General features: G+C 40.9%; 1 protein-coding gene across 1 annotated transcript; it reads left to right on the top strand.

The window, feature by feature from the left end:
* Window positions 1-12,665: 12,665 nt before the first annotated feature.
* IGF1 (insulin like growth factor 1) lies at window positions 12,666-80,723 on the top strand. Its single transcript, XM_042782479.1, is given in 5 exon segments — window positions 12,666-12,728; window positions 18,072-18,228; window positions 78,751-78,932; window positions 80,566-80,674; window positions 80,677-80,723. Coding segments are annotated over 5 exon segments (558 nt in total).
* Window positions 80,724-102,500: the final 21,777 nt, after the last annotated feature.

Below are 102,500 nucleotides of genomic sequence, written 5' to 3'. Positions count from 1 at the left end.
GTTACACTGTGAAACACATAATCAAATGAATTAAAAAAAAAAAAAAAACAGAAATTTCCAAAAAGATGCATAGCTCAATTTGTAATTATACATCAATTCGAATGATTGTTTAATTAATGACTATGTCTCTGCACTAACAGGTCCCTGCTTGGTACAGTTTGCCCTCAACTGACAACTGAAAAGACTTGTGTTCTAAGCCACTCAGAAATGCTTCAGAAGAAGGGTCTTCAGGCTCTGCTTCCATAAAGATTATAGCCAGGAAATCCCTATGGAGAACTTCTATTCTGTAGTCCAGGGGGTCACAATGAGTTGGAATCAATTAGAAGGCACAAGATAATTCCCTACACTAAACAGAAAATTCCCTAAGAGGAAAGATGGTGTGTAGTTTTACGCACCATTGTACCTATATAGTTACCATGTTGTCTACTACACTTATGTGAATTAAGTAATAAACAAATATATGCATAAATATACATATATGTACATATGAGGACAAGGCATGCACAAAGTATATGAGAGGTTAGAGGGATAAGCCATACTTCTAGGGGTTGGGGAAGAAGGTTGGGGTGGCTGCAGGAATGGCAGGAAGATTGGTGAAGGACAGTTGGTAACAAAATGAACTGGATTGTTCAGCCAAAAGAGTCCCTGGGTGGTGCAAACACTTAACTCCCTTAGCCACTAACCAAAAAGTTGGAGGCTTGAGCCCCTCCAGAGGTGCCTTGGAAGAAAGGCCTGGCAATCTACTTCCAACACACGAGTCATTGAAAGCTCTATGGATCACAATTCTACTCTGACACAAGTCTGGTCTCCCTGAGTTGGAATTGACTCGACAGCAACTGGTTTCTGGTATTTCAACTTCAAGGGCAGAGTTGGGGGTAGATGTGAGAATCCTTTAACAGGAGCTAAAGGTACAAAAGGGCTAAATATTTAGAGTGTGGAGCTCTGGTGGTGTAATGGATAAGGCATCTGGCTGCTACCCAAAAGTTCAGCGGTTCAAACCCACCAGCTGCTCTGTGGAAGGAAGACAGGGCTATCTACTTCCGTAAAGATTTACAGCCTAGGAAACTCAATGGGGATCGCTATAAGTCAGAATTGACTGAACAGCAGTGAGTTTGGTTTGGTTTTAATTGGTCCAATAAGGAATTCTGGTGTCACAGTGCTTAAGGCATTTGGCTGCTAACCAGCAGGTTGGTGGTTCAAACCTTCTAGCCGTTTTACGGAAGGAAGGTGGGACAAGTGGTCCAATTAGGCTAGAGGGACACATGAAGTTATATAATACGAGGTATGTTTGCAAACTTCGTTCAGGCTGAATTGTAAATGACTTGGATGTTCCACCAAGACCATAATGTCTCCAACAAAAAGGCTGGGGTGGTTCAAACATTACCCTCCAGGACAAGAAAGCATTTTGAACTGATTTCTTCAGTCTAAAAGTCTTGATGCTTTTTAAGGGAACTCATTAGAAGTTGTTTACCTAATATGATTTTTTTTTGGAAGAGGTTTGAAGTTTAAGCAACACAAGAAATGGAAGTGTGTTTTTCTGATAATGCAGGCCACTAAATGATCTGATTTTATGAAGGTCAGTTACTCAATGATACTGTCAATCTGACTACATCTGAATTTACTTTCCATGACCTAGACCCTGCTGGTAAAGGCTCAGTTTGACAGCAGAAATGCACATGGCCTCGGGAGGCTGAAGTGGGGGAGGAAAGACCTTGGATGGAGAGGGCTAATAGCATTGCCTTTGCCCACCCTTTTTTTTCTCTCTGTCTGTCTCTTTCTCTCTGTTTCTTTCTTTCTCTCTTCCCACCATTTTTATATATTTGTTTTGTTTTGCACACGTACATGTACTTAACTGGAACTATGGGATTTAGCATTATAATTCCAAGCATATCAGATTTCAAGTGTGTCTCAGTCTCAATTACTAAAATCAGACTTCCTGGACAAGGAGAAACCTCCACTTTGCTCCCAGCAAATGACTGGGACATAATGAACATCTGGAATATATACTCGGCTTCTTTACATGATTACTGATTGACCCAATCCTATTGCGTTCTTCTAGGACTATAAAAATGTGTTAACATGGTTACATCACACACTTCAGCTGGTTTATATAAGGCATGATTTTGCCACATGACATTTATTTAAGAAAGTAAATAATGGGCCCATTCAAAATGGTGTTGTAGCACAGGACGCCCGTGTGAACTCAGCCCTGGCATTTCCTGCCCATTTTCTGGAGTTAACCAAATTGTTTGACACTGAGCTATATAAACTTATTTTCCAGGCAGCAGAGTTTAGTACTTCCAAGTAAATGAAGTTTTCTTTAGTTTTGGGTGACCCTGGCTTCACTGTGGGTGGTTAGGGCTGCCCCAATTTATGAGTTGCATGTTCTAGTCTTGCGTTTCAATAATAGTGTTCCCCTCCCCAAGAAAAAACTGTCATTTGTACAATGACACAGGGCTGGTTTTGGCACACTTGGGACATGGGAGCCCCTACAATATTTCCACAAGTCTCAATGGGTATCCTTATGGAACCGTTTATTTATAAGCTGCAAAACAGCAAATTTATCACCACTTGTCCTAAACACTGATGACTACTATTGCCTAGTTGTTTCTGACTAAGCGTCTGTTCTCGATTCTTCCCTCCCACTGAAAAGATTCCCTTCAGTCCCCGGGAGCTTTGATTTGTGTTTTGTTTGTTTTTATGTTTTGGTCCTAAGAGTTGGTCAGGTTTGGATTAGAAGAGTGTCTTGCCCCACTGAGCTTGTCCACGGGGGCAGCACCTGGCGAATTCTCTGCGGTTTGAAAACATTTGCTTTATCTGCAAAATCTACAAGAGTGAGTGGGTCAAAAAAGTCCAGATGTTGGAAGACTTGTCCTAGGTGGCCGCTTGAGAAAAACAGATGCCCTCACTTAGTAGTCCCAGGCTCGCTCCAAACTTGACAAATGCTGCAATTGCCTCTGGATATCTCTTGCCTCATAAAGTAGTGGAGTGCACTTAACAACCTTGGTGCCTTGCAGAGAGAAGCCTCCCAGTCCAGGATGTGGGACTGCTACCTTGAGGGGAACCCAAGCTGGGAAGGAGCCTGCCACTTGGGTTGGCAGTATTCTAGCCCCAACATTATCCAGCTCTGAAGTCACCATTTTCCTTGTGAAGAACTGGGAATGTTAAAGCCAGGGAGCTGTTGATTAGAGGAAACTTGTTCAGCTACTACTCATTAACCCATGAAACAGGGGGAAAAGCTCACAAGGAATTAACTGGGGGGGGGAGGGGCGGGGAACTTTGCCATAGAGTCAATTCTGCCTCAGCAACCCTAGAGGACCGGGTTTAACTGCCCCAGAGGGTCCAAGGCTGTAAATCTTTAGATAAACAGATCGATTCATCTTTCTCCCATAGAGTGGCTGGTGGATTTGAACAGCTGACTTTTTGGTTGGCAGCTGAATGCTTTAACCACTGTACCACCAGAGCTAACCAAGGAATAGCTGAGTGACAAAGGCCTAAATACTAGCCAGCAAACACATGATCTGGTCAAACTATCCTACCTTGAATTGCAGGAATGTCAATGAGACTCCATGAAGTATCTTTAATAGATCATGAGCTCCATTTAGGAATGACAAAATAGATAAATCAATAATTCTCTGAGCACCTCCTAGGTATATTGATTCTAGACCAGGTTGAGAGAAATTAGCTATGGTGCCTAACCCAGGTCAATCCGTAGATGCATCTCTAACTTTAGGAATTACAGACACTAATGATTATTTCCTAGACTCTAGGACTCCAACAGGTAGAACAGAACACTCAAAGTCATTGAACGTGGAATGTCCAGGTCTGTAGGTCTCATCAGAACAAATTTTATCCATATCAGAGAGGCACTGAGTAGATAGATGTTTGGCATTGTGAATTACTTTACTACAATTGCCCACACATAAAGTTCTAGCAAGACCACTCCAGAAAAGCATTCCTTTGTTTGTACTGTAATTGGAAGAGTATACATGTAAGTGGCTTCTCATCTAAGGCAGGCTTTGCCTGAACTTTGGATTGTACTCTTGCACTTCTTACTTCTGAAGGGTCATTCTCTCTTTCTGCTGCTTAGACTACTTATGTTTTATCAGAGGCAGCATGGTATAGTGAAAAGTCTGTGCGGACTCATTTACTTTTCTATGCATTACGAGGCAGAAGCTCAGACTGGACGTGGTGAGAATGAGAAACAGTCAGCATAATCTTTCTTCATTAGCTTCCCCAAAATGCTCCAAATATGGCTGTACCCAGGCCCCATCCTAGGTGCTTAACTCTGCAGTTTTCAGGCATGTTTATTTTGGATTTGGCTATTACAATTATTCTAAATTCATTTTTCAAATTAACTACCCTTTAATCGAGCACCAATAATAGCACAGCATAATACTGTAGGGAATGTGGGGTTTACAAGAAAATGTTGAAAGAGAGCATCCATCTACTAGACCAGGTAGTATTGCATATTAAAACAACCCGAATTTGAATCCTGGCTCTGTAATTTATTAGCCATGTTACATTAAGCAAATCACTTAACTTATCCTAGCTCAATTATTCCTTCATATTAAAAAAAAAGATTTAAACATTTTTGAGACTATACTGTGTTTTAAGAAGTGTACCAGGCATTTTGAAGTGGAAGTGAAAGTAAATTACTGGTTTCACTGAGGTAAGGATCTCTGGCGGTGTGGTGATTAAGGCATTTGGTTCTTAATCGAAAGGTTGGTGATTCAAGCCTACCAGCTTCTCTGTGGAAGAAAGATGAGGCAATATGCTTCTGTAAAGATTTACATACAGCCTTGGAAACCCAATGGGGGTTGCTATGAGTCAGAATCGACTCAATGACAGTGAGTTTGGTTTTGGTTTGGTTCATTGAGGTATGTGAGAATTAAATGAGATAATTAAAATAATATGAAATAAAATTACATATAATAGGTACTCGGCAATGGCAGCTGTAAACATTTTCTTCAAAGATTTTATAGAAAAAAAAAAAAAAGGGGGAAAACAGAATAGAATTTCAAATTCTCATGGAATCCAGAATTTCTGGAGCCACTGAAACTGAGTGAACCTCTGAAACTATTGCCCTGAGAAAATCTCTATGGTTTAAATCTTATGTAAACCAAAAATATCCCCCGAAGTCTTATTTAAACCAAATAATAATTTAGCTTAATTAGTATTGTGCTCTTTTAAAGAACTATCTATCTGGGATCAAACTGACAATAGCCACAGCTTAGGGGGCAGTGAGGTTATGTTAATGGGGGAGGAGCAGTGCAGAAAAGGAGGGTGAGCATGGTTACACAACTTGAAGAACGGAGTCAATGGCACTGAATTGTCCACGTAGAAATTGTTGAATCAGTGTCTGTTCTGCCGTGTCTATTTTCAAAAAAAACACATTTTTAACAGTAGTAGCTTTTATTACCATTATTAATTAACCAATATTTATTGAGCACTTCTTAAAAACGAAGCACTATTCTGGGATAGAGGGATTTGATGGTGAAAGATAACAAGTTCTGAAGAAGACATGCTGGGCATTAGCAGGAGATGAGGCTGCTGAGGAATGGAGTGTTTTGAATGGCAATGGAGAGACTTCGATTGATTTGGAGATGCTGAGGAGTCACTGCATGTTCCTGAGGAGGAATGAACACATGGACAAGGTGTTCGAGGCCGACAATTCTAGCGGCCACATTTTCCCTCTGGCAAGGACCAGGAGACAGATCAGTGCAGGAGGCTTAAGAAAAGGTTTAAGAAGAAATGTATGGGAAGAAAATAGAGAATTGAAAATGCTATTCATTAGCTTGAGTTTTTGTTTTGTGTGTCTTTGGTTTTTTGCAATTGGGAAAAGACCATTATTATTGTCCAGTTTTAGTGAAGGAGCACCCATGTCCTGTGAATGCACCTTCTGAGAATCACTGGGCTTAAATATTTATTTTCACCTCTGAGGACAGCTGAGGATTCCATAAGTCTTGTGACAAAGGAGCAAAGCCTACTGTAGCTATTTCTTAGAGTCTGCAACACATCCCATGGCACACCTTCATTCCATGCTCAATGCTCTGCGCTGGGCGGAGGCTGAGGTACCATCTCCAAAGTGACATGCCTACAGGGTGGAACGTGACCACGGGCTCCCATCGATACTGTTTCTACCTCTTAAGTGATTATTTAAAAGTCATTTGATGCAGAAGACCCTGATGAGGAAAGCTCCCCAGCACTGACCTTCAAGGAAAAGATTGAGGCTGGAGGCTGTGTGCCTCTGGAGTTCTTGAAGAGCAAGGTGAAATTTCCTCTGTTGACCTACATGGCAAGTGTGTTTGGTGCTCTGATGAATCCATTTTCCCAGGAAGTTCAGGGATCACCAAAAGGAAGATTCTTTTACCTCAACCCTTACTGTGGAAAATCTTTATCAAGTGCAATAATTTCATTTTTCTATGAAAAGATTGACAGACAGATAGAGAGCTGCCCAGAAGATGACTCCAACTCATGGCAAACTTACATTCATCAGAACAAAATGCTGTCTGGTCCTGCATCATCCTCAGAATCACTAGCAATTCTCAGCATCGTTATGGCTATTTTGCCAATCCAGCTCACTGGGGGTCTCCCTCGCTGGCCCTTGACTTCACCAAACATGATGTTCTCCTTCAACGACTGTTCCCTCCTATTGGCATGTCCAAAGCCGTGACTTGGATGATGTTCTCTTATGACCCATAGATTTTCATTGGCTAATTTGCTGATGTAGCTCCCCAGGACTTTCTTCCTTTCCTCCACTTCCTGTCTTAGTGGAGAAGCTCTGTTGAACTTGTTCACCATGAGTGACTTTGCTGGTATTTGACATACTGATGGCATAGCCTCCAACATCACAACAACATGCAATTTACCACAGTACAACAAACCTGACAGAGAGTGGAAAATCTTATCATGTGCCCTGAATAGAAGGTATTTATATATATTTAAGAACAAATACTCTACAAACAAAACAATACACCCACTCCTCACTTATTGACATGGTTGTGTTCCAAAGACGGAGACATTATTCAAAAATCACCATTATGCAAGAATGGAAGATGACCACATCAGATCACAAAATGGAATATAGTAAGTGTTTCATCATTATATAACTGCCAGATTACATCATTGCATAACTGCCAAACCACTGAGAATCATGGCCCAGCCAAATTGACGCATAACCTTAACCATCACTGCTGGCATTACTCCCTCTTTGCACCTCAGTGTTTGTTACTGCCAGACCTAAGTCATTAATGCACAAAGTAGATAATCGAGTTTTTTATTATTGTCATAAATGCAAAATGTCAGATAATTAAATAATCAATAAGTGAGGAGTAAGTGTACTGTTTAATTTTGGACAAAAGTTGCTGCCTGCAAAGATTATGGGCTGGAGGTGAGCTCTCTTTTCATTTAAAAAAAAAAAAAAAAAAAAAGGAGATTAGCAAGTGATAAAGAAACATAGAAGACATGCTAGTACCAAACTGAGACTTTCTCTTGGTAAACCGAGGAGAGTTGAAAATGGAACCACCTCTGTCCTATGTGATGACTCAGGATGGCCATGTCTCTGACCACAAGTGTTACAGTTCACACTGTGTACACTGACGAGGTAGGAAGAGGGCGACATAGTCAGGAAGACTGCACTTGCATCCCATTTGGCATCAGTTAAATTTGTTTCATGGAACCCTGGTGGCACAGTGGTTAAGTGATCAGCTGCTAACTAAAAGGTTGGTGGTTTGAATCCACCAGCTGCTGCACAGGGCAAAGATGTGGCCTCTGTTTCCATAAAGATTTACAGCCTTGGAACCCCTTATGGGGAAGTTCTCTGTCCTATAGTATCACTGTGAGTTGGAACCTAGTTGGCGATAATGAGATTGGCTTTGGGGTTTAAATTTGTACTGTTGAACAAGTCATATCTCTACCATCCCCAATATCATTACTCTCATCTGTAAAATGAGGATATTGGTCACTCCACACCCAGAGAGTCTGCAATATTTTTTATATGAAACATTTTGTGTCTATCATTTATTTTCCAGACTTGAGTTCATTCACAAAACATTTGAGCCCATACCAGGATTTAAGCATTGAGGATAGATATAACTCTCAACAAGACATCCTTGTCCTCATGAAACTTAAAATCTTTCCTCCCTTCTCTCTTTTCCCCCTTTTTAAATTACAATGAATCAAATCTCTAGTTTATTTCTTTCAAAATGCTGCATAAAACTAAAGGTAGTGTACCTTAAAGTATATATTTCAGTTGAGAGATTTTCGACACCACCCCCCCAGCCTCCACACATCAGCCTTTGAGACTACAGTGGCAGTTTCCAAGAAGCCCACTAGAGGGCGCGCACATTTTTCTATTCCACAAGAAAATGTGTTTGTGGGCTCTACCCCTGAAGTTTGGAATTGATTGCCTCCTTTCCCCACTTTCTACTCAATTTAGGACAAGGGTGGTAAGCCCTGCGGCTCTTTCAATCCCTCAGCCCATCCTCACTGCACTCAATGGCTCCTCATCAGCAGTAGCGAAGAATTCTTTTGCTCCCAGAACCTCAACCGTTTTGTTTTCTTTCTAGCATTTGCCCTTTTGACAGTTTTGAAAACGTAAGATCCAATGTTGAAAGCAAACATTGATTTCTTTAGTGAAGGGATCTCTCTTTCCTGTTACTGTTTTCCCTAACTGTGGGGGAAATGCTCTTTTCAGGATTTTGAGCAGCTCCTTCTAGTTAAGAAGACCTTTCTCAGGAGTTAACAGCATCCTTCTGAGAAGATCTTTTGGACCTGACTCCGCTTTCTTTCTCTGCAGCATTTCATGTTTTGAGATCCAGCCTTTTCCTCTGAGTTTTAAGTACTGAACTAATGAGTCTTCAATCTCAACTTTGCCGGGTATGCTCTCAGACCAACCCTCCCCCAAACAATGATCCAAGAGAAACCTCTAACCGTGTCCCCAAGTCCTTTGCCTGGTGGGTTGCCCAGAACCCAAGGTCTCACCTTTTGTTGGATTCCAAAGTCCCCTTACCTCAAAGTATCCTTACTGGGCTTTTCTTGGCAGTCAGAAAAGACATTAATGAAATAAATGGTAAATATGCCTTATTATGGGAGCTCTGGTAGTGTAGTGCCTAAGGCACTTGACCACTAACCAGAAGGCTGGCAATTCAAACCCACCAGCCACTCCTGGAAAGGAAGTTTGGGCAATCTACTTCCATAGTGATATCGCCCCAGAAACCCAAAGAAGGGTCGCTATGAGTTGGGTCTGACTCCACGGCACGTAACAACAACAACAACATGCCTTATTATATACACAGATACGAAATCACCTTTTGGATGAGCATTTCTCCAGCTAACACAGAAAAGACTAAGAATTGGCTTGGAGCAAAAAGAGGGGCCACTGAGCCCTTTCTCTGACCCTCAGCCTACCCTTTCAGGAAGGAAGGAACATTTTTTTTTTTTTAAGAGAGGTGTTAGAAGTCTTTGGAGGCTGAGGCTTTATGCAAATACATGACTCAAGAAGAAGGCTGTAGGGAAGAGTTATTTATATCCAACAGGCATTACACATGCAAAAGGTGAGACTGCGAATCTCTGAATTCCCAGGAGCGGATGTTCTCATGATGAGCACCTCCTTGCAGTTAGCTATTTTGGGGCCACACGATCCCCATATCTAACTCTCAGCTTTTTCCAGGCAGGAGACTACATAAGCATTCAGTGATTTTAGAATGACCCTGTATATCTCTCTTCAATGGGACTTCATGGCGTGGCCCTTCTCTTGGGGTTTAGATTTATTACCACCCTCTGGAACCTCTAGTTAATAGGTGCATTTGTTTATTTTTCTCCTAAACAGGTCTGACACCTGGTCGTTAAGAGGATATGGTACGTTTATTGCCCTTTCGTTTGCATGTTGACTCTTGGAATTAGCAAAAAAATGGCCATTTCTCTAGAAATTATTGCCCTGCTTTGTTGCTGGCTCACCCTACCCAGAAATGTACACTATTCTCCAAATGGAAGTATACAATAGTCTCTTCAGGAAATTGCTTTCAGTGTTGGAAACTGATAGCTCACCTCAGAATGTCGCCACAGCACACCTGATGATGATTACGACTCCCTGACATTTCAGTTTTATTGATTATAACATAAAAACTAGGACATAAATTAAAACCCAATTATCACATAAGGGTAATTAGGGTTATAAAACCAAGAGACTGTGAGTCAGTGTGTCGAAATTGTAGGAGAACAGTGTCTGGTGGAATGGAGTGTGTTCTGGCTCCCAGAATAGCCCATCATGTAAACTGGTTGGGGATAAGGGGGTTTGTGCAGTGTCCCAGCCACAGGAGTGCATCAGGCTGGGTTGCAGACTTCGAGAAAAGTAATGAACTTTTAGGATATCGTGGAAGGATTAAGATCCGCTAAAACAGCAATGGGGAAGGGGTGGAGCAAAGTCATAGCCTTCACCTGTGAGCAGGCCTGGTGGTGGAAAAAGGCACTCAGTGCCAAGTACCTGACTGTCCTGGCAGTTGGAAATCATGTTGTTTGTTTTTTCTCACCTGTGAAATAGGTGAGCAGCTCTTTGGCTCCATATCACCTACGTCACCAATGCCCAAGTGAGGAGGACTTTGTTTTTCATAAAATGCTTGATCTAAAAAAGCTGCATTAAAAAAAAAAAAAGGTGGTGGTGGGGGTCTTTGGTAAATCAAATCATAAGCCATGCAGGAGGGGAGAGCTTGGTAAAAGCCTCGGATTGTTCTCTGTACAGGGATCACTCACGTACAGAAGCCTGAAGGGCCACCTCTCGATGGGGCCTATGTGAAACTTCCCAACCTTGTACCACAAAGCCCCTCATGACGCGACCCCTTCCCTGTCCTGGATTGACCAAAAAAGTTTCACTTTCTTGTCTTTTCCAGAGAATTTGTAACTGCCCACCCCACCCCTCCCCACCCTGCAATGTTCATCTTTTTGAAAGAGCACGTGACAGTAGCATCTTCCTCTCTGCCTCTGTGCCTCAGCTGAGAACTCCCACTGGGTTTTGACGGTATCCGATTCCTCTTTGTTTCTCTAGGGATGCATGTAGTTCAGCACATAGTAGATACTGACTAAAGGATACTGGATACAGTGAGTGGTTGAAATTATATGATCCTAGATTCCTAACTTTTATTTCTGGAAAGTAAACATTGCTACAAGTTATTAACTGCACAAAATACTTGACCAAACCCAGTCCCCAACCCCTTTTTGAAACCAACTAGGTTTTCCTTGGAGGGCACCCACTTCTGCAAACAGATTTCTGACCATGGGACAATATAAAGAACCAGACTCGGAACTCCTGCAGAAATCTCTTTTCAGGTGCTGCAGTTTCCTTGAGTCCCCTGGGACACAGGAGGCAGGAATGCCAGCTCTAGGTTATTCCCACCCTCCCCGGGAAACCATGCCTAGTGGGAGATCTAGGGAAAGTGTTATGTCAGATCTGGGCTTTTGCAACCTTATTTCCTAATCCACTTTCTTATCTACTACTTCACAAAACTGAAGAGAGATTGGTACAAATTGTGTCGACAGAAGATCAGAATGCGATTCTCAATGGCAAAGCCAAGTATACATTATAAATAGCAAGACAGCTGGCTTGGACCACGCTGCAGGCCACTCACCCAGTTGAGGGATTTGGATGACATCATAACCCTTGAGAGGGTATTGCTAGCCAGCTGGTGGTTATTTAGAATACACAAAAATTGGAGCGAGAAAACACACACGAACAGGTTCGAGTTTTGCAGAAAAATGGACAAACATTTTGCCCCTCAGGTGCCCTTCCCCTGGGAGATGACACAATGACGAGTAGAAGAAGGAAGAAAAATATTACATTTTCTTTTTTTCAGTTGGCCTTACAGCTCAGCAAAGCCTTAACCTCGTCGCGGGCAAAAAGCATGAGCCAATATTCTAAAGGGAGCCCATTTCGCTGCTGCCGCCCCTGTTGTAGGATCTAAGGAATGAGATCATCCCTCTGACTTGGCAGCTGAGACAAGGGACGACCCCAGCTCTGTGTTGCAATCTAGTCAACTCCAGTCATTTCAGGGTTAAAACTGTAGGGTGTGCTTGCGGGGGTCTTTTCCTCCTTTTAAAATTGTGCATTGGCTCTAGAATATAAAATTTCCCACCCCTCCCCCATGTGTATACCACGAAGGTGTGTATTCACAGATGTGTCTTCATGCGCAGTAGAAAGTTAATCAGAGAACAGATACCTATTTTCTGTGGCAGAATAAGTACTTGAATATCTGCTAACCCTGTCACTAACACACATTCTTTTAAGGAGAAAAAAAAAAAAAAAAAAAGCTTCTGTGCTCTAGTTTTAAAATGCAAAGGTATGATGTTATTTGTCACCATGCCCAAAAAAGTCCTTACTCGATAACTTTGCCAGAAGAGGGAGAGAGAAGGCAAATGTTCCCCCAGCTGTTTCCTGTCTACAGTGTCTGTGTTTTGTAGATAAATGTGAGGATTTTCTCTAAATCCCTCTTCTGTTTGCTAAATCTCACTGTCACTGCTAAATTCAGAGCAGATAGAGCCTGCGCAATGGAATAAAGTCCTCAAAATTGAAATGTGACATTGCTCTCAACATCTCCCATCTCTCTGGATTTCTGTTTTGCCTCATTATTCCTGCTAACCAATTCATTTCCAGACTTTGCACTTCAGAAGCCATGGGGAAAATCAGCAGTCTTCCAACCCAATTATTTAAGTGCTGCTTTTGTGATGTCTTGAAGGTAAATATATTCTTACTCTTTGAAGTCATTGGGGAATTTTCTTTAGATTGTGTACTGTTTGCTGCTGCCTTAGAAATGTTACTCACTTTAGAATCTCATTGTTACGGAACTGGGAGTTATTTATAAATTGCTGAATATGCAATTCTGTGGGATTTGAAAAAAATAGCTCCGGGAGACGGATGCATTTGCACAGCTATCTATATGAGTAGAAACTGTTGCAAGGTACTTAGGCTAAATCCTCCACTTTTGCACGGCTTCGGTGCTGTCATTACAAAAGATTCCTGTAAATCTCGTCTATGGCTAAGGGCTACAGAACATGGATATGAACTTTGGGATTTTTTTGTTTCTTTCTTTTTTTTTTTTTTTTTTGCAGGTGCAGATGTTTTATTTTTAAGACTGTGTGTGTGTGTGTGTGTGTGCGCCTGTGTGTAACTTGTCAGGACCTTATTTACAAGGCATGTCAGAAAGGAAGAGTTACATTTGAGATGATGTGGAAGCTTTTAAATATGATCTTTGGAGCTAAGGTCCCGGAACTCTCTGCACTTTTGCCCAGAGAGTCAAAGTTAGAGTGAAGTTTAATGTGCTCTTCCGAAAAGAAAAAGAACTCCTTGACAACTCTTGCTGACCTCGCATAGTCGTATGATTTATACAAATGTACACAGTAGACGCAAAGCAGAAACTTTTGAGCAGCTGCCTGTCCAACTTGACTCTTTTGAAGAGGACTTTCGTGGGCAGAGTTTTGCCTTGGGATTGCGTGTCGTAAAACTCTGATGTTTATGCTCGCTGTTGTAAAGTCTCTGTAGGTAAATTTGGCTGCCGTTGTGGATGCACTAGCTTCTGGTTTCCAATCACTGGCCCTAGTTCAAGTTTCCATTCTCAGCAAAATTATATCCTTCAAGACGTGTGTTTTTTCAATTTGCAAGCACTTTTAAGCAACTGTCACTGGCTCTGCTGCTGCAATTGCCTGCAGGCTCGATTCATAAAACGTCCCTGCCGCTTAATGCAGCATTCATCCACTGCTTTCAAATACTCCACCGCTAGGACTTTGCTTGGTCAAGGAAGTGGCTTGGGAGTTAAGGATACTCCCTGGTTAGGTACCTGCGTCTGTCCTTGAGATTCCAAGACGTGTTTGCCACCTTGCTTTGAATGAAATGAAGTCAATATACAGCTACACTATGTTGTCCGGCAGCTGGGGTATTTTTCTTCCTATTTAGAGGATCTTGAAAGAGGCTGGAGCGAGTTGTCTCTGCATTCATTACATTTGAGAGGTTGTGTCCAAATGAACTTTTCATTCTGGGCATGCTAAACTTCTCAGAAGTGGGGCTAGCAAGCAATGTGTTACTTTTCCCTGTGCTTGAAGCAGGAAGTGGCTTGGGGGAGCTGCGTGGTCTTTCAAATGTAATTTCAGTGAGTCAAGGTGCCCTGCCTAGAGGCAGCAGGACTCACAGGCTGATTGTACACTGACTCTCAAGGTATTTCCTAATGCATGGGGCACTCAGAGGCAAGAGGACAAGACAGAGGACTGGAGCTTGGATCACTCTCTGGGCAGCTCTAATAGACACATAATGGAAATCAGTGGCTTGATTAGGGGGAAAAGATTGACTCAGATCCCAGCTGTGCAATGTGTTCATTGTTTGAATGGACAAACGGCAGTTTACCGAGGCTCACAGCATACCTGCCTGGGTGTCCAAATGTAACTAGATGCTTTCACAAACCACACCCACAGAGCAGCACATGTTTTTAAAGTGCTCAGTTTTCTAGTCACATCACACTCATAATACCCACCCTGACCTGCTGTAAAAGACCTGGAACAAACAAAAATGGGTACACCTACAGTGAGTATTTTCTTATGACTATCGTCCTCAAATATTCCTGGGCATTTTCATTGTAGCCCAGACATCTGGAGTCAATTGATACTCTGTTTATTTAAGATAAAAAGAAGGCTCTTCTAAGATTTGAATCTGTGAATGATGTTTGAGGAAGAGTACTCCGGATTGCTTTTTTCTTTTCTTTTTCTGCTTTTTCCTTCCTTCTTTCCTATCCTATCTTTCCCTTTCCCTGTCTTCGTTTCTTTTGTGTTTCGCGAAATAAAAAGGCAAGGAAATGATGAACATACGGGTCCAATTGTTTCAAACTTTTCAACTCCTAAGCAAGTTCATTATTGTTTTCCCTTTGGGGAACATAGCGTGATAAAGTGTCTGGTTCTCTGTGGGGTGTACTGGACTGTTCCCTGAACTAAAGGAGAGTGTACTAGAGGTTCTATCTGGTGCGAGAACGAAAGAGCTAGTATTTACCTGCAAACATAACTCAACAGCAACAAAAGATTGTGAAAAAAGAACTTAAGTTCTTAAAGGCTGGAGGTTTATATATGTTGTTGAGCTTAAATTGCTATAACAGAAATAACTATTAAAAATACAGCTTTGACATCTAATGAAGTTCTCAGGTCATGAAAGCTATGAGTTGAGTGATTTCCCCTCCTGGATTTCATGACCACTGAAGAACTTGAAGGCATCTGTAAGTGCAGGCATTGGCATTCAGCATTACTATAAGCTCAACAGAGAAGGGAGGGGTGGAGAAAAAGGACGGGGAGAAGAACGTACATTCTAGAACTGGCCCTTTGCCAGAATGTGGGGGTATGTCCTACAAGATCAATTGTGGGTTTGCTCTTTTGGGAAGTGCAATGAAGCCCATCTGTTGAGGTTTTCATGGGAAATATTGAAGAGAGAAAACCCATTACTTCTTTTACAATGGAAAAAAAAAAAAATGAGGGCTGGCTGATAACTGTTTCTAGGCTAGGTGGAGGGTAGAGAGTTTCCACATAGAAGTCTATTGAGAAAATGGAAAAAATATTCAGTCAAGCTCTCTCACCTCTTTTCTTTCATGTCCATTATTCATGATAATTTGCACAGAGGGTGCTTTTCATCTTCAACTGTTTTACAAGCATTAACTAAATATTTATGTTGTGTTAACGAGAGTCAAGGGTTTGGATTCCCCCCCACACACACACACACTTGCTGGGCTGAAGGTCTGGCTACAAAAATGGAAAGAAATCTTCAATAAAATGGTCAAGCAAGCTTTGCCACTGATGTACAGCCATTGGGTTGAGAGTTCACAGAATGCTAGGCGGGTAGTCAGAAAATAAATTTCTGAATCACCTTCTTCAGGGTTGGATGCACCTGTCACTATTCAAAATCCACTGCCACCGAGTCAATTATGACTCAACAACCCTATGGGACTGTGTAGGATTTCCAAGACTATAAATCTTTACAGAGAAGCTCATGGGGGTTTGAACCACTGACCTTTTGGTTAACAGCCAAATGCCTTAACCACTATGGCACTAGAGCTCCTTTTTATAACTACAGCTTCCAGCCTAACTCCACGACCCTTCTAATTGGGTCCCTTGCCTACCATCCTGCCAGTGGCTCTTCCAAAGTTGCTGGAAGTAGACACATCCAAGAGAGGCAAGGCTACTTACCTCAGATGGCTTCCTTGAAGAAGCCACCTCTTTGTGCCACAAGTAGCGATACAGAAAAACTTAATGATCACCTTAGCACCCTTTCTACTTCTGAGAGTGAGGATGGGGATGAGCCACGGGGATCTGGCTTCTTCTGACAGGGCCACAATTGGCTGTCCATTATGGGCTAAATCACACCCACAGGGTTGCTCGGGATACTATGCTATAACATGGATACAGTGACATGTAAGTCCCTCCAGGAGATGAAGTCAGAATTCCTGTGACCAAAAAAAAAAAAAGGCTTTTTGCAGGTTTTGAGCTCAGTACCTATTCATAGAAGGCACTTGCTACACGTGTGCTGATTTGATATTGGACTTGACACAAGAGGCTTAGAATGCAGAAGGAGTAGCAGTCTTCCTGGGATGAGTTAATTTCACTCCTAAATCCACCTGGTTTCCCTATTTCTGAGTTTGTTTTTCCTTCCAAACTTCCTTGTGGTTGAGTTAACTGCTGATATTCCCCAGGTAAGAAATCAGTCTCTGCACCCCACCCCTGCCTCTCTTTTTTCTCGCTTCCTCCTCTTTCTCCTCTCTCTCTCAGAGTGGGGGGAAAAAGCTATAAAAATTTATAGTATTTCTCAAGTTTTCTTTTCTTTTGGCCATAATAAAATCTTTTTCATCAGTAGCTGGGGAATAATATTCTGCTTAATTTAATGTTCTAGTCAATAATGGAAGGAGCTCTGGTGGCATGGTGGTTAAAGCACTCAGCTGCTAACCAAAATATCAGCCATTCAAACCCTTCAGCTCCATGAGAGAGAGATGGGGCAGCAGTCTGCTTCCATAAAGATTTACAGACTTGGAAAGCTTACGGGGCGGTTCTACTTGCCCTACAGTGTTGCTATGAGTCTGGATCGACTCTACAGCAATGGGTTTGGGTCAATAATGGATCATATGCCCTCTGTGAGTGCCCCATTTTTAAAGAATTTAAATTAACAAAACATATTCGGCCCCAAATCCATGCTAAACACAATTAAATATCTGCTGTTTCAGAAAGTTCCCCCAGCCTCTCAACGTGCTTTGGGCTCTTCATTATAATAATAACACTCATCATTTATGTAATAAATGTTCTTGAATGAAATGCTCTCATTTCATTGTAATAGGAACCTATAGAGAAATTATACTGACTCCATTTCTCCCCCAAAGACAACTGTGGTCCAGGGAGGACTTCTCCAAGGTTCCATGACAGCAAGGGGACTCAAACACTGGTTGTCTGATGCCAAGACATGCTCAGTCCACGACACCCAGAGGCTTCTCCTGTACTTTATTGTACTTGTGTGTGAGGTAGTTCTGATTAATGACAGTAATGGAATAAACCAAAACCCACTGCCATCGAATCTATTCCAACTCATAGCAACTCTATAGGGCAGAGTAGAACTGCCCCAAGGCCGTCACTCTTTATGGAAGTGGACTGCCACATCTTTCTCCTGTGGGGCAGCTGGTGGGTTCGAATCACTGACATTTTGCTTAACAGTTGAATGCCTTAGCTGCTGCACCATCAGAGCTTCTAATAATGGAATACTGGAGGAAATTGCACCCTGCATGGTGCAAACGATTTTGCGCTTGACTGCTAGGCTTGACAACCACCTGGGTTGGTGGTTAGAACTCACCCAGACACTCTGTGGAAGAGAGATCTGCCAATCTGCTTCTGTCAAGACTGCAACTAAGAACACCCTGTGTGTACTGTGTAACACGTGGGCTCATCATGAGTTGGAATCAATTGGATGGCACCTTTTCTTTTGGCGGGGGTGGCGAATAATGCACTCGTGTCCCACCCTTACTCCTCTTCAAGGACCAAGGAGCAAACATGACCCTCCTTCTGTTCTTCTGCAGGTGAAGATGCACAGCATGTCCTCGTCGCACCTCTTCTACCTGGCCCTGTGCTTGCTCACCTTCACCAGCTCGGCCACAGCGGGGCCCGAGACGCTCTGCGGGGCTGAGTTGGTGGATGCCCTGCAGTTCGTGTGTGGAGACAGGGGGTTTTATTTCAGTAAGTAGCCCTCCCCCTCACCGCGCTCCTAAAGGCTGAAGTATATGGCTCTGTGGAATTACAACCGCACAGAGTGTGTGTGGGGAACTGAATGACTGCCAGGGGCTGGCAGCCGATGTCAGCCCCTGAGGTTCCTCACCTTAAAGTAAGCGGAGTGCCCAGTGGGGCTTTGGCAGGTTCTGCAGATTTAGGATGGAATTTTCCTCCTTGACAGTTTGGCTTTTCACTACTTCCTGCTGAATGTTCCATCAACTGTTAAGGCCTGCCCTTGCTATTGTACTCCATTCAATGAAAGAACAGGACAAATGAACCCTGGGGTATTGAGTTCTGGGAGTTTGAGGCCTCTGGGTGCACATACAAACATGTGGAAGTGTGTAGACCTGTTTTAAGTGCTGTGTAATTTAGGGTTCAATAATAAGATTCTTCAGCCATGTGTACTTGGAGAAAGAATTAGGGGACACATCTCAGATGTCCTCATGTGATATGAAACCACCAAGAACTGCCAGAAGGTGAACTTCACTCACAGGCATGTTTATAAATACGCAGGCACTCTCTAAAGGCAAACTGTACTAATTTGTCCTCCATGGAATCAACCTTGGGTGGTTTTTCTTTCTTTCTTTCTTTTTTTTTTTTTTTTTAATTTGTTTTGTATTGCTCTCCTTTGCCATAGCTCTTTTCTGGGAGTCCCCAGGGAAATTTAGAGCGGGTAAGAGATCTTTGACAAGTGTAGGGCCACTTTTCCTATAAGTGGATCTCGGTGATTAAAAAGTACACAGTCAGTGAAAAAGTAGGCAGCCAAGTCAACGGTTGCAACTAATAAACACAAACAGAAGTCAATGCTGCCTAAAGGAACTGACCCCCTAAAGATCTGCCTCAAGTGCGTCCATCTCATCGTACATTCCAGGGCAGTGAAAGATTTAAAGCCTGATGCTCCTTCTGTATACCTCTCTGGAATTTCAGAATCCAGAGAACTGATGGGCCTCAGTGACTGTGAATCATTCTTAAAGGTTCATATCACTCAAGTGGAGACAGGTTGCCTCAGTGAGCCACCAGGCTTTGAATAGCTCCTGTGATGACTCATACATTTCAAGTCACTCTCAGCTTCTTCCCAGATGTCAGCCTTTCTTTAGGCAGGTGTTGTATGTGTGTGTGTGTGTGTGTGTGTGTCTGGAGGGTGTGTGTATAACAGTCTTGGGGTGGGTAGGGGAGATGAAAAGGAAAAGTCTGGTGGGAAACTAAAGATTTGTTCTCACTGTGGATTTGATGACAAATAGCCTTTAAGTGACTAAACCAAACTATATAAATAAATAACAAACCAAACCCACTGCCATTGAGTCAATTCTCACTCACAGTGACCCCCGTTGGGTTTCTGAAGCAGCAACTCTTTACAGAAGTCGATTGCCCCATCATTCTTCCACAAAGCGGCTGTTGGGTTTGAACCACCAACCTAGTTATCAGTGAAATGTATTAGGCACTGTGCCACCAGAGCTCTTTAAACGACTAGTGGCACAGACTAGAAAGTTCTTTCTACCACTTGAATGGGCACATACCCTTTGCTTCCAGCCAATGCTTTAATTGAGTGAATTCACTTATTTTCTGGCAATAAACCACTTTTATCCAGTTCTCTGTTACAATGCAGATGAATAAGTTCATCAGGTGAGTGATTTTAGAACAGCAGACTTATTTTACCTCTAAAAGAACCTGCAGAAGGTAAACATGCAACATCAGCATCAACCAACCAAGGGTTGCAATTATTCTATGATTTGCTGCTAGTGATCTGCATTAAAAAAATTCTCACTTACTATGCCCAAGAGAATTTTTTTTCCCCTGATAATCCATTTGTGCAATTTCTTTTGATGCAGTTCATGAGGTAACTGCCAAGCCTACGAGCATCCTCTGTTATGAAGTTCAACATGACAAACTCCAGATTTCTATGCACAGTGCACAGAAACTGGATCCTTCTATGTCTGTGACGTTTGCTTTAGATGAGACGTGAGAATGGAAAGAATGATTTGGTCCCAAGTAACTGCATGATGCTTATTTATATATGTTTACACAGACACTTGAAAATATCAGACAGCTAGAATAGAAACCAATTTCAAGGCCTGGAAAAGGTGCTTCATTCCATTACTACAATGATCAATTTTTTGCAAATGTTTTTTTTAATTGTACTTTAATAACATGGAAGGTAAGGTTATACAAGACAACTCCTGATGTTTAGTTTATGACTTTGAATGGAAAGTGAGTTTTTAAATCCTAGAGGATTATGTATCATTACTGTCAGCATTGTCATGGGGTATATGTGATTCATATGTTCTGCCTCATAGAATTCCATGATTTATGTTAATCTCTTGCCTGACATAGATCCTCATGAACAAAAGTTTTTTTTTGTTTTTTTTAGTTTCTAGTCAACTGTACAGTTCTCTTTGTCCAAGAGAAGTTATCCCTTTTGAATTCTTTAATTCAAAACAGCTATAAAACATCTTGGGAGCCCTGGTGGCACAATAGTTAAAGCACTTGACTGCTACTCAAAAAGTTGGTGGTTCAAACCCACCAGCCACTCTGAGGGAAAAAGATGAGGCTGTCTGCTTCCATAAAGATTTATAGCCATTGGAAACCCTATGGGTAGAGTACTTTGGAGATGGACAGAAACAGTACAGTTACAGAGATAATTTTCCTATGAGATGACTCTACTCTGTCCTGTAGAGTTGCTATGAGTCAGAACCAATTCTTCCAGCACTGGGTTTTTGGTTATAGAACATCTGTTGTGTGTAAGGCACTATACTAGACATGAATGAGATGCCTGGAAAGATTGAACTTTCCTTCTTGAACTTGAACTTTCCTTCAAGTAACTCACAGTCCAGTTGAGAAGTTAAAAAAAAAAAAGTGTGTAAGTATTATCAAATGTCATAAGAGAAAAATAACCATGGGAGAATAGATTATAGTTCTTTATGCTCTTCCTGAGTTTTCTGGAGAATTTTTTGAATCACTTGCCTTTACTAGGTTCTATTCTCCCAAGAATGATGTCCTCTCAACTTGTTCCTTGATACCCAAGGACATGTATATTCACTTTTAAATCCCAGTATCTACCCTAATACCTGACTAATATAGTAGCTGTCCACATTTGATTGGTGAGTTGAATTGACCTGAATCTAAATGAGTCCAATTGAATCTAGTTGAATCCAATTAAATTAAATGTGTTACATGTTTGGGATCTTAGTCATAAAAACCATCAAGAGTTCGTTTTTGTCCACTACTTGGGACAATTCTCATCTCAAATCTACCCAGTTATTTGACAAAACTGTTTTCCTTTTATTTATCTGAATACAATGTATACTGACAAAGACTTAGAGACTGCATTTGGTCATCCCCAAGCTACACTGATGGTCTACTTTGTGTCTGAGCCAATTATTCTCACAGGCATTAGCTGTTGTCAACAAATTTTATTGAGTTTCCTTTTCATCCCTTAAGATTTATTGTGTGTGGAGAAGTCAACTCTAAGCATTTACGGTCTTAGAAATACTTTTCAGAGGAAAACAGTCTTCCCACCTCTATCTTGTATCAAGTAACTCTTGTTTGTTTGTTTTTTAACCATTATTTTCAGAGTTTTATTGGGGCTATACATTTTATGTTAAGCTACTTCAATCCATTTGGGAAGTAAACATGGATTTTTTTTTTTTTTTTTTTTAATAGTGGAAGGTAGTTTCTGATCTTAGTTTGAAATTCAAAACAGTTCAAAGAAAATAACCTCAGCAATTGCCTCGTTTTTGCCCAATTCAGAATATTTAACAAGGAGAGCGTTTAGCCCTGTTAGAAACAGAGATGGTCTGAATAGAAGTTTCTGTGATGCTTATTTTGTATTGATTGATCCAATGTTGTGAATGAGCTCATATTTTCCTACAAACCCAAGCTCTACTAGAGCACAGTAGAAGCACTTTCTAGATTATCTGTGCCATGAACATCTTCCCAGCGTCAGTGGAACAGTTCATCTATAATTAATGCAGCTTCCCAAGGCATTTTATGAATTGAAAGTTCCAATGAAGAACTAATTACTGATTCTTCCCTATGCATCAGAGTAATAGAGGCTATCAACCAGCCTTGTACTCTCATAATCCTGTGAGAAAAATGGCGGCGTAATGGATGTGAAAGCATGTCAGGGAAGAGCTAGCTATTATCTGACCAGATTGATGGAGCTTTCTAGAGGATGGCTTGTTATAACCTCATTTTATATAAAACTCAGCAAGAGGAAAAGAGCTTCAAGTGAAATAGAAGTGAAGCTTGCCATAGATTTAATTTTTGACAGTCAGAGTGATTAACTATTTTAACCTGCTGTTTGGGGGCTGGTGGAATTTCTCTCCTTATATGTAGTTAAGAAATTGATGGACAACCAGCCATTTTGGATGGTTTCAATTAAGGGTAACTAAAAGAAAGAGAGTTTCTGGGGTCCTTTTTAAGTTTTAAGAGTCTATAAACAGACCCTTAAATAAACTGTATATGCTCTACCTTGGCAGTCTGGTAAAAAGGAGAAGTAAATCAATTAGAAAAAAAACATTGGATATCCTTTGGGCTATTCCAGATTTATAGCTTTTGTAAAACATACTTCCAAAGCATAGTTATTAAGAACAGGTCTGAATAAACAAATGGCATTCTTTATGTGTTAAAATATACTATTTTGTGTAGAGCTTAAGTGAAACTTTGCAATTAACTTTCAGTATTATTGATTGCAATGACCCTTCTAGAGTTAGGTTATTATTATTAATTCAAACCTCTTTCATTTGAAATATAGTGCTCAGAAAGCTGCTCCCAGACCTGTCATTCATTAGCCATATAACTTTGGCAGGCATTTAAACTTCCTGAGCTGAAATGTTCTTGTCTATAAAATAAATGGATTTTGTTAAAGTAAATGAACTCTTCTAACTTTAACAGGCTCGTATTCTAGGTTGCAATTAACAAGGATTTGGTGCTTTCAAAAAAGGAGAACTTTAGGTTTAGGTAGTGACCAAAGCATATTTAGTCTGTGTTGCCTTCTTTACATAGTTAATGTTGGCCCCAAAGATAGGAGTTTCCACAAAAAAAAAAAAAAAACAAACTTGAAGAAGATGTAGCTTCTTTTGTGTTGTTTTGTTTTAAGCTGAGTTTCAACTCCTCAGGGATGGAATAGAGCTCGTATAGAACCAAATACATGCAAATCTTGTAGCCCATGGAGCATGTGCTTCATGAAAGCAGACCACCATGTTTCTTTGCTGGGAAGGTCCAGCTGACAGCTTTCCCCTTTACATTTTCTCTCTCTTGGATGTGAGGGCAAATGAGTAGGTCAGTTTTCTGTTGGACTCTATTAAATTAGAAGTGATGAATAAAATCCTATAGATCTCTAAACCTTGACCGAAAGTCTTTTTTCAATCTATTGGCACTGACTTTCCTGCAATTAAAGAAGAAAGTGTGTGATTTTGTGCATTCAAAGACGCATTCACTCCCTTTATGACACTCTCCTCCCTAATGGAGAATTATGAAAAGCAAAAGAGTGAAGGTTTAAGACCAGAAATTTAGCCTCTATTGGCAAACATCCCAGGTTTGAATACTGGCTTAGAACTTACTTGGTGGGTGACCTTGAGCAAGTTACTTAACCTCTTGGTTTCCCAATTTCTTCATCTATAAAATGAGACCTTTTTATAAAATGAGTAAAGTTGGTGTTTGGATTAAATGAGTTAGTATATTACAATATATTAATTTAGAATACTGCCTGGCACATAGTAAGAACCATATACATGTTAGCTATTATACTTATTTATTCCCTTCTAGGACCACTTGCCAAATCTGTTGCAAAGGATTAGGTATCTGAACAAACCAATTAACTATATTCTCATTTCCTCTCCTTGGGGGCAGCTGATGTAACCTGTTATTGATAGTAACAATTACATATGATGGTTATATTAGTAACATGAGCAAGAAGATTGTCTTATGTTTGCCTCATATAATTAAGTTTTCAAAAGCACTTGTATTGATGTTCCCACTTTGTCTTTACCCTAGTCTTGGTGGGTGAGGACTATGCTTCATTGGACAAATGAGAAATGCAAGACACTGTGATTCTGTGACTTACCTTATTGAGTGGATCCAGAAACATGGTCAAAGTCTCTTGTCTTCAAAACGTGTGTTTGTTTGACCGTCTGTGTTGTTTAGAGAACAAGGTGCTTCAGGAGAGGGTGATGCTTCTAAATCCCAGTCCTCTTCTAAAAGATAAGAAGCAAGAAGAGTTCCTGGGTGACTCAGTTGATGTCAAATACTTCCCTGAAAGGAAGTATGAAGAAGACATCCATGACCCTGTATTTTACCTTCTGGAAAAACAGAGGGAATGTTAGTAGAATTTCCTCAGGGTGCTTCTTTGATTGAGGAAAGGGTTCTTTGATTAGAAGCTGCTGGTGCCCAAGAGCCTTCCCAGGCTGGATTCTTGGACCCCACTTAGACACAACACTGCTGTAGCTCACTGGTGGGCACCAGGACATGCAGTAGGATCTGGAGAAGCCTCTTATCTGGCAGACTTCAGTGTCTTCTGCCAGCAAACCTAAAATGTTTAATTTCTTACAGCTATAGGAGCTCTGGTAGCATAGTGCCTAAGGCACTTGACTGCTAACCAGAAGGCTGGCGGTTCAAACCCACCAGGCACTCCTCAGAAGGAAGGTTGGGCAGTCCTACTTCCGTAGTGATACTGCCTCGGAAACCCAAGGAGGGGTCGCTATGAGTCGGGGCCGACTCGACGGCAAATAACAACAACAAACAACAACATGACTTATGTTGTTTCTTTCTCAAAGACCTATTGAAGAAAGATTATTTGTTTGGATCTTTCATGGGGGTCCTATGAGAGAGAAGGTAAAAAGGGAGATGGTCACAAGGCTCTATAATCCAGACAGGGGACAAAGTAGGGACACATTTTCCCCACCTCACAGTGAAAAGAGCTATGGCGGCAGCCAAGTGTTTGGATTCAAGACTTCGACCTGCACAGGTATCACTCAATCAGTTGTTTGAAGACCATCATGTCAGAATGTCTCATGTCTTAGGCAGCTGATAGGGCAGGCATTTGGGATCCCAGAGAAAGTTTGAGCATTCTGCCAGTTCTATGGGTCTCTCTTTACTTTGTCCAGAAGTCATGTGCCATCATGTGTGCATCCTTCAGGGCCTCCGTTAGAGCCAACCTCATCCTCCAGCAGCCTCCACAGCAAAACATCTGACACACTGAGAACAGACACAAAGTCTTCCAAAGGAGATTGCTCATTGTTCTCCAGGACGGGCTGCGGAACTTTGCTCTTTCATGCAGCCAGACATCTTTGACACCACGGTGGCAAAAATTCATTTTGAATCGAGCCGATGCCCTGGCAGAGTTCCATCCTGCACCTCTCTGTGAAACATCAGCAAACTCTTAGAACCCAAGGAATTACTTTTGGTTGCCTGGAAAGTTCAAATCCCTGGACTTATTAGCTGTTAAACTAAGGAGATGACAACACGGCCTTTTGTTTGTCATTATCTATATGCTAGATCATGCTTAAAACATAGCAAAGAGCTGTTATTTGACATGCAATTCCTTTATTGCAGTGAATTGTATGCCTATTTAATGCATTGTTTAGTCTCACATTGACTAAAGCCACTTAAAGAAGCACTTGGCAAGCTCCAGCTTTTCATTCTTGGCATAGCTGCCCCTCTTACTTTCTCACTAAACCTTAAATACCAAGAAAAACCCTTCACTTACTTTACATCTGGCATATTGTTTTGTGCAATTGGCCAGAACCTTTGCACATGGCCTTCTGCATGTGTCCAAAGGTAATTAATGGCTTTGCAATTTTTGATCAACAGCAGCATGGAAACAAAGAGAAACTGTGCAACCAGCGGGGACCACATGGTCTTTTAAATTAAAACCTTTTGCATTAAATGCTCAGACTTTCCTCAGGGATAATGATTTCCTTGCAAAAGAAGGCATGTTGTAGCCCCTGGGAAGCCACCTAAGAACCTGATTATTAATTAAGTTTACATTACGCTAATATCTCTCTCTTGAAACTATCTGATTGTTCAAAAGAAGTAAAATTGTGGACAGCTATAAGCTTGGAAGGCCTTGAAAAATAAAATAGCCAAAAACTAATGTTTAAGATGAGGAGTCTGAGACCCAAAGAGTAGAAACACATTCCAGGTCGCACAGCTCATTAGTGGCAGGGGTAGAAGGGGATATCAGTGAATTATTTTCTGATTATACTGCAGTGTTCCTCCATTTAGCAGTAATTAACCATGTTTATGTCAAAGTTGGAGTCCCTGAGTGGACTGGCACAAATGATTGACATGCTTGTCTGCAAACCAAAAGGTTGAAGGTTTGAGCCTACCCAGAGGTGCCTTGGAAGAAGGCTTGGCACCCACTTCCACAAAATCAGCCACCAAAATCCCTACCGAGCACAATTCTGCTCTGACACGTGTGGGATTGCCATGAGTCACAATCGACTGGCCAGCAACCGGTCTATGTATGTGTGTTTATTTTATTTTTGTTAAACATCAAAGTGACCTGGTAAATTGAAACCTATAGGAGAGGCCTCCAGTGGAGCACAGCTCCATGAACAAAGATCTTGTTGATGCTTTTATTCCAATAAGCTCACCTAAGCCTTAAGTTAATAATTTCATTTCCCTTGCTGTAGAAATTTGCAGGCATTAGAGCGATTCCCTGTCTGTCTCCTATAAGGTGCCTAAAGCCTTCAGATCAGGCGTTCCAAGTCCACTTAAGGTCATAATTTAGACTATTATTGTATATTATATTATTCTGGCTCTTTGGTCACTCTCTCCAATGTCAACTTGGGTAGAACTCCTCTGGAATGACTTAGCAAAGCTGTGCCCCTGGAAAATCTGAAACAGTCTGACGAGTTGTTGGCCCAGCTTTTTCGCTGGAGATTTCTCTGGGGGCCTTAGGCCAAAAGAAATTTACACCTGATTTTTTTTTTTTTTTTTTAAACTTCCAAGCAAATGCTCGATGGATCTCTTCTGACTTTCTTCTTTCATCTGTTGTCTTTATCAAGTCCTAGAAAGGTTATTTGAAGGGTTTTGTTAAACTTGGAATAAATCTCAGTTGTAGAGTCAATTCTGTGACTACTGCTAGGAAGATAGGACTAACTCTGTGCCATTTACCCTGATGAAATGGGTCTTTCATCAGAGGCAAGTGATTAAGAAAGTCTTCACTGAGCCGACCCTTGTGCAACCAACTACTAATTATCTCTGAAACTGGGGAAGGGAGCATCAGGAGTTAGAATTCTGCATTAAACTCATTTGGGAGACACTGTAAATTTTAACCTCCTCTTTCCTCCCATCCCTCCCCCTTGATGTGATTTTTAAATCCTACTTCTTTCTCATACTCCCCACTCAACTTCCCCACCTGTGCCATCGGCAACAGTTTCTCGGCTTCAGCACTATTGATGTTTTGGGTTGGATGATTTTTTTTTGTTGTGGGTGAGGGAGGGGGCTCTCCAATGCATTTAAAAATGTTTAGCAGCATACCTGGCCTCTACCCAGTAGATGGCCCTAGTACCCTCTTGTCATGACAATCAAAAATGTCTTCAGACATTACAGAATGTCGCCTAGGGGATAAAATCACCCCCAGTGGAGAGCCATTAGACTAGTGAAGTCATCAGAAAGGAGGCAACTAGAGAAGTGGGAAAACCACGAGTGAAAGCAACCCACAGACTAATTAGTCCCTGGTTAGGCAGGAGTCTGTGGACCATCAGCTGGAGTGAGCAAATAGGAAGAGTCACTGGTTTTGAAAGCTTTTCCCTGAAAACGAAAGCTCTTCCCGTAGATTATTTGAAAGCTATTTGAAGCCCTCTCTTTGGCCATGTATTTATGGAACTCATTTTATTTCACTAAGATCAGTAACCCGGTAACCCACTGCTGTCGGTCGATTCCGACTCATAGTGAGACAGTAGAACTGCCCCACAGGGTTTCCAAGTCTAATCTTTATGGAAGCAGGCCACCACATCTTTCTCCCATGGAGCAGTTGGTGGGTTCAAACCACTAAACTTTTTGCTTACCAGCCATATGCTTTAATCACTGCACCACCAGGACTCATTAAGAGCAGCAAGGGCACAGAGAAATAGACTAGAACCAAACTATGTGCTTCAAAGTGTGATTGTGACCACCTGGAGCAAATGAAAATGAAGCTGCTTAGCTTTGACCTCAACATTTGTGGCCATTCCCCATCTCAGTCCCAAAATAAAATAAGCTCTCAGTTCCTCACAAATGAAAAGACCTGGTTCATAGGTGGTGACCATGTTTTTTCTCCTCTCTTCTTGTGTCTTTCTATCTGAGTATTGTCATAGTCATTTCATTGCTCAGAAACCACCTCACCAAAAACCAAAAAGAGATTAATGAACTACTACTTTGGAAGTCATAGTTCCACATTTGGGTCCCACCCTGCCTAACAGACCTTGGAGAAATTACTTAATGTACCTGGGTCTTACACTGCTCATCAATAAAATGAGAATATATATATATATACACATACATACACTTCAGAGTTGTTTTGAGGCTCAAATATGGAAGGGCTTTAAAATTAAAAGGATTATCCAAATACTGTAAGTCATTATTAATAGATTGAATTGAATAGGATAATTTGCCTATCCCCTAATCACAGCCACAAATTAGTTCAATGGTTCAACTTCAACATGACCTTTTGCAATAATTATAATCTAGGAAAGTTCGTTTGGCAGTGTATCTTCTCAACCTTTTCAATTAAAAAGAAGAGTCTGTTCGTATTTCCTACTCTCATGTCACTTTGCATTTAGAAGCTCTCCCAAGAGTTAAATAATGGATCTTCAGGATGTTCATTTAGTATCACCACTTGTTTCCTTTCATTTGGAGGAAACAAAAAAGAGATGGAGCCTATCACTTTTCCACACTGAGCTTACTTAAGGAGTATGTCCCCCACAAGGTGGTTAGGTAGCCACGAAGGTATCACACGTAGGCAAAAGATTCCCATCCTCTCAAGTCAGCCATTGGTGATTTCTGCTTAGCCTCAAAAAGCAGTGGTCAGCAGCGGGAATGTACTCACTAATCAGAAAAGTATCTTTGCACTCTCAGGTTGCCAGTCTAACTGCTTCCTGATCACAGGCTGACTTAAGAGAACTGATTTGTTTGTTTGTTTGTTTGAGACTGGTTTTGATTAAATAAAAACTGTGAGTTTGATCACAGTATGAGCTGGTGACCAGGTGATTTTTCTATTCCAGAGGCCTCACAACCACAGACTCTCAGAGCCTCAATATTTGATGTAGCAAAGTCACTTTTGAACCACACATTCAAACACTGGTTACTGCTGCCATGAATTTCATATTCTCTATTTTATTTTGAGCTCTTTTAGAAGTTGCCATTCCAGATGTTAAAGTTCCTTGAAAACAGACTAAGTGCTTAATTTTTTTCTCTCTTTCTTCTCCACAGTGTCTAGTGTTGGGTACTTAACTTGATCATTAAAAAAAAAAAAAAAAAAACCCAAAAAATATTTCCTTTTAGCAGTCCCTAGAACATACCCAGTGATTTTCCACTTGCTATTACCACTATTGTGAATCTGAGATTAAAGATCTTAAAGTTAAAATCTATCTGAGGTGTCACTTCTTGGGATCCCCTTCACTGTTGCCCCCTGTGAAAACTTCTCCTTGCTCAACAGACAGCTGATTCTAGTCAACAGGGAGTTTTCTTAAGGGCTACCACAGGAGCAAGGTGCCATTGGTGCCACAGTGGTGAAGTGCAGCTGCTAACACACCATCTGCTCTGTGAGAAAAAGATGTGGCAGTCTGCTTCTGGGAAGAAGCCTTGGAAACTGCATAGGGCAGTTCAGGTCTGTCCTCTAAGGTTGCTATAAGTACAAATCAACTCCATGGCAGTGGGTTTGGTTGGCAGTTACCACAGGAGTTATTACAGATAGGTTCTACCTATGGAAATGATTTTGCCACCAGAACCTCCACTCAATAACTCTGTGCTACCTAGCTAAGGTTACACTAAAAGAAGTGGTGGTAGTTAAGGGAAGGCCCATGATGAAGAGTACAGCTCCAGCAGATAAGCCCCAAGGAAGGTATAGCAGATGGAGTACTATTCCTTATATTGTTGTTGTTGTTGTTATGTGCCATCGAGTCAGATCCAACTCATAGCGACCCCTCCGTGGGTTTCCGAGGCAGCATCACTATGGAAGTAGATTGCCCCGTCTTCCTATAGGACACTACAAATAGTTTCTGTCTGCCGAAGCAAAACCCAAGAATTGGAGAAGTAGAAAGAACTATTAGATCAATCTGGCCCAGCGCTCTCACTTCCCAGATGAAGGAACTGAGATCCATAGAGGTACATGATCTACATGAGATCACGAAGCACACTAGGGGAAGGCCAGGACTAGCGTTCAATCTCCTCGCTCTCCATCCGGAGCTCTTTGCACAGCTGTATCTTTTAAACTTAATCTTGATACACTCACATGAAAGTAATACTAGTAACCACAGTCCATAAACTCGGAGTGAACTGCTATGTCATATTCTTCCTGTGTAACATGCCAGAATATTCTTTGAACTGTCAAGCCCTTAACCATTTATAAAAATTTTTCCAATGGCTACTACCCACTGGATAACATTATCAAGTCCCCTTATCCAAAAGCTGATCAAACTGTCTTTATGACTGTGGGTCTTCCTAGACCCTAGCAGATTGATGGATTGGAGGCTTGAAAAAAAAAAAGAAAGAAAGAACTAGTCCCTTTTCAGAACTAATTTGAATTTGAAGTTATGTCAGCTGGTTTACTGGCTCATGCATTTTGAATTACTTGCTAACTCAGAAGCTACTGAAAACAAAAGGTATTGTCAATGCTTTATCTCTGTCTCCCCACATTCCTGACTTGCTAGTCTTCCATGAAGGTCTTCCATGAAGAAGCTTAAATTTTCCTACGTCTTCTGAGTTTTATGTTTCTTTCCATTAAAGTTTCCAACCGCTCATAGACATATTTAGTTTGGCAGAGGGTAGTGGTGACTCATGGAATGAAGAAATTTGAAAGCAAAGCTACTGAAAACGGATCTAATTTCTTTTTTGGGTAATTTGGGAGCAAGCAATTGATAATTTGTCTAATTTTTCCTGGTTTCATCAGCTGCCACACTGCCAAATATTTGTTCCGTATGGATGTTTGTTATTCCTGAAATATATGACAAATTTCAGCTGCAACTATATCTAATATGGTCAAAGGGTAAGACTGTTGTTGGCTCATTTTCTCATTGTTTTTGGCTAGACATCCTCAATCAATGGCTATTGAGTGAAAAAACAGGATCATATTGAAACCATTTGCAGCATGTTCTTTCCTATGGATCCAACCATTTCACTGTTTGTCAAGCACAGCAAATGTTCCCTATTAAAGGGATGACTGTTTTCAGCATAGACACATTGCCAGTTCATTGCATTCACCTTATAAGTCCACTCTCCCAATTTGCCGTAGAGATGTTTCTGGCTCTCCAAAGAGTCCTTCTTTTCTGCTGATTCCTGCCTCTCATGATGGAGTAGATATCTGAGGACAGGTTCTGAGAAGATCAATAGCACACCCATTTACTAGCCATATCAGACTGAAACAGAATGTGGACCCTGAGTCATGAATGAAGCTAGACGAAGGTGAAGTGACATCACACAAAAGAACCATGATGTATAAGCTAAAGACACGGAAGGACTTCTCTGGTTCTCAAAAGTGAGGCACAGGCCGCTTAGAGTTTAAAAGTCATTCAGTGGGTAGCTGGTTTATATAAATGATTTTGCTGCCCACCCCTAATAAAAACAGTATCAGTAATAAAGAACAGAGAAATGTAACCCTTAGAAGAAACCAGGCTTGACTGGTGGTCATAGAAAGTGTTTTGGAGAAAGAGATAACTTCTTGTTTATAATGGGAAAGTTTGGCTTGATTCATAAATGTTCTAAGTGGCATATGTCAATTTTGCTTACCAAAAATATAGCTTAGTTTGTGAAGACAGATCGAGAGCCTACTACTCAAAGCAACCTGAGAGCTTGTTAGAAATGCAGAACCACTAAAATTTCATCATCAAATCTGCATTCCAAACCAAAAGAGAAAAAAATCCATTGCTATCAAGTCAATGCTGACTCACAGTGACTCTGTGGGACAGAGCAGAACTGTCCCACAGGGTTTCTGAGGCTGTATGTAATTCCTTACAGAAGCAGACTGTCATATCTTTCTTTCAAGGAGCAGCTGGTGGGACTGTACGGCCAACCTTTAGATTGGCAGCTGAGCACTTAAACCACTGTGACACCACGGCTCCTTAAATCTTCATTAAATGATTTAAATTATTAAATCTGCAGAATCTAGAACAATTCAATTCAAATTTGCATTTGAAGCAGATGCCCAGGGGATTTGTATGGACAGTAGGATTTCAGGATCCCTAGTCTAGGGAATGTTAGCAAATAACAGGTACTTGTCATTTGGTGGCACTCATCTGTTAAGACAGAAAACATAACACTGAGCTGAATTTTCATTGAAGATTTGAAAATTGTGGCTGGGACCATACCCATTTATGGACAGTAACAACGTATGTGCCGATTGAACCCTATCAAGTCGGATTCCACAAACTGATGGAGCTTTTCCTCAGAGGAAGTATAGAACTGCTCCAAGGATAACCCCATGGCCTGACCTTCTATGAACTGGAAATTGGAACTCCTAATTGCTGTGGCTGCAATTTCCAAGCCCATCACTGGGGCCAGGAACCATTAAGGAATCAGCCCTAAAGATCTTGCCAGGTTCTTTTTCAACAGTTACATTTTTCAAGAACAGTCAAACAAGACTCCTTAAAAATATATATTTCTAATTGCATTGAATGGATAAATGTGTGTTTTACTCAGATTGAATTGATTCTTTTGTCATGTTTAGCCAGGTTCTAATATTATTTCTTATGAGTCTGAGTTGATGAGTTTCATTAGGGTTCCTACTGGGATTTAAGAGAAATGGTTTAAAGCTGAGAAAAGTGTGTTTCTGTCACTTATCAAAAGGTTTAAAACAGCCTTTTCAAAAAGAAACAGCTGGCTTCCCAGTTGACAACCTTCACTAGATTTTGTTCTGAAATTCAACAGCTCCCCGGCCTAAGTCCATTATTAAAGATTTAGTAGTCCCATGGGGGTTCAAATGGTTAAGCACTTGACTACTAACCACAGGGTTGATGGTTCCTATCCACCCAGAGGCTCTTCAGAAGAAAGGCCTGGAAATCTACTTCCAAAAGATCACAGCCACTGAAAACCCTATAAAACAAGTTTCCACTCTGAAGTACGTGGAGTCACTATGAGTTGGAATTGACTTCATAACAACTGGTTTGAGTTTTTGTTGTTTAGGAGTCCCTGGGTGGGATGAATAGTTAATATTCCCAGCTGCTAATCAAAAGGCTGGGAGTTCAAGTCCAACGAGAGGTGCCTCAAAAGAAAGACCTGGTGATCTACTTCCCAAAAAAATATCAGCCATTTAAAACCCTATGGGGCGCAGTTCTACTCTGATGCACATGGGGTCACCATGAGTCAGAATTGAATAACTGACAACTGGTTTAGGTATCTGAAAGGTGTGGCTTCCTCAGAATGTTATTTCATAGCAGAATGGGAAAGTAAGTTAGAGAGTATCAGTTCATAACTTCCGTTCCCTGAGAAAGCACTAGAAAAAGGAAGGGCTTTGAATTGGAGACTTAGGACATCTTGAGTTTACTCTGAATTCTGCCACTAAATAAACTTGTCAACTTGGTGATCAGTCCCTAGGGTCTGGAAACCCAGGTCCTTTAGAACAATAATAGTCTAAAAAATGAACCAAGGTATCCCACTTCTGAAATGGGATCAGTAGGATCTCTGTTCCTAATTTTGCAGGAAAAAAAAAAAAGTTATAGTGTTCACATTTTTTTCCCACATATTTTCCTTAAATTTAAGCACTTCCCCCTCTTGACTATGTTCAAATCTAGGACAAGATGCTATTGGATTTAGCCCACAATTATATATTTATTTCATTTAGACTTAACCCAACAATATTCCTGATTCCTTGGCACTCTCCCCCTTGAAAACATGCTGACAAGATAATCTCAAAAAGAAAAAAAAAAAAAAATCCCAAAACTAACATCCAATGTTCTTTCATGGAAATCTCTAAAATCCTTAAGAAATCCAACTGCATACGAAGCTCATTGTTTGTTTCTTTGTTAGTATTCTTCTTGCATTACTTTTGCTTCATTATTTAGTAAAATGTATGGAAGTAAAATTATAGCACTAATCAATTTAATTGTAGAATCATCAGCTGAGCACCTGCTCTTGGATAAGCAGCACACAAAAGGAAGATGAAACCATGCCTTGAAAGAGGTTTCACTCTAGTGTGTGAGGACCCATTAAATATCAGTCAAACACCTCAAGCTTGAGTCAATATTTCTCCCTCTATTATTCCGTCCACCATTTACGGAGCGCTTCCTGGTGAGCCGCAACTAATGATAGCTCTACCTTCAGGGAGTTAATAGTATTCTCTAACAGATGTCACAGAATGGTGCCATCCACCACTACTACCCTGGCTGAATCCAGCCCACATCGCATGGTTTTTTTTTTGTTGTTGTCCACGTAATATATTTTTAAAATTTGGAAGTATAAAAATCAAGATATGTTAAATAAACTCAAATTAACAGCTTCTCTTGAAAAGCTGTGTGGTGTAGCAATGCCAGCCTGCACTCCTGAGAGGCAGCTATCAGCCAGAGGACTTTAGGTGGGATATGTGCCACTCTAGCACACTGTAGTGCCTTCCAGACCTCAACAAATAATGACACATACTACCTCTGCTCCAGACACGAAGATATCTTTGAATTTTAACCACACACCTTTCTGTTTTAGTCCATTCAGCATGCATTTATTAAGTTTATACTATCACCAGCCACTAGGCTAGCCACTGTGGATTGATATGAATAAGATACAAACCTTGTCTTTGAAGAACTCCATTGTTGTTGTTGTTGTTAGGCACTGTCGAGTCGGTTTCAACTCATACAAACCCATGTACAATAGAAAGGAACACTGCCCAGTCCTGTGCCATCCTCGCAATCATTGCCCATTGTGGCAGCCACTCTGTCAGTCCATCTCACTGAGGGTCTTCTCCTTTTTCACTGACCCTCTACTTAACCAATAAACCAGCCAAACCCAAAACCACTGCCATTGAGTCAATTCTGACTCATAGTGACCCCATTGAGGTAGACTGGCTCATCTTCCTCCCATGGAGCAGCTGGTGAGTTTGAACAACCAACCTTCTGGTTAGCAGCCAAATGCCCTAAGTCCTATGCCACAAGAGTTCCTTGCTTCACCAATAGTTCTCCCCAAATATAGCAAAGGTAAAACTCAGCTAGAATGAAAAAGACAATCATGTCTTCCTAGTGAAGGAAGAACCCAGAACTGAAAAAACTAAACATTCAAAACTTATAGATCATTGAAGGAGTATTTCTTCAAGAGCAAGTGGAGTTTTTGGACAGATTTCCGGCCAAAGCAATGGACAGGGTTATGCAATCATCCGCAGTGTTTAGGACAGTGGAGACAATCAAACCCAACTCTTCAGACAAAGGGTGTTGTAGCATTGTAGTTTGTTTTGCACCAAGATCCAGAACAGCTGTTACCAATTCAGTGGACGATTACACATGTGTCCCTCCTTCCATTCCCACCACTGTTTAGATACTCCTCATCACTCACAAACTATTGCAACAACCTCCTCAATGATCACTCTGTGTCCAATCTTGCTTGACACCAGCCATCCCACCCATGAGATTAATCTTTCTAAAGCACAGTTCTAATCACTTTATCCCTTTTCTAAACAATTTCCAGTGACCATCCATGCTAAGGAAATTGAGTCCAGATTCTCTAATTTGACAGCAAGGCATTTTACATAAGGCTGCTTTCTGGCTTTCCCATTGTATTTCCTAATATTTCCCCATAGCAGTGCTCACAAACTTGCTGTCGGTAGGTCTTGTTCAGTCTTCAGAAGGATTTTGTTTGGCAAATACAGTATTTTCTTTTATAAACATTTTCATTATCTGCAAATATTTACTAAATGACTTTCCCTTTTGTATTGGCACATACTTTCCACTTTACCGAAGTCCACACCACTCTCTATTGTGTGACTGGATCACTTCTCTACTTGCTTCACCCGAGTAGACATTTGGATGTACAGCAACATCTAACTAGATGACTTTCTACCCTATATTTTCCTTTCCTGGGCCCTCCCAGGCTCTTCTCACAAATGTTCATTCCTCTGTAAAATCTTCTACCATATTTCAGCTCTTTCCTCTGAATAGCAATATTATTACTCTTACAGAATTTATAATCTGTTCGGTATCTTGTGGGCTATTTATTTATTGTGAGTGTTCTTACTTATACCATCTGGTTGACTCTAAGTTTAATGTAGGTGAGAACTGTGTGTTATAATCTCTGTAAAGTCTCACATAGTCCCTTCTATGCAGTACAGTCAACGTCTGCCTGGCATTAATTAAGTTATTCATTTTCCTTTGGCCTTGCAGTTGTCTGTGCCCCTAAGAAGGCAGTAACTCACTAGAAATACAGACACCACTAAGGCAGAAGGCCCCCATGGACTGTTTTAACATTTTCAAGTAGGGAGTGAGAAATACTGTATCTAAAGGAAACTACTGGGGGAATTTAGGCAAACAGAACATGATCCTTTTTGTTGGAAGTGGCTGTGATCTCAAAATTTAAGCACTAATGCATGCTTCACAAGGAACATTGGAAAATCCTTCAATGTGTTCAACTTGTGTTAGTATTACAGGAATCAGTCTATTCCTAGGGCCCAACTGAAACAGTGAGTTGAGCCATTGCCAGGTAGAGCACAGATACCCTGGAAAAAATGAAAGAGAAAGAGTTCTATGCACTACCCTCAAATCTGTGCATTTCCAAAGTCACTGAGTACCCACAAAGGAGCTTTCATTCCTATTTGCCCTGGCAGAAAGACTGTCAACAAGTCCTGAGCTTCCAGAGTCAAATCTCAGTAGCTTCAGAAATGGATCCAATTCAATGGATTTCGATCCAAATAATCAGTTGTAAAGTATGGACCAAAGAGAAGAAAATCACTCTTTTAAAATGTAATTCAACTCAGCAATGTTTAATGTACCCAGCATACTAATAAGAACCAAGAGAAGGCTAGAAAGAAGAGAAGAGGGAGCAACCAATATTAATGAGCATCTGCTGTCTTTCCAAAGTGTAGTGTCAGCACCCACTTTAAGGTTACATTCAGTCCGGTTAAGAAAGTAGCCCTTTCTGTATGTAGAAATAAGCAGCAAAGTAAGACCACAGCATTAAAAGTCACTGCCATCAAGGCAATTCCGACTCACAGGAACCCCCATGTGTATTGGGTTTCCAGGGCTGTAAATCTTTAAGGAAGCAGATTGCCTCATCTTTCTTTCATGGAGCAGCTGGTGGGTTAGACCCACCAATCTTCTGGTTAGCAGCCAAATTCCTTAACCACTAAACCACCAGAGCTCCTTACAGCATTCAAGTAAATTTAAATCATAATGAATTAAACTGGCAATATTTTTTCCAGTTCCTTCTGACATGGCAGATCTCCAAACATGTTTATTGAATTTCTAAATGAATAGCAAGAATTTTCATTCTCCTTTCCCTACATACCATCTTGTGAAGCTTTCATTGATGTTTAAAAGTAAGGTGGAATTTGTCACTTTCATGCCTGGGTCCTTGGCTAGGCAGAGTTATAGATGTGCTCTGTTCCCTGAGAGAGGCCAGGAATACTGTGCAAACAAGCTGCTTTGACTTTGAGTTTTCATGGAAAGCTCAGAAAAGAATCCTTCCTCTTGTGAAGTTTCCAAGCCAACCTTTCCAACTCAAGTTCAAGGACATATCCAAATTCTATGTAGAGTCATGAGGTTCCTCTCCCACCTGTATCACCCTGTCCCATTAATATCTGACACAGAGAACACGGCACTGTTGATTCCTTTTCCTCCAGCACAAGGATTATTCACAACAGAGATTTTTCTGAGTTAAAAAGAAACCCAGCTGTGAGTGTCTATTTGAACAATATTTTGCTACCCAAGACAAAACACTGGGTATCAGAAAGAGCTCCAAATACAAGGTGAGGAGACTTCGACACACTGAGATGCCTTAGCTTTGCTGGTATAAGTCGCATGCTTTCAGGAATTTCCAAATTCTCTCATTTGAAAATGGGCATAATAAGTTCAACTCTGCCTACCTAAAGGGTTTTTGTTTTCTTTTGTGAAAATTGGGTGAAATGATAACTATGGAATCATCACAAAATTCCCAAGAAATCAAGTCCAGTTACAGGTTTCTAGAGAGAATTCAAGTGAAGTGCTGTTGGCATTAAAGGAGGCCTACAACCAGCGTAGTCTGGAGTTGCGAGTGGGCTGGACAAGATTGCAGCCATGTGTGTTTCTCTAGAGTGTGGGAACTACAACTCCTTTGTGGGTCATGTATGATTTCTGTGGACTGGAATTAGAAGGGCAAAAGTAGGAGTACCTCTATTATTGGTCTAGTAATGGCTTCCCACATTCCACCATTCTGTGTGTAGGGATAAGAGGTTAATCAAATACATCTCTCAGGCAACAGAAATGATCAAGGTGGCCCCCAGAACACAGTTGCTTCAAAAAGTAGGCTGTGGTTTCAGGGAAAATCTCCCACAGAGAAACATGGAATGCCAAAGAGAACTATAAATAGGACTATCATTTATGTCAATTATAAATAGATGTGTTCCATTTTGATTAGTAGATTAATGTTAGCTGAAAGTCTGAAGTTGAACAGGAATGAGAGAAAAACTCCTGACAAAATATTATTACATACTGACAGGCAGATTTGATACATTTTCCTCCCTGAGGTATTTTCTCTGATTTTCCCTAAATGAAGACTTTTTTCTCATTTGAGCGGAATTCAGTTTAGTCTTTGAAGTATATTTGTTCATATCTCATAAGTTCCTCAGGATCCCTCATTACTTTCAAGATTACATAGCACGCATGTGTGTATGCATACACACACACATACACACATACACACATACACACAAACACCCTTATTTAAATTGAATATCAGTATTAGGAATTCAAAATGGGGTAAAACTTTCTCCTTAGATGCTCTCAAGGTGGCCACTATGTCCTATTCTAAAAGTTCTTGTTTTCATAAAGGAGATTCTTTACCGAATTACTGTGTCCATGTTCACCCTTAGTGAAAACACCACAGTAGTGAACATAGTGACCAAAGAGATTAGAGAAAAGATCAGTAGGGGAAAGGCCACATCCCATAGGCTGTTGCTACTAAGAACTTGTCAAACATGGGCCATTTTTCTTTCTGGAGGGAGAGAGTATTGTCCAAAGGGATCCCAACTCTTTCAGTCTGGTTAGCTGACTCCTTGTCCTCTGTTCATATTCATGACTCATTCCCACCAAGGCCAGGGAGAGAGAGAGAGAGAGAGCTTCCTATCTGAGCAGTCTGCTAAGTTCATCCTGGGACAAGGGGTGGTGGATGGAGCAGCAGGATGTCTTAATCCTGTACCGTGCACAAAGGAATGCATGTGTCTTGCCTACTAAGATGAAGAAGTGAGAACTCTTATCTGAATCTACCCACCTTGCTTCATGCAGGTTCTTGATTACAGCTGCTGCAGACCCAGCCTTACCCATAGCCATCAAGTCAATTCCCAGCTATAGGAAAACCCCAACAGGAAAGGGTAGAACTGCCGCATAGGGTTTCCAAGGCTGTGGATCTTTATAGGAGCAGACTGCCACATCTTTCTCCAGAGGAATGGTTGGTGAGTTTTAACTGCTGATATTTCAGTTAGCAGCCAAAAGCATTTTAATCACTCCAGGGCTCCTCACAGACCCAGCCTTAGGAGGGGGTTTTAGGTAGAGAGAAGTCTTTGGATGTTGCAAGAGATTAAATGCTCAGCTGCTAACCAAAAGATTGGCAGTTCAAATCAGCCCAGAGACACCTTAGAAGAAAGTCCTGGTTGTCTACTTCTGAAAAAACAAACACTGAAAACCCTGTGGAGTGGAGTTCTACAGTGACACACATGGTGCCATGAGTCAATTTGACAACAATTGTTGTTTTTTTAAATATATTTTTGCTTTCTATGTTTGTCTGTTTGTTGTTTTAGGTAAAGGGGAGAAGGAAGAGAAAGTAGATGCAATGAGTAGGGACCCTCTTGGGAAACTCTCCCCCCACTTTAGATTCTGGATTCCATGTGAGATATTTTCAAATGAATCTAGTCTATTAACTGGAAAGCCACTGCCTGACCCAAGATTCAGGGGAGATTTCTGGAAAAACATTAATCAGGGGTTTGGAAAGCCTGGTCCCAACACATAAAGAAATATATTGAATATTTTTGAAGATATAATATTCTTAGAACCGTTGGACAGGTTTCTGTGTGTGACCTCTCTCTTCCAAGTGGCATTGCTCAACACCCTAGCTCCCATCAGAAGGCTGACATCATACTGTTGTGCAACTCACAGTCATAGCAATGTCACTTTGCTAAGTGCACTTGCTGTGCATTCAACTACAGAGAGGCCAAGCAGCTTTAGGTTTTGAGTCAGAAGTTCTGAGTAGGATCATTCTCATGAAACCTGAGCCCTGGGTTCTTCTAAAAAGTCAAAACACATTTGGATCTTGCAAATCGAGGATGTCAGAGCCAATATTTTCCTCTTTAATCAAAACCCAGGAATGGCACGGTGGGTGGCTGAGGCCATGTCCTCCTTCCTCCCCTTCCCTTCCCCCATATGGCCTGCCAAGATTTTCCAGGCTTGAGAAAGTTAAAGTGGGAAAGAAGGTCCTGTGTGTTCAGCCCTGAACCTCTCTGCTGAGTCCTGCCCTGATGGTAGCCTCTGACACAGTGTGATGGGGAGACACAAACCAGGACCACACATTTTTTTCCCTGAGAGGTAAACAACAAATAGGAAAGGAATCTTCTTCCTAGTCATCCTGCATTCCCAATCAATTGTTTGGGGTTTTATCCAACAGCCTGACCCTATACCCAGGGCCTGTCTGACTCAGTTGACCCTCTGATATAGAATCTTCCATCCATGTTGGATCACTTCTCTGGCTCAACGTGTGAAACAATTTTCAAAAATGAGCCCTCTTTTTCTTCTTAAATAGGCTAGCCGAGAATATTCTTGGGAGCTTTGTGAAGAGCAAGGAGTACTGGTTTATTTACAAAAGTAGCAGCAGCCTTCAACTTGGTTAAGTCAAACATTGGCCCATGCAGGTGACCAGCTGATGTTAGCATTTATCTTGTTCTTTCTGCATTGCTGTCATCTTTCAGAGAAATCTAGGAAAAGCAGAAAGACGACTGTGCCCATCCCCCTGGTTCATGCACTCCTAACCCAGGGAGAAGGAAGGGAAAATGCTGTCATTCCCCAGACCTCGTGAATCACTCAGGAAGATCAATAGCAGCCTTGGTTAATGGCAAGTTTTAGAAAGGGAGCGTCCAAAAGCTTGCCACAAGGTCTGTGAAGGTACTCACATTTGTCTGGCAGTCAGAGCTGGTGTTTAGGGCTTAAATAGGTACGATTTTGATGGAAAACTTCTGGGCAGAGAAACCAATCTAGGTGGCAAAGCATGGGGCTATTTTTGTAGGTGGCATGTGACATTGAGCCTCTTACTTGGGTCATATACTAGTGGAGGGTAGTGCAAGATAAGCTCAAAAAGACAGTTGTTGTTGTTGTTATGTGTCGTCAAGTTGGACCCAACTCATAGCGACCCCTCGTTGGGTTTCCGAGACAGTATCACTATGGAAGTAGATTGCCCCATCTTCCTGTAAGAAAAGCCCAACATTATATGCTAGCACTTTCTAAGCTCTTGTGTATGGCTCACTTGTATGGCACTGTTTTGAGAATTTACAAGTACTAGCTTAATTAATCCTGACAACACTGTGAGGTAGGTGCTGTCATTATCTTCACTTTACAAATGAGGCCATGGGACACAACATGTTCTGGAATGATATCAAACAAGTATATGATATAACCTACAATTATCTTATTGGTGAGATCAACTTAGCACAGATTGAGCCATTATAGGTCTGCAAAGTTGAGCATTAACATGGGATCACTAAGTGCACAGATATTTACTGGAAGCTCTGAACACAGAAAAGAGCTCTGGTGGTACAGTGGTTGAAGCATTTGGCCCACCAGCCTCTTCATGGGAGAAAGATGGGGCAGTCTACTTCTGTAAAAATTTACAGCCCTGGAATCCCCATGGAACAGTTCTATTCTGTCTTACAGGGTCATTGAGAGTCGAAATTGACTGGATAGCAGCAGGTTTAGTTTGGGTTTTGTTTCTGGACACAGAAAAGTACTTCAGATGCATAAGGGCACACTGCTTCTAAGTGTGACAAAGTCAAGGTTATAAATCAGACAGCCAACACCAACACCTATATACCTAATCTTACAGAATACTGCCTCTAGCATGCCTTTAATATCAAACCAAACTCACAGTCATAAAATCATTTCTGACTTATAGTGACCTCCACTGGGTTTACAAGGCTATAAATCTTTACAGATGTGGACTGGCTCATCTTTCTTCTGCATAGTGGCTGGTGGATTTGAACTACCAACCTTCTGGCTAGCAGCCAAAAGTTTTAACCAATATACCACCAGAGCATGCTTTTTTAGCTTTTGTTTTCTCTTTTATATCCTCTTTCCTAACTGTGGAGATACTGTTATCAAGCTTATATATATATATATATATATATATATATATATATATATATATATATATTTGTTATGTGCCATCGAGTCATCTCTGACTCATAGCAACCCCTCCTTGGGTTTCTGAGGCAGTATCTCTATGGAAGGAGATTGCCCAACCATCCTTCCGAGGAGTGGCTGGTGGGTTTGAACCGTCAACCTTCTGGTTAGCAGTCAAGTTCCTTAGGCACTCGCCACCAGAGCTTATATATATATATATATATATACTTTTTTTTCCCTCCCTCTGTGAGCCCTCTTCCAACTCCATCAGCAATAATTTATCTTTTCCTAGTCCAGGCTTCTCTTTCTTTGTATCTACAGCAATTTTCCTAATCTTACTCATATTCAAGTTGGATATGGGTTCACTTGGGGACTTCTTGAGGCCAGAATTCTTGTCACATTCCTCTTTATATGCTCAGAAGCTGCAACAGTGCTTAGTATGTACAAGGTGCTCAATTAATATTGTGTGAATTGAGTTGAATACCGAGTCCACTAGTTGACACCTGAAGAAATAGCCCTTCATCCCATCACACCTGTTTAAGTTCATCTTTCCAAATTAAAAAGAAAACAACAAAGAATTGATGAGCTCCACAGGGAGCTCTCCCCACTCCTGAAAACTTACAACCCATAAAAAACAGTTTGGAAAAGTGTGGCTGGACAATTGCAGACCACAGACCAAGAACACCATCCCAGGTTTAGCCTTGCTTGGCTGTAAAAGGATGCTAATGGCACCAGCACTGCTCAAGGCAAAAACTTCACCCGCCTGTAGATGATGCTTCTCAACAAGAGCTATGGGGCTCCAGGACTTCAGAGAAGCCTCCCTTTATCTTAATAAAGTTTCCAGCTTCTCGTCCCCAAACCCCAACTCCCTGCAGAAGACTCAGAAACACCCAATTTAATTAAAACCTCTTCTTTTCACATTGAAGTCACAGATTTTCACAGGGTGCAACGTGTTGCTAACCCAGCAGTTTCCAGACTATACTGCTCAGCAAGGCAGGTGCTGTTTTCTTTTTAGGGCCCATGTCCTTAAATTGCTTTGCTGCTTACATGTCTCTGAGGGCCAGATTGCTCTAGAAGATTCCAGCTCAAGCTCTCTCTCTTTCACCCAACTGTTATCTGGCTTGGAAACTTTCTTTCTCCCATAGGTGAGATTAGCTATTAGGAAGAGAACATCTTATCATTTTAAAAGTGTACTTGTAAGTTTGTTGTTAGTTCTTTCAAACTCCAAGAGTCAACAACAACAAGAAGTACAGCATAACACACTCTGGGAGGAAGTCAAACAAGTATATAAGATAGCCTACAATTATGGTAGCATTGTGCCTAAGGCACTTGACTGCTCACCAGAAGCCTGGCAATTCAAACCCACCAGCCACTCCTTGGAAGGAAGGTTGGGCAATCTACTTCGTAGTGATACTGCCTCGGCAACCCACGGAGGGGTCGCTATGAGTCGGGTCTGACTCAACAGCACATAACAACAACAACAACAACACAATTATCTAATTGGTAAGAGCAACTTAGCACAGGTTGAACCATTATAGGTCTGCAAAGTTGAACACTAAAATGGAACAGGTCTTTACTGAGCATCTATTATGTGCCAGGCACATATGACCCAAGATCCTACTTCTGAAAATATATACCAGGTGTTTGGAATATTGTACTGAGCTGAAGTTTGAGGGTCCCCTTAGATACGTAAAGATACAGATACCTAATGCTTAGGGAGAGCAAGGACGGGAGAGACCCTCACATACTGGAATCATCAGGGAAAGGAGCTATATACTACATTTCACAAACTTCTTTTCCTTCCCACAGTTGGAATATCTTTTTCATCATTCTCTCATCTTTTTCCTTCCACTTTATTTTTTTCTTCCTAGTGCCTTCTCCAGCATGCATTGTGGAGCACCTACTGTGATAACAAGTGGTTTTAGATCCTTTGTGGTAGGCAAGCCCCACAATTAGGTTTAGTTTGGGCTCTTGATCTTTCCTCTTCTTATCCCAGCCAACCAAAGGAGGCAACTTATAATTGTGTGACTTGTCGGTCTCCATCTGGAGTCAGGCTCATTGTTTCTCTCTATTTTCCTACACACATTGGAGCATTCCAGGTACACTGGAGTCTCTTGACCTGAGAAGGCCCACCCTGAGAAGGTGTTATGACAAAGAAACAATAACATGTTCAGGGGCCTGTATCTTGGCACCTTGATCTCAAGTTTCTGGAAACTTTGGCTTCCTTAAAGTTCATTACCCACTTGAGTAAACAAACAAAGAGATTTTCTAGGGATTAGGAAAAATAAATTAAATCATTCTCAAATTACTTGTTTGAGAAATACTGACGTGTTCTGTGGAAGGGAGAGCAACAGTCTCTGATCCTTGAAGAGAAAGTCTATACAGAAGTCACAGGTTTTGATATGACTTCATTGATGAAACCTAGGAGCCCACTGGTCTACATACAAGAGTTCAGAAAATAGATAAGCTGGGGTAGGGGTGGGAAACCATTTTGCAAATTCCATATATGAAACTGTGGTTCACTTGATATGGCATTAGAGTACATATTTTGACATTTTCTTATTTTCTCTTCAGAAGTCTATCTAATTTTCCAAAATGCTTCCTGCTCTCCTCTGATACCATCGGACTTACCTACTATAGCAATAGCCTCCATAAATATCAAGGAGTTTGCCTCTGAAGCCTCTTTCAAGTCTGAACCTCTGTGACTCTATGTCCTTAGACCCCAAATCCTGATTGCAATTAACAAAGGCTTAGGAAAAATGACCAAGACCCTTCTGAAAATCTGTGCAAGGCATTATTGGAGGAATTAGAAAGAAAGGGGAAAAAAAATAGATGCGTAGTTGGAAGGATTGAGGGCTTACAGACAGCACACAAATATTGAGAAAACAAAATTTAAAATAGAAAAAGAACCTTTTAAAGTGTACCTAATGACTTTGAAAGAAAAAAGACAAAAGTGCACTTGATCTGTATTATCCAAACAGAGAGGTAATAACCATAATCTCCACAGTCGATAGTGTATGGCTTTAGCCTGCAGTTGGGCAAATGGGGGTGCAAAAGAGATTGAGAAGTCCAAAAGAGTGGTATTTTAAGTCTTCCCTCAACAAGATGTATTGAAATAGTGGATGCAATGATGGGGTCAAATACAGCGAGGATTGTGAAGTTGGCATAGGACCAGGCAGTGTTTTGTTCTGGGGTACATAAGGTCACTGTGAATTGGAGCCAACGCGACAGCACCTAACAACAACAATTCAGTCTTAGAGCAATCGGGAGTCCATTCATCGGCAAGAGAAGCATTGTATGATTACCAGGTTTTAGTTCCTGGCAGAAGGTGACTGGGACCATGAGAATAGAGAAAGGTTCACTAAGGAAACCAGAAAACCAAAAAACCAAACTCATTGCCATCAGGTCGATTCCATAGTGACCCCCTTTTGGTTTCCAAGGCAATAAATCTTTACAAAAGCAGATGGTCCCATCTTCCTCCTGCAGAGCAGCTGTTGGGTTTGAACCAACAACTTTCTGGTTAGCAATCAAATGCCTTAGGCACTGTATCACCAGAGCTCCTTAAGGAAGCCAGAAAACAGCACCAAAAGGCAAATATAGTTCCTGTCACATCCCAATTAGCTAACTAAGTCTTTGTGCTACCTTCTTACTCTTTGTAATGAAACTATTTCTATGAGAGTTGTGGAAAAGTAAGATCTTTAGCTCTGAGCAGTAAATGAGTGAATCAGGCAGTTGTTATGTGCCATCAAGTCACCTGTCTCCGACTCCTAGCACCCCTATGCACAACAGAACAAATCAGGCATGGAAAGCATGAAATTTAGTGAAGTAAAGAAAAAATGAAAAGGGGAATGTGGTAGTTATGTTTGTGTGTCAACTCGGCTGGGCCTGGTTGAGTGGCTGGGCAGCTGGTGGTAATTATTCCCCAAGATGAGACTGGCAATCAACTCCATGATGGAATCTACCACAAGCAGCTGAGTAGCTGCCCTTGGGCTGTGGACTACTTCCATAGTAGTGAGGGTCACTATGGAATATAAGGAGAAGCCTTGGGAATGGTCTCCAGTTTATGGCACACTTGGACCCTGCATGTAGCTGTGTCTTTCTTGAGCAGCCTGCCTTGCTCTGCTGACCTTGAGACTTATAATGGACTTGAATTAATGGCTTGCCATGTGGATTGGTTACTTGTCAACCTTGGGTTTTTCAGCCTAGCAGCCAGCAGCTGTCTGAGTGAAGAAATGCCTCTAGCTCCAGTGGGCTGGGAGCAGGAGGCAGAGCTGGGCCCCAAGGTTGAGGGGCTTTCACCCAGTCCCTGGAGCACGGCATGTGAACTTGGACTTAAAGCCTCCAAATTGTAAGAATAAACTCCTGTTTGTTAAGGCCATCCCATTTGTGGTATATATTCTTGTCAGAGCAGCACTAGGGAACCAGAACAAGGAATAATATAAAACCCCTGGAAAAGAGTGCTTCCCCTTTAAAGAATCTCTATGAAAATCTATACTGATAAAATAGACATATTCTGAATGGATGTTCTCAATTCAGAAGAATCTATGACTTTCATAAGATCCTTCTTAAGTCTTCATCTCATGCCTTCACATTTGATGTGGTTGAGTACTTCCTTCCTGGACACTTTCCCTCCCTTTACTGAATGAGATGAGATAGGAACGTCCACCAGTGGGGTTCTTTGGAGGCCTCTATGTCTACCTAGCTTGGCATTCCACTTCTGCCAAGTGGCTATAACCTGACAAGACTTAGAAACCCCAGGTAGCCCAGAGGGTAGGAGTTTCTGTCAAGACCAGTGGTAGGGGAGCCACAGAATTTTAGAGTTGGAAAAGACCTTCAGACTCACAGAATCCCTCTGCAACACCCTCAGCCTCGGCTGAAATTTCTCCAACAGAGATCACATCTACTGCCTCCCCTGTTCTGCAGAACTAAACATGAGCAATGGGGTATAATCCAAATCCCTGAAACTCTTATCCCTCTCATGAGAGGAGGCTCCCCTTTGGTAATGCAGAGCAGGATTCCTTCTCTGAATCCTCCTTGTTCCTTATACCTTTTAAGGTATTTGTTTTGCTCTGTATTATACTTATTTACGGATTATCTCATCCCCCGGCTGGATCATTAACTCCTTAAAGGCCACAGTTTTGCCTTACCCATTCATGTTCTCATACTCCACAGCACCTCGGATAGAGCCTTAAACATGGCAGAAAACCAATAGTTTGTTTGCTTTTTAAATTGAGTTATTTCTAAATTGACTTGCAGCCTAGTTTGGCAGAAAGACTGTCTAGATTAGATGTGATTTTGTAGATTAGAAATAAATTTGTTAAATGAATTTATGAATTAATAAATCAGTGAGTGACTGCTCATGGAGGGGGCTCACTTTGCCCCTGTGAATTGAGGCAGTGTTGGGAGAATGTGTTATTATTCTGATCCTAACTCTCCTTTTTCAATCTAGTACCTATGATACAAAAGTGTCATCATCACTGTTAATTCAATACTGATGTAACCTGAACTTTTGTTCTGTGTAATCACAGATCTGGGGTGAATTTCCTAGAAAAGAACAGCCCCTGGGCAAAACTCTTACATAGCCTGTATATAAATTGGACATTCTCTCCCTCCTGTTAACAATGGGGAAAGCCCTGACTCCCCTGGGTCCCTTCCATCTTGGCTCCTCTTTCCCCACATCAGCACCCTACCAAAGCCTGCCTCTGTTTCAGGTACCTCAAACTTTCCTATTGTGTGCCTCCTCTTGCTCCATTTTTTACACTCTGGGTGATATCTTGCCTTCCTTCATATATATATAGATTACAACCCTGATAGACACGTTTCCTGACTTTAAAGAGTGCAGTATCCCCTTGTTCTGTTTAAATGACTGACAACTGCCTCTTGGTCTATGTATAGGTTCTTCATGAGCACAGTTAAGTGTCCTGGAATTCTCATTCTTTGCAAAGTTATCCATAATTTGTTGTGATCCACACAGTCAAATGTCTTTGCATAGTTAATAAAACACAGATAAACATCTTTCTGATATTCTCTGCTTTCAGCCAAGATCCATCTGACATCAGTGATGTCCCTTGTTCCCTATCTTCTTCTGATTTTGATTGAGTTTCTGGCAGTTCCCTTTCTGTGTATTGCTTCAACTGTTAATGAATTATTTCAGCAAAATTTTACTTGTCTGTGATATTAATAATATTGCTCATAATTTCTGCATTCTATTGATCATCTTTCTTTGAAATAGGCACAAATGGATTTTTTTCTAGTCAGTTGGCCAGGTGGCTGTTCTCCAAATTTCTTAGTATAAACAAGTGAGTACTTCCAGCATTTGTCCTAACATCGCAATGGATTTTCCATCAATACCTGGAGCCTTATTTTTTTTATTAGTTGCTTCACTATAGCTTGGACTTCTTCCTTTGATACTATCAATTTTTGATCATATGCTACCTTCTGAAATGGTTGAACATAAACTAATCATTTTTGGTACACTGTGTGTACTCTTTCCATCTTCTTTTGACGCTTCCTGCATCGATCAATGTTTTGCCCATAGGATCCTTCAATATTACAATCCAAGGCTCGAATTTTTTTTCAGTTCTTTCAGCTTGAGAAATACCAAGCATGCTCTGTTTTGATTTTCTAACTCAGGGTGTTCGCATATTTCATTGTAAGACTTTGTCTTCTCAAGCCACCCTCTGAAATTTGCTGTTCAGCTCTTTCACTTTATTATTTCTTCCATTTCTTTAACTATTGTCCTTTTAAGAGCAAGTTTCAGAATCTATTCTGACATCCATTTTGGTGTTTTCTTTCTTTCCTGTCTTTTTAATGACCTTTTGTTTTCTTCATGTATGATGTCCTCCATGTCATCCCACACCTTATCTGGTATTTAGTCATTGGTGTGCAATGTGTCAAATCTATTCTTGAGATGGTCTCTAAACTCAGGTGAGATATACTCAAGATATTGTGCTCCTGTGGACTTGTTTCAGCTTCAGCTTTAACTTGCATGTGAGCAATTGCTGATCTGTGAGTAATAGAAATCCAGGATTACATTGGCTTATACAAGACAGAAGTTTATTTCTCTCTCATGTAAAAACCAGGTAGAGAGTTCAGAGACTGCTCTAGCAGTTCTTTTTCACATAATCATCAGGCATTTAGGCTCCTTCTAGCTTTCTGCTTCACCATCCTTACATTGTAGTCCTCATCTACATGGCTTATGATGGCTGCTGGAATCCCAATACAACTGTGTTCCAGCCAATAGGAAGATAAAAAGAGCAAAGGGTAACTGCTGATTGTCTTTTAAAGAAGGATCCCAGAAGCTGTCATAGATAGTTTAACTTAAATTCCATTGTCTAGAATTTGGGTACATGGCCACAACTAGCTGCAAGGGAGGCTAGGAAACATAGTCAGCTGAAAATGAGGGTTTCTATTGTTATGGAGGGAGAGGTGATGGGCACTGGTCAACTGCTTGAATCTCTGCCAGGGCTCTTCAAGCCTCATCACTTAGGACCCCGTGTATGTGCTCCTTCAAAACCAAACCAAACTCACTGCCATCGAGTTGATTCTGACTCATAGTGACCCCCTTCGGGTTTCTGAGGTTGTAAATCTTTATGGAAGTAGATTGCCCACTCTTCCTTCCGTGGAGTGGCTGGTGGGTTTGAACCACTAACCTTCTGGTTAACAGTCAAATGCCTTAGGCACTACACCACGAGAGATCTTTGTATGTACTCCTATGCACTGCAAAAACAAAGGTTGATCTAGTAGCAGATAGATTCAGATGCCAATCTCAGAACCATCACTTAACAATCTGTGTGATCCCTGAGCAATTTCCCATGCTGTCAAAAACTGGACTAACAATGCCCTGTTAGGTTGTGATGATAGAATGCTATGAGATGACTGGTAGTGAGAGGCACAGTGCCTGGCACAAAATAGACGCTTGGGCAATGTTTATCGTTATTATCATTTTGCTTGCATATAAAACTGGCTCTGCTCCAGGCTTTAGAACAACTTGGGCATGAAAACATTAACAAAACTCCTGATGGCCATGTTTTTTGAGCAATTTCATACCCTATCCATTAGCCAGATGTGTTAAAGCAAATGAGCGGCGGCTCAAGAGAATATCTTTATCCTCAATTGCCCTTTCCTTTCTGTCTTTGTTGGATGGTGTCGAACAAGACAGAAGTAATTAATAAACTTCTCAGCACCATAAGATATGACAGTTAGGATCAGCCGAGCTCAAAAAGGAGTCTAAAATGATGGGAGTCAGGTGGTGAGTCTTTTAGGCTACAAAGAACATTAATTTTCACTTTGTCCTGTGTATCATGTCAAGCAAACTAATGTGGGGAGTCACTGAAAAAGGATGAAAAAAAATCACTCCTTTGGTACCATCTACTGTGGCATGTTACTTGGCTTAAGATGTGTTATTGCTATTAGGTGCCACTGAGTGGGCTCCAACTCATGGCAACCTGGTGTGTAATGGAAGGAAACAGTGCCCAGTCCTGTGCCATTCTCATGATCATTGGTGTATTCAAGCCCATTGTTATGGCTCTTGGGCTATTGTGTTAATCTATCTCAGTAAGAGTTCCCTTGTGTTTGCTGACCCTCTGCTTTTCCCACCATGATGTCCTTTTCTAGCAATTAGTCTTTAGTGATAATGTATCCAAAGTCAACTAGCCAAAGTCTCACCATTCTCACTGATAAGGAACATCTGGTTGTATGTCTTCTAAGACTGATTTGTTCTTCTGTCACTCTACTGTATATTCAGTATTCTTCACAAACACCACAATTCCAATACATCAATTCTTCTGTCTTCCTGTTTCCTTGTCCAGCTTTCACATGCATAGGAGGCAATTGAAAAGACAATGGTTTGGTGGTGGTGGTGGTGGTGTTCTGTGTTGTCAAGTTAACTCTGATTCATAGTGACCCTATATGACAGAGTAGAACTGTCCCATAGGATTTCTTATGCTGTAATCTTTATGGGAGCAGATCACCTCATCTTTTTTTCCATGCAGCAGCTGATGAGTTCAAACCATCTATATTTTGTTAGCTGCCAAGCACCCATTGTGCTACCAAGGCTCCCATGGCTTGGTGTACTGGATATCCCCTTATTTCATACTAAAATCCTCTTGGAAGTTGCTGGGGGCAGAAGAGTATAGCTATCAGGATGAATAAGAACAGAGAAGCAAAGGCCCTTGAAGATAGTACTTAGGACTTTGGTACATCTTATAAAATTTGAAACTAAGGGGGGGTACAGTATTTATAAAATCCATTACCCAGTACATTCAATGACCTTGATGTTTGCAGCATGGTTTTCAAAAGACTTATAGGAGATGTTACATATGGGGTCCCAGGGAGCGCAATGAAGATTAAAACAATTTTTCCCACAGTAGACAAAGCTAGTTTTGATTTGAGATGCTTGATTCTTTTGTTCATAACCACTTGTAGAGTTGTATGGCAAAGCCACTGCTAGTTTTAATCCTAGTATATTAGCTATTAAGCAATAATGTATTTCAATCCATTTGTTCTCTCTTATATATAATTTCTCCTACCACTGAGCTCCTTCTTTGGCTTCTTTCTAGGCAATAAGTTTCTTCTCAAGTTGAGAAGGAGTGTTATAGAATGATTTAATTGTTTGGGCAGACTTCGATTTGAATCTTGACTTGGCTACTTAATACTTGGGTAACTTTTAGATAAATTAATAAGCTTTTTTCTAAGTATCAATATTTTCAACTGTAAAATTGGGATCTCATCTATAGTATCACTGTAAGAGTTAAATAAGACAGTGTATGTGTAAACCAGATATCCCCAAGCCTCCCAGTCTCCTTTGATCACATTTTTTTCCAGCATCTACATAAAATGTCTTTTGACCTCATTCCACATTCCATAGGAAGTCCATGCTCTGCTCAAGAGCTGTGATGGTTTGGGACAACAACTTAGTCCACACCACAGTCTGCTTCCCCACCAATTCTCACTCCTGCAATTGTCATCCTCTATTACCTGCCCCCTGTGCTTTAAGGTGATATAAAAGATGAATAAAAGGTAGGAAAACTGGAAGCAGGAGAATCATAAATACCTGGAATTTTGCAGGAGCAGTAGGAATCAGTAGGAATAGGAAAATTAGAGTGTTATGATAAAGTATTGAAATATGGTGCTTGCCTGAATGAAAGAGAAAGGGAGTAGAAAGTGATCAAAGGTGATTCCAGGATTTGGAGTCTGGATAAGGAAGAGGATGAAGGTGCAAACATGGGCAAGTCCAGTGGAGAATTGGACTTTGGTTAACTTTGGTCAGTGGCAAAGATAGTAACTTCGGTTTTACAGCTACCGGCTGATAATGAGTCATTCAGAAGACACTTCCCATGAGTCATTAATGGACCTGAGCAAAGCTCAGAGAGAGGGCAGCCCAGAGGAGTAGATTTGAAAGTTTCCTTGCACAGATGATAGCTGAAATACCCCCTCAATATTAAAATTTAAATTTAATTTTAAAAAGAAATGAAAATTTTCATTCCTAGAGTCTCACAGGGGCTGAGTACTATCAAGTTATACCACAAATGATCTCCCAGAAAGTTAATTCCTTTAGTTGACCACTTGATTTCCTACTCATTATTATTTTGTAACTAAAATTTAAACTCACAGAATATTGGAATAAGACTTAAAAAGTTCCTGTCTCAAATTCCTCACTTATGCATGGGGAAATTGATCTTCTAGAGAGCATCAGGAACCGATATCACTGTTCACTCAAACTGAATAACACTGCTAGGTAGACATACCCTACTCTTAGATTTTCTTCTGGTCTTTGCTCATTTTTCAACCTGCAGTTCAGATACCCAAGATAGTTTTTTAGACATTCATCTGCATGAAAAATGCTCCTTCCAATTGAACTATGAGCCCGGGTAATGAGGGGACAGTGAACAAGGAACCAGATCGCCTGGATTTTAGCCTCAGCTCTGGAAAGAACGAGCTATAAACCTGAAGAGAGTCATTTCATCTTTCCAGGTCTCAGTTTCCACATTTGAGCAGCAAGGGGATTGGTCTGGATTAGCTCTGAAAAGTCTTGCAGTTCTGATATTCCTTGATTCTTGGAGGAATCAACTTTCTCCAACCGATGCTACATCTCCCAATCCCACACAAGATGGAGAGCAGGCCCATTCCAGAATTTGGGGAGGCTCGTCAGGACAAAAGCTGGCCTTTTCTCTGTGGGGGCTGGAGGAGGAAAGCAGCTGAAGCAACACTATCAGTTTCCTTCCCATTCAGAAGAGAACAATTGAGCTCCTCCCAGGGGAAACCATTCGAATTTTGACAGTGTGGGGTCTATCTTCTGCCGGGAATGGAGGATTACTGTGGAATGGGGGTGCTTAGTGGCTGAGATTCTGAACTCAGAATCAAAGATGGAAGGAAAGCCAAGAGGTTCTTAGGTCCAGTCCCTTGCCTCTGTGTAAGCCTTCCAAGGCAGATGGTTGTCATCCTACATTTAAAGATCTCCAGGGTAGCAATTGCTCAGCTTCCCACAGCGCCCTGGGTCAGCATGTTTCCCCCTTACAATCAAAAGTTCTTCCCGATGTTTAAGTGGAAACACTTTCAGTGTAGCCTAAGTCTGTTTACCCTTGTCAGTTCTCAGTGGAGATGAAGAAAAATAGTCTGTGTGATAATAACCCTTCTTCTACCTGATGGTGGTGATTAAGTCAACTCTCCGCCTTTTCTTTTTTGGGCTAAATCTTAACTTCAATTTCCACCCAGTTAATCATTTTACTTACTCCTATCTGGATCATTTCCAGGTTCTCCAAATGAGGCTTAAAATAGTAAGATGAAATCTGAGTTCCCACTCTAATTAAAACCTCAGCAACGCCAAGGTTTGTGGAGGGATTGCTCTCCGGGCTTTCATTTCATAATTCTCTGCATATGCCAGCCTCACATTACGGTTTTGTTGTAGTACTGTCTTGTTCACAAAGGGCCCGTAGCTATTTTGCTATAGTACTTGTATCTGCCAGTGAGAGTACATTTTGTCCATTTTAAGCATTTTCTTGTCTTTAGTGACTCTGTTTCTAAATTGTTAAAGATCACTTTAAATTTCAATACAAACTTCTAACATTTGAAGATATTTTCCCAACTTGGTACAATCTGAAAAACATTCTGTTATTTCAGACATTGAGCAAGGAATCCCAATCTTATGTCAGTCCTAGAAGGGGCTGAATATCACTAATTTCACCCAACACCTACAAGCATGGTTTGGGCATGGAAAACAGTACAGACTACCACCAGCCCCCCTTCATTTCTTCAACAAACCCTCTTGTGCACCAATAATAGGCATTGGAGATACAATGATGAACAAATTACAGTTTCTCTATCCATTCACTAGAGTGTCCATATATATATTAAAAAATATATGTGTTCATTAAGCATTTACTCTGTACTGTCCTGTTCTGGGATCATAGCAGTGAATAGAACATATCAGGCTCTTGCCTCCATGGATCTTAGACTCCAACATGGGAGCAAGGAAGTAGGGAGACAAAGTATAAGTCAACAAGCAGATAATCAGGCCATGCCAACTCATGTTAATATTTTGAAAGAAACAATAGGGTGTTAGGCTTCAAAGGGGTGGCTACTTTAGATGGCACGGGCAGAAAAGTTCTCCCCAAGGAGGGAACTCTCAGGACCTTAGAGCTCAGCAGGATCTGCTCTCCTTTCATAAACCAACGTCTCTCCTGATCTCTTCTCCCAGTCCCAGAACTGGTTTTGCTGGGATGTCAATGGTTAATCATGCATTGCTCCTCAGTTAGTTACTTACATTTCTAAATAATTCTTTCATGCTCTTTAATCCAAAGAACTGAGGTATTTAATGACATAGGAGCCTTAATTCCTTAGGAAGTCCATAGCTATTCCTAGAAAATCAGAGTCCAATGGCTTATTAAGTACAAGGAGAGCAGACTCCATACCATCAAATAGATTCCTTCACTGCAGAACCTCTCACAACATTGAGTAGTATGATGGATCTTAAGAATCTCCAAAATGGAATAATACTTGCAACTATTTCTTAAGCTTTTTGATGGAGCATCTTAAAGAACATTCTTTGGTGATTCCAGGCTGCGAATACACCTGAGATCCTTCAATGTATTTTGATATTGGATAGGATTCCAAATCGTAAGCAGCAATATGAAGACCAGCAATGGCTGTTTCTGGAAGGGGTAATGGAAAGAAGACTGCTATGGAAGGCAGGGAGTCCTTTCCTAAACTTTGCTTCTGCTTCTTTGTGAGCTTGGCACGTGTCCTTCTCTGGTTTCCTTGGATTGTTCATGGAACCATCGAAGAATCTTTTGACAGTCTGTATTTCCTCTCTCCAGGAAAATCCATGAGCATGCAGAATTGCTTACTATGTCAGAGTGTTCACAGACCTTCTACCAAAACTCACCCATAGAACCCAAGATTAAAAGAAGAAGAAGAAGAAGAAGACAAACAGGACTGGAAGATCCTTAATGACCTGTCCAGTGCTCAAATCTACTAAATTTCTGCTATCAGTTCACACTGATCTTTTGACCCATGTTATTGATTAGTCTATGGGATTCCTGGTCCCAAACCAAGTGTTCTACATCCTCCCCAGCTTCCTTCACTTTTGGTGGAGTGTTCTATACATAAGGGATACTTAATGAATACTCTAAGGGAACTCTGGTAGCATAGGGCATAAGGCATTTGACTGCTAACCAGAGGCTGGTGGTTCAAACCCACCAGCCACTCCTCAGAAGGAAGACTGGGCAATCTACTTACATAGAGATACCACCTCAGCGACCCAAGGAGGGGTCGCTATGAATCGGACTCAACTTGGCGGCAGTGAGTTTGTTTTTGCTTGGTTTAATGAGTACTTCTGTGCCCATGGCCAGCTGCCTCCCAAGAGTCCTGTGGTGACTGACACATGGGAAACAGCTAGGGAAGTTCAGGGAGACCCCTCAACACAGAGGTACCAATCCGACCTGGGGATACCCAGTTGACTTCCCAATTAACAAATGAGATCATTTTCCTTCGGATGTTTTCCAGAAATAGATCCATGAAGAAGGTGCATGCTGCACTGACCTAGTGAGGCAACAGGAAGGAAGTGACTAGAAAGGGAATCATCAAAAATCCAACTTCATCTTTAAAGGGAAATGGAAACAGGGACCTGGAGGAAGGTTATAATTGTCAAGCCAGCAGTGGCCCCTGCTTTCCCTCCTGGTGTTCGCAATATGGATTTCCTGCCCTGCAGGACACCGTTTGATTTAAAGCTATGGAAGCCTCACACACACGCTCTGAGAAGGGCTCAGTAAAGAAATAGAGCATCGTTTGTCCTCTTCCTGCCACTTAAGTATTGAAGCACTTGGATTAATTAACCCTTTTCACTCAGTGGGATTGATCCCAACATTAGCTTGTGAAACTTTGATGAATATGTGTAGCCTGAATGACAAATAACAAATTATAAATTTTCCTTTTGCAAAATTGAATACTGTATCCTCTGGCTTATATAACTACCTTGGTTCTATATGCAATCACCAGTGATGTATGCCCCTTTAGTTCTCCTTTGCTGTGAGTTTCAAATGATCCGTGAAAGGGTGCTTTGATGATGTGGCCCTGAAAGTGTGCCAAAGACCTGCCCCACCTTTTTTGGCTTCTCTGCATTACTCTTGGAGGTCATAAAGGGGAAGGCATAGAAAAGGCAGCAAGATTGGTGTTCTCAGGAAGTCTGTCCTCTGAGCTGTTTTACAGTGGAGCAGATTGGTTTGAATCCCACCTGACAATTTTGCAAGCTTAAAAATAAATTGAACCTAATACTTCAGAAAGGCAGCCTTCAATATCAGAGGCCATCCTTGTGTTTCTAGCTTTCCTTTTAGCTAGGGAATTGGTTTGAGGCGCTAATTTCTTTGCTTCACTGCAACCTGGTGTGTTGTCTTCAGGTGCTAGCTGGAATTCAGAATGACACAGACTGTGCAAAGAAAAACTACAGGGAAGGGAAGAAGGTCAACATGTTTTTTTTTTTTCTTTTCTTTTCTTTTCTTTTTGCAATAAATTGATTCGGCTACCAGACTAGCATATGGATACTTTTACTAGGCAGTTGTCAAGAGAGGTATGATGCCTTTCTGGGCTTTTTGAAGTGTAGGAAGTCTTTCCCAGGACTCCAGTCCTTATTGCCCCTTCCTTCTCTCTAGTGCTTAATCATCTATTTACATACACCGGTTGGAAGTATGATCGCACAGAAGCAGCAGCAGCATTGGGAACTTGTCAGAAATGCAAATTGCTGCTCAATCAGGAACTCTGGGGATGGGGCCCAGCCATTTGTTTGAACAAGCCCTTCGGGTGATTGTGATACAGACTCAAGTTTGAGAACCACTGGTATGTACCACAGTGTAACCACCCACCCTATCCAAAACCAAACTCACTGCTATAGAATGGATTCTGACTCATAGCAACACCCTTTGGGTTTCTGAGGTGGTAAATCTTTACGGAAGTAGATTTCCCCATCTTCCTCCTGCAGAGCAGCTGTTGGGTTTGAACCACTAACCTTCTGGTTAGCAGTCAAATGCCTTAGGCACCACGCCACCAGAGCTCCTTAGACACCTCATGGTGAAGCCATATTGGGCACTGGCTGTTTCAGGAAGGCTCACAGATTTATCGACCTGAAATTAACCCACTCTTGGGGGTTGGGGGAGACATGAGTGGAGAGGGCTTATCATGTGAAATTAAAGGAACTTCCAGATTCATAAATCAGTTAAACTCGGTTTCCTCATCTATATAATGGAAATAATTCCATCTGCTCCATAGAGGTGTTGAAATGACTGAAGGACAGAATTTGTGTGATAGTGGTTTGTGAACTGTCAGGCACTCCCTGGAGTTAGCTATTGGTGATGCCAATGTTCATTATGAAACACGTTCCTAGATGTCCAGGATGATGTCTACTCTGTCCTCTTTATTCTGAGCACCAAAGCCAGCGTCAGGTGCATAATTGGCATCCACTGATCCTTTGCTGAATAATAGTATTAACTAACATTCAGCAAGTGCCTACTCATGCAGCCATCACCAGCTCCTTGTAAAGTGGGTACTATTTGCATCCCCATTTCCAGATGAGATCTGAAAGGTTAAGTAACTTACCCATAGCTACATAGGAGAAGTGGTAGAACTCAAATTTAAATTCAGACACATTGGCTTCAGATCCTGTGCTCTAGCCACTGCACAAACCAGCCACACAATTCATTTATGAATGGTGATGCTGCTGCTAATAATGTTGATGTGAGGTGAGACTTGGTGACTACTTCCTCTGTGCCACACACTGTTCTAAGCACTGCATATGTCTTAACTCACACCTACCTTATACAGGTAAGGTATTTGGTTGCTAACTAAAAGGTCAGTGGTTCAAACCCACCAGCTGCTCTGCAGGAAGATGACACAATCAACTTCCATAAAGATTTACAGCCTTGGAAACCCCAACGGGGGCCGTTATGAGTCAGAATGGACTTGATGGCAGTGAGTTGTTTTTTTTTTTTTTTTAACAAGAGAGGAAGCAGACATAGTTTCTTCTCTCTAGTGAAAAGGTATCTTAATATTACTTCTCTCTGTGTATTGTCTGTGCTCCTCAACTTATCAACCCACTAATCAATAAGCATTTTTAAAATGTGTGGTTCTGAATACAAAAGACTGAGATGTAGTCTGTGCCTTCAAGACACTTAAAATCATGTTGTGGAAATGGGCTAGTCTTCACAAAACAGAAAATAAAGACTCAGACATCAACAATATCTTGGCTCTGGGCAATCATCATTCAAGTGTTGAGTCTGGAATCCCTGCATTAGTTTCCCCAGTGCTGACAACTGTGTCTAAAACATGGCACCAGTTACTAGTTGCTGTTGAGTTGATTTCGACTCATGGCCACCCCATGTGTGAACTTTGGAGTAGAACTGTACTCCATGGGGTTCTCGGTTCTTCAGAAGTACACCACCACATCTTCGTTTTGAATTGCTGCTGGGTTGGACTCCAACCTTCCACCTTGAGGTTAGCAGCTAAGCGCAGAGTCCATTTACACCATGCAGGGTTACTGACTAATAAGCAGGAGAGGAATAATGTAGCAGAAGAGGGGACATGTGGTTAGCCAGATTTTAGACTGGCTAAGGAGTCAGGTTGTCAGAGAGATTACATTCCAAAAGAAGGTTGAGAAACGCCAGACTGGGCAGGAGCCAGGTTCTTTAGGGAGTGTCTGGATTCAGAAAAAAACATGGGAGCAAAGCCTTTGTTGTTTAGGACACAAACTCCTCCACTTCACTCCCTGGAATGTGGGGCTACCTTGCAGATGTGTTCCTTGAGTCCCTCCTCTACCATCCTCATAGATGAGAAAACTCACAGGGACTTGGTGACTCTGAATGTTGACAGCCAGAGTCTCTTGTCATCCATTTCACTTTCTTTGGTTTTTCTTCCACTTAGCCAACCTTAGGATGCCAAGCCCAAGTCTTGGTCACACCCCATGTTGCCTTCAGAGGAAACGGCACTAGTAATTGAAAACAGAAATGGGCCCTTTGATTCTAATTTACGGGTTGCAGGTAAGATTCCTGTTTGTGCTCCACCTTGGCTGTCTTTTCCAGTCCTGAGAGAAAATCTGGATCTAATTCTCCGCTTTGTTGATTAAATTCCTTCTGGTCCTTATGCAAAACTGTGGGCTTTCATCAAAATAGGATTGACTGATAATACCCTTTGACTCAGTAATTCCATTCTGGGGAATTTATTCTTGTAAGTGATTTAAAAGGAGTAGAAAATTATGTATACAAAGACACCTATTGCTGCTTTAATTAAAATAATGATAACATTAGAAATCACCTAAATGTCTAATAATGGAGGGACAGTGAAAGAAATAAATGATGGCAAATTCATTCCATAAAATCTTAGGTAGCTTTTGAAACTATGATGATGAAGACTATGAAGCAATATGGCAAATGCTTGCAATACAATGTTAAGTGAGAAAAGCACAATGCTTCATTAAATCTGGACTGTGACGATAGTCAGAATGATGTGTGCATCTGGATGAGAACTAGGGAAAAAACAGGGAAATGAAGATAATGCGATTTGTTGAGGTACTAGGAATATGGATTAAATTACTTTATTTCAATTTCTGTTAAAGTTGTTACAGCTTTGTGCAATTCAGGGGATTGGAAGCAGAATGGTCTGGCTGCAGTACAGAGCTGACTGTCCTTTCTGCAACTGGAAAGAGTCACAGTGTACTGGGTGAGATGTTAAGCATCCAATGCCCAACTGAGCCCTGAACTGCAGGATTGCACAGATTGCTCTCTCTCAAGGGCAAAAGCCAGGCACGATACTCCTTCTGGCATTCTCCAGAATACTTAGGACAAAGCTCCATCAACTGCATGTCCTTAGACCCAGGGGTTGGTGGGGTGACTTTGATGACTTTACCCCTATCCTTCATGAATTTTAGCATCGGGGTGCCTTTAAGAATCCCAGTGACAGTATGAACTTCAGAGTTCTTGCTCACCAGGGAATCCTCCCACTTTCAAGGAGTTCCAGTTGAGATGACCTGGCTTTGCAACTTACCAGCTGTTTGATTTGGACCCAGTTACTTAACCTCGCTAAGCCTCAATTTCCTCATGTGTAAAATGGATATAGTATTAGTGCCTAGCCATGTGGTTACTGTAAGGATGTAAATGAGATCAAGGATAAAATGTAATGTTTACTGTAACAGCTGAAGAGCAAGTACTCAATAAAGGGAAGGTACTGGTAGTATGGAGTCCCTGGGTGTTACAAATGGTTCATGGGCTTGGCTGCTAACTGAAGGGTTGAAGGTTTGAGAGGCACCTAGGAAGAAAGGTCTAGCAGTCTCCTTCCAAAACATCAGGCATTGAAAGCTCAATGGGGCACATTTCTATTCTGACACACGTGGGGTTACCATGAGTTGGAATTGACTCAATATCCGCTTGTTGGTTGGTACTTGTAGCGCGTCATTTCAAAGGCTCCTATTTATCTAAATCTCAAATAAATAAATTTAAATATAAAATGAAGGGAAGAATATATGCCCCCCCCTTTCAATCCCACACAAAACTCATGTTTAATGGAAAAATTTCCAACCTCATTTGGTTACATCTTCAGGTCTTATTATATATAGCTCCTTCTCCCTCGCTTACTAGTCAGTATCCTCTAGGTTTGAGTCTTTCTGAATGTTTTTGATTGTATGGAGGCCTTTTTTTGCACAAATGTGTTTAAATCATGTCAGGGAGCTTAACTAAGCTTTAAAATAGGTAGCATGGTTTGCATAGTAACTGATGATTGGAGAAATGGGTAATTTCAGGCCATATAGAATGCTAGGAGAAAGACATGGTGTTGGTGATGCCACAGATGAGTAACCCAGATGGGAGAGATGAGAAGAGTGGGAAGCCAAGAATTATGGCCAAGGACCAGAGAGGAATTTGGTTTGAAAGGAGAGTGTTAAGACATCAACAACCTTGAAAGAGAAGTACACAGAGATTTGTGGCCCATTAAGTACCAGGAAACAAGATGTGACAAAAGAAGGCACAGATGTTGTGAAGAATGCAAGGAATTTATGACGGTCCATCATCTGACTGTGGGAAATGCCTGCCAAGGGCAGATCTCAATGGGCTGTGGGAGGATTGGTTCAATGAGAAGATGTGGGAAGACTGGGACTTTACAAGTGACCTTTACCAGAGTATCTTCTTGAGCCAACAGCGGACTCAAACATACCAATGACCATGAAGATGGTGCAGGACTGGACTTGTTCTTGTTGTACACGGGCTTGCCATGGGCAGAGGCAACTCAAGGTCTATCAATAACAAATTAGATGCATAGGTATTAGTATAAACAATGCCTTCTTGTCATCTTCTCAAGCCTGGATCTGGGCCAAAAGACAGCAACGAGAAGGCACATGGTAGGGGAATTAAAATGGTGCACACGCAGTTACCCTTCCTGTGTTACTGCACCAAAGGAGCCTCCTCATCTGCATGCCATATCAGACGTCATGTTGTTTGCTCCCAGTGAGACCAGCCGATCCTGCAACCATGATAGATTGTAGGATACGTTGGAAAATGACTGCTGGACCAGCCGACTCTAGTTCTCAGAAAGGAAATTCACAGAAGTGATGGGCTAGAAGGCCAAGAGGCCATTGCCTCAGAGTGGAGTCCCACGGCAGAGTATGTGGTCATTCAAGTAGTGTTTGAGTGTGTAAAGAGAAATTAAAAAAAATAATTAAAAAAAAAGAGTTTGATTTCTCCAGCCAATATCACAAACTGAAAATATTTTTCATTGCTGAATTTAGTAAAATGTCAGAGAATCAGATTTTTTTCTTGATGGATAATGATATTTGCTAAAAAGCATTTAATGAGTCAGTTTGGGGATGCAGGCACGATGTCAATTTCAAATGAAATAAGATGAGAACATGTTTTAGCTCAGAGACAAGCTACAGCTTAACCACACCTCTTTCTTTTCTTTATTCATAATTCACTTCTTCAATTCAGAAAAATAGTATTTGGTGTGAGGAGTTGGAGGAGTGTGGTAGAGAAAAGCTAAAAGGCTCAGTGATTGCCAGAAGTTACTAAGAAACCTCTTCTGTTGACCCAGAGTTTGTTCTCATGCCCAAAGATATATGAAATCCTAACATATAATAATTCGAGGAAAGAACTCAAAGTCCCTTGGTCATGCTTAAGCAATCAAATATTAAAGGAAAAAAGGAGAAATTTATAGTGGCAAAATGTCATAGAAAGAAAAGAAATAAAGGATGGTGTGATGAGCCTGGATTTTACCAGAAAATTCCTGAAATCTTACAATCTCACTCTAAATGAACCATTAAATTTCCTTCTGCATACTTACTTGGAATTGTGATAATTAATACTGCAACTTGCTCGAGAACTCCTTGTACAGATTTTAAAAGTTTTAATAATCCTAACATAGGTTATTTTACTAAAAAAAAAAAGTGGGGGGGTGCCATGTATAAAATCCTGTTTGTAATCATTGTCTTCTGATTTTATACTCTGGATCGGCATTGGGTACCAATAACACAGAGGATGGCTTGTCTGGAAGCTTATTCAGATTCTCAGAGATGAGATCATATGTACTTGTGGCTGGAATTTTCCAGACAAGATATGCATTTGTCCCCTGAAAGGAAATGAATATACAGAGGGCTCGTATACCATTGACAGACATCAAGGGAATGGGTGAACTAAATGTTAGCATACATCAGGCACTAGTAAGTTAAGCATTCTGGTAAACAATAGTAACAAGTAGGTCAGCGGTTCAAACCCACCAGCCACTCCATAAAGATTTACAGCCTCGGAAACCCACTAAGGGTCACTATGAGTTGGAAACGACTCGATGGCAGTGAGTTTGTTTTTTTGTTTTTCTGGGGTCAGAGGGAGTCCCTGGGTAGTGCAGACAGTTAATACAGTTGGTTGCTAACTGAACAGTTGGAGGATGAACTCCATCCTCAGACACCTTGGAAGAAAGGTCTGGCAATCTACTTCTGAAAGATCATCCTTTGGAAACTCTCTTACACGCCGTCTACGGTTCTGCTCTGACACATGGGTCACCTTGAATCAGAACTGACTGGATGGCAACTGTTTGTTTTCTGGGACACTTACTCCTTTTTTGAAGAGGCAGCATTATAAAGAGTAATGGTAAAAGGCCATGCCTACAGATTTCCAGAAAGACTCTTTTTACACTACCCCTAATTTCCAAGTGCCAGCAGAAGTAAGGGCCATCTTTCCTCCCCAAAGCTGTTAGGATCCTGGTTTTCAAAATGTGCTTTGATCCTTTCCCACTGCTTCAACAGACCCACCAAAACACTCCTCAGCGCCCCTTTTCAGCTTCCTTCTAATTCACATCCGTTTCCTACCTTGTGCGGCTCCCGAAGCCCCACCCCCCTACAAGATCTTGTTCCTGGTACATTGAAAACAGCACTGGATGCCAGCCCTGGCTCCTCTGTGTGAACTCACAAGTCCCCCAGACTCTACAGCCTTCCTCTGTACTAGATATTTTCCTCCATCAAGTTTCACACTGATCCTTGATTTCCTTAAATCAGGCCTATAAATCTTGTTTTTATCTCAAAGGAAATCTGAAAAAGAGGAAACTTGTGGTTCCCTCATCAAACTTCGCTTCACTGTTATGTTTCCCTGTTACTAACAAGAAGTACTGGTACACCATACCTACATAAGGGTTAAAAAGTGCAAGCATAACCGTCCACATTATCTTTAGAGTCATATTGTTAAGAAGGGCCCCCTGATATTATCCAGTTCTTTGTTTGTCTATATAAGAAAATAGAACCTCAGAGAGTCTGGGAACTCGTGAGAGTTCACTCCAAGAAGCCAGGGTTAGCATCCAGTGTTGTTTTCAATATGCCGTACAGGCAGTCCTCTAGTTATGAAGGTCAGATTCACGTACAACCCGCAGTTATGAACCAACCCCTGTAAAGCCTATTATGTTAAAAAATTCTTGGTACATACAGTGGTTCATAATAACAAATGGGCACTACTTTGTGACACACATCAAAACATTTTTATTATTATTACTACTGTAGTATTATGTCGGAGATGTTTTAGTATATCTGGAAATGTTTATTTTTTTATGCACAGAAAGAGATACTATATGCTATATACTAAGATAAACAGTTGACTGATGTTAGATGCAAACCATACCTACCTGTTCCAATTTATGTACAAATTTGACTTAAAGGCAGACTTAAAAACAGAACTCATTCATAATCTGGGGGGACTGCCTATATTGCCTTCTTTTTCTTCCCTCTCTGCTATGGCACCATACTAGGTGCTACAGAAAACACTCTCTAGGAGCCTTCAATCCAAGAACAACAGTGTTGATACACTGGCATAAAAGGGACATCACACACAACCCAACTGGCATCCCAGTACCCACCATGTGGTTGTTCGTATCTTGTGTGTCCTACCATCTCCTCCCTCCTGCCTCCTCTCCCTGTGTTCAAGCTGTCACTGACTCTGGCCGCTGCTTTCTCTGCACTAGTGCCAAGGGCAGTCTCTGTTGCTGCAGAGGCTGCCTTCCAACAGTTCACTCCCTGATGCAGGTCCGGATGTGTCTCCTTACAGGGCCTCCACCTCGCAGCACTCTCCCTCCAGACAAGCCAGACTTCCCTGGCAGCCGTCACCCCTTCACCTACCATCCTGAATATGTCACATCCACCCCTGGGAAAATCTCCAGATGTGCCCCTAGCAAAAAACAGAGGCTGAGTGAGGAGATTGGCTGGGAGCAGTGCTCCTGAGAACACAGGGCAGGTGCCAAGCTGCAAGGAAAAGAGAAATGATAGACTTTGGAGTGAAACTAAAAATAAAGAGAATGTGTTTTAATACCCCTTTGGCTGATTCATCTCTCTCTGGCACCAGAAACAGGGACCTTACCCCCTCTATTCATGAATGCCTTATGTTTTGCCTACAAAGCCTCTCTTCCCACATCTGAGAAAGTAAACTAACAGTAACAGTGTAAGTATAGGAGATAATTCTGGTGGCATGGCTACAATCTCCAGTTTGGAGCCAGACTCAGCTTACAATTTTCGTCACAGTCTTTCTCAACAAAATGAGATAACCAAGGTCCACATACACGATTCCTCAACATCCCTTTTGATTCTTTCTCTTGGTATTTGTTTTAATCTCATTCAGGCATGGGTCCAAGATGGAGTAATGATTAAGTAGGCCCGGTGACACTGTATACTTGGTGAATGCCCATTCCCAAAGCGTGGTTGGCAGAAAAGGAAACTATAGTTTGCAGTCATTCCAGGGAGGGAACTAAACTCTAATTCCTAGCCTACTGTGAACTCTGCAAGGCATGAGTTTTCCCCAAAGTTCATCAGTGAGTTAAAAAAAAAAAAAAAAAAAAGTGCCAATGGCTGTTAATAGGAGAGGAAGGATAGCAAGACAGAAAAAGAAAATTGACATGGGGCATGGAGTGAAGAGAGACAAGAAATTCATATGCTGGTTCAAAGTGACTGGGAATCCACTCTGACCATGTATTTCCATTTTTTGTCCTTTTCTTGTGGTAAATATATATGTAACAAAACATTTGCCGTTTCAATATTCTTCACAGGTACAATATAGTGACATTAATTTTGTTTATTATGTTGTTCAACCATCATGATTATCCATTTCTAAATTTTTCATCACCCTTAACAGCTCAGTGTTCCTAAACAAAGAGTCCCCTGTGGACCCTCCCTCTACCCAGCCCCTGGTACCCACTAATAAACTTTGTTCTCCATGCATTTGCTTATTGTAGATATTTCAGATAATTGAGATCACACAATATTTGTCCTTTTGTAACTGACTTATTTCACTCAGCATGATATTTTAAAAGTTCATCCATGTTGTAACATCTATCAGGTTTCATTTCTCTTTATAGCTGAGTAATATTGGATTGTATATATTTCTCTCTCACCTACCTTATGACTTGCAGCATTGTTTGGAAATATGTGGATGGATACTAAGATTTAAAAACCAATAATTTTAGCCAGAGGATTATTTGGGAGAAATTGAAGATAGCAATCAGTGAAGATAACCCCATATGACTTTGACTTGTTTGACTTGGATAAAGGTATCCATTCTTTTGGAGTGTCTATATTGGGATCTTGCCTAAAAGGAAAGAATACCAGAAAGATGTTTACCTGTATTTTATTTATTATGCAAAGCACTCTGGAATGTGTGAATCATAACAAATTATAGATAAAATTGCAAAGAATGAGAATTCCAAAACACTTAATTGTGCTATGAGGAACCTAATCATAGACCAAGAGGCAGTAATACAAACCGGACAAAGGAATAGTGCATGGTTTAAAATCAGGAAGGGAGTGTGTCAGGGTTGTATCCTTTCTCCATATTTATTCAATCTGTACACTGAGCCAAGAGCAGCTGCACTCTCTGAAGAAGAACGTGGCATCAGGATTGGAAGACTCAATGACAACCTCCAGTATGCAGTTGACACAATCTTGCTTGCCGAAAGTGAAGATAACTTGAAGCACTTACTGATGAAAATCAAAGATTACAGTTTTCAGTATGGATTACACCTCAACATAAAGAAAATGAAAGTCCTCACAACTGGACGAATAAACAGCATTATGATCAATGGAGAAGGATTGAAATTGTTAGAGATTTCATTTACTTGGCTCCACAATCAACACCCATGAAAACATCACTCAAGAAATCAGACATCATATTGCACTAGGCAAATCTGCTGCAAAAGGCTTCTTTAAAGTGTTAAGGAGCAAAGATGTCACTCTGAAGACTAAGGTGCAAAGGTGCACCTAACTTGTGGTATTTTCAATCGCCTTATATGCATGTGAGAGATCTGGTGGCATAGTGCCTAAGGCATTTGACTGTTAACAAGAAGGCTGGTGGTTCAAATCCACCAGCCACTCCTGGAAGGAAGATTGGGCAATCTACTTCTGTAGTGATACTACCTCAGAAACCCAAGGAGGGGTCGCTATGAGTTGGATCTGACTCGACAGCAATGAGTTGTTTTTTTTCCTCCATATGCATGTGAAAGCTGGACAATGAATAAGGAAGATGAAGAACAGTTGATTCCTTTGAATTGTGTCATTGGCAGAGAATATTGAAAATACCATGGACTGCTAGAAGAACAAATCTGTCCTAGAGGAAGTGCAGCCAGAATGCTCTTTAGAAGTGAGAAGGCCCAGACTTTGTCTCACCTACTTTGGTCGTGTTGTCAAAAGGACCAGTCCCTGGAGAAGGATATTATGCTTGGTAAAGTGGAGGGTCAGCAAAAAGGGGGAACACCCTCAATGAGATGAATTGACACAGTGGCTACAACAATGGGTTCAGGTACAGCAAGGATGGTGAAGGTGGTACGTGACTAGGCAACGTTTCTTTCTGTTGTATGCAGGGTCACCATGAGTCAGAGCCACCTAACAACAACATGGCTTAAAACTGACAGCCCATACAATATAAAGTTTTATTTTCTTTCAGGGGAACAGCTATCCATTAATTTTGATGGAGAATGGTCCTCCATTTAGAGAGGTTATCTTCTTCAATTGAACTTTGGGAAGGATGCATGTTGAAAAAGGAAAGGCAGAAGAAGATACCTGCTCAACTAGCTAGATTAGCCAACTCAGCTCCATAGCAATAATAATGATAATAAACCCAACCAGTTGCTGTGGCATCCTACATGGTGACCCCATGTGTGTCAGAGCAGAAACGTACTCCATAAGGTTTTCAATGGCTGACTTTTTGGAAGTAGATCACCAGGCCTTTCTTCTGAGGCACTTTTAAATAGACTCAAACTTCCAACCATGTGACTAGTAGCTGAGCATGTTAACCATTTGCAACACCCTGGGACTCTAATAATAATATGAAACCCATTGCTGTCAAAAGTCAATTCTGACTCATAGTGATCCTACAGGACAGAGTAGAACTGCCCTAAAGGGTTTCCAAGGTTGTAAACCTTTACAGAAGCAAACTGCCCCATCTTTCTCCCCTGGAGTGGCTGGTGGGTCCAAATCACCAACCATTCAATTAGTAGTCAAACACTTTAACCACTTTACCACCAGAGTGCCTTAATAATTATAACAAACCAAAATACAAACCCACTGCCATTGAATCAATTCCAACTCATAGCAACCCCCTTTGGGTTTCCGAGGTGGTAAGTCTTCTTTTTTCCTTTTTTTTTTTTTTTTTTTTTTCAATATTTATTGTGATTTGGGGATAGTTCACAGAGCAAATTCATCTTCCATATAGCAGTTCATACACATTTTGTTCCATGACAGGAACCGCAACTCCCCACAGTGCAACAGCTCTCCTCCTACTTCTTCCCTGTGTCTTTCTTTCCTGTGCATTGCTGCCCCCTGAGCTATCTCCCTGTGCAAACACTGCCCCTCTGTTCTCCCATGATTGATCTTACTAAGCAGTGTATCTACCCAATGTAAATGTTCATCCTATATGCCTGTCTATTGTTTAGCTGGAAGCCGCAGGAGTGAATTCAACTCCAGACCTGAAAGGTAACTGGTGGCCACAGTCTTGGGGGTCCCACCAGGCTCCATCAGACCAGTAAACCTGGTCTTCTCTATGATTTTGAGCTTAGCTCCACATTGTTCTCCCACTTCAAGGCAGTAAATCTTTACAGAAGTAAATTATCCCATCTTCCTTCTTCAGAGAAGCTGGTGGGTTTGAACCACCAACATTCTGGTTAGCAGTCAAATGCCTTAGGCACTATGCCACCAGAGCTACTTATATAATTATAATAGTTAATGTTTATTTAGAGTTTACTGGGTACCAGTCACTGTGCCAAGCACTTCACATACTTTCTAATTTAACCTTCACAGCAGCCTTGCGAGGTATTCTGATTATATCCATTTTACATGTGAAGATCTGAGTCTTAGAAGATTTTTTCCTTCCTCAATGTGCACAATGAATTAATGACAGAATCCAGGTCTGTCTGACTCCAAAACCTGTGCTTTTAACTACTCCACATATTGCCTATGACAGATGTCACAGGCAGATCATACTCACATCCTGTAATATGTTCTAAATAACAGAAACTCTATAACTAGGAAATGGTAGCTAACTTATATAGCAGGCCCTACTGAAATAATTCAAACATAAAAATGACCTCTTGGCATTTGATTATCTTTTACCTTAGACATTGATAAACCAAACTATTCCCTTAGGACAACATTTCTGTCGAGCAAAGCATTTCTCTTGCCAAAGTATAATTTTGTTGGCTACATCCATCTCTTCCAAAGTCTGGAATCAGACTTAAGCTAGTAAATTGTGCTGTCCTGGCAAGATGCTCCCCCTCCAGGGCATTGTATCAGGCTAAAGTAATACATCACGTTGTTTCCCACTCTGTCGGCCGTTTCTCCAAAGAGTCCTAAAACAACATTGTGTCTCATCTGAATCTCTATTTGTGCCTTCCCCCCAGCCTTGGGTTTTAGCTTCCTGGCCTTGGAAATGGAGGTGGGCTGAATATCATCCTTTTCACACCTGCTCTTGAGTTGGGGCTTTCAAAAAGAAGGACCAGTCTGGACAAAGAAGCAGCCCCATAGAGCAGGGATTCATTCCTTTTAGGCCCAGAGATATACAAACATTGACTTGATTGGGTAACAGGAAGACTTTGGTCTTTTGGGTTATGGGGATTAACAGCTGAAGAAAAGTTGCTGAGTAGTGGGGGTGGTGGAAGGTCAAATATGGCCATGATTCCTAGAAAAGATGACCTAATCCAATTGAGAGGTAGTGGGACCAGCAAACACTGGCAATTAAAAATTAACACAGGCCAGGAGTGAAATCAATGCCTAAGTTTGATGGGTTTTCAAGAAAATTTTATAATATGGAGTTCATAGAAAAGAGAATTCTTTCTCAGTGTTCACTGTTAATGACACCAAAGGTCAATGCTACTTAGAAAGATCCTCCCTCAGAAAAGTAGGAATGCAGGGGTTTGCTAGCCATATATAAGCCAGGTAATATACATTTTAGAAAAACTTCCTGAAAAATGATGCTAATTTCAAAATGTTTGACATCAGATTTGATATGGATGATAATTCACTTCATGCACCAATGTGTGTTTGATTACATACGTATCTACATTGTTCCAAATACATAATGATGTGGCCAGTTTACAGTAGTAAAAGCTTCCTTCTATATCTTTACTAAAGCAATGATTGTAGATATCCCAATAATCATTTTAATTCAAGTGTGATTTCTATAGAAAAAAATTTAAAAGACAAAATATTGACTTATCAAGAAAATTTAAATTAAATACAAACCCTATGAATTCAGGAAATGTCAACCAATGTGTTACTTTTTGGGTCTGGACAATTGTCTTTTTATAATTTTCCTTACACTAGGAATTCACAAAAAGAATTCAGTTTTTCATAGAAAGCCATCAAATTTGGAGGAGATATGGGAAAATGATTCTCATTTTTCCACAAATCAAAATAGCAATTAAGATGTGAAAAGGGAAACAATTTTAGGATCACTCACATTTTACCCAAGTTTCCAAATAGTATCCCACGGTAAAAATATGGCAACTGAGTAAATTTTTGTTAGGTAAAGTCCCTGAGCAATGCTTTTTCTAAGAAACTAATCAGTCCAAGGTATTTTAAATAGTCGACATCTTTAGAGGTTTTGGATAAATATTTGGTATGATCAAAAAGAAAAACCTCACTGCCAACCAGTCATTTCCAACTCATAGCGACCGCTCCTTGGGTTTCCAAGGCAATATTTCTAAGGAAGTAGATTGCTCAATCTTCCGTCCAAGGAATGGCTGATGGCTTTGAACTACCAGGCTTCTGGTTAGCAGTCAAATGCCTTAGGCACCACACCAATAGTTGGTATAAGAAATATAATTTCCTGGCTTCTGTAGATTTTAGTTGTACTAATTGGTCCTCAGTTTAACAAAGTTAAATGCAAATTAGTTTCTTATCTAACCCCAATTGTTGTATTAGCCATAAGACCCATAATTGAGACTTGTCTAGAACTAATCCTGAAAATCCCACTGAATTGTTATACTTCTTTTTCCTGCTTTCAAAAAATTACACATTTTAGAATTTCCTCCTGCTAGCAATTTGTTGTTGTTGTTGTTGTTGTAGTGTGCCATCAAGTCGCACCTGACTCATAGCGACCCTTCCTTGGGTTTCCAAGGCAGTATCACTATGGAAGTAGATTGCCGCATCTTCCTTCTGAGGATTTCTGGAGAATACATTTATGCTCAGAACCCAAAGAACAAGTGCTTGTCTTTAGACTACATATGTCCCTATTCAAAATGAAAAAAGAAAAAAGGTGTTAATTATTTTACTATTTAAATACTCATTCTTCAAATTATTTTTCGCTCTGTCCAGTGATAGAAATAAAATAGATAAAGTAAAGCTTTCTTGGTAGGCAAAAGGAGACACACATGAAAGGAAATTATAGCCATTGCAGAACCAACTACATTCATTCCCAGAAATCTGAAAGAAACACAGGTTTATGTAGCACCAGCAGAGGTGGTGCCATTTTACCAGTGATGAGCAACCCCAGCTCTTTGCTCTAGAACTGATGACCCCAGTTAAATCTCAGCATTGCACATTCCCCTTCAGAGATGGAGGGAAGCAAGTCGCTTGCATCCATGACAAAATGTGAGACTCAGCTAATTGATGTGGTTTTGATGATGCCACAATTCTGCCCAAAACCCTTGTAACTAGCAAGTTTGCCCTGAAGAGTATTGAATTACTCCACTGACCATGCATTATTTAAAGGGAAGTGCTGTTATTATAGAAGCCAGCTGTTTAACCATTGGAATTCTGTCCGTTGGCCAACTTTCAAGAAACAGCAGTGCATTGTGACTAAACATTATGTCTACTGGTAGGGAAGTCAAAGTCTAAGTTAGGTAGTAGCCAACTTGTCTGCTGAGCAATCTTCAGCCTTCATGCTATGAATCCTCTGGAGAAAAATTGACCAAAATAAATAAATAAATAATATATGTATATATATATAATATATAATATAGATACACATATAAAATATATGTATAAGTATAAAATATATATGTTTGATTTAGTTTATATATATTATATATATATACATGTAAAATACATTTATATATATATAAAATACATGTATAAATAAAAAATATATATATATGTAAATTTTTTTCAATGTTATGATTTTGTCAGCAAGAAATATTCTGTAAAATTTTATACATGTCTGTTCACTCTGATGGTTGAGTATATGGGTGCTTCATAATGCCAGTATGGCAGAATGCTTGGACTATGCGTGTTGTAGGAAGAACTATCTCAGTCATCTATCTTTTGTCATTACATCAAGGAAAGACAACAAAAATGTTTGAGCATCATCAGGAACTGAAATGATAAACAGAAGACAAATTTGCACCTGTTAAGCTAGAGTCCCTGGGTGGTGAAAATAGTTGACATGCTCAGCTACTAACCTAGAGGTTGGCAGTTCAAGGTCATCCAGAGGCAACTCAGAAGAAAGGTCTGTCTCTCTACTTCCGAAAAATCAGTCACTGACAACCATATGGAGCACAGTTCTACTATCACATACATGGAATCACCATGAATCGGGATCGACTAAATGGCAATTGACAAAGCTAGAAAATATATGAACCTCTTTCTTAAAGTCAACGCAGTTTCCAACCTCACTGAATATTTGACCCAGATTAGTTTTAACCTCCATTTCTTCACGTGTTATAGAATCTTAGGATTAGAACGGACCTTTGTTGTTGTTGTTGTTAGATGCCATAGAGTCATCTTCAACTCATAGCAACCCTATGCACAGCAGAATGAAACACTTCCCAGTGCCAGCCTCATGGTCCTTGCTATACCTGGGCCTATCGTTGAAGCCACTGTGTCAATTCATCTCATTGAGGGTCTTCCCCTTCTTCATTGACCCCCCACTTTACCAAGTATGGCATCCTTCTCCAGGGAATGGTTCCTCCTGACAACATGACCAAAGTAGGTAAGAAAGTCTAGCCATTCCCATTTTCAAGGAGCATTCTGGCTGCACTTCTTCCAGGACAGATCTGTTCTTTCTTCAGACAGTCCATGGTACTTTCAGTATTCTTTGCCAGCACCACAAGTCAAAGGCATTATTTTGGTTACCTAGGAAGCTCTGGTAGCATAGTGCCTAAGGCACTTGGCTGCTAACCAAAAGGCTGGCGGTTCAAACCCACCAGCCACTCCTTGGAAGGAAGATAGGGCAATCTACTTCTGTAGTGATACTGCCTCGGAAACCCAAGGAGGGGTAGCTGTGAGTCGGGTCCAACTCGATGGCACCTAACAACAACAACAACAGCAAATTATATTGTATCAGGTTTCCAGCTTTAGCCCATGTTGTTGTTGTTAGGTGCTATCGAGGCAGCTCCAACACTAGAGACCCTGTGTACAGCAGAACGAAATACTGCCCAGTCCTGCACCAGCCTCACAATCCTTGCTGTACCTGAGCCCATCGGTGCAGCCATTGTGTCAAGCCATCTCATTGAGGGGCCTTCCTCTTTTTCACTGACCTTGCACTTTACCAGTATAATATCCTTCTCCAGGGAATGGTCCCTTCTGACAACACGACCAAAGTAGGTGAGACAAAACCTGGCCATTCTTGCTTCCAAGGAGAATTCCAGCTGCACTTCTTCCATGACAGACCTGTTTGTTCTACTAGCAGTCTATGGTACTTTCAGTATTGATTGCCAATACCACAACTCAAAAGCATCAACTCTTCTTTGGTCTTCCTTATTCATTGTCCAGCTTTCACATGCCTATGAGGCAATTGAAAATACTATGGCTTGGGTTAGGTGCACCTTAGTCTTCAAAGAGAAACCTTTGCTCTTTAGCACTTTAAAGAGATCTTTTGCAGCAGATTTGCCAAATGCAATACAACATGATTTCTTGATTGCTGTTTCCATAGGTGTCGATTGTGGAAACAAGTAATAGGAAGTCTTTGACAACTTCAATCTTTTCTCCATTTATCGTGATGATGCTTATTGGTCCAGATGTTAGGAATTTTGTTCTATGTTGAGGTGTAATCCATACTGCAGACTGTAGTCTTTAATCTTCATCAGTAAGCACTTCAAGTTATCTTCACTGTCAGCAAGCAAGGTTGTGTCATCTGCATATCACAGGTTGTTAATGAGTCTTCCTCTAATCTTGATGCCTCATTCTTCTTCATATAGTCCAGCTTTTCAGATTATTTGCTTAGCATACAGATTGAATAAGTATGGTGGAAGGATACAACCCTGATACATACCCTTAGCTCATAGTAGCCCCAAAATATCATTATTTAAGTTCCAGAAAAAGAAGCAAAGTAAAGCATTTGAAGATAAAGACAAACCTTTGATCCTCAACTATGGCCTCTCAATTCGTGAGAAATTATTATTTTATAAAAAAAACTTCATGTAGAATCAGAAATCAAGCCTATAGAACTCTTCAAAGAATGAATTAACTTTAAAAGGCAACATGTAAACACTTCTTATATTCATATATGCCTAATGAAGTACAATGAGTCCATTGTAGATGTTGTGAATAGACAAAGAAAAATATCTCTCCAGGATTGTGGTAGCTAGAGATAGTTAAAGTTAAGGCAAACTCCAAATCTGTCTACCATTATTTCAATTATATTTAAAAAACAGATATGGACTTAAGATGAACTTTCTTTATGGAATATTACAGAAATGTCCTAATTTTCCATTCCTAAATTCATCAATCTGTGGACTGAAATGCTCAGCTATCTTGTAGACTGAGTCATGTCAAATTCTGAGCTCACCTAAGAGAGGTGACAAACAAGATGTTTGGTTGTGCTATTAGTTTTTGCTGTGCTGGTGACTACTCTCTATTTCATAAGAGGAAAACTCTGATGAGTTTCATAACTGCTGACAGTTAGAAGAAGAGAATTATGGCAACACACAGAAATGTTATCTGCCATCCCAAGGTGAAGGTTGGTGCCTTACTCCAGTAGCAGGCACCAATAGGGTATTAAAAGCAGGATCAAGTGGGGGATGCTTGAAATGGAATGCTAAGTAAGTCCTGGAATCCCAAAGCCCATCCCTCCCCATCTACAACCCATACAAGAAGTTTGAAATGAGTTGTTTCTGAGTAAGCCAAGTTTGAAAGTTTCTGGAACCATTCCCACCATCCCACACCCAGCCACCAAATTGCTATCCCATAATCAACAAGCAAGTCCCAACTATGTCCCATTAAGAAATTTATAGCCTCAACAAAGAGTACCCATTACCTGTGTTAGACTACAGGGACAGGTAGTACATTCTAGGCCAAGTAACCTTCTCCTTCATCATGACCCTAAGAGAAAAACCAAAGCACATCATCTGCTCTTTACTGGCTGACCCCTTTGGCCTCTTGAAATAGCCACTTAGCAGGAAGCATGTAGAGGTCCTTTGTGGATTACAAAGAACCGTGTAAGCCATTTGAGTCTTTCTTCTAATTTATAGTCCCAGGAAAAATTATAAAAACAAAAAACATTGTTTACAGAGCTCAGGGAACTAGCTTGGCTTCGCTTGCCAAGGTCTGGCTGGCGAGCAGAAGCTAAAAGAAGAGTTCTGTACTAGTTGATTCTCCAATGGCAAGAGAGAGCACTACTGAGGCTCCTGCTGGGGCCAGCTGCATGGTTCCTCCTCAACCCCACAACCCGGAGGAGACCGTAGGGTTTGCTCCAAGTGAAAGCTGCAGACCCTGCCCACAGAGACCACCAATGGACCCTCACTGAGTTACTACCTCCAGCTGCCCTCAGCATGACAATAAACCTGCCTTGCAGAGGAAGTGTCCAACAGGTTGCTGTGCCAAGCATCAGGAAAACATTTGGGTTCTTAGAGGATGCCATGAACGACTGGCACTTTGAGCAGCAAGGCAGCCACAGGGAACTCCCTCAGCGACTGATGGCCAAACTACTTTGGTACCAGGCTGTTACCATGGTCTGAACTCCCCCAATTAGGGAGGTCAAAATGTACACAGGGATTTTGACTTTCAAAACCCCATCCTGAAATATGGTATCATTGGGAAGTGAAAGTAAGACTTTTCATTTAAAATACAATGTGCTCTTGTGTGTTAGGAATTAAGATTGATTTATTGCACTTTTCTGGTTCAGTAGTTCAGATATTTTCTTCCATGAAACCTAGGCATCATTGGAGAAGACTCACCCAGCCCAAGTCCCCTGAGGGAGGTGAGGAAGATGAGAGAAGGTGCAGATATAGACTCCTGCCCTCACCTCAGCCAGAGCAACTTGACTTTTGTCTGTTTTAGGTGTTGGTTTTGGTTTAATAAAAGATTTACTATGACAAATGTTTACAACTAACTCAAGTACATTTTTAGTTCTGTGTAAGCATGTTTTGCCCTCTCTTTTCATTCTAGAGCCAGGAGAAGTGTGAGCAAACCAAAACAAAATAAAAGTCAAACAACTTGCTCAATTGAGAGGTCTAATTTGCAAATATCAAAATAAATCTCATAGTGTTCCCTCCAAGCTATCAGAATCACATGAAAAATGGAAATTGAGTTCAATTTGTTGCAGTCTAGGAGTTATTCTGATCTCTCTGGGGAGGTGGGAGAGAGAGAGTACTATCACACTGCTATTATTATCAGTTTTAAGTTCTAAGGCTACGGGAGACACTATTGATTGTGACAATACCATTCCTTCACAGGCCATATAAGACCATGGAAAGGGGTCCTCAGAAAATGGGAACCAATATTTATTTAGGATCTACTATGTGTCCGGGACTGTACTAAGCACTTCTCATACATTATTTCACTGAATCCTCAAATAGTGCTTACAAGGAAGCTGCTGTTAATCCATTATACAAATTGATACACTGAGACTCAGAGAGCTTAAGTGAGTTTTCCAGAGTCACACAACAAGTCTCCTGGGTTCTACGAGGCACCTGTGCTTTGCTCCATAGGGAGCCGTTGTACTCTGCACATATAAGGTTGCCATGAGTCAAGATCAACAACAACAGTGCTAAAAAGATTAAGAGATTTTAGCACATGATCTTTTAATTAATATTCCTTACCATCTGCCAACTAACCCAATATATAAAGAAAGGCTAGGACTGAGCATAGACAAACTCCTTGCATATAAGTTGCTAAGGAGTTGGTGAGAATTTGCACAAATGAACTATGTGGTGGATGAATTAGTACTAATGAATGGGGTAGACTCCACAAGACATAATGGATTCCAGAAGGATTGGTGTGGTCTGGGATTGTTGACGAAGCATCAACAAGAGGTTGAAGGATTGGCAAACGTATAGCTTGACTAGATATGGGGAGAGGAGAGGCATTGGGAGCTGGGTGGAAGACTGTGAAGATGTCAGACTACCTGCTTAAGCCAGGCCACTCTGCATTTGATTTGTACAGACAAGCCCACAGGGTACGGCTCCAGCAGTCGGCGGGCACCTCAGACAGGCATCGTGGATGAGTGCTGCTTCCGGAGCTGTGATCTGAGGAGGCTGGAGATGTACTGCGCACCCCTCAAGCCCTCCAAGTCAGCCCGCTCTGTCCGTGCTCAGCGCCACACTGACATGCCCAAGGCTCAGAAGGTAAGCCAGCCCGGGTGGGATCTGGCCATCCTCAAGTGATCTGTGTCTTAGTCGTGGGGATAGGTCAAATAGTATGCCCAATAGTCTCCTAGTTTAGAGATCCTGGAGGGTGAAATGGTTCAAGTCCATCCAGAGATTCCTTGGAAGAAAGGCCTGGTGATCTACTTCTGAAAAATCATCCAATGAAAACCCTTTGGAGCACAGCTCTACTCTGACACACAGAGGGTTGCCATGAGTTGGAGTCAACTCAGCACAACTGGTAGTCACCTAGTTTACAGTTTAAGAAAGTTCCATTTCCATCTTAGATATCCATCCCTTTGGTTCTTTCCATTGCAAATTCTCCCTTCCACTGCTCTGGATGATCTAGAGGATGGTAGAGAGCAGTGATTCAACTACGGTATTAGACAAAACTGAAGTCACCACTCACCCGCTGAGAGCTGTTGGGCAATAACACAACACTTGCAAGCTTAGTTTCATCAGTAAAATGTAGATAATAATAATACCTACCACATCAGGTTGCTGTGAACATTAAATAAGTTAATTCATATATGATGCTTTTCATGTGCCTGCACAAAGTTGCTGTTGAATAAGTGTTAACGTCTGTCATTTATTGCTATTATTAATAACAAGGCATGTGACCTTTCGAGTTCTGGGATCCTGTGATGGTGCAAAGTAAAAAAAAAAAAAAATCTAAAATGGGAACTATTTGAAATTCACATTCAGTGGCAAATATAACTTTTTTAAAATGTTAAAAATAGGAATTTCTATTTGGCTCTAAGAACACCTAGAAATTTCTAAGGAACTAAATCTGCAGGCATCTTTTTCTAAGAGTGACACTTTGAACAGAGCTTAGTGGTACTGTCTATGCCATCAGAAGATTGTAAAACAACTGATGCACATTAGCCACTTGATGAAGTTTTGTTGAATGAGTGAATGAATGAATGACAAAATGAGTATAAGTTATTAACTAAAATTTTAGTTCATTCATTAAGTAAAAAGAATGAGAACTAAAGAGAAGGTGAGGGAGGAAAAAGGAAACGCAGGATGAGTAGAGAAATAAACAGCTCTCATTTAGGTCTCCTCAGGGATTCATAAAAAAGGCCAGTGTGTGGTTTTAACCTTTGGAGCCAAAATGAGCATTGTGCAGAAAGCATGAGATGAGAGACCGAGAGGTTCACAATGCCACCTTGGCTGCGTCCTGGTCCTAAACTGCAGCTGAGGCAGAAGGAGAACTCTGGGGCTTAGCAGAGGTGTACCCTGGGCAGCCACCCTGGGCAACGGAAGGAACTAGAAAGAACACAGTAGCCACTAGGGGAGTCAGGGAGCAAGTGCCTCAGAAGTAACCTTCAAGTGAACATGGCGGGAAAGTATGCTTGAGAGGGTGAAAGCAAGTTAATTCTTTCTCTTCCAAGATAACCTAGTTCCTCTCAAAGTCTAGTTAGGGAGGGGGTGGGTGTCAGAGACGGGTCCCACAGATCCAAACTGTTGAGTCTTGGGGCTGAGGTGTAGACACATCTCCAGCACTGATGCTTCATCCCTCTCATCATGTGGAGCCCAGACTCAGAGGTTCTGTCTTCAGGGACACCACAGGAGCCACCTATTCTCAATGCAATTATTTTTGTGATGTTTACAGTATCGGCCCCCATCCACCAACAAGAAAACAAAGAAGTCTCAGAGGAGAAGGAAAGGTGGGCCAAAGAAACAACTAGGAGGGGAGCAGAATGAGGGGGCCGAAGCAAGTCAGCAGATCAGAGGACGGAAGACAGAGCAGAGGAGGGAGACTGGAGCTAGAAACTCTGCACACAGAGGCAAAAGAGGAAAATGGAGGAGAGAAGGAGTAAGCAGACAGAGACAAGGACAGCGAGAGAGAAACAGCAGAAGGAAAAGCAGGAAATGCCGTAGAGGAAAAGAAGACGCACAGGCCTTATGGAACAAGATAGCACATGTGATCGAAAGAAGAGGAGTAAATATGCTGTGGAATGTAGCTAAAAATGGTGGAAAATGAAAAATTAAAAAAAAAAAAAAAGGAATGCCCAAGAAAGCCCAAAGAAAGATAGTGCCAAGAATGGGGGGGAAAAAAAGTAAAAGAAGCAAATACATAACAAAACATCCTCCCTCAAAATAAAAAATATAGAGTAAAATTTTTAAGATAAAAAAAAAAGGCTTTTATATGCATTTTTAAAACATTTGTAGAAATCTATTGTAGAATAATTGCCCATGTCAATATATATCCAGAGTTAAATATTAGCCCAAAATTCTCTGCAAGACTGAATTGTGTCATAGAAGTTCCCAGATTTCTTGTCCTGCAGTGCCTTTGGAGGCTACATTTCTCAGTCAAGTCCAGGTTTCTGGCCAAAGGACATCTAGTATTTGCTTAACAGTGTATGAGGCCTGTGAGGTAACCCATGAGAGGTGGTCACTGACCTTTTTTTTGCACTTTGGAATTCTGATATAGAAGACTCTGATGTCTGACTACTGCCTTCTGACTCTCTCTCGGAAATCTCTCTCTTTCTCTCTCTCACAGTCACACATGCATGCTCATGTGAACGCACACAACCCCCCCCCCCCCCCCCCCCCACACACACACCACCTCTCAATATCTAAACCTGAAATCCTGTAAGGTTCTGCTACATAAAAACGTTGTTGTTGTTGTTATGTGCTGTCGAGTCAGACCCGACTCATAGTAACCCCTCCTTGGGTCTCCGAGGAAGTTATCACTACAGAAGTAGGACCATGTTATGTTAGAGGAGTCCCTGGGTGGTGCAAACAGTTAATGCACTTGGCTGCTGACCCAAAGGTTGAAGGTTTGAGTCCATCCAGAGATGTATTAGAAGAAAGTCTTGGGTTATAAGCTGTGCTCCTCCTGGTCAGCAAAGAACAGAACACAATCAACATGAACTAACAAAGATTTCCAAAATGAAAAGGTGGGGAAGTAATGGCCCCATGGATTCCCTTCTAGTTTCATAGTTTTCTACCCAAAGAAAGGAGGTGAATGAGAACAAGGATGTACTAGACTTTCCTGAGACTATAAAGGAAAGCTAAGTAGCATCACAGAATGTAGATCCTAAAGATCTTCTCATTCAACTCCTTGATTTAATCTGTAGGATTGAGGTCTTCCTAGACAATGAAATGAAAAGTATTCAAAATCATCCAAATTGTCACCTATAAGAGCTGAGAGAAGGTACAAGAAAGAATTGCCTAGCCAAGCAAATATGACATGTGAAGGCAAGATGACTATAATGAGAAGTGAGACAACTCAGCCACAGAGCACACTCTGAAGATGTCATGGTATAAAGGAGCGTCTTTCTGCCTGGTCCATCATACCCCTTCCCTGCCTTCTACTTCAGCATCATCCTTTCTTCATAGTTCTCTGAAAACTCAAGATCCCTGGAATATGGTGGACATGGCCAAGGCTTAACCCAGGAGAAAAAGTCCAGTCAGTATATCAAAATCCCGAATGGGAACCAACGCACTGCCACAGAGAGTTACAAAGTGGATACTGACTTAACAGAATAGATGAAAGCAAGATTGTTGCCTTAGCCCACCTGGTCAGCCACCTGGAGACAGAGTCTTAGGATTCAGGAGCCAGGAGACACTGTGTTCTCCTGTTAAGACATTCATGCTTTGGGACTAGCCTCAGGCTTAGGCCAATACCTACTGGGACCATAACTGGAGAGTAGCCCACAAACAGATGCCTCTTCAAGGGACCACAGTTCAGCAAAGGAATTAAGAGTTTATGACCATGGAAAGGTCCCTTGCTGGATTATCTCTTCCCTCTTTCATTGATGACTGAGTAAATGTCCATTAGATCTCAAGGCTTTGCATAAACTATAATTCTTGATTTGCTTTGGCTATCATCAGAAAACTTCCAGCCTTCCCTAGCCTAAAATTATACTCAATGAGAAACTTAATTTAAGAAGAACAATAACTAGGCTTTATAAAAGAAAAAGAAAAAAAAAAAAAAAAAAAACACTAGAACTTTCCAGTTAAAGAATGCTTAACTCCCAGACTAAGCATTAAAGCACACTTCTTTTTGGACTGGATTGATGCAAGCATCTCAAAAGCCTGTATATGACTACTGAATATATGAGTTAGAAAGCAGGAAGTAGCTATTACTGTTTTTCCATCTCCTCCTTCCTGGTTTAAGTGCCCAAGCACCTGGTGATCTATGGCACATACTGCTGGCTGGCTGGACAAATGCAATAGACAGAAAAACAGACCATGTAAATTAATTGTATTTCTGACATGAAATGATTCCTCTTGCCCCACATAGAATAATGAGGCAAGTGAAGAATAAAAAAGGGAAGGCTGAGAAACTGAGTTTAACACAAATATTACATGTTTGGGATTTCCTTCTCTGCCCTAAAAGGAAATTGTTCAAAGAATTACTCCTACAGGTGGCAACCGGCTGAGTATTTTATAGAAAATGCTGTGTATCTATTAGTCTCCTCAGTGCTTTCTAAAAGTAGGCACATTAATAATCAACATTTAAAATTCTACTGTTCCTACTTCAATACTTAGGCCTAATTGATGACTGTGTGTGAAACTAGCAGGATTATGTAAGGAATCATGATCCTTAAAGAAAATTGTTTTAAAATTGCTTTTATTGAGTACCTACAACATGCAAGCCTCTATCTAGGCATCAAAGAGAGTTCCAAAGATTTGAGTTCATAAAAGGAAGGCATTGAATGTACAGAATTAGACTGCCTGGGTTCAAATTCTGGGTTTGGGGAAGTCACGTAAATGTCTCTGTGCCTCAGTTTCTTCATCTGTAGAGTAGAGGCAGTAATCAAATCTACCTCTAGTGGACATACTGAGATAATTTACATATAAATGTATGTGTGTGTATAAACCAATACATATTATAGTGCTTAAAATGGTACCTGGCCCATAGTAAGTACTATTAAAGTATTCCAAACCAAACCAAATTATTGTCGCCGAGTCGGATGGAACTCATAGTAACCCTTCCTTGGGTTTCTGAGGCGATATTACTACGGAAGTAGATTACCCAGTTTTCCTTCCAAATTAAAGTATTAACTAATATTATTTTATCTAGTTCTGAAAATAGAGCCATCTAAAAAATAAAAGGACCTCTTCAGGTGGAAGTGAGTTTCATATCACCAAAAACTTCAAGCTAAAACTTGCCAGGAATTTCTGGCAATGCAGTAACATGGATTCAAGCATACTATAAGTCAAGAGCACTAGATGACCTAAAACAGCAAAAAAACAAACTCATTGCCATCAAGTCCGTTCCAACTCATAGCGACCCCTTGGGTTTCCAAGGCTGTAAGTCTTTATGAGAGCAGACTATCTCATCTTTCTTCTGTGGAGTGGCTGGTGGGTTCGAACCACTGACTTTTTAGTTTGAAACCAAATACCTTAACCACTACACCACCAGAGCTCCTTAGATGACCTAAAACCCCTTCTAATCTAGAGAACCCCTGGTTCTGTGACTGCTTCCAACTTAAATGATAGCTCGGTTCTCCCACGTGAGGAACAGTTAACTTTTATTTTGAGGTCATAGGATGAAGTTTCAGAAAACCACCATTTTTCTCAACCAGTTAAAATCAAATGTAATATGTGTTTTCATTTCATGGTGCCTGGGGAAATTTTAATTGTAGCATGAACTCCAGCTCTTGCTAGTTTTAAGTAAAACTGCCAAAATAAACAGAAATGTGGGCTATTTCCGGGCTCACACAGCTTCCGGGACACTTCAGTTTCTAGGGCTGCAGATCCAGTGCCTTTCATAAGCATTTGATCTTCTTTCAAACATCTCTTGAAAACAAACAAAACCTCATACAACTTCAAATGTTGTACTGTTAGGATGTAAGGCATCCTAACAGGGAGGCAAAAAAACGGGCTCCCAAAGAGAAACCCCTCTTCTCTTTCCTGCATCTTCTGCCCACTTCACCTTCCCACGAGGAGAATCAATGTTTTGTCAGGTAATAAACGTTGCCAGTTTCTTAAGTCCACAAGCACCCATGGGGGAGATGAGGTTACTCTCTTTACTTGCCTGTATGAAGGGAACAGTGCTTTGTTCAATTAGATAACAAGGAGCTGACTTTGACCCAAGGACAAAGTTGATACTCTGAAGTTGAAGTGGGAGCCTTGGGTAGAAAAAAATATATATTAATAATTTTGGATGAAGCAAAATATCTCATTTTAAAATTTGTACTATCCACTTAAGAATTTCTCAACCTATCTGCTCACCTCATCCCCAGGTGGTACAAATGGTTACTGTGCTCAGCAGCTAACCAAAAGCTTGGCTGTTGTAGTCCAGCCAGAGGCAGCTGAGAAGGAAGGTCTGGCTATCCATTTCTGAAAAGCCAACCACTGAAAACCCCACAGAGCACAGTTCTACTCTGACTGTGTGGGATCACCATGAGTCGGAATTGGCAACCAGAGCTGGATGGTCAACCTCAGTGCTTAAAGCCCAGTTACTGATCACTTTGAAAAGCCCTAACACATAGTGCTCTGAGCAAGACAAATTCACTTTTAGAAAAAGGAGTAGCTGCAAAACCAAAATCAGCCTGCCCATCCTCAAGGTTCTACTGCAATCTGAGACTCTTTCCTTGCTGCCGCATATTTTGAGTCCTTCTTTAGTGGGACACCTTAATGCCTTTAGATTTTCATTTCTGTGATGATTAAGAATCTGCAGTTAACTACAAGAACCCAGTTTTGGCAGAGGTTTACTTGGGAGGAGGGAAAGTATTCTCTTTTCTTACCTTTCTCTCTCATGCTCTATCTCCCACTCAGTGTCACATGCACACACTGTGTGTGTGCTTGTATGTGTGTGTGTGGTTTTGTGTTCTAGCATTGTCACACCCGGTAGGGACTTGGGGTGAATAATCTTCAGAAATTCTACAGAAATACAAGTTTCCTGGCTTTTTCTTCCAGTGAAGGTAAATTCCTCTATGAAAACTAATCATCATTTGGGAGACATTGCATAATTTCTTTGTTTCTCAAAGACCTAGGTTCCAGTCAGTCCTGAATTAAGTATTATTCAGGAAATAAAAGGAGCATTATTGGATGGGCAGGAAGTTGCTGGCTTTCTTTCTATTGTATCTTCTGAGGATCTAGGGACTTCAACCATTTCTTTTCTTGTCTGCAGGAAGGCACATGCAACAAAACCAGTAACTTTCATAGAACCAATGTGTAAATTTAGAAATTTCTAGGAATAATTCTGGACCTAGAACAATCGAGCTTCAGTGCATCCATTGGTCATCCTGCCATCATCTCCTTCCCCTTTGTCTATTAGAGATTCAGAATTATGGGCAAAAAGTATCAAATGCCACTTACACCTCTTTCTCCTTCCTTAACCATGGATCTTCAACTTCCTTTATTCATCCTGGCATCTGCTTTCATCCTTATTGGATCAGACAAAGTAACATACTTTTGTTTGCTGTCCTATCTCTAACTGGCATAGTCAGAATTTTCACAGGAAGGTGGGATGTTAAGAGAAAGACCTGCAAAAGGTTGAACATCATGGCAATCCTTCTGATAAAATAGCTTCAGAATTTCCAATGAAAGACCAAGAAATTTTACATCCAGCTCAAACTGGCCATTTGGCCCAGGCCTCCAAGCTGGAATTCATATGCCAAATGTTTTACAAAATGCTATGTAAAATGTACAAATGTTCACATGAAGCTTTCTGTCTGGCTAACACAAGAGGTTAAGTAATCAAAGACTAACCAGCACTGCCATCTGTGAAAATATGATGTGCTATTTTCACAGCTGTCAATAACAATTATGGCATGACAAAAATTCCAATGATTAGGAGCAAGATCATGGCAAGTTGAGGGTTGAGTACAGAAGCCTGATCGGTTGACAGTTGTAGACCTGGGAATGTGCATGCAGTCACGGTGCCAGTGTGGTATGCTGGAAGTTCATGGAGCACTGCAGGGCTAGGGGAGATGGAAAGTGAGACTCAACCCAATAAAGTACAGCATGGTTATTGGTATTAATCAGTATTGGTTGACCTAGGCCACTACTGAATGACCTGGCTTCTGTCTCTGTAAATAATGGCATTTGCTTCCTTTGTCCAAGGACAGAGGTTGAGGTGTTTTTGGCACCACGCAGTACTTCTGAAAACTGTATACACACTTGAATTATTGCGCCGTATTTTCTGCCTTGGAAAAGCACTGGCTGGCACCGTGTGTGTTTACTTTTATAGGCTGAAGGCTCTGATCAGCCTCAAACAGATGCAAATCACTTTAACTTGTCATAGTGTTATTTTGTTCATCCTAAAAGTTCAGAGCTTCCAAACTTCCAAATTTTCTCTCAATTCAGTGAGGAGGAAAATTCAGAACACAGCGTTTGAATGTTCTGCCCAGATTTGTCACACACACAAAGAATGAGTGGAAGAGGGCAACACCCTTTCCTACTAACCCTGTGAACTCAACGCTATTGCATTAAAGTGACAACAAAATGTAAAACCCTGGGCTTACATCTGCCCCAGGACGCATGTAAATTACTGCACACACTAGATGAAGTTCTCCAGCAGACATGGTGTATTGGATAAAACAAAGGCTTAGGAGAAAAAGAACAATCAAGTCCAGTTTTTAGGTAAGAATGTGCTGAACGTTTAGCACGTATCACTGAAATTGCTAGAATCTCGTATTTTAGTTTTTTAAAGACCACAACATTTGAACTTTTCAGCAATTCCAAAATCAACTCCCTCTGGGAAAGATAGTGTGCTTAAACTTTTTTTTTTAGTTAAAAATGTAACAAAAACAGCTAACTAAACAAGCTGCCCATAAAATCAACAGTCTAAGCAGCCCTGAACTCAAAAGTATTTTACAACATCTTTCAACATTATTAAAGACAACATCAGTATCTCTTGCCAGCAAGGGAAAGTATCCTTCAGCAATTTTACTTTCTCTCTTTCTTTCTTCCCTCTGTCCCCCATCCCAGGCTTTTAAACCATGTCGATAATGATTTCTTACATCACAGGCAGTAACGACTGAAACAGAGTCAGCTAGTGTTTTGAAGAGTAAAAAAGGTGCTCAGTCAGGGTCATCATCAAATAATGATGGGGCAAATACACGTTTCCTGTTTCCTGGGGATTTGCTAGGGATGCACCAAGACAGTCAAGTCAACTCAATACATGGCAACCCCACATGTATCAGAGTAGAACTGTGTTCCATCGGCCTGATCTTTGGGACATAGATCACCAGGTCTTTCTTCTGAGGTGCCTCTGGTTGGACTCAAAGTACCAATCTTTTAGTTAGCAGTCAAGCATGTTAACCATGTGCACCACACAGGGACTCACCAGTCATTAGAAAAGGTGCCGTGCATCTTTTATCCTAGCACTCAGTGAAGCTCTGGGCACCAAATAGGTAGCTACTCTTGACCTGGCTGGAGAAAGGGCAACCTCACACGTGGGAAGTGTATTAGCAATAAAACCAAAACCAAACCCACTGCCATGGAGTCGATTCTGACTCACAGCAACCTCCACTGGGTTTCCAGGGTGGTAAATCTTTACAGAGGTAGATTGCCCTATCTTCCTTCTGCAGAGCAGCTTGCGGGTTTGAACCGCCAACCATCTGGTTAGCAGTCCAATGCCATAGACACTATGCCACCAGAGTTCCTTATATTAGCAATGTTGTTGTTGTTGTGTGCCGTCGCGTCGGCCCCGACTCATAGTGACCCCTCCTTGGGTTTCTGAGACAGTTTCACTACGGAAGTAGATTGCCCAACCTATATTAGCAATAGTAAGTACAAAAAAAAAAAAAAAGGTAATAATAATTGCTGGTATTTATTAGGCACTGTGCTAAAGGCTATACTAAATCACCTCATTTAATATTCCCCATAATCCTGTGGGGTAGTACAAAAAGTACATCCTCCCCTGGCCTCCTCTAACTTCACAAGTGGAAAATAACTTCACAAGAGAAAATCACCATCAGCAGCCCAAGGTTGGTTCCTATGAGGCAGAAGTCAGACATACTGCTACCTTCCAACCTTTTTATCAATTCTGTTATCAACCATCACTCCAATAGTACTCTCTATTTCTCTGCTGGGTTTGATAATTCCTTGCAATGGCCACACAGAACTCAACAGACAGTACTCACGATTATGGGATTTATTAGGGAAGCAATAGCTTACAATTCAGGTTCAGGAATGCTTAGGATACAATTCTTTCATCAGGACAGCCTTCCATCAGCCATGTCCAAAGGCACACCTCTCTCTGGCTCTCGGCCTCTGCCTTGCTCAGGCAAGTATTACAAAGCTCTTTCAGTGGGGTGCAATACGTGTACCCCACTCTGCCAGCAAGCCTCCTGTTGAAAGGCACTCAGCTTTCCTGCTCTGAGAGCCAGCAAGCCCTCTGCTCTGTCTCATGCTGGTCTCTTGGTTCTGTTGCCCCTGCTGCTGCTGTCTCTCTGCCAAAGAAGTCCAGTGCAGGGATCTCGGGTCCAACGATCCACCCCACTCCTGGCTGCTCTGTCTTGGTGGTAGTGAGATTCCCCCTTCTGCCTCTGGAAGGGCTCATTTTAAGCCTAGAGGAATGGCAATACTGACCAATGCCCACGTTAGGGTCCCACCCCTACACGGTTGCATGCTCCTTATTTACATTAGTAGCAAGCTCTCCAATCCTCTTGATGGGCCACGAGCACCTCACATTTTTGTAGAAGTTCCACCCAGTCATCTGGTAGGAGTCACAAAGACCATGGCTAGAAAAGTCATACCTAGTAATTAATTGCACCACAAGTAGATACTATAATTATGCCCATTCAGATGAGAAAACTTAGAATGAGTCAGGCTGCATGTTTTGCCAAGGTGTTGCTCTAGCAAGCAGCAGATTTCAGAACTCAAACCCAAGAAGGACTCTAGTGTGTTAAACAGGTGCTGCTCTCTCTCTGCTGCATTTCTTAATGGATATATACTGTATCACAACTCACCACTTGGAAGCTTCAAGGCAGAAAGGGCCTCTGTGCTGTTTGTTGTTGTAGAGAGCACAGCAGGAAGGTAGCCATGCAGTGCTTGCTGTTGACCTGAACTCTAGCCTACCACTTCTGCAGGAAATTTAAATCAATTTAACTAGCTAGCATTTCCTGGCTTGGATACAGAGATGAAGGAAACAGGCTACCTGCTTTCAAGGAACTTACTTCTTAGCGGAGAGACAAACATGTACGTAATTAAACGTACAGCATGCCTGTGCTCTTAACAAGGGTAGACAATGACAGCACAGAAGCCAGAACAGATTGGTGCTGCTAACAGTCAAGCTCACAACCTGAGTCTAAACCAAGTGCTCTTGAAACAGTAGGCTCTCTTGCACACGATTCTTGATCCCTCTCTATGTTCGTTCATGTGTAAGGATCATCACATTCTATCGTAATGACACTATGACCTGGGGGTGCTGTTACCCCACCATCACAGGAAGTGGAAACTGAGATACACCATAGTGATTATCAAGGTCAAAGAACTTCTGTGTGGGGGAGCTAGGGCCCAATCCATGAGTATACCTCCAGATCCTCTGAGAAGAAGAAGATGAGATGGGGTTAAATGGCGAAGGATCCAATTAGGGGAAGTGCCTGTGTGAAAGGAAGTAGTAGAGGATCTGGAAAGACATGTTGGCAAACCATCAGACTGCAATGCAAGTCTGAGCCCAGTTGAAGGAAAGAGGGAGACAGGGGTGGATAGAAATGTCTTAGACTGCTGTAGAGTCTAAGGAATGTTCAGCAAAGCCATCAGAGAGTCCTTGAGCCAAAGCTGACTGGCAAAGGAGTCTCAGGTTTCCAAGGAATGGGTCTGCCTTGGGATCACCCCTATACTCAGTGGTGGCCCTTCACCCAGAAGGGCACAGCCTGGGTCAGACCACTGTGGCCAGAGGAGAGGGTCACAACAGAAAAAATGGCCACTTGCACAGTAACAACATAACGGGGATGAGGCAGCTTCCAGAAAAAGCAAGAGGCTGGGCAGACCAACGTTGTATCTAGTAAATTCATGAGCTCTTGTAGCATAGTGCCTAAAGGTACGTGACTGCTAACCAGAAGGCTAGCGGTCCAAACCCACCAGCCACTCCTCAGAAGGAAGATAGGGTAATCTACTTCCATACTGATACTGCCTCGGAAACCGAGGAGGGGTCACTGTGAGTCGGGTCCAACTCAACGGCACATAACAACAACAACACTTATAAAAGAGACAGCCACACACACGAGGAGCTTGGGTCTCTGGAAATGTGCACCTTGTGCTTTGATTTTAAAAGTCACATCCTAAAGGACTGAGTAGGTCCCATGACACACACTCTGCTTTGCTCCCAAAGATGAAAGGCTGACTTAACACTCCTGGAACTTGAACTTGTAATTCCCTGAAGTAGGAAAAAAAAAAAAAAAAAAAAAAAGCCCAAACTCACTGCACTCGGTCGAATCTGACTCAGCGACCCTTCCTTGGGTTTCCAAGGCGGTATCACTGCAGATGTAGATTGCCCAACCTTCCTTCCAAGGAATGGCTGGTGGGTTTGAACTGCCAGCCTTCTGGTTACCAGTCAAATGCCTTAGGCCCTGAAGTAGAGGAGCATCAAAATTGATATTAAGACCTCTAAATCGTCCTCCGCAATGTCACATGTATCTAGAATAGACTACCAATATAACTACAGCACAGATTTTTCAACAAGTGAAGAGCTGATATCTGGACCATCTCACCAATAATACAGCTTCTCTTCTCTCCCCGCCCCCCCCACCCCGGCCCCGTTTTGCCCTTTTGAGGAGAAATTCAATGCTGAGTTAAGACTTTATGCTCTTCAATAGGCTGCTAATACCCGATGTTGGACAATATTTTCTTAGTATTTTTAATAGGGTGTCAGGCTTGTCCTAGACTTTATGTCACACAATACTTGCTTGGAGTGGGTGGAGATGGAAACATAGTCTATTGAAAACATCACTGCTTCCCTCCTGAAATTTAAAGATCCTCTTATTATCTCCCTTTTAGATTCTGTCTCTCAGGCAAATTTTCATAAAGATAGGTGGGGAGAAAAGGAGGGATTATAATATTCGAGTTAATTTTTGCATGTAGGACCAGGCAATGCTTCCTTCTGTTATACATAAGGTCGCCAAAAGTTGATAGTTGGACTAGCCCTCTATCAAAAGTTACTGCTACCTGAATTCTGTGCTTATTGTTGTTGTTAGGCACTGTCAAGTCAATTCAGACTCTTAGAGACCGAAGTGCTGAATGAAACATTGCCCGGTACTGCACCATCCTGTCAATCATTACCATGTTTGAGCTCTTGTTGCAGCACTGTGTCAATCCATCTCATTTACGGTCTTCCCCATTTCCACTGACCAAGCATGGCGTCCTTCTCTGGGAATTGGTCCCTCCTGATCACATGACCAAAGTACATGAGGCTAAGTCTCACCATCCTCACTTCTGAGAAGCATTCTGGCTATAACTCTTCCAAAACAGATCTGTTTGTTCTTCTGGAAGTCCATGGTATATTCAATGTACGTTGCCAATACCATATTTCAAACGCATCAATTCTTCTTCAGTCTCCTTTATTCACTGTCCAGCTTTTGATTGCATATGAGGCAATGAAAATTACCATGGCGTGGGTCAGGCACACCTTAGTCTTCAAGTAACATCTTTGCTCTTTAAAACTGGAAGGAGGTCTTTTGCAGCAGATCTGCCATGCAATATGTGATTTGATTTCTTGACTGCTGCTTCCATGGGAGTTGATTGTGGATACAAGTAATATGAAATCATTGACAACTTCAATCTTTTCTCCTGCCTATTGGCCCAGTCGTGAGGATCTTTGTTTTCTTTATGTTGAGGTGTAATCCATACTGAAAGGTGTAGTCCTTGATCTTCATCAGTAAGTGCTTCAGGTTCCCTCACTTTTAGCAAGATTGTGTCATCTGCTTATCACAGGTTGTTAATGAGTCTTCCTCCAATCCTGATGCTGTGTTCTTCTTCATATAGTCCAGCTTCCATAGAAAGGTGATCCAAAAGAATGTGAAAATTACCAAACAATATCATTAATATCACACACAAGTAAAGTGTTGCTGAAAATAATTTTAAAATGGTTGCAGCAGTACATAGACAGGGAACTGCCAGAAATTCCACCTGGATTCAGGAGAGGATATGGCATGAAGGATATCATTGCTGATGTCAATTGGATCCTGGCTGAAAACAGAGACTATCAGGAAGATGCTTACCTGTGGGTTTTTGTTTTTTAACTGTGCATAGGCATTCTACTGTGTGGATCATAACAAACTGTGGATAACTTTGCAAAGAATGGGAATTTCAGAGCACTTAATTGTGTTCATGTGGAATGTGTACCAAGACCAAGAGGCAATCATTCAGACAGAATAAGGGGATACTGCATAGTTTAAAATCAGGAAAGGTGTTTGTCAGAGCTGTATCTTTTCACCATATTTATTCAATCTGTGTACTGAGCAAATAATTTGAGAAGATGGACTATATGAATACTGTGCCACTAGCCCTCTATCAACTGTCATACAAATGGGTTCTGTTTGTAACTATGGTAAGGGAGGCAGCTACATTCCTGGTTTAGAGCCTTCTGTCTCTACCCTCTAAACCAATATCATCCAACACCGAGGATCATGAGCAGCTCATGGCAATATTGACTACCACTACCTGAAAAAACTTTGGAGTTGGAGCACCAAGTATTGTTCTGCCTTTTGGGAAGGCAGTCTAGCAGAGTGGCTAACAGCAGGCTCCAGAATCAAAAAGAGCTGATCCCAACGACTGTCACATCTTCATGTTAAGAAAGCAATTTGTTTAACCTTTCTAAAATTCAGATTCTTTAAAGCTAAAATGAGCAAGATGCTATACCCATCCCAAGTTTGTTAATGAACATTAAATAAGAAAATATAAACAATTAACATGCAATAATATAGTCCCAGCATATAATAAATAGTCAAACGATGTAAACTATAATTATTTCAGTTCTATATCTATCACTTTGTTCCCATGTGACCTCCAGCAAGCCACTAAACCTTAGTGACTCTCAGCTTGAAAAATGAGATTGATACAGATAAATGTCTACTTCACAAAGTTTCGTGAGGATCTGGTGAGATCATTTTGTAAAATGTCAAGTACTCTGCAAGTGCTATGCAAGTTTATTATTATTATTATGACCATTGTTATTAGCCGTCAATGATGCTCTTAGTCAAAAAGTTTATGGGTTGCTTTCCCAAGGAAAGTGTGGAGCTAGGATAACAGTCAGGAGATAATGGGAGAATGTTAATGTCCTCTTCAGGGTCTTCCTCACTTCCCAATAATCTGTGTATAGTACACAGTGTATAATAGTGTACATCACAAATTAAGCCCTTCTCAAACTTATTCACCCATGAGTTGGTTAACTCTTTCTTCAGAAGGATAAATTTCTTCAACAAACTCCAGTGACCTGGAAGACCAAGATATATTTTTTTAATAATCTTACTTTGTCTGGTGTCAATAGAAAACAGTATTTACTCACTACTGTTTTCCTTTCAAAAATCTGTCTAGTTGCATACTAGAAACAGTTTCAGCTGGTTTATTTGTCTTGGACAAGCTGTTGAAGTGAAAAGTTTTTGCTTGGCTGAATGTGGGACAGTTTCATAACCCTTCAAGAAGTTCATTGAAAATGGGTGCCAGCTACGATGGCTGCTTCTAACATGCCTCCGCTTGTAGCCCACTGTCAAGGGTGGCTGGCATAATGAAATGAAGACAATGAGCGAAGCAACAGATGCAATGGAGACCAAGTCCCTGAGTGCTTTTGTTTTGTCACTGTCATTTTCTGCAACAAAGAAGTCACATGTGAGAGCCTGGGAAGAGAGCCAAACACAAACCAGATGACATCTCAGCTGGTTTTGAATGGCCTCCACCATATACGTGTGTGCATGGGAGCCATGCTAGTTGGTGCAGAGTTGGTTTTACACAAGAGAGTTTCTTCCCATAGCTTTTTTGTGATGCTGAGACAGACCCAGAAAAACCAGAGGATCCCTCTGCTCAGACTTCCCACTTTACACCTTCTGCTTTGAGAAGAAAAAAAAAAAAAAATTCTCTTTTGAGACAAAAGCTAAGATCTATATGGTTGGCCAGTGTAACCTATTTGCTATGGCCAACAAAGGAAGCATATTTTCTTTTATAGCACATTCAAGTTCATTCAACTTGAGAGGAAGGCTGAGGATTACACTGAACTAGATATTGGGCATTCCTACTTCCGTAGTGATACTGCCTTGGAAACCCAAGGAGGGGTTGCTATGAGTTGGGGCCAACTCGATGGCAAATAACAACAACAACAAGATATTTTATAAAACATTTTTACAAAATGGTGCCACCTCTCTTCTCTTCAGTCAGTATACCATATTGACCATCAACTCACAAAATACAATAGGAAGGACTGGTGATGACTCTAATGTTCCAGATGCAACTGAAAACTACGTATTGGAGATTGCCAAATAATGATGGGTTCATAGCACTAGTTCCAGGAAGTGGAAATATATTTTCCTTCAGTGTCAGTATTAAAACCTCTCACTCTCTCTGGCCTTGGGTCTCAGGTCTGAGTGCTCTCTAAGGTTTCTTAGCTCCTAATACTATTGTGATTATATGCAGTGGTCACTACCTTAGCCAGAAGGAAGAGTCTGGGAATTCTAGCCACTATAATTAAGAAATCTTGTCAGTCTTGATGGAAACATTTTCTGGGAAAGAAGGATGTTGTGGCTCCTTGCACCTCAGTCTATGCTAATAGTTGTCCACTCCATCCTTCCAGAGCTCTGGCTATCGATGAAACCAATAGAAGTACTGTAAATTTATACATATATAAATGCCATGTCCTCCTTGATTTTATTTCAAGTCTCCTTATTTGTCTAATTAAATTTCGCTATTTAAATAATATTTTTTAAAGAATAAAATAATAACTATAGACAAAGTATGATGACAGTTCTGCAAATCATCAGAGGGCCCCTCATACTCATTCATTCATCTATTAAATTCATTCTACAAATATTTTTTGGTAAGGCACTTGACTGCTAACCAGAAGGCTGGCGGTTCAAACCCACCAGCCACTCCTCGGAAGGAAGGTTGGGCAATCCTACTTCCGTAGTGATACTGCCTCAGAAACCCAAGGAGGTGTCGCTATGAGTCGGGGCCAACTTGACGGCAAATAACAACACAACAACAGCAATATCGTGAGCACCTTTCTAGACACTGGGGCTAGAACAGTGAACAGACAGACAAGTTTGTGCTCTCACAGAGCCTATATTACATATTCTAAACAAAACTCAACATTTCTTGGAAAATTGTTGATTCTTTTTTTTTTTTTTTTTTTCCTCCAGCATTGCTTGCTTCTTGTTGAGTGATTGGTAGCACCAAAGTAAGAAATTCAGGGTTTTTAGTCCAGGGATGGTTTCCTTTCAATAGAAATGAAGTAATGCAAAGAAGAACAAATACATTATAATAATAGCTAATGCTTACATAGTGCTTACCATAGGCCAGGCATATTGTAATGATTTTACGTAATTACTTAATCTTATAAGGTAGATACTATTATTATCCTCTTGTGGTGTAGTGCCTAAGGCATTTGACTACTAACCAGAAGGCTGGCGGTTCAAACCTACCAGCCACTCCTCCGAAGGAAAGTTTGGCAATCTACTTCTGTAGAGATATTACCTCGGAAACCCAAGGAGGAGTCGCTATGAGTCGGATCCAATTCGACGGCAGTGTTATTATTATCCTATTTTTATAGACGAAGAGACTGAGGTACAGATTGTGACTTATTCAAATTTACACAGCTAGGAAATGGAAGAGCTAAGATTTGAACCCAGCTTAATGTATCATAGAAAAAAAATGTGATTAAAAATATTTCTAAATCAATTACAAAACTTCCCAATCTTCTTCTTCTAAAACTCTGCTGCTTGCTAGGGAAAAAAAATATAAAATAAAAATCTGTGTGCTGCAAAAATTAAGGTAACAAACCACAATGAAATGACAGAAGATGATCCCAGAATCTGGTTTGGGGGTTTTTGTTTTATATATTGTCTGCACTAGGAAAAGATGTTACAGGCCAGAAAACTACATTTTCAGGATCCCCTTCCTATCAATGAATTAGTGACAGCCATGAAGGAATAGTAGAAGGCATCTTTGTATGATTATAAAGCAATCTGTGATTCTGTGTCACCAGGGTGCACAGAAGCAGGCTGGGTGAGGTTTGGCCGAGTATTTCCTAAAGAACTATCTATGTTCTTCTCAGAAGCACCAGGGCTAAGGCTCAGATCCAATGTTAGAAATAGACGATTACATAAAACTTCATCGAGTTAATGTTATTTTTCTCCCTTATTTATAGGAAGTACATTTGAAGAACACAAGTAGAGGGAGTACAGGAAACAAGAACTACAGAATGTAGGAAAAGCCTCTCGAGGAGTGAAGAATGACATGCCACCGGCAGAATCCTTTGCTCTGCATGAATTACCTGTTAAACCTTGGAAGATCTACCAAAAAATACATTTGATAACATTTCAAAAGATGGGCATTCCCCCCAATGAAATACGCAAGTAAACATTCCAACATTGTCTTTAGGAGTGATTGTTAAAAGCTTTGCACCTTGCAACTATGGCCCTGGAATTGGTAGATTGCTGTTGATCCTTTATCAATAATGTTCTATAGAGAAATATATATATATCTATATATATATATATACATATATCTACATATATGTATATGTATCTTAGTCCCTGCCTCTCAAGAGCCACAAATGCATGGGTGTTTTATAGACCAGTTGCACTAAATTTGTCTTTCATCTTGGCTGTTGGAGCCATCCCTTAGCAGCCTTGTCTAAGTGGGTTTTTTTGGTTTTGTTTTGTTTCTTATTTGCACTTCTTTCTACGCAACATGGGCTGTTTGTTTTACAGTGTCTGATAACCTTGTTCATCTATCCCCACTGCCCCTCGATCACTTTCTATTTGCTGAATCTGGCCTCCTCAGTAGCAGCAGCAAGCATCACGTAGCACACACATTTTTAACCCACGAGATTCCATCTGTGACATTTGTACCAAATATAAGTTGGATGCATTTATTTTAGACAGAAAGCTTTATTTTTCCACGTCCTGCTTAAAAAGAAAAATGCAAATAGTTGTAACTTTGAGGCCAATCATTTTTACACGTATGTTTTAAGCATAGAAAGTCCCTTATACTCTCAAGGTTTCCTCCAAATGATGAGTTAGTGTGCAGCCTAATTAGTAACGCCTCTCTTTTTATTTTTTCCATATAGAGCAGTATGTAAATTTAGCATATCAATAATACAGAATATATCAAACAGTATGTAAAACTCTGTGTTTTTTTTAGTACAATGGTGCTATTTTGTAGTTTGTTATATGAAAGAATCTGGCCAAAACAGTAAAAGGTGAAAGCAAAACAAATGATGGAGCCTGGAGTCGAAGATCACACAAAGAGGAAGGGTATCGAAAAACCCATCCACTTGGGGAAGAAAGCCAAGTCCCCCCAGTTATGCCTTCCAAAAGGAAATTAAGACACACAAAAAAGTCTACCAATGCAAACTTGATTGGCGTGTCCAAAGAGGAAGCCATGAATACAAAAAGCATAAGGCTAAGAATCTTAATATTTCTGGTTGCTTTTTCTCACTAAAGGAACAAATATCTACTGGCTCTGCCGTGGACTCACCATCATGTGACCTTGGACAAGTCACTTCACCGCTCTGTGCCTCAGTTTCCTTATCTGCAAAATGGGGGCAATACATCATCTACCTACCTCACAGGGGTGGTGTGATGATTCAAAAGATAATGCTCCATATTTTTGCCCTGGGTTGCTCTGAGGATGTAATGGCAGAGCCCTTTGAGTTGCTGGAATGCAAGCAATTCTATACACAACCCTTTCACAGCATAGCTAGGGAACTGATTAACCCAATGCATCTGATATCACAATTGTTGTCAATGAAGCTCTCCAAACAACTTAACAGCTTAGCAAATACTTTCCAAAATAAGCTAGAAACATCTAATGTCTACTTTTATTTTGAATTCCGCATTTGGATTTAGAAATGCAAAGATAAGCAAGATAGCAAGCAAGAAAGGAAAAGAGAAAGGAGAAAAATGGAAAGATTTTTAACAATAAGACATTTTATTCAGTGAAAGAGTGGTTAAACTCTCCACTTCTTAGAACTCACTGATTCTCCTGGCAGTTCCTATCTATCCAGTAATTCCTCTTGATTTTTTAAGTGATAACTCTCTTCATTTTGAGGAATATATTTATTTCTTCTCTTTAGGTAATACAAGAAAAATGGCCTAACAGTTTAAGCATTGAAATAATAGCTAACAAAATCACAAAGTTACTTTCCTTAATGAAGTTTACTTTTACTTGTGTGTGTGTGTGTGTGCATGTGTGCATAATTTTCATTAAAATACGCTGGACTAGAGTAGCTATTTGAGAGGCAGTAATTCATTCACAGGAGCTCTGGTATCGTAGTGCCTAAGGCATTTGACTGCTAACCAGAAGGCTGAAAGTTCAAATCCACCAGCCACTCCTCGGAAAGAAGTTTGGGCAATCTACTTCCATAGCGATACTGCCTGGGAAACCCAAGGAGGGGCCTCTATGAGTCGAAATCGACTCGACAGTAGTGAGTTTGTTTTTTTGGTTTTTCAATTCATTCACAGTCAGGGTTTCCACATATCTGCTTAGGAGAGTGGCCCCTACTTACTGATCTCTTAATCATTCCACTGAAAATTGCTATGGAGAAAATTAAATGGTGAGGATGAACCCATAGCAGCCTAGAGAAGGTTTCCATCTATGGATTAAGATTACCTTATTAGAACAATAAATCACCAAACATTCGGCTCTTTTTAACCTGCCTTAGAACTCTTCTGTGATAAGTGTCCAGGCTTGATTATCATGCAAACTTTATCCTTTATATTCTTGAAAAGTATATATGGAAAACAAAAGTAATAACATCTTCAGTTTTCCTCTCTAAGGGTCATCTCAAAGTTCAGAGGCCAGAAAAGAGACTTCTGGATCTCTGACTATCTGCATCAAGACCACCCTCTTTTATGGAGCCCTCTTGCTCAGTCAACAAGCCTGTTAACTCTCTCAGTTCACAGCATAATTTGAATTGAGCACCTCAGGCATGCTGAGTGAGGCTCTGACTACTATGGATAGATATAAAAGAAATTAAGTAGTCATTTTTGTCTGCCTCCTGTATTACAGACATGCAGGTTCTATAGAATGAGATCCTAGGCTGTTCTGCCCACAGATCATATTTCTTGTTCGCTGTGTGTACATTTTTTAATTACTGACTTCCGACAACTTTACAAGTAGAATTCTGCCAACTTATAGGTTTCCTGACATAGATGGATATGGTCATTCTAAGGGTATCTGTGACTTGATTTATTGATTTAACAGTTCTAGTTCCAGCCAAAAATCTCCCAGTGAGGAAAGCTTAAGCATGCAAAGCCATGTTATGTTTCTTAACTTTGGCCAACACACGACCCTCTTCTATTGGCTCATAAATTGACTAGTTAAAAATCAGCTACTATACTGACTGTATAAATACTATACAGTATTTATTTTCAAAAGAATAAAGACTAGAAGACAAAGTGATATAAACTCTGAAAGTCAGTTGATGAATCTATTCTATGATGGAGTGACCCAGAATTGATAGAAAAGGAGCGCCTAAAATTTCCTGACTCAAAATTTCATAAGCTTTGCTTTAGACTTTTATTACTATAGAATTTTAAAATGAGACAACTTCAGGATATTTATGAGCAGCTGCAAATATTGGTAAAAATGAGCTTTCAGTGGGTAGGCTTTTTCCACTTTAATTAACAGTACTTAGGTCAAATTTCTGTTCCCATCTCCCCAAATAGTATAATAGTATTTATTACTTAAACATTTTTAAATGAAATGAAAAGATTAAGCCTCTTTCCATCAGGATCTGCTCTTCTAGTGATAAAGAAAAATTCTCTCAACACCTGTGCGCACACACACACACACACCAATGTCCAATGGAATTCCAATGTCCAATGGAATCCTGAGAAGAGAAAAAAAAATCACTTCTTGAAAATCTTCAGAAAACAAAAACAAAAACTCTAGCCTCCCTTAAAAATTTTCCCCCTCCTTGGAATATCAGTTTTGTGTAGATGAAACTATGTTATGCACTGCGGCTCCAGAGTTTCTGTTACTAGTTTATGCACTTGGGAAAAGGATTAGAGTGAAAGATGTAGCACGTTTTGCTTTCCCATTTATTGTTTGGCCAGCTATGATAATGTGGTGCTATTGTTTCTTTAAGAAAGTACTTGACTAAAAAAAGAAAAAAGAAAAAAAAAGAAAGCATAGACATATTTTTTTAAAGTACGAAAACAACAATTCTATAGATAGATGGCTTAATAAAATAGCATTAGTTCTAGTCACCACCACCTTTCAACTTTTTATCACTCACAAATAAACGTACTGTTCACCAAATTGTGAGTTTGGGCATGCAAGGGCAGGAGATGGAAATGTCTAAAAGTTAGAAGGCTCCATTATTTTGTTGGCTCTCAAACTCAGCAAAATTAGTGACATATTATCCTATGTAAACACCTTGATCGAGCATAGAGTATAAATGGGGAGAAAAAAAAAAAAAAAAAAGGTCTTGTAGGCAAATGTCAGAACCAAAGGATGATAAAGTTAGTTACTCATTTTATGCTCTCTGCTCTAAAAACAGATATTCACCACATGGAGAGAATAAAAACAAAGAGAAAAAAATACATAAATCCACCTGCTCAAAATCGCTTCTGCCACAACCCCCTTGGGTAATTCTTTGGCATTTACTGGTTTGTAGAGGATATTCTCCCTTCACCTGAACATTTCAGACAGAGAGCAGTGGTTCACATGGAAAGAATCACTGATCTCATTGAGAAGTGTTGGGAAGTACTTTCTTGTGAGATGGGGGCTATCTACTGATAAGGAGAGAGAAGAATTTATAAGAAATCATTGAAAGAGATGGCTAATAATCTGTGAAGATTTTTTGTGTTTTGTTCTTGTTGTTTTTGTTTTTTACTTTATATAGTCTTAATGAGTATCTTAGTGTTCAAAAATGACTTGGTTCTTTTCATATTCTTTTTTTTATATTGGAATGAGGGATGATAAGTTAAACCCACATAGACTCCTTAAAACTATAGGCTAGATAGAAATGTATGTTTGACTTGTTGAAGCTATAATTAGACTATTTAAAGTGTTTTTGCTATTTTTAATCTTAAAAGAGTGTACTAATTTATTAGAGACAGAACCTGTTTAGCTCTCTTCGTAAGGAAGAGCATCCCCACTCAACTCACGTGGGCTTTCCCATCAGTGCTTTCAAAAGACATATCTGACTTCCACTATGTCATTTGTTTTAAAATGGAAGGAGTGTGGTTCATAAACCCCCCTCCCCTGTAATGATCATAAAGTCCAGAATCTGAGAGAGCAGAAACAAGAGGAAAATTTTGTTGATTCATTCTTTGTTTGTTTGTTTTCAGTGCTAGTGTTGAAACCTATAGTACATATTTGCTTACTGCTATTTTAATATTCTAAAAGACTTTCCTAGTAGGTGTTAGAACCTGATATATATATCAGATATATATATATATATATATATATATATATATATAT

The sequence above is a fragment of the Orycteropus afer genome, unplaced genomic scaffold (genome assembly GCF_000298275.1).
Source record: "Orycteropus afer afer isolate SDZICR_OR568_19922 unplaced genomic scaffold, OryAfe1.0 scaffold00334, whole genome shotgun sequence".
Taxonomy (NCBI): Eukaryota; Metazoa; Chordata; class Mammalia; order Tubulidentata; family Orycteropodidae; genus Orycteropus; species Orycteropus afer.
The sequence above is the reverse complement of the archived record's forward strand: the minus strand, read 5'-3'. Positions and strand labels throughout refer to the sequence as shown.